We start from the raw sequence: 144,179 nt of genomic DNA, 5'->3' as shown, positions 1-144,179 counted from the left end.
GAGACTGCACAACCTGCCCGGGCAGGCTGCTCCACTGCCCGATTCTCCTCATGGTGAAAAGCTTTTCCTTACATCCAACAGGAACTTCCTTTTTTTTAGATTACAACCACTGTCTTGCATCCTCCCACCACATGCCACAAGGAAGAGCCTGGACCCATCTGCTTGATAGACTCCCATGGGGAGCTACTGTCAGGTTCCCCCACACACACCCAGCCATCCCTTTCCCAGGCTGAACAAGCTCCAGTCCCTCAGCCTGTCCTCACAGCACAAGTGCTCCAGCTCCAACCATCCTGGTGGCCCTCTGCTGCATTTGCTCCAGTTTATTGATGTTTTGCTTTTCCTGGAGGAGGCCAAAATGGATGCAGTGTTTAGTGCTGAGTAGAGGGGGTATAATCACTCCCCTCGATCTCTGGGTGATGTTCCTATTCACACAGCACAGGGTGATGCTGGCTTACATCCAGCTCACTGTCTCCAGGGTCCCAGCAGCAGAGCTGCTCCCCCACCAGTCCATCCCCAGGCTGCATCATTGCAAGATGTTAGCCCACCCCAGATGCAGGACTCTGCCTTTGTCCCTGCTGACTATTGTAAGGCTTTCTGTGAGAAGGACAGAGCTGTGCAGTCAACACATGTTCTGGCCCAGCGTATCTGACAGATCAAAGCAATACTGGGAACATTCAAAGCTTTATACAAATATTCAAGTCTTCAGCTAACTTGAAATGTTCACTTGGAGAAAACAGATGGAAAGTGAAATCAGCTTCCTGATCCCGATAAATTAGACAGAAAGAAAAAAGTCTGTACCTATTTTCTGACTGTGTATGCTAAAAGCCACTGGCAGGTCCTAGGGAGCTATTTTAGAAGAGAGGAGGGGTTCATCATTCATTCAGAGCCAGAACATGCATTGGCGCAGCTGTCCCAAATGCGCTTTTCCTACGTATGCAAAGCATTTCATTCCTTTCCAGATACAATAATGATTTGTTTGTACTTTATTTTGTAATCACAGATTTCCAAATACATACCATAAAGATGAGTAAGTCATGTAAACATCCCACTAGGCTCAAAATTGAAAACATGAAAATAAAACAAATATGGACGATGGGATATCATCCTTCATGTCCTCAATAACAATTTCAAGTACACTGTCTGCTGTTCGTGTCAAGATAAGGTTAATTTGATCTTCCAGCCAATTTGATCAAAGCTTTGTGTCCCAAACAGTTTATGGGCCTATTTATATTTATCAAACTTCTGTACTTTGTTCTTGGCATGGGAGCCAGATTTATTCAGTAATTCAGTCACTAGCTAGTCCCTTGTTAATTTAAAGAAGGAAGGACTTTTCAAAGAAAGTTGATGTGAAAGCTGTGATAACTTTATTATGTAGAATAACATAAAAATATAATAATATGTATATACATAATATTTTATAATGAATTTATAAAATAAATATAATGCCTAATGTATACATACAGCTTTTAAGTTGAATTTTTCTGTACAAATACTACATAAAATCACCTATTAAAAATTAAGACCTGGACAGTCATATGTATGAGAACATCTAGAGATACAGTAGCCTGGATTTTTTCAGAGTTTGGGGAACAAAGTAAAAAGCAACACGCAAGAGACAATGGTCCTGTTAGCATACATAATCAAACAATGTAGATTTACATTTTCAGGGCTATCTAGACATACACATGCTTTTGAAAGTCTGCTAAACGCCCAACTAAATTCCACCAAAAAGCTGGGCTGCTAGAAAAGTACTATTTTCAAAGCTCTTGCAAGCTTCTAAGTTTAGGGACAGGTTTTCTAAAGCAATTAAATGCCTAAGGATGCCCAGCAAGCATCTAATCAAATTTTCAGAAGCCTTTAAATGAATCAGGCACCTAAGAAAATACCTTTAAAGTCTGAGTTTTCAAAGGATGTTAGAAGATACAAGGAAACCTCTGATTAACAGAATCAGGCAGAAACTTAGCTGTGAGCAAGATGGCCTATTTCTGCCAACTGCTGAAGCAGACCATTCGGTTCCAGGCACAGCTTGATTTGAGGCTCTATGCTAAATAATTACTGGTCTGATCCAGTAGATCAATGGCTATATTTCAATGGGGTAGATAGAAAGAAGAGTCCACAAAAGATCTGCCTGGGATTTTCAAAAAAAGACCAGAGGGCCACACTGGTCAAGATGCTTTATCAGATGTGATAACCATGGTGAACACTATATTGTGCCATGCAGCGTCTACATTAATGAGATTTCCCCCACACACACACTGCTGGCCAAAAGTAAATAGAACTAAAAGAAAAGCCATGTCATGATCCAACCAGTTCTAACAAAAGCTGAAGGAGAAGTAGGAAATAGCTATGTTATGCCAACTAGTGAGTACCCAGAAGGTGAAACTGCTGAAGCTGCCACATGTGTTTAAGTAGAGTGTAAAATCCCCCCAAAGGCTGGAAGGAGCAGGAGGCCCTGCTTTTACTCCCCATCAATGTACCAAGATACAGCAATGACTGATCACATAAAAAAACACATTAGGAAACTCAGGCAGATGGAGCAGAATCCTCCATCCCAAACATAAGACAGAACTAAATTGCACCATCAAGCCCTTAAATGCTGACGCTATTATCCTGAGCTGCACTCCAAAGGCATTTGTCTTCCTGACTAATATGAAGCTCCCAGTGCACCTCTTGCTGTCACAGTATGAAGTTATCTGAGAGTCTATTCATTTATTTTCCCTTGTTTTCTATTAATTTAACAAATAACTAATAACTTCCAAAGGCTCCGATAAGAGTCAAAGCTCTTTCCTCTGAGGGGCAGAAAGGCCACATCACTGTTTTCTACATTATTTTGCAGTGAAAAGAATTCTTCTCTGAAGACTGAGGTATATAGGGCCAACAGCAGAAAACCCAAAGGCTTCCTAAAGGTTTTCCCACAAGGGCTTCCCCCTCTGGCCATGTATCACAACACATTTGTTTAGCAGTACACCTCACAGTACAGGGAGTTTTAGAATTAGCAAATCCTATCAATTAGGACAGGATGAACAGAGAAGTCTCTTGCTCTAAGAGTGCTGATGCTTCTAAGGGCAACCCTGTCCATCTGAGAAAAATCAAAGGTGGTCATCTGAAGAAAAATAAGTGCTTCCCTGCCTCATTTCCCAGTCATTTAGGAAGCAAAGGAAGCTTTTAGAAAGCTGCACTTTTTGCCTAACACTCTACAACACCTTTTCCATGTTTTTTATTATTATTATTTTTAAGAAGCCCAGGTCACTCAAGGTTGTGTGGGATGATATGAATAAATTAATTTAGAACATGTTTTCATCTTCCAGAAGAAAGAGTGAGCTAACCAAGTTCATGTGAGGCCTGAAAGTCTGTGGGTGAGCTTGAATGGGGCTCCTACGTCCATGGGCAGTGGATAAGGCTGGTCAGAGGCATTAGGACCTATTAGTGCCCTCAAGGCCCTGAAAATTTTCTTGTAACTTAAGATATTTCCAGTCTAAGGTAATAAGAACTTTTCAATCCAGTTTAAATATAATTATTCAGGCAATTTGGCATAATCAAGAAGTGATGCAGACTTTCAGTACTAGAAAAAGGATCATTAATTTAGACCTTAGTAAAGCAGAGAAACAAGAGAAGAATCTCCTTTATTTTCTCTGAGGAGAACAAAGGGGAACAAATGACAATCATAGTCACCTGTGGGTTAGACAATGCAAAAGACAGCACTAGAGGGAAGAAAGGTAGGACATTCCTGGGGAGTGGAGCTATTACATAAATTCTCTCCCATGTTTGATCTTGTGACATCTCCCCTTTGTGAAGTTTTCTGTAAATTCCTTTTTGTTGCTTTAGTACTGCCTGCATTGCTCTCCACTCCCATATTATTAGAGCAGCCCATGTTATTGCGCTTGATGGCATCAGCCTGGAATGGCTGCAAAAGAGAAGCAGCCCAACCTGCGCTTGAAGTAAAAGAATAGAGGCTCACTTCCACATAGTGTTGGGATCCCAAGAGGAACTTGAGTTGAAAAAGCTCTTTCATACAAGATTTTTTTTTTCCCAGGAAAGGGTGATATTCCTTCACCTTTACTCCCCACTGAAGTCAAAAAACAGGGCAAGTGCATTAGAAATCTCCTTCTGCCTATGAAAGCTCTTGAAGATGCATCTCTGTACTCAGAACTCCTAACTTCACTCATTAGCACAACAGTCTTCCATTCCACCCCCAAAGTTTCAGAAAAATCCAGTATTTTGTCCACAAGGCAAAGACTACTACTCTTAGTGGACCCTAACAAGGTATATTAAGCCATAACATGGCTTAAAGCATGGGCTTCAACAAAAGCTTTTTCTCTTGGGAAGGAACCAGCTTTGCTGCACCATCTAGCATGGTCCCACCACTACCACATTTACAGCTTGCACTGCTCTGAAGCCAGTCCCTTAACAGCCTAATCCCAGTTTCCAATATCCCTACCCTGAACACACACACTCTTATATTCTTCCGACTGAAGCATCTACCTACAGACAGCAAAGCGAGATGAGACCTATGTTGGAATCCAACCTAGAATGAAAAAACACCTAGGACCTAACACTGGAGTGTTTCAAGGACAAGCATTAGTCAGCCACAGCAGTCAAAGTGTCAGAGTGGAAGCAACCAAGGTCTGGAGGACACAGAGAAAAAAACAGGTTTGATATGATGTAAAGTTGTAGGCTTTTTTCATTAATCAGTTTTTCTACTGCTAATTTTCAGTCAGATGTCTGAAACTCTTACCATATCTGTGCTATGACTTCTGGTTTCTGATAAACAGCAGAAGAATAGTCTAAATACCACAGAAGTCAAGCAGACTGACTATGTCTTACTATAAGAGATCTTCCCATTCTATTTACTTTGGTAAACAAATACTCACAGGGCCAACCCATGTAACACTTGTTACAGTATCACCCTAGATCCTTTTTGGCCTACACTGAAAGTGCTAGCACTACAACTAAGAAAGGAGAAACCCCTAGGTTCTTTTATGAAAGATTTTTTTTTCCATAAAAGAAACATTGACCATTATAGGACTTTAAGAACAAACTCACCATTATAGGTTTTCTCTGGAAAGTTCACACAATTAAAATTCAAGATATAGTTCTCAAAATACCATCTTCTCTATTAGAAAAGCAAGAGAATCTATTATTCAGGCTCTACTGAGAGACAAATGAAGGGCTGTTCTTGAAAATAGAAAGGTCTGATCTATGATTACTGAACAGATTTTTGTGATTTCCTCAGACTGAGTTAGATACAGTGGGTTTTTAATTGACTTAATGACCTTGGGTATGTATCAAGCAGTATATATCTGCCTTTCAGCTCTCAACTGATAGCTTCCTTTCACACTAAAAATGCCTCACAGCTATACTTCAGTTCAAAATTTGGGGTAACATAATGAATATTTTACAAGAAACTATGAGACCATTTGCAGCAGTGGAAGAAAGTTTAGATTCAAGTTCAATTCTCTAAAGTTGTTAGATTGGGTTTGAGGCTATGGTATGCATAAATATAAGTACTGCTTGTGTCACTGGTATTACCCATAGCAGCATGTTAGTAAGTCAGAAGCTCTGTGTAGATCAGGGCATAGTATTCTACAAACCAAGAAAACAGGTGTAACAAGTATATTAGGTCTTCTCCTGAAGAGTTTACAAGCTGTATTGAGATACCATTTACTAGGAACTCACTAGCCTCCAATCAAGATAAGCCCATGTAATCTTCTTACAGAAAGATCTTCTGTGGATTTACTTGAGCAGCAGTCACCATCAAAAATAGTATTTTTTCCTTAGAAAAAATCATGACTGTCTCATCTGTTAGCTTTTAAGCACAGGATCACAGCTGCAATACACCTCATCTGTCATGCTATACACTCAGTGTCTGCTGGCAGTCTATGCAGGCCATATAGATAACATTAGGCCTGTGTTCATTAAAACTAGAAGAGGTTCATATGCTGCTTGATAAATATGCAGATTCTTCTACTGTCAATCTAGGCTGACCAATTCACTAAAGAGGAAAAAAAAAAAAAAAAAAAGATGGATTCACTGGTGTCTGAAGGCAGCTGGAGCTGACAGCAGCTGCACTTTGGCATTAATTCCACAGCAGAAAGCTGGTATCAGCACTTCATTGTTTCAGACATTTGGCCAGAAATAATAAAAGGAATAAACAAGGCCCTAGGGAAGGAAGGGTACTGAATAAGACACACTTAAGATTTCATATTGGCCTGGACCCACTTGCCTCACCCTTAGTGCTCCAACTTCTGTTTAAACTTCTGTGTATTGATACAGAGCCCTGACTTTTGTATAACCATTAGAGCCCCCCCAGCATCCTCCCCCAACATACTACAGCGCATAGCATGCTTCTGCAAACATTGTGGTGCTCCCCACAGTACTTAGCAGCCTGCTGGCAAACCACATGGTCCTCCAAGATGTCCCTCACATTTAAGTGCTCCATCAGTTTCCATAAACATCCATGTGCTCTGGACAACAGATAAATCACTTACTAGGGATGCCAGAGATGAAGGCTGCATAATGTCCTTTCACCTTTGCTTTACAATAAAAGAAGCTTTACTAAGAGACACACATTTCCCAACTCAGTCCAATTTAAATATGAAAAATCCAGCTAGTTTGCAACCAATGCATGTTTTCTTCCTGATCACAGGTGGAAGCCTTATGTTCCCTTGCAACTATTACTGCTCCCTTACCAGCAAAAATGATGCTTTTTTTTACCTGTTTCTCCTCTGTGCTACTCTAGCTTGCTCAGTCTAGTGAGCATAGTCTCTGCTCTGTGGCTATTTCCCAAGCTACCATCTTCACAAATCTTGTTCTTATAGTTTCTGGCTTTTTTTTCTTTGAACCTGTTCTCCAGTGTATTCAGTATAATGCTTTCAGTGCCTGCTGCAGAGGATATGACTCCTCCTTTTTGCTAGCTGCTGAATTGGCTGAAGCAAATGGTTACCATATCTTCCAGCAAATCATCAGTCCTACCAGGAAACCACACCAGAGTTTTCAAAATAGTATTTTCCAGATTTTGTTCAAGGCATCATTACTGATTCATGAAACAAAGTGATCCAACAGCTACAATAATTGTAACTTTTACTATTTTCACATATTACCCCACATTCAAGAGAACAGGTAAAGTGGATGGAATGAATAAAAGTACAAAACAAGCATACCCAATCTAGCCTCTTTTTCATCTGGTGCTAAGTGAAAGCCACTAGGGTATTGTCACACAAGGTGGACCTCAGTTTTGTGAAAGAGGTTTGGTGCTACTGTCATACAATACCTAAGAAGAAATTATGAGCTTCACAGAGAGCTTCTGAATAGAGAGATCGATATCCTACAAACTTGTATTGTATTCAGCATAGAGCCAAGTGCTACTCTGGCAGATAATAGGAACAAACTGTCACTTCTCATGATTTGTCTGATAGGAGAAACAATAGCAGCACTCTTTGTTTCTTCCTTTTGCTAATTGTTCAATAGCCAGAAATCGAAGGATGGTAACACCAGCCTTCAGATATCACATCAAATGTCAGTATGCCCTCAGCAGGGCTATAATTCTGCTCCCTCACTGAAATAGCATCTAAAATAGCAAGTCCTAACAAGATTAGGGCACCCAGTAGCCAGAAAAGGAATATATTCCCTGATCTGGCATTTAAGACCTGACCACACAAAAACCTCTACCTGATTCTTCTTTCCCTCATACAGGGCAGGTAAGGAGCAGCCTGAAAATCAGGGGCATTTCAGCAACAGAAGGGGGAGAAGTAAGTAAATATAGGAGCAAGGCTAACTTGAAAATGCCCAGCTGGGCCTAAGCAATAGCTAGCATGTTTAGTGACTTTTCTGGAGTTTACATAAACTTGTAAAAACATTGACTCCTGATGCCTCAATAAAAGGAACAAGAAATCAGCCATAAACCAAGAGCACAAGACAGCCACAAAAATACACTTGTTGGAAATTGTAATTTGTATAATTTCTCTGATGATCTAATGATTTCTAGTGACCAGAGACACTTCCAGCAAAACATCAGTTTCTGAGAACAAGCTTCCAGCAAGTATACCGTTTTTTTCCAGTATCCCAGCTGAGTAATCTATGAAGAGAAACTGTTTGTATCATTTGCCACTTCATTTTTCCCCTCAGATGATGACCTGGGTTGAAGCAGCTCCATGTGAAAAGCACTTTTTTTTGGACTTTTTTTTTTTTTTTTTTTTTTTTTTTTTTTTTAGGAGGAGCGATGGGGGCAAGGAGAAGAAGAGATAGCTCTTATGGACTCCTTCAAAATAATCGCCAGCATGAATACTGACAGAACTTTCTGATTGCCTGGTTCTACTAAGAATCTCAAATCTCTTTAATAAAGATTTTCATTTTAAAAGAATCATCCTTAGACAATGACAATAGATTTTCTAGAAATAGTTGTCACTTTAAGACATTGTTCTAGCTTTAGGCCTTTACCAGTACACCCTGAAGAAACAAACAGTTCCTTGGTGAAAGATGCATACTTTCAAGGTATTATAAAGTAGATGCTATTGAAAGTGTTATTTTTCTGTTACTTAGCAATCTAACAAACCTGACTGTTACCTAAAATCTGATTTCTGTGCTGAGTAACGTGCCTTCCAATTCACTTAAGATCATCATTAGTGGTATATTTTTTAAATAAGAAAAGAAATCCCACCTTTCCCAGAAGTCTGAGATGAACAAGTACCATTCAGGTGGCCAGGGCATTCTCCGGGAGTATGGAAGACTAGCTCAGTATCACTACCTGACTCAGAGCTGAGGACCCTCCATTTCCCACATCCTCACTTAGCGTTCTGACTACTCAGCCATTCCAGCTGGAGACATCTTTTCACATGAACTAGTCTGCACATTTCTGCCAATGTTTTAAGGTCAGTTAAGTGCATTTCCCAAGAGAAAGCAGTTTTAGTTTAAAGTGAAAACTATCGCTGTTTGTTTCATTGCTTGAGTCTTTAACCGTTCAAGAGATGCATCTAAATCAGCAGATTATGAAGTTTTTGGAAAGAGTTTTGAAGCACATTAAGCTACAGCAATGTCAGCAAGAACTGTGTACTATACCAATCCATAACTATAAAGTGAAACATGTTAAATTTGAACAGAAGAGCCTAGCAGCCATGAAGGGGAAGCTGCATTTCAAGTGTGCCCCAAAAGTTGCAAATGGGAGAGTGAGAGATGGGAGAACATAGTTAACAGATTCAGTAATGTGAAAGTCCTATGAGGTCATTCTGATTGAACAGCGGAAGCCTAATGAAGTCAGAGTCTATGGCAGGCAAGAGACATCATGTGAAGCTCTTAAAGTTAAGAAATCTCACCATAAGGAATGTTAGCTTGATGATCAATCGGATTGACATTAGTAATAGTGGGATGGCATTAGTAAGTTAATTTCCCCAAATATCTGAGTCATTTGTTTTATATCCTTAATCCAGACACTTTTTCATATTGCTGCTTAATGATTAACAGTCAATCAACTCCTTCCCTTTAATACTCTTCATCAGACAATCTCTCCAGTTTTCAGTTAATGCATGAGCCTATAATGGGGAGGGATAAACAGTTTTCCTGTCCTGTAAGAATGTGAAAGTGTTCCTGTCCTAATCTGGAACAGGAAACCAGAATCTCAGCAGAAATACTAATGGTGAAATGCATGGTCCAACAGACTTTGTTTTGAAGTGTTTTGATTTTACAAAAACAAACAGTAAAAATAAATTAGAATGGGTAAATTAAAACTTTGAGTTAAAGTTATCATCATGCACTTTTTCTGTATTTAATCATTTAATAACTAGCTGTTGAAATCAACCTATTCTTACAGGAAACTTTGGGTTCAACAAATTAGCATTTCCCAATGAACAAAGCTCAACCTAGTTTTAAGGTTAACAGTTACATTTCAAATGAAACATCCTCTCAAAATAACTTTGTATGATACACTGATCTAAAGGGACAAACACAGAAGCATCATGAAATAGTGGCAGTGTGACTTCTGCTAGTACCACATGGACTGAAAAGTCTCAGCTGATAACTTTGGCAGATAAATGAAATGCACTCAGGAATTAATTTATATAGGATTTGTCATGATATAAACAACGCAACTTTCATCAAAGACTTCCAGTAAACCCTGCAGTTACACAGCTAACGAATAAACCTCAGAATCCATCATCACTCTAAATATGAAGGCTGCAGAAAGTAGCACAAGTGTCAAAGAAAGCTGCTGAAAAGTGTTTGCAAGTCTGGAGGAAACTCTGCTTCCTTATTTCTAGAACTATAGCAAGAAATTCTGACACCCAAGACAAGATATCTGTTTGACATTTTCTCTCCTCTCCACCTTCCTCTCCAATTAGAGTGATCCCTTGTGGTGAAGGATATTAGAAGCAAAACCGTTGATAGGTCATCATACGCTCTCCATCCAATGATGATCTCTGTGTTACCAAGGAACTTGCTGTCTGTCATCATCCCTTCTTTTCATGCAAGAACAGCCCTGCTTATTCCTACCAGGCACATGTTCCTATCTTGCCTAAATTTTTTTCATTTTTGAAAAGCTGTTTCAGTGTTGGTCAAGGTGCTTACTTCTTGAATGCCACTACACAGCAGCCTGAGGCCTTACTCAGGAGAGGCTTAAAGTACCCATTAGCTGTCAATTGTCTCATTGGTTTTCACTTGCTTGAAATTTTAAAGCTCTATCAGTACCAGAGGAGTCCAAGCTTCAGTGACTCATGGAGGAGTTGGTTAGCTTTACTTTGAAATACTGCCAGATCCATGTGATTAGTTAGTGTGACATAATGGTTTAATCTGGCACCACTAACCATCCATTCCCAGATTTTAGCAACCTGTTCTGATTTATGGTTAGAAACAGAATAAAGTCCAAAGTGGTACATAAGAACTGTATATGTGAATATGTAAACATGCTTCAGGCTTTAAAAGGGCTAGCCGCACAAAGCAGGGAATAACTAGCAGCCTAAGCAATCAGGAGAAATAGTCCACACATGAAAGTGCAAATAAGAGACCTATTTAGAATCATTTCACTAGTTACACAAGCAGCCTGTAAATGGGAAGAAAGCAGACCATGTTAGTTAATAAACTCAGGAATATACAAGAAGTAAGCAGATTTAAGTATATTCAAAAAAGAGGGAGAAAGTTATTGGTCCATTGTTAGTTGGAAATGGCAGAATTATCAGTTATAATACAAAAAGGGCAGAGGACATGAAGTATGTCTTGTGTCATAGTTGTAACATACAATGACACTGAAATATTCTATTCCAGTAGAGCCTAATTTGACATGACTACTTAAAATAGACATTCTTCAATTAATAAGTCTAAACACCTTGCATCTAAGAGCTTAAGAATGTTGGCAAGTTCTTTGAACTTACTGTCATTATTTTCAATAAGTCATGATCACAGAGGAAGCTTAAGAGACCTGGAGGGATGTAATACACCAATAACTAAAGTAGGCAAGTAGGATACTCAAGCACAGCACTGACACTGAAACCAGAGTGATGAAATAGACTCAACAAATAAAGATGCAAGTTATGCAAGTCATTATAAAATTGATTCCATCAACATGTAGTTATAGAAAATATATCCTGTCAGTAGTACCAAGATTCATTTTTAGTGAAAGTTTGACACAGGTAATGGTTTTATTCTGATAGATTTTTTTCAGACATTTGATATGGTATTGACATTTTACAAAAGAAACTAGAAGAGCTGACAATCCAGTTAAGTGATATAATTCACAAGTGGCTGTTTCTAGGGGACTCTGTATTGTAAATATTGACCCTCTGCAATTTAACATTACTGTTACTGACTGAAAAGAACACACACAATCATTATTCCAGTCATTTGTTAATGGCTTACAAATTGTAGGAGACAAAAATTGAGAAGGATTGATTACATATACAGAGTGATCATAGTCCTTTGGGAAACTGGATGACAACAAGCAAGGTGTGTTTAAGATAGAAATAATAAAAGAAATTTGTTCCCTAAGGGAAGGATTCTATGTTAGGTAGCAATGAATCAGAAAAGATTTTGAGGCCTTGGCAATTGATTAGCTGAATATGAGTGTGATGTTGTGGCCAAAATGCAAAATGTGATATTTGCATGCATGGAAGGTAAATATTGAGTAGGGACAGAGAGCTTCTGACCTAACTCAAAAATTGATTGGTAATGGAAGAGTCTTGTTGATTAACTGGAGGAGGACTCTGAAGAGAGGCACAAGAATGCTTAAAGGTTAAGGAAACCTCCCTTGTAGTGAAAGACTCAAGAAATTTTAACATGCTCTGGTGATTCTGTTCAAGAACATTACAATCAGTCAAAATATCAGCAAAAGGAGTGCAAATTTGATAAGTAGGAAGCTCTGCAGCCTAGCACAAAAGCTCAAGTGGTTGGAAGTTGGACAAATTCAGATTTTTATTTTAGCCAAGAGCATAATTAACCACAAAAGCAATTTATTGTGGCCAGTTCTGTGTTGTTCTTTAAGGCTGGATATTTTAAAAAATAATAGCTGATACCATCAGTGTCACTACAGAAGGCTGAGGTTACTAGAAGCCACCTGTCAAAGCAAGTGAAACAGCAAAACATAATGAGGCAGCTGCTCACAGCAGGCTTAGAAGAGTAGCAAGACTGCAGCAAAAAGACAACTTTGTTGTTTTTCTTGACCTCAAGTAGGTGAAAAGGTAGAAGCCGAGGCTCAAGGTGGGAGGCTATGGCACTGCCAGTGCCTGCTTCATCCCCCTCCCTCCTGCTCCAGTCTGTTCTCTGCAATCTCTGAGGGGGTGACTCATCTCAGCAATCAGAGACAACTGCCACGCAGACACCAGCTCTCCAACATCAGGACCTCAACCCTCTCCACAGGGGCTGGGTGATTAGTTTCATTAGCCAGAGCTACTAAAGGGATGCTTGTGCCTGGTGAAGCAATCTGTTGCCATCATCACAAGACCTAATTTTGCTCCTTCAGTAAATTACTTCATCCTGATCTAGTTCATCCCGATATTTTATTGTTAGAAGCTTTGAGCCAAATCTACGGGTAATTAGGACTTCAGATCTCTGATTTTAAGCTTCACTGTGCCAATTGTTATGTTCTTTTCTCCATTCTGTGACACTGATGGCAAAATTTTGTTGCAAGCATAGTATAAAATAGCTAGTGAAGGTCTCTATAGCTAATACCATAAATGTTGTTACAGAAGGTAGAAAGCCACCTGTCAAAGCAAGTCAAACAGCAAAACGAAATGAGGCAATCAAGAAAAGTCTGCGTAGTTACACTTCATCAGAATATCAGGAGCATTTTCCTTGAGAGTGTTTCATGTATTACTTTGACTTAGTCCTGCAGGGACTTCTGTGGAAAACTGACCTCCCACAGACACAGCAGGAAAAGGAGACATGCAAAGTATATGATATTTGTTGTCACTGTGAAAGACAGCTAGCCAAACTACGGGGATATGGTCCATGTAGAGAAACCACCATTGTTTGCTGAACAATGGAATAATCTCTAAAATTAATGCAACTAATCAAAAAAATCTAATGTCACCTAAAAATAGTGTCCTGTATTTGCTAAAATAATTTAACAGATTTCTTCTGTTTCTGCACTAACTTGGTCAAAATAGAGCTCCATAAGTGCCATTGCAAAGAATACTTTTTTTTTTTTTTTTTTTTAAAAAACTACTTCTCCAAAATCAGTTATGGATAAGACTGGTGAGTGCTGGTAAGTATATTGTGTTATGAGTAGCATTGCTGCAGTTGTGCACGTTGCAAGGGCTTCCAGGTCTTGTGCTCCTGCATGGAGCTGAAGCCAGTTACTTTTGGAGGGCCAGGGAGGTGTATGGCCTCCAAGTATAATCAGTTATTCTTAGTTGGACAGCTGCACTAAGTTTTGCAGAGTATTAAGAGAAAATATATTACGACATGTATACTGACTGGCCCTCCCCAGGCAGAAATCTCTGGGACTTAAGTGTCTGTCTATAAGTTAACTCTGATAGCAGCAATAGAGTTCCTTATGGTCTGAATGCCTCAAATTAGATTACAATTTTGTGGAGTATGGAAGTACTGTTCCCTCACACTGTTCATAGGAACTGAAGTCTAAAGAATTTATTTGAAGTTGCAGTTATCTATGGTGCAGACACAACTAATATGCAAGGTTAGTATTGTAACTACATTCTCCTCCTGCTGTACAGTCACATATTCCATCACTCCTGCTCCAATAGTCAAGCTTTCCTTGTGTCTGTCTGCATGTATGTTATTCTAGAAAACATTTCACAGAATCCTAGTGGACATTTCCACATCAAGAAAGTAGCATCCTTACATACTTAGTAGCAGCTAAAATACTTCTCAGTGACAATACAAAGACCAGTTATCCATAACTGAAAACAATAGAAAATAGTAGTATTTATGCTCCACATAGGTTGTAGATAGCACTATTTTGTTTTTCCTTTCATACCCTCCTTGAATACTTTAATCAGTACTTAGAAAGGAAGTAGTTCTCAGATTAATTGCAGGCTCCTGCCCTTTCTCATATAGTCATATCTTATGATACCAACATGCTTCTCAGCTGGTCTTTCTACACACTAGGGAAGTGGCACATCAGGGGAATTTACAAGTGTGACTCAAAAGAAATAACTTAACCACAGATCCTATTTACACTTCTCAGTGCCTTTCCTTCATATACCTCGTTATTGCATTTTCCTGCTTTATGATTTATGACCAGGATATACTATACTATTCTGATGAAACCTGATCCAGTCTCAGGCCTGTAATTTTTAAATGAAGCAACTAGGTACTGCACAGCAGAGTAACACTTTTCAGATACATAAGAGGTCTGATATGCTTACTGGTCTGCAATGGAGCTGACATATAGACTTATTTCATTTCTAATCCACCTAATAAACCAGCCTTTGTGGAGAAATATGTCAATAGTAACAAAAATACACCACACCCTTTTTAAGGAACCATTCCGGGAAACAAATGCTTTCTCTGCTCAGGAAAACTCTTATAATATGACTAGGTTCACACAGTCCTTGTGGAAATGCACAACTAAGAACACAGGCTGTTCTGTACAGGAAATGTTATCGAATTGAAACCAGCAGAGTTTACCCTGTCTTAGGTCCTTCCTCATTTTGATTTAAAGGAGGGAACCACTAATGCAATGCTTTAATTCCCAGCAGCTTTGAGGGAGCCAGGCAAATGGAAAGGGAAGTGCACAATAGAGCCTTTTGTTCACTATTTAATATTCCCATTGTCAGTAACATCCCAAGAAGTCATAAGGAAAAGCAAAGAACTTTCCATTTCACTTTGTTTTGCCTATTGCTCTTTTACACACATGTATGACAAACACTTTCTAGATAGGATGAATAACAATTTTTACTCTACATTCTTATCAGAAGAAAACCAACGCTGTTCTATTCAGTTTCCTATAAAAGTAGTTTCCAGCATCCCTTTTAGAGAGATCATAGAAATAGTATCATACACTTATTTCAGGTGTACTACACTTTTTCCTAAGGTTCCTGGGATCAGATAGCATACTAAAAAGCACTCACAGAGCCATTCAAAGCAGGCAAACCATTTTACAAATATTAATTCAATCCCATGATCTGACCAGTTACAAACAGCATCTAGTTCAAATCCTTGGAGCTGGATACAGAACCACTTCCTCCCAAAGCCTGCTCATCCTCACTTCTCAAAGAAGGAAATAAAATCTTCCTTGACAATGCAACTTGAGTCAGGGATTTCACACTTTCCCATACAAAGAAAAATAAATAAATAAAAAGCGCCAGCTGCAACATCTTCAAACAAGCAATGTTATCCTTCCTCCTTTGCAGTGCAAGGACAAGTATTAGCCTGGGGACTCAGTCTTTTGCCATGTCCTGGACAGATATTGTGTCTTTCTACATTTAATTCTGCCATCTTTCTGCATGTGGGAAGAAAAGTCAGTTCTGACACACAGAAACATGTTTTGTAAAGGTGGTGACTGACATCACCAGAGCACAGAGGAAGCTGGCAGAGATGGCTGCTTCCAGCATGGGCTGGGAGGTAGGTCAGCCCATCAGCTGGGGGCAAAAGGAAGGACAATTTGGGGTGGGGGTGGGGAAAGAAAACAGGAGGGGAGGATGCCATATGGACCTCATAGGGGTTCAGTGGCCTCAGGATCCCAGGCGGCAATGGCCTGGCTTAAGGTCTTCATAACATGGACGTGAGACCAGGAGGACTTCACACAGTGTAACATACAGTGTTAACGTACCCTTAAATTCTTGCAATACATACTCCTCCTCTTTCACCGAGCTTTCTTCCACTTCAGGAAAATACTTGCAGTACATTCAAAGTGTGGCTGCCTGACTGCTCATCCAATCCAATAGTCAACCTTATTATTTCTCCATTTAAAAAGCTTTAATTATTTTCCCTTGAAAGTCTCTCTGCTAAAGGGATTTCACCAACTTGCTTTATTTTCCCCCTCCAAGCAGCAGTTTCCCTTGTGACAACAGTTGGTGTTTTATAAAAGCATTTTCAGTATTGCTAACCCCAACTTCTAAGCTATCGCATGCAAAGCCTTGGAAAGTACAACCTCAAAGTACAATTAATCTCTGGTTCTTTTGTCAGTCTCATTTGTCTGCTCCTGAGCTCATAAGCTATAGTAATATAACTTGCTTTATGAAAAATAACAGCTGGGAACTCTGCCCTTTCCTGTTACTACTACACATGCTTTTCCTCTCTTCTATTTGTATGTGAAGTACCCAATAAACCAACGGATGACTTTCATAATACTGGGGAAAGCATGGTCTTAGCTAGATACAGCCAGCTCAAAAGCACAAAAAAATCCCATCCCCCTCCTCAAAGGCTGAGGTGTTACAATGCTCCTTTTCCCTTTAGTTTTGCTCCCATTTAAATGTTTCTTTCCAAACTGATTCCCAATTCCTTTCCCCTTTTCATTCCTATGTCAGGGCTGCAAACAGGCTCTAGAGCTTTCCACCCACTGCTGACACTTCAGCAAGGCAATGAAGTTTTAGCAAAAACTCCTGTGTCCTTGATTAATCTCTGCATGCTAGTGAAGCTAGCCAGATACAAGATAAGACCCAAGAGGTCTTTTCAGTTGGGTCTGAGGAAAATATACATCTAAGGATGACTTAAGAAAAGCAATCCTTCAAAAAGATGTTCATGCGGTAAGACTCTGACCTCATCCCAAAGAAAGGGGAGGCAAGAAACAGGTGAGATTCAAGCTGTGGAGCAATGGAAAGAAATGGAAAGAACAAATGAAGAGATCTGAAACAATTGTTTTGCATGTGTATTGCTATGGTTAGTGAATAGCTCTGAAGAATAGTTATAAAGCAGAGGAAGTTTATAATTGTAATACTACACAAAAACCTAAGCCCATTAACTCTGCCTGGAATGAGTGGTTACACTTAGGTTTGGCAATAGCATTTGGGAATAAAGACTAAAATTTGCAGGGAGAGGGGGAACCAGTAGGAGAGTAAGAGATTTGCACCTTGCAGGAAAGGCAGGAGGAGCTAACTAAGATTGCCAAGTAAGCAAGATGACTGCCTTAAGTTCTCAGCATTACACTTGCAAGTTCAATAAAGCAAAAGAGCTGAGATAAGAGCTGTTGGCACAGCTGGTGCAGCTAGCAAAAGCAGCAAGGACAGAAGCAGTGAAGAGCAACCAGCAGAGAGCAGCCAATCCAGCAGTTAAGTGCAGCTTTCATCAGACCTTGCTAGACAGCAAGGCTGACAGTCTGAAACGACAACTGATCTGCAGCAAAGGGTAAGCAACGAGGTGACCTAACAGTGACCTTCCCAGAAGGGATAGAAATTGTTATTGGTACAGTTTAATTACTGCTATCTACCTTCGTTTTCTGTTCCTCCCTTTTGAAGGGAGAGGAGGAAAAAAAAACCACACAACCACACCCTGTTTGTTAGCCATTTGAGTCATACAGCATTGAAAATTAGCTTGTGGAGCACCAGAAAGATTTTTAATAGTTTCTCCAAGTTTCTAGATGCAACCCATTTTCTCTCATAACCCTTTTAGGTTTGAACCCAGTGCTTGTTGCTGCAAATAGCATCCTTACAAAAGGGTTACTCCTGATGACGACAGTCCCTTCTCTCCAAAACCACTGTCTCCTGCCCAGGGAGGAAAGTATCAAAAGTATCATTTTTGATTTGCTGCTGAGGCTCACACAGAGCATTTCATAGATCCTCAATGCTCACTAGAAAGTGCAATGTTTCCTAGCTATACTGGCAAAGTTAGGGTTACACTTGCATTTATTGATACTTAACTTATGCTAAAAGGACTTTCTAACAGCAAGGCCAGAGAGTTAAAACAGAAATGGTCTGCAAAACACTGGCTAAAGAGAAAACTGCTCAGAGAAAGTGGGATCCAGTTAGAAAGCCAAAGTTAATCCCCAGGGCTCTTCTGGCAATTTCTGGGGAATTCACAGCAAGTCAGTTAAGATGCATTTGTGTCATACACAAAGCAGATTTCCCCCAAGAGATCTCCAAGCAAGTTATTACCAGAACAAGAAATTCAATTGTTGTGTCTACAAAACACTGCAGCTGAGCTAAGGAGAGCTCAACACCATGTTATACAACAGCAATTTAATTTTTTAGGATCCAGGCTAGGATTTCTGCCTAGCATTGCATTATGTCATCTAGGATATGAGTTTACTTGGACAAGCAGATGCTTGTTGCACTGCATCAGGTTGTCCCACTATGTCTGCACTGCAATGAAAGGGCAGCTAGTATGGTTGGCTGCAAGACCTGATCACTTTCTATCCATTACTGCCTGAGACAAGCTGTGCACCTCAGCTTGGTGCCACATTGATTACCCAGGTCTCATGCTCCAGAGCACAGCTTTCAGCTGAGCCCGAGATTGCCTTTGCAGGCATGATACATGCGAGATGAGTATCTTCGTCTTAAGGACAGGCACAGGTCACACTTAACTGAATTGCCATAACCTTTGTGTTCCAGGTTAAGAGCACTTCCCTGCCTTATGAGCTAAATACATTTTTTTATATTCAATATTGCAATTTCAAGGCACCTAAACATCACGGTAGTGAGATTAGGGACAAACTAATATTTAGGAGTGTATGATATATGCTCAAGATGTTTTGAAAACCAGCATGGAAAAGGTACTTTCTCTAGTAGGATAGGAAAAGAAAACATTTACTACATCCAATACATGTATGAAGTATTTCTCTCCCATCTTAAACAGAACATTGAGAGACTAGTTTTCTAAATTAAAGCTTCTTGCAGGACAACTGAGATCCTCATATCCTCTTGGAATATATTCTGACTGCTCACTGCCACTGCAGAACAGGTGCTGCCACAGATACACAAAAGCAAGAAGCTCCAAATCTCATAAAAACAGGTTGGACTAAGGAAAAAAATGAAATATAAAACAAGCTCCTCAATTGCCTTCTGTGGCACCGAGAACCTGCACAGTTGACGACAAAACCTGTAGAGCTGAATATTTGACCCCAATACATCTTTCATTTAATCTAGTTAATGGAAGTATATCAGAAGTTTACTTAGCCTATTGAGAAAGCAGAACATCTAGGTTTTTTTTTTTAAAGCCTCCTTCATACTTAATCAAGATTGATATATTTTTCATGGCCTGACAAAAATGCATCTGTGTTTAAAAGGCTCCAGAAGTATAACTTACCACTTTTACATTGCCAAACTGAGTATAACCAAGTAGACAGGCAAAAGCAGCAAATTTGTAACTAAATCTATCTCACTGTAAGGAGATTAAGTTTGACTAAATACCCTGGGATTCAGGCCCTTGGAAGCCATCAGGACAGGGACATCTGGATACAAGTATCAGCTCCATGAGCGGGCAGAAAAAAAAATAAATAAGAAACAGAAATGAAGTAGAGGAGAGTGGGAAAGAGATACCTGGAGCACAGAGGGAGAAGGATGATTTACAGGAGAGACCTCAGGAACTAGGAATCATGAGGTCTGCATCTCCTCATACTTAAATTGACACAGGCCTGAAAAAAACACCATGAAGCTACGATCACAGCATGAATGTTGTCCACATAGGCCTATCCAGTCGTTTTTCTTTCAATAGCGTAGGTAACAACAGCAGTAAACGTAGGACTTGCAGCACTGACAAAAAAGTCAACCAGGAGCCAATAGTTTCTGCTGAATTGTATACTTTGATTGCTACACATGTGATCTTAATGTAGGAAGCTGCCTACTATACATATTTGACCTTAGCAGAGCATAACTACACACAGTGCAAGAAACCAAGTAACAGAGAACTGGGTTTGCTTACCTGGCACCACACCAGAGCACAGCCACCTTACCCAAATGCTCCTCTATTTATTTGCTTTTCTTGCGGCAAGGTAAGTATCTGCATGGATTCCTCTAACTATCCTCAGAGAAAGCAAACATGAAGAGAGCACTAGATACTTGGAAGTTAGGGCAGGACCAGCAAATCAAGGAAGTTCAGGGAAGCATGAAGGCCATGTGGTATGTACAGCAGGTACATAGGTGATCTGCAGAGATGTCACACAGAGCTAATAAGAGGGTCTGCAGTTCTACTTGATAGTGTAGATCAGCTCTGTTTTCTTCACTGGTTTTAGTAGTGAAAAAAGTATCTTTCGCAAAGGTTTTCTAAGAAGGATTAAAAATAAAACAGAGCATGAACAGTGTCAGAATAACCTTTTAGGGCACCCAATCCTTTAATAAACATTTTTCATGGTGGTCCAGCCAAAACAAACAAGCCAGAAAAAAGAAATCTGTAATATGGATAAGTTTCAGTTAAAAATTACAAGACAATATACATATCCACCCAGATATTGATTTATATGCTTGTAATTCTCAATTCCCAAATGTTCAGGCTACGAGGGAGAAGACGAAAAAAGCCAGCATGTTTTTTGCATATGGATTTCAGAACCGATTTCAGCCAGCTCTTGAGACGCCATTTTGATAGTTACATAAAAAAGTGCTAATATCAACTCCTAGAAAGCACCAAAAATGGAATTGTTGAACCAATGTCATATCCACCTGCATGCCATTAAGTATGGGTGTACCTTTTTGAAGTGATGGTATTTGTAGGTATAATTACCTCATCAGATATGTGCTAATTTCAAATAGAAAATTCTATTAAAAATTTTGTCCTCCTTCTCAACTAGAGCAAAATATGTGAAGAAAAATTAAGTCTTTCAGATTGACTGAAATATTTTTGTCCCATTTTCATTCTTCCTTATAGAATATTGTAGCATGCCATGGAAGTGCAAAGTGAAAGTTGCATGAAAATAATCCCTTTTGATAAGGTTGAAAGCTACTTTTTTCCCCCTAAATACAAGGTTGTCAATCATATTTAAATGGAAAACTTGCTTCAGGGAAAGAGCAGAATACTTCTGAGCAGAGGGAAGAGAGAAATGTTCATCAGAAATATTTTGTTCACCAAGTTTCAGCAAACCAGCTGGCCCCTTGCCAAGGTCAATGGGAACAGTTCATTTGTTACTGTATATTCTGACCCTTTTGGAGCACAGGATGGAGCCATCCATACTTTCCTGAGTCCTGATCTCACAGGAGTGTGCCACATGCTCTTAATTCTACATGAAGATGCACAGTTTTAAGGAAGTTATTGAAATACATGAAGTGAATTACTTATTTCGTTGCTAAAGAATCACAGCTTAAGTTTGGGATTTTTAGTGAATGTGAGACCATTGCTGGCTCAAATCCCAGTTATGACTTTGGGTTCCTTTGAAAACCCAGTCTAAATATATACTTCAATTAGAAATTAAGTGAATCTGAGAAATGAGAGAAGATCACACACTTTGTTGAGAGTCCAAAACCAGACAGCTAACTTTGGAGTCAAAGTTGGCTGGGTAATAGTGAGAGAACCCAAGTCTCCCTGTGAGAGTCTTCCATGTTTCTAGGTTTCATTCACAAGCACTATTGTCATGACATAAGAGCCTTACTATATGATTTTCTGGACATCCTTGAACTTCAAAATATCTGAGTCTTAGTTTTAGGTAGAGGTTTGGAATAATTCAGAAGTGATGACTTCTTCCCCTGCCCCACAAAAGCATCAAGTATCACTTTTACATCATATATATATATGATGTAAATATATTTTTATATATATATATAAATAAAAACTTTCACACCTACATAGATATAGGGAGAATAAAGTTGTTTTAAGCATTTTCTTGGTACAAGCCAATGTGAAATTTAGAGGACTTACCTGATCCAGTTTTCCAACCTGCTGAATGCCTAATATTCAGCTGCCTAGTGTGATTTTTCCTCCAAGATTTGTACTTAAAATAAATCAAGCAGCCCTTAGATGCTTTGGTTATTGCATCTTTCCTGGCCCCAAATTCTGGTGTCCAGCACTATTAGTCCTGCAATGGATTACTTTTCTACACCCAGAGGGAAGAGAAACTCTTACAACTGAACTCAAAGGGGCTCCCTTATGCCCAGCTATCCACAACTGCCTACATCTATTTGAACCAATGTGTAGTTTTAACAGAAAAGCAAAATCCAGCCCCAATTGGATTGCTCCCTCAGTACCTGAACTGCTGGGACAAGAATAGAATTACTTTTACAAGCTATATCATCTGGCAAGAACACCAAGCATTTTATTACCGAGACATTGAATATATGTAAATATGAATATATGAATATATATAAATACAGCTAGATTTTACTTATGAAAATATGAATGAAAGCCATTTTTAGTACCTAAAATGACTTGCAGCATCAGGAAGAGCTATGAAGATGTTAGCAGGAGGCAACAACTCTTCTTGTCCAGCCAGGTCTGCCAAGGTACCCTGCCAGCATTGCAGGGCACCAAGGAAACATATCTGAAACTTGATTAAGCATGAAGCAGGCTCACACCTGCCAGACACCCTTGCTCCACACCACTGAGCACCACCCTAGTGACCTGTTTCCCATATGGGTACTGTGGCATTACCTCTCTCTGGGGTCTTATGGGGCCTCCTGAAGAGCACCAGGAAGCAGCAGAGAGGCAACATTGGTCACAGGTCAGCCCTTAAAGAGAAGCAGGGAGCCTGAGAACAGACACACAAATCCTAATCCCCCTTTTTTTCGGTGTGTGTGTGTGTGTGGGGGGGGGGGGGGTTATGCATTTATGCAGTAGAGCAGCACAGTAAGGGCAGAGCAGCCAGCACAAAGGCATTGTTCAGAGCAATGTGCAGAAGGCACATCTAAAAGGCAGATTTTCAGCTGAACATGCCAGAGCTGAAGAGTGACAGTGAAATGTTTAATTTACTTCTGGCCTGGGATGAAGCTAACCAGGAAGTACCACTCAGATAAATGAGACCTTGACTACATCTGCCCAGCTCTGACTAGACTAATCCAGCAGCAGCTAGAGGACAAAGCAGCAAAAAATGAACTTGGCTGTGTAGCTGCCAGTAACTTCAGTTTCATGACACTTTTGGACTGGGAGATCAAAAAAGTGACAGAAAACCCCAGTGACAAATGCTAATTGGCCTTGGACACACAGAAAGTGAGAGACATTGACCTGGGACTAAATGATGAGCAAGACCATTAGTAGCTTGTGCTGACAGTCCAACACAGAAAATGATAAATAGTGAAGATAATGGGGGGGGGGGGGGGGGGGGAGGAGGTGGCGCAGAGCAGGGAGGAAGAAGAGGAAACACATACAGTGATGTCCAACACCACACAAAAGGCTGAGCCCAAGGTGGGACTGCTACATGCAGGGGCCAACCTGCCAGCCAGAACTTGGCCACATTGTATGCCAAGAGCAAGCCTCCTGTTTCCAGGTCCATGGTGCTCATCTGGACTAGGAGGGCCAAGGCCTTGATTTCCATGAGCAAGTGTCATATAACAGAAATCACTGTCTGTCTGCAATACCCATCCCACTTAACAAATGAACTTTGAATTATGCCTTACTCTGTATCGGTTCTGTTCTTGTCCCTACTTCAGCTGAGCTCTATGACAGCCTGTCTAGGAAGAGAAGTATCATTTTTCAAGTCCTGAGAAATGCAAGCTTAGTAGTTAGCTCCAAACTGCATTCATTGGCATCTCTTCACAAAGGAAAGATCTTAAATCTTAGCAAGTTTGTTAGGTGAAGCAGGATTTGATAACCCTGAAAGAGCTGGTGAAAGAGTCTTTTCCTAGGAGAAGTTTCAACAAGTCTTTTCATCAGCTTCTATTTTTCTTTCAAAATACCTCTAATAGAATGCACTGGAATCAAGGGGAAAGTACAATTACTCTTCTAGAGGGAAAAAAGCCAGAAGTTCTCATCTGCCCTGCCACCTAATGCTCCCCAACCATTGTCACCCAGGCATACACAGGTGGGCACACCTTATCTAGAAGGTCAAGGTCCATCCAATCCCACATGTGTTAGGACATCATGGCTTCCATTCAGACTCAACCAATAACTGGGCAGATTCTTGTCAATAAGCTGCAGATCTTTGTCAATAAGCTGCAGATCCTCAGTATTAGTCCCCAGTAGAAAAGCTGCAGTGAATTTGGGGACCAAAGATCAGTTAATAACAGCCTACTCGTTGCTTATACCAGTTTTAGATCTTTTTGTTCAGGTCAATGTGTTCCAGTTTTATTGTACAAAGATTGTAGCAACCCCCCACTCCATAAACAAAAGCTATTGGAGTAAAAAAAGGCCTTATTTCCTTAACTTCATGGGAACCCCCACAGCTTCCAGTTCCCAAAACACAATAAATGAGCCGCACTGCCATTGTTGCATGTTAGTATTCTTGCTGGAGTATAAAATCCCTAGGGGGGTGAATTCCCCTATTCACCTGGGGGAAGCTAGAATAGCAATGGAAATTACAGCATCTTTTTCTGACTTCTTTCAGAAGCCTGCCTGCACTTGAACCATTGAAAAGGATTTTTTCCTCCTCCCCTCCTTCAAGCATCTTTCCCTTTGGTATTGCAGTGAAGGTGAAGTCTTCCCCTCCCACCCTCAAGTGCTGGGTACCATTGCTTATGATAACAGCTGTAATATAACCAGCCACAGTCCTTCACCCACCTCAGAAGATATTTCAGTGTTTCCAGCCTTGCAGCTTTGGGCTTGCCACCTCTGTGTCCTGAGAAGCCAGAGGCAGACAGCTAGTCCACATGGCCAATATTGAAACAGCCACTACTGCAGTGGATTTGTTTACTGTAGCAACTGCTCCACACAGGATAGCACAGAAAATTTAATTGATTAGAGAGGCTTTTCTAGCTTCAAGTGTTTGCTCATCTGTTTGTAGTCTCTGCTTTAAGTTTCACTGAGAACCCAGATATCCCTTCAATTTGCAGGCAGATTTCACTGCTAAGGGAATGCTATGTGCAGCAATTTCTGTTAGAAATTAAATTGTGATTTGCTCAGTTGCAGATCATAAGAAGTTTAGAAATGACTTGACATTTAGATAAGACTGAGTTTCAAGATTAGAGTTTTATTAAAGTTGAACAGGTGATAACAATTCTAAGTCTCTGTAAGTAAGGATAAACAAACAGCAACCAAATAATTGCAATAATCCAAACACCAATCAACTAATTGCCTTGCCTGACAATAGCAATAGACTACCTAACATGGAAGACTTTTGGGAAGAAGAATCAAAGTTAAAAAAGTTAACTAGGCCATCCTTAGGGTTTATTGCTAAACACATCATTTTTGATTAACTGAAGTAGTAATTTATTGTTTTAGAAAACTATTGTTCAGCCTGGGAGCTGTTTTCCAGGCTGGATCACTGACATTATAGTTAGTCAGTTAACTTCTATATAGAACACAATAACTTCACTGTTTTCAATAAGCACATACACTAGGATGATTTTTATATGTGCCGAAATAGTTGCATTCAAGTCAGCAGAGCAGTAGCAACAGAATAAGTGTGAGGCAAAGCCCTTAGACATTAGCTACTTTATTGAAATGGATGGTGGGTTTCCTCCCCCCCCCCCCCCCACTTTATTCAGAACAGTTACAGTACTAACCCTATGTGAGGCCAGCAAATACCACAGACCTTCCCTCATCAGCTCCTGTTTCAACATATAAATAGGAAAAATCCAGCCCTTATTTTAAGGCTGAGTGACATCATACCAATTGTAACTAGTTTTAGTTCCTTCCCAAAAAGGCCTCCTGGCCCCAGATCAACTGCCTTTAAAGAATACTTTTTTTAAAACCAGCTTTATTACATCCAGTCAAACCCCTTGCTCTGCAAAATTTGCGAAAGCTGCGAAATTGACCCATTCCACATTGAAAAGAGTTAGGAGATGGACAACCAAAACCTGTACTGCACATTCCATCGTCTCATCTTGAAACCACAGAAGACTTACCCATCCGCAATTTCTGAGTTGTCCTTCTACCTAGGTACTGAGATAACAGTAGCTTTCTTGTAGCTATCTGGAAATCCCCAACACTTTGAGACTTCCGTGAATAAAGCACAGTTTAAGTGCTTTATTAGGTGCTTCCCTGATGCTTAGGCCATTCCATAAGCTTTATATACTCATGACATCCTTTGAGCACATATAGGAACCACACTTAGTTCACTCACCCAGGACAACAAGATGCTAACCTCCCAAAAGAAGGCTCTCACAGTTAGAGTCATACTTGTGATACAGATCTTCTGCTCAGAGGTAATTCTTCAGTTACACTAGTAAGAATAAAAGCTTATGACAGCTATTTTTTCCTGACACTATATTGGGATTTTCTCTATTAAAGGGAATGCCACATTAACTGCTCTTTACCCCCCCTCCCCCTGCAAAAAGGGGCCATTATTTGGCTGCAATGCAAAAGGCTAGATAGCACCTATCCAGTTTCAGCTCCAGAAAAAACAGAACTTTTTAATCTAATTTAATCATATCATATGCTGAAAATGCAAACTGTTTTGCAACAAGCCCCTAGGACATGGCAGGCTCTCCATCACACAAGCATTCAGAGTGCCTTCTACAAAGCATCCAATTGATGGTTTTGTTACTGGTTCTGGAAAAAGACAGATAGAAAGCAACTACTTTGCTATTTCACTTCAATGACAGGCTCAGAGCTCTGACACTCTCAGCATATCCTCACTGCAAGGTTAAGGGAAGTAACAACTCAGAGAGGTAGGGGTAGTTTCACTAACACCTGTATGCAGTGACACCAAAGTATCAGCTCTACCCCAGCAGCTCCAGTGTTATTTACCTATTTTCATTAAAACAATGCAAATTTCAAAAGACCAATTCAAAGTAGGTTACCTGATTTATCTCTTTAACATCTCCTGATGAGGAACAGCAGGAAAGTTTTCCCAATCTGCAAGAGTTTGAGTTTTTTCTTATCATTCATTTACAATTCTAACAAGGCTTAAAAAAAAAAAAAAAAAAAAAAAAAAAAAAAAAACTTTCAAAATCTTTAATAAGTGAACCCTGACAGAAGTTATAACTCCAACCTTTAGGATACAACCATGCCATGACAGTTTTTGTCTACTACAATAGACTATAACAAAACATTTCTTGTTTAAGACTGCCTATCCAGTTCTAAGTAAGGCAGGCACATTAGCACAGAACAAGAAAACAAAGGGAGAGAAAAAAAGAGCAGAGAAGAAGTTGAAAGACTGTAATACCATATATATCAAAATCAAAGAAAATGATCATGGCAGGAACAGCAAATTAATACAACTTACATGAGATTCCTTTAGCTTTAAGTCAAGCAGGAAGACAGGAAAAGCAAGACATCTGCTGATTACTAATCAAGTTAGAAATTTCTCTTTTATGTTAAACATAACTCCCTACAGGTGTGAAAGGGCTTGCCAGCTGATATCAGCTGGACCATAAATAATGACTCATCTGCAGTGTCTGACCTTTATAAGTTATTTCTCTGTTAATCAAATGAATTTGAGGGCTGATTTTGAATGATGAATGCCTAAACTTATAATTTAGCATTCTTACTCCCTATTCACTTATGAGATTCCCTTGTGCTAGAGCCAAAGTCACTTTCTGATCCCTAATTTATGATTTTTCCTAGATCAGAACAGCAAGAAAAATGTATGAGATGAGTCCCTTAATGTGAGAACTAATTTTCTCAACAACTACTACAGCTAGGCAGTAGCCCTTAACTTCAAAGATGCAGAGTAAGAAGCCTGACAAAACAGGGGTCAGGATAACACAGTTGAGGGCTGGCTACTGCAGCTATGAGGCAATAATGTTGGTACTGCCAATACACACTTACGGGAAGAGCTTCAATACATGTGTCAGTGCTGCTCCCCACTTTGGTCTTTCTGAGGGTTGTCATTAATATTGGTGTAGCCAGGACTTCACTCCTTAACCTTAAGGTGGCAACCTTAAGGAGTAGATGCTTTTCCAAGTAGAGACCTCCAAAAAAATGTTGAAAAGGAAAAAAGAGATTACAGCTAAGGCAGAGGTTTGGCACACTAAACTGGTATTTAGTTACTAAAAGCAAAGCTATGTCACTGTATATCAGCTGAGGCTATAGCACGTAAGTCTTAGTGCATCATTCTGACCCTGCAACCCATATTCATGCAGATAAGACTTCCTGAGGCAGACACTCCTACAGGGAGCGTTTCTGTGACTGTGGCTCACATGATCAGAGCCTACAAGGGCTCTCTGCTTACAGTGATTCTAACCTTAATTTACAGCCTATAGTTTATACTAATCTCAGGACAAAGTCCTCAGAAAGGTTGCCAGAGAGTTGCTAGATAGCTGATTTTCTGGCTTTTGAAGGAATCCATCTATAGAAACAGGGAAGGGCAAAAGACACACAAAACTCAGAACGGAAGAAAGAAGCTATCTGTGAAAATGCATGCTGTAACAGGGCTTCTATGTTTTAGCCATTAAACAAAAGAGGCCATTCATGTGCAATCACAGTCCCAGATTCCCACTGACTTCTAGCACTCTCTAGTTCTCATTAAACTATTAAACACAGAGTTTACATCCGGTACAGAATACCTGGTTAAAGAGAATGGCTAAGCTTATAAACATTGCCTAGGTTTGATGTACTGTGTGAATTGCACAAATCAGTGTCTGGTTGTAACCAGTTTGCAATGCTACATACACCATTTATTAGAGAAAGAGAGATACCAGAGATGGGTAAGGAAAATGGTTAGAGGACTAGAATATGAGGATATTCCTCCATATGAGGAAAGAGTAAAGGTATGGAGACTATGTAGTTTTAAGAGGAGATAAATAATACAGTAGAGGTAGGTAAAGTAAACTTTACTGGGGTGGTAAATTATTCACTGAGGCTGATTCTCACAGTGCAAAGCCAAAGACACATACAGTAGAAGTCAACATGTTAGAGAAATATCTATTGCACATCTTATGTTATCTATTTGGAATTGATTGCCTCAAGATATCACCAGGCTTAGAGTTCAGGAGGTCTATAAAAAGAGCTAAACATTCAGGTAGGTGTTATCCAGGTAGATAACGACAGCATTTATGGTTAGTTATATTAAAAAGATGATAAAACCTAATCCTTCAGGACATAAATTAAGCTAACTTGCTCCATGCTGGCTAGCACTGTACACCTCCCTCCCACTGATGTCCGTTGTGCTACTGTCACTTACTCCTGATCTCCACACACAGCAAAGCAGCTTCAGGTTCCTGAAATCCAAGTTGGTTAAGCTGTTCCAGAAATATATTTGCTTTAAACAGCATTCAGTACTCAGGCCCAACTCATTTTCAAGTGAAGTTCTTGGATAAACAAGACTAGTACCTGACTGTAAAATCACAAAGCTCAGTGATGTTCAGGAACTCTTGCTTCTCAGCCTAATTTCAGATGACTTTCTATAGTTATTTGGATATATACGCTAAGCTTTTGCTTACCTGAATGGAATTATCCACACGTGAAACTTATTCAGCATCACATTTGTGTTTGTTTTCTAGTTCTAAGTCTATGCCTCTGCTCATCCAGAAACAAATTCCATTATTTTTCTAACTGTTTTTGTATATAAATAGCTCCAAATAGTGGAAAGTAGGTTTCTGCCAGCTTTTAGAATAGTTTGTTCCAAGCTTCTCAGATAAGTTAATTACCAGTCTTTGATATTTTAAAAGATTTCCTCATACGGCATACGTTGTACCATGCAGCAGTGACTTGCTTTCATCCAGATGTGACCAATTTCAGAATGCCTGAATGTCTAAGACAGAGATTGGACCCATGGCCAATTTTTAACATCCTTTTCCTGGCATTTTAGATAGTTTTGTCTATCCTCTTACTAGAGGAGCAAGAGAGAAGTTTCACAGACACTTTTCTTTCTCTCGTTCTAAGAAATATCAATGTTATATATAAAGAATTTAGATACAAAAGAATAAGGAGACTGTAGGCAGCAAATGATATGAGCAGTGGTGCCACTTAGGTGACTTGCAGAGCTAGGTAGGAGCTAGGATTGACACCTGCAAGATTTTTATAAACTGCCTGGCACTGAGCCATAGAAAATGAAGTCTTTAAAAGTTGTCTTAAGCTGAATTGCCCAAACAACTGTTTAGATACTCAGAGATATCAGCTAGTTTTGAAAATCCCAGATTTTAACTGCTGCAATATATCAGTGAGGGTCTTGTGATTTCAATTTGTTCCAAAATCAACTTTGAGTATGTCTTTTCATAACAGAGTTTTATTTCTGAATTCCACATGTTTGTTTATTGTGTGCATGTAAGCGGGGGGAATTGCACAGTTCAAATTATTAAGGTTAGTGGATGAAACCTCAAGACTAATACAAACTGTGGTTATCACCAATGGATTTTCATTTCGGAATCTGGACTAAAATCAAAAGGTAATAAATACCTGCAAATAATCAATATTTATCATTTGACAGCAAGTGATGCAGTAGAACAAGTATCTCATACTCAAAATATAGATGTTCCAGAGAAAAAGATGAAGGAGAATGTTTAATGTTTTTAAAAGCTGCATGCTAAAATTTGTCTGGAGGGCCGCACAGGAACAGTTAGGTTTAAGTGTATTGGATGTAAACATAGGAGGGAAAGAAAATAATGGACTATACCATCTGCGAATCTGATCGAAGATCTTGTACCACAAAGAAATTATGGAGCACAGTAGCAGATAAAAACGTGCTCAGTTGTGGGGGGAAAAAAGTATCATTATTTCTTAGCATCAAGGGATACAGAGGCAGTAAGGTTACCATCTACTTTTAACACCTATTCCATTAAAACACACACAACTCTATTGAAATCTGCAGCTGTTTGTATATTTGGCACAACTTTAATTTTTTAGGAATTATGATGACTTAATTCAGTCATTAATTCTGTAATAATTTTAACATAGGTAGTTAATGTGGAAAGAGTAGCTACAAGATTTTATAGACCAGAAAATTTTAAAATAAACTAATCCCATATTCAACTTTATTGACAAATAATACTTAACCATGGTTACCAGCTAGCCCAAATTTCAGAAAAATTTGCCTATTTCAGTAGGAGAAACAAAGAACTGAAAATAAATAAAATACGAACGTGAGTTTATTCATTTCACAACTTGTTCTTGCCAAGTGCCAATTCTCCCCATCCACTAAAAAGATAGCACAAATGGAAAAAGTGCATAAGAGAGGGCAGTAAAGAGGCAAACAATGAGGAGAATTGTGTGGAATATTGATGTTATGAAACACAGACCGCCCAGAGCATTATATCACCAATGAACAGTTGTAAGAGTAAATAGATGGGAAAAGCTTGATTGCAGTAAAAAAAAGGTACAAGAACAGTTGTATTCAGTTGTTGCCAATTGCTATGTGTATTTAACTAAACTTTGGTGAGGAAGCAAAACAGCAAAAAGGTGCAAAAGGAAACAAGAGAAGTGCTTTAAGAGAAGTGTTACATAAGCTGTGCCATGAACAACTCATTTTGCTTATAGGAGTTTTGGCACACTTTCAAGGCTGACTTACATGAGTCTCACAGGAAACTCATTTCAGACCATAGGAGCAGGGCACATGCTCCCAGTCTGAAGATGGCATACAGTGTGTGTCCTGGAAAAAACTGCACGGAGAAGCCCATAGATTTATTCACATTTCTATCTTTTGTTTCTGCAATTACTAAATACCAGAGGTAATCTAGCAGCTCAGTGAATCAGACACCAGCACAGGGCACAGTCTATTCTGGTCTGAAGCGTTACACAAAGGTTGCAAAGGATAACAGAGGTTTGTCTCTATTCATCCACCTCATCAGTCCACTCCAGCAATTACAGCATTACCCACCACACACTGAAACAAGAAACCAGGAGAAATTATAACTCTCTGTGAGAGTCCTAATGAACTCTGAATGCGCAATGACCGGGCACACACAGCTACGCTAGTAGCAACAGTTTAATACCAGCTGCAAAGCTGGGCCCTTTCGGTAAGCCGCTCACAGCTTGATTTCATGGGATGTTGATGGTCTCATCACCTTGCAAGACTGAGCCACAAGATCCAGGTTTTCTCATTCTGCTTAGTCTATTAGTGGGAAAGGGATGGAGGCAGCTAATTTCCCTCTTTCTCCATTTTGAAGCCAGTTTTCTGTACATACAACTGTGATTCAATGCTATGATGTAAACACGGTCAGCTGAACAAACTGAATCCTTCATTTCCCAGACAGCCTACCAAATCAAAACAGATGAAAGGGGAGAGCTACATCTGCGTGGTCCTAGATGCTGGAGACCTGCTGAGACCCTTGACACCCAATCACTGGCAAATTATTGCTTGCAACAGCTCCTCATTGCATTTGTGAAAGAAAAAAGAAGCCCACTTGCTTCACATGTATGAAATCAATAGGCAGGTCACGCACCCCCGGTTATTCATTTGTTATAACACAACACTGATACAATAACATGACTTAATTCATTTGCTCAGTGCATTCACTCAGTATATTCACCTGCTTAGCACATGCAGCTCTATATCCACTGAGTAATCTGGCTGTGTAATCTGTACATCTGTAATCCAGATGTATTTGGATCAAAATATACCAACGTGGGTGGGAGCAGTTCCCTGAGATTTGCCCTTCTTGAAGAGCTGAGAGCACTGGGTAGACCTCCAGGAATCCCACCAAAAAGTCCAGGCAGGACATGCTTTAGGAGCAGAGTTACAACAAGTTTCTGTGCATGAGATAAGGTATAAAAATCCCACCAAGTGTCAAAGCTCATGGAAGTCCACAGGAGTAGTGAACTGGGCTCCAAGGGTGTTGGATCAAAAGGGCTACTCACACATGCAAGGTCTCGCTCTGTTGGTACAGCATCTGCATGAAATTTCATGTAAGACTCAGCTCAGGGCTTCTGTCTTTCAAAATAAGGCACTTATAAACACTTTGGGAAGGCTGGTATTCTTCCTGGATGTATCAGGAAGGTACTTATGGGGCATGTCACTTTTGCCTGTTTTAAGTCCGTGAGGTAAAACATTTACAAATCTGCTTGCAATAACGTTGCTGACTTGGCTTGCATTTTAAATTCGTTAGGCAGGTGACAATATTATTCACTTCATAAAGATATCAGGTCTAATGCCAAAGTGCTATTCTTATTCTTATTGTAGTAAGAATAATTAACATAACATTGATAACTTTTCCTGCAAAGGAACTCAGCCCTTGCTGAAGGAAACTCTGACTTCTTAACTGATACATCATTACACCCTCAATGTGCTTCCAAGCCTGGTTCTCAAAGTGAAATCTTTATAAAGTTCAATAGACATGAGGTAAAATGTCATGCTTTGCTTTGGGATTTGCTAGACTTCCTGTCTGTGAGTTTTCATTTTCATTACATTGTATGAATCACTGAAAGGTGTGTTTTTACAGGCAGAATTGCATGTATTTCAAATTACATAAAGCCAGAAATGTGAATACACAATTCCAGTTTAAACTGAAGATTCCAGTGCTGATCTCCAGTTTGGTCCATCTCATGTTAAGGCTGCAATTTCTCACAGCCCTACTTGATGAAAATATTTTTCAAAGTACTTTGTAGTTTTGTTTGCCATCAAGGTAAATAAATTTAAATAAGGCTGTAAGTTAACAACCAAATGCTTGCTAGCACGAGCACAGAAAGCTACCACCAGACCTAAAACCTGCTGTAGACAGCTGAGCACATGAGGACACAGCCCCAGTCTGGACAAGACCTGTTCAAAACTCAGCACTGTGAGCTGAGGCAGGTTTTCAGCTGCTGTAAATCATTGCATCACTGGGGGTAATGTACATCAGCTAACAGTCTAGTTGGAAGCATTGGCCAGTCTCGGTTTAAAACCCTTTCATCTGCCTTTGGGTTTTGACAAACTATTAGCAGCAAAGCACCTGTTCTTCACATTATAAGTACATAACATCAATAACTTCCACTGGTTTCCAGACAAAAATACCACTCAGAACGTGTTCAGGTAAAGCACAGCCCTCATTTGTCAACTGCAGCTTCAGTGCTCCAAACTAATCACAATAAACAAATACTCAGTTTATGGGCACAAAACTGAGAATTCGCAAACAAGATGCACGTTGTAGGTGTTATTGGCAGCTGGTTGAAGAGTTGGAAATAAGACCCAGATATTTCCTGAGACAAGATCGTCTTCATCCTGCTGTTAAGTTGCTTAATTGCTCATTTGGATTGTATTTCAAATTCTTTCATCAGGCAACAATATTATTCACTTCATAAATACATCAGGTCTGATGCCAAATCACTATTTTTATTGCAATAAGAATAACTAACATGATACTGATAACTTAAAAAAGCAATCTGAGATGCTAAGAGAAAGACTGAAATAAATTGCCAAAAAGAGTGTTACTGTTACACCATTACTATTAACTTGGAGCTTTTCTTTCATTTTCCTTCTCTGGCTCTTTGTCGTCTTTTATTGTTTTTAATTGTCTCTGTCTCCTTGGGACTGTAACATCTTCAAGACATGAGCCATTTCTTACACTTTGAAGGTTCATTGCTTAGCACATTGTGGCTCCAATCTGTACCTCTATATTACATATATTATACCTAATATATAATGCTAAGAGTAATACCTATTCTCCAGGCAGTTTCTGCTTAAAATGTATGTGTAGATTATTTTTCAGCTAATATAAAATACAGGATTGTTAAAGAAGTATAAGACTGTTACATGAATCTGTAATTCTAGAGCACGAGTTTCATCCATGATGCATTTACCTTAGGGTCCATCCTCAGCTGAGCTGCTCTTAAGCACAGCTGGACTGAGAGGTAACTTTGTAGGTGGCAAGGCAAGTCACGGCACAGCTCTTCTCCCAGTGTTGCCTATGCCAACACCTGGGACGGGTGCGGATGGGTACAATGAGATTTGAGCACTGGTTGCTCCAAGAGCTGTGGTTGCTACTTCCCCACCACCTTCTTCGCCCGTGGCAGTGGGATCCCCAAGTGCAGCTATCTAGGAGGCTTGTCCAGGTCTCCAATGTAGCTCGGCCCCTTCCTCTTCCTGCGGCAAGAGCTGCCAGGCCAGAGCCACACCGGAGTCCGACAGCCTCGAGTCAGAAAATTCTGGGTTTTTTGCACTGCCGGAAACTTTGAGCAGCCTTTGAACTCATTAGCTTCCCTCCACTCTTGCTGTTATATCCCAGCACCTTTTGGTGCAAGGACTTCTTACGCTGGCAGATGTGTGCTGTGACAAGCAGGTGTCACAGCCTTTGAAATAGGTCCCAGTGTCCCCCGAAGAGGACTCGCCCTCAATGAAGCTAGCACGATTACATAAGGAAGCTGACTGCAGCTTGTCACTGTGAATATCTCCCAAAAACACCAAAATGGAAACAGTGCTTCCCTTTTATGTTTTGATGAGTTTTAGCTTTGGGCGGTTTAAGCATTTGAACCAACCCAGATGTGAAATACTCTCAAGGGAAAATAGCCTCAAGGTTACCTTTGTATCCAAATTTTCTGAGTGGAAAACATTTTAGTGGACCAAGATCATAAAAAGGGAGTTATATTTGGACTGCAAATACAAAATATGCAGTACAGATGCAAACGTCGTTCTAATTCTCAGACATATTTTAAAAGCATATGTTCCCTGTTAATGATTTGACTGTGTTGTTCTAATAAGACCGATTTTGGTTTTATGTTCAATTGCAGAGCATGTTTCAGTCAGTTATAACACTTCCTAAATGAATCCAGTCATTTCTGCTTGTAGAAAATTATGGAAATTTTGAAATTTATTAAATTTTGCCTTGAGCAATGGACATAGATGTGACCCAGGAGGTATTAAGAGAGAAGTCCTCCTGTCAGAGCCAAGGAATTAATTTCTAGGAAAATAAAGGGAGAATAAAAGTAGTCAGGTTGGGATTAGAAATATTCTGAAGCACAGAAAAAAAATTATTTTAGAAGTATATTAAAGAATAATATGTCCACACAACATCAGTAATAGTTTCATTTGGTATAGCTAGAAAATCAATAACAATTTTTTAATGATATAATTTCCTTTCCTTTTCTAAATAACCCTTGCGTCCTATATAGTTAAAGACGTCTTTTTTCAGATCCGCAAAAACCAATTCCAAAAAAAACAGTAAATAAAATTACTGAACTAAATTTCAGCAAAAGTTTGCTTTAAATAAATCTAAATTCAGGCACCTAAACCCACCTATGATACCTAAAGTAAGGGAAAGGACTAATTTTTAGAAATTTACTTGTTAACCAAGGAGCAGAATCACAGAATTGCTGAGGCTGCCAGGGAGCCCTAAGACTGCCTTTTCCCACCCTCTGCTCGAAGCAGGCTCAGCAAGAGCAGGTTTCCCAGGACCGAGTCACATTACTAGATTACTTGACGGTTTAGATGTAGTTGTTTGAAAGTCTTAGATGGCAACACATTGGTATTTACAGCTAAAGATCAAGCACCTTTTCAATGAGTTAAATGGTGAACTTAAAACATGGATGCTGAAAATAGGGATTTGGTTTAGTTTTAATAGTTCACTACAATTCTTGAGCAAAATACATTTAATGAATGTTGAAGAACTACTAATTAGAAAGCACAAAGTAATTGGTCAAGATTCCTTCTATTTTAAAAATAGGTTACCATATTAAAATCATCTTCTAATATGGCTACACTTTTGTTTTGGCAGTCCCATGAGGCAAGTTGCAAGTTGCAAGCAGGGGAGAATTTGTACTTATTTTCACAGGCTCCTATACTAGCACACACAGATTTGCTGACAATTGAGCCATCAAGCAATTCTCACCACAGAACCCAGAGGCTAAATTAATCCATAAGGTATTCTTTTTCTTCAGTGGAATCACATGCATTTTCTTATTCTATGCCAAAAGATAGAAATTGTGTTGTATTCTCTACTACGTTTATCTGAACTATGGTAATAGCAGGAGAAAATCAATTCTCTACCTGTAAACAGAGCTGCTATGAGCACTCTCCATGCACTATTGAAAATGCAAGCATTAATTACAGGAGTTGTTCAGTACAGATGTGTGTTCTCCATGGAGGAGCAGGAAGACAAATTTTCCAATTTTGAAGACTGCAAATTTGGAACATTAAGCAACAAATGCAACATCTGGCTAAATCCTTGAATGGGAGAGGAAAGGTAATTTACACAGGAAATATATTTGGATTCAAATAAACAGTGTTACTTGGAAAAAAGAGGATTCCTGCCGTGCCAATTCCATTTCTGTACTAATCTGATGGATAATCTCCCATTCTCATCCACGAGTTATTTAGGTAGAGTCTAAAAAAGAAGGCCTCAACATAATCTTCTTCTGAACGTATCAGATGACATGATACAGGCAGCTGCCTTCATATGCTGCTAGGAGGAGGTTGATCAGACTCCCACCACAGCACAAAAGTCAAATCAGGTCGGAGTTACTAGCAACTCTGGCTACATCCTGAAACAGCCACATTCACCCTCAATTCAGTCCTCACCTACTGCAGTATAATCACTTTACGGTGTCATAGTTCAGCTTGAAAAAGGAAAAAGTGAAAAAGGACTGTAAGCACACATCAGCCATGCCAGATCGTGCTAGCCAAGAAGACATATTATCACAGAAACCTCTAGAGATGCACTGAAAGTATATGCTTTTTTAATGTAAGAAAGTGAATATACTGTCTTCTTATACAGTCCACTCCTCAGGACCAGAATAAGTCAGCTTGTTCTGAGGGTCTCAGCCAAATTATTAGAATGGAATTTAATCCTGTACGTAGTCATCTTTGCTGTTTATCTCCTATAAAATCAACTCAACACAAAGTGAAAGACCTCTTGCCTTCAGTTAGTATTTTCTTCCCTAGTTCCCCCAATACGATGTCACTTTCTGTTTTGCAGAGATCTTTGTTTTGCTTTTAAAGATGAAGAGATACCTGCAGAACAGTTATTTGAGTTGTATTGCCTTGCTTCCAGAAGTAAAAACAAGTTACAATTCACCAGCACACATTACAGTAGGAGCATACTCACTTCATTCTTCCACATCACATGACGCCTGAGTAAGAATGATTTGACTCAGTCTATGATTTGAACATGGTTTTAGTTCGGAAGACTTTGATCTCATTCATATGTTCATTTAAACCAAACAACAGCATGGCAAATGCTTATCTTTGTGGTATTTGTTCAATAGAACAATGGTCTCGGAGGTAATGCTTTATCTATCAGACTTGGTTATACTGTAGGGAGCAATAAAAAAGGAAAGTGGTTGTTTGAGTCTGATGAGGGAGATAATATATTGAAATAATGGTTCTTTGTTTCCTTGCTTCCCTGCTAACTGCATTAGCTTGTAAATTTCTCCCTTGTGGTAAGTGGAGCACAGGCAGCTGTGGATAGCCCAATGCCAGCTGCAAGTTTTGCCTGTCGAAGAGACCAAGAGTTATCAGATATCTAAGAACTAGATGTTTAAAATAGGGATTCTATCAAATGGGACATTGTTTTCTTTATCTAAAGGAGAACTGTGATTAAGATGCTGAAGAAAACAGAAATGATTCTGTTTTACAGGAGCTTTAATCCCTTTAGAAATAGTCTTCATACTGAGATAAGGGCATCATTACTTTTTTAATTTTGTGCTGAAAGAAAACAAGTGAGCTAGTTATTAGCCTCTGTACTTACTGATTCTCTTTTCCTTTTGACATGTTTCCTTGCCATCACAGAGGTACCCTTTCCATTTTGATGATATCAATTGGAAATTTTATTGTGGCAATGCCCTATTGCGCTGTTACACATGAATCTTTTGATGCTTTTGTTCTAAACCTCCTGAGGTTTACAGATCAGCTATAAATATTTGTTGTGCAGTTCTCACACTCTCTAAAGTGACTGAATAACTATGGGATACTGTCTGTGCATGTGCTGCAGTTAAGTGAATTCAGAAAGTCTGGAAGGTTCACAAACACCAAAAATATGAGCATGTTTAATTTTTGGAACAAAAATAAACAACCTCAGTAGATTCATGTTCAGATGAATCAGAGCTCCTCCCTTTCCTTCTACGTATCTATAACCATATATTAACCATGCCATAAAGACTGTATTTTGTAACAAGCAAGCTCGCCAGTCACTTAAGAACACATCAGTTAGGTTAGGGGAATCTAAAGCAATGACATGTTCAGGCTGGAGCCCAGACTCCTCAGTCAAGCTGTTGCTTCATTTGCACTGTAACATTCTAGAAATTGTAGGATTTTCCCTTTCTTCTTTAATACCTTTTTCTGCTGTGAGGAGGACATTGCTTTTATCTTGCCACATGGTTTCATATCCCATAATGAGATGGTATGTATCATGTTCTTTATTACCTCCGCAGTCTAATGGGTTTGATCTGTATTTCTCCTGATGTTCTTAATCAGGCTCTTTCCATTGCTCCTCTAATCTGATCATGTTCCTTGTATGTGTATTTACTATAATAATGTCACCTCTTATAACCATACACCTGCAATGCCACCAAACATTCTCCATTTCCTTATTGGCTGCAGAATCATTTCCTTAATAAACTTTATCCTAAAGCAGAGAGAGAGGAATTTATGATGAAGATGCATGGGTCTGTGGCCTTTTCATCTATTCTGACTTAATATCTATCCTTCTCCTATTCTCAAGGAACCACAGAGGTAGTCATTTCTGAAAACTGGCCAGTAGTGTAGGTACTACTATCGTAAAATAGTGAGACAGCTAGAGCAAAATGACATTATTCTGGAACATCTGAATACTACTCAACCAAAAAAGATACTATTTTTAATGACTGGTACAATTAGACAATTTCTGTTCCTTCAATGGCTTAGAGTTACGAATGCTCTGGACCTTTCTCCAAGCTTCACCCTGCAAAATGCTGAGGGTGTTTTAATAGACACTAAATGATAGAATGTTCTTCTAAAGTCAGATGAAAGTGAGATAACTCAGCACTTCACAGAACTGTTTCTTAAGAGGGATCCTATTCTAAACATGAGCCTGAAACTGATACTGTAATTTTTGTGTTTGGCTTTTGACAAGTAAATTGAAAAAATGAAATTAAGCTAGTGCATGAGTAAAGATTGTATTTTTTTTTTTTTTTAACCAGGAAACTCAGCATGAGATTTGTAAATAAAAATACCATGTTTCTTCTCCCCACATGGCTGCTAAGAACCATGAGTCTACTCAGGCTCTTCAGTTCTACCTAAAATGAGCAGAATGCAAAACCATACATCATGCTTAATTGTGTGTTGTATGTGTATCATGTACTCAGCAGCCACTGAAAAGCTTTCCAGAATGTAATACTTAAAAACATGGTTTGTTCTTTGCAAACACTATGACAGAATTACAGTTGGTCTATACTGCAGTTTTGCCATCCCCATGCAGCAATCCAAGCACAGGATTTAAAGCTTACTTTTAAAACTACTTCTGCTCAACTATGAATTGAAAAAGAAGACAGCTGCTTTGCAGCATTTTCCAAAAGAGAACAGGTTCCAAAGCAAAGATACTCTAACATCCCTGAGAACAGTGAAATATAGTCAAATTACATTTGGATCCAGTTTTTCCATTACAAATCCCATAGGAAATTATAGTTTGCAGATGGGAAGTAAATGTCTCAATGAGATGTGATCTAAGTGATACTGCTAGAGGTTTTTAAGAAAAGATCAACCAAAAAATAAAGATTTCATTGTTTTCCTCTTTATTCTTGTCTTTATCTCTCTCACAGATCCAGAATCTTACTCTAATTCTCCAATACAGACATTATTTTACAAGGTTTTCTAAATTGTTGTTTTTCAGAAGAAATAGGATATTTATTTATTTGCTGCATTCAAAGTGTTTTAAATGCTCTTCTTCATGAACACCCAACCTATTTCACTCTGGTATCACCACTAGTAAGAGTTACTGTTTCTCTGACTGTACTCTTGCACTTCCCAACTTCTCAAACCATAAGTTCAGCTTTACTACCCAACCCTTGTATTGCGTCTCCAAACTTCCCATACAAGGACTCCAGCCCCCTGCCCCTGTCTACCGCCTCCACTCTCCTAGTACATACAGCACTTCAAAAAGGATGAATATCAGTCCTGTATCTCCCCACATTTTATACCATATGCTTTCAAAGAGGGAACCTTACCTACATTCCCAAACACCTTCCTCATGCTCCCTCCCCACTCCTGCTTTCTTCACAAGCTAACACCACAACTCCCCATTCCCTGTCTTTTCATACCATTGTAATACCCTTCTGTAGCACCTTCATACCTTCTCACCTTCCCACACTGGGACACCTTGTCTTGCCTTGCACCATCCTCACTTTTCTATCAAATCCTTTCATTCTTTCTTTCCCAATACCGGGGACCGCCGCTCAATCTCTTCAGCTGTTTAAGGTTCCACCCCCTTCCCCACAAGCCCAGTTCCACTTGACCTGACCACATGCTTAAGTCCTACGGCAGACAAGCAGAAGCGTGCTCTGGCTTCTGAAAGGCACACCTAGGTCAGGCGGTGGTAGCAGAAGCTCCTGACTCCTCCTGGGAGCACGGAAGGTGCTTGCTTCGTGGCTCCCACCAGCGGCTGAGCACAGGACAAGTGAGGAGCAGCTCATCTAGCCAGGCATACTACCTGGATATGCTCCAAATAGCAGTTTGGGAACCCCTGCCGTGTAGAAGAGAAAACATCAGAATTATCACATTGAATCAAATGTACAATCTAATTACGTACCTTGTCTGCGAGAGTGGCCAGTATCTGCTGCTCTAGAAGAAAGTACAAGAAAATGTGCAGATGCTTTAGAGCACCAGTGCTTTCATTTAGAGACTGTGTAATGCCCTTGAACAGTGGGCATTTGAAAACAAGATGATAAAACAAAAGTATACACAGCAGGGAGAAACAAATTCAAAGCCTGTCAAATACTGCGCCCATTGCTAATACTAAAAGAAGGAGCAGAGAGACAAATGAAAAATTTATAACAGCAGTATCAGCTACAGCCAAATATCAAAGGCATCATAGGCTCCTAAAATTTGGTCTGCAAAAGTCATCATCCGATTTTATTGCAAGTGTAATATGTTTCTGCTTTGCCACTTCACCTTCAGGAGGACTAGAGATTATGAAGTTATTAAGATACCTTGAGGGCTGTGGGGATTTTCAGTAAAATACTTTTTAATACATTATATGCCTCAGTTACAAGAGTGTAGTTCTAAGAAAGGATGGAGCTTTCTAGAGTTTTGTATTTTATTGTTAAGCACAAGGTAGGGTCTGAGTTTCTTTAAAACTAAATCATCATGACATCAGGCTTTAAGAAACTCTCCTTATTAGCTATCTTTTATGCTTTGGTATCCATATACCTCAAACAAATGAAATTGTTGCTTTGTGAAATTCTTTTCCACGCTGAATTTCTTCCCATGTCATTTTGGGATGAATTTTTCCTTCATCCACCTGCATCATCAACTGCTTCCTCAGCTATCTTTGTACCACCACAGATCAGTCTCTAACTACATAGCTACATGTCTTCCTCAAAGAGTTTTTGCTGACTTTAGCAACAACAAAAGTTAGTCAGAGCAGAATCATCCACCAATGTAAGACAGCACTGTCATGGAGAAATGTGTCCACACAGCACAGTGCTATGCTAGAGATAGCTGAGCTAGCTTCTGTATCGGGAAGAGGATAATTCCTTAGGTATTACTGCAGTAAGCTCCTCTGTCTGGGTGAATTAGCTCAGCTTTAGTTCATGTTGACATGTTCTATGCGTGTTTCTGCTAGATGCACAGGCTTCTTCATTTGGGGGATGTTTGCAAAGTTCTTCACATCTACAGCAGGGAAAAGAAAGAGACGATCAAACTAGAAATCATTTCAGCTTATAAACCTGTGTATTTGCATATACCAGCCTGCTAGATGGAGATACGCATATAGTTTCAGTAGCTTCGCAGCCATTGCTAACTGTAGATGGAAGTAGAGGAAAACTCATTTTTAAAAAAGTATCACAGAATCACAGAACGGTTGAGGTTGGAAGGGACCTCTGGAGATCATCTAGTCCAACCTCCCTGTTCAAGCAGGGTCACCTACAGCATATTGCCAGGATTGTGTCCAGATGGCTTTTGAATATTTCCAAGGAAGGAGACCCTACAACCTCTCTGGGGAACCTGTTCCAATGCGCTGTCACTTTCACAGTAAAAAAGCTTTTCCTCATGTTCAGATGGACCTTCCTGTGCCCGTTGCCTCTTGTTCCATTGCTGGACACCACTGAAAAGAGTCCCCACCCTCTTTACATCCTCCCTTCAGATATTTATACACACTGATAAGATCCCCCCTCAGTCTTCTCTTCTCCAGGCTGAACAGGCCCAGCTCTCTCAGCCTTTCCTCATACGAGAGACGCTCCAGTCCCCTAATCATCTTCACAGCCCTCCATTGGACTCGCTCCAGTAGCTGCATGTCTCTCTTGCACTGGGGAGCCCAACACTGGACACAGCACTCCAGATGCAGCCTCACCAGGGCTGAGTAGAGGGGAAGGATCACCTCCCTCGACCTGCTGGCAACACTCCTCCTAATGCAACCCAGGATACCATTGGCATTCTTGGCTTTAGAAAAGGGAGTCAGGCACTTATTTTAAATTTAGAAGGCAAAAAAAAAAAAAAAAAAAAAAAAGTAACTTGTTCACAGCTTTCCAAGAAGTACAGAGGGGATATGATTGGCCTGTATAATATTCTGTATACACAAAGGAGAAGTAGTTTTGTTTGGGGATGGGATAGGACTCAGTTTCCCTTGAAGGGTCCTTGAAGTCCAGAGGAAAATAGAAGAAACAAATGTAGAATATACTTCTCCAATAAGCACCTCCCAAATTCCAGCAATCAGTGTCAGGCAATTGGAAGTTGCATCAGATTCTAGTATTTAATAGTCCTTGATGGACCCTCCTTCTGTGGATATGTCTATTTGCTTTTTTGATCTTTACTTTTTCTGAGTAAAGGTGACAGTCAAGCCATAAGGTTATTCCATGTATTAAGTTATGGTTAGAAAGTTTAAATGGCTAATTCAAGGTTGCACAAACTGTTTCATCAGGTGAGCTACTGTTTGTTCTTTTGGCATCTTTGCTTTCATGCACAAGCTGATAAACTATTAGCCCGCTTTTTTCATCACTCAGCTCCTCTTGACCATCACAGCAATTTCTTGCATACTAAAAATGTGCAGGAGAGTACTGGGTGCATACTCAGTTTGGGGGATGGAGCAAGTATAGTTTTTCCACTTTGTTACTCAAGGTTATCATTCTGGCATCACTGTAAGTATGAAACAAAGATGTGTTCAGGGCCTTTTCAAGAAAGCATGGGCAGACACAGAACACTTTCCAGCAGCAGTAGGTGACTGCAGGTCAGTGCCGGCTCCTGCTAATGCAGCTCAGAAGCTGCATGAGACCTGACATCTCCTTACTGCATGAAAAGCCTCATGTTGGTGCTAGAGGAAGAAAGCACATGGAAGACTATAGCATGGAGGAGCCCACCTGTAAATAACATACTACTCACCATCTCTTACACAAGATTTGCCTGTTGCAGGAATAAGTGGTAGTCTGTGTCAAAGAAAACAGATTTTTCTGCAGTCAGAATAACTTTTGGGTTGTATGTCTATCAGGATGTAGAAGCCAACAATTTCTTTGCTCTTGTCAGGATGGAGAAGAAAGCCTGCATCTGAAACTATTCCTCCCAGGGAAAAACACAATTAAGTTCTGTGGCAGAACTGTGAATAGTGGAATTCTGGACCACACACAGGTATAATAAGCTCAAGAGGGATTTCTCAACAGGCAACTAATATGCAGTAAAGAACTTGCACATGAACAAACCTACAAAAGTCTTCAACATACAGCAAAAGTTTGGGGCATATTTCAAACTAAAGCCTAATGGAAAAATAGGATGCAAGACTTCCATTTTAATTTTTGGCAGAAGTGACTAGTGTTTTTTCCCCTGTAACAGTTTACAGGGAAACTGTGGATATAACTAAATGTGGATCCTAGCAGTTCTACATATAGCAGTTAAAAAAATAAAACTATTAAGCTGCCCACCACAGTCATTGTAACTGTTTTCCATACATAACATTCATCATTAGTTACCTAGTACTATTAGTTTGAGATTAGTTCTCATACCTTTACTTATACCCAGACTACATCATAGAAGTAGTTTTATTAAAACTATTTATCTTTCACTCTCACTTAAATATTATATATATTTTTTATTATGCAGAAGCATGTAGCACTAATTGTAAATAGTCCTAGGGGAGTTTAATGTTACTGTCACAAGTGTCTGAATCCACACAGCCAACTAGTAAAATACAACTGTTCTTACTTGATGGACCACCTCAGTAGACAGGCCTACGAAATCACAGTGTGGTCTTTGGGTAAGCAGAGCAGAAGCCAAATGAGTACAGCAGTTATTAGAAACGTAAAGTGAGTAAGACTAAATAAGACTAGTAAGACTAAATGGTCTGAAGTTTGTTTGCAAAATTAAAAACCAATTCACAAGAGGAAGGTGAATTTGAACATAAAGAACGTGTCTGTATTCAAGATGGAATGAAAGGGCTGGAAGAAGTGGAACAGGGCAAAACCCGCAAAGTTAAAAGATTAGTTGCAATATGCATTGAATGCTCAAGGGAGCTTGGTTCAGGGAATAGGGAACCAGATTTAGGCTTAGGAGGCTTGACTCTACCATTAGCCTTAAAGGACCCTAGTTTTAGGAAGCACTGAGTATCCAAACCCTGAGATGCTGGCCAATTTAAGGTAACAGGAAATCACACACCACAGTGTTTGCTTCTGGAAGGTCCCTCTGCCTATGGGAACAAAATATACCCAAGTTCCAGTTCTGAATTCATTTAATTATAAATCACTTCCCTAGCTCTGCTTCATGTGCCTCTTTCCCATGAGGTATAGTCGTTTAATTTCCAAAGGGATCCTGAGAGAAGCAAGAATGTCAACAGCAAAACTGCAAAGCAAATAATTCACTGAGCTATCCAATCCAACCCTCTACAGTCTAATACTTTTCTTTTAATTGCTGCCAAGTTTGCATCTTTAATATTCAAGAGAAGTATGTTTCCCCTCATACGCCGTGAGGAGCAAACATTATTTACTTTATACCTTTTACATTCAGAAAGAAAAAAAAGGCATAATTCATCACTACTAAGCTTTACTTCAGGGTAACTCCATTAAATCAGTGGAATTACAGCAGTATAAATTTGAAGTAACGTGGTGATGAATCAAGCCCAGTTTCTAGATATTTCAAGCTACTTGTGTATTCTGAAATGGCAGTCACTCATAAAATTATGGTAGCAATCAATTCTTTGATCCTGATTTCCATATGATTTACACAGTGAATAGATTTATAGAAAAGATCACAAGTAAACTTTAAAAAGTATAAATTAATGGGAACTGAGGATCATGTAGATTAGGGTACATAGGTCCCTGATTGGGGAATGAAGAGATGATTCTCACAAACCATGATTTAAAAAATTTGGTGTTCTTACTGAGAGGTTTTGAAAGTGGTGATGAAAATGCTTAAAATAAAAGGCAATAACTGATCCAAAGTCGTGTACAGTTTGTTTGGTTTTTTTTAATCATGTTACCTTTCTAAACATTATTTCACACAAAAAATGTCAACATAAATCTCTTGGGGAATTTAGGGGTCTATTTTAGCCAACACAGTCCAGCAACATAAGACATTAATTCACTAAAACATTTGGTCAACCAGAATGTGTATTTTTTTAAACTGCAAAAAATGAAGCCAAAAAAATCATCTGTATCTATATAGTCCTCAGCACTGAGGCAACCAGTCCCTTCTGAGCACAACCAGCAAGCAAACATCGAATGGTTTTCCTTCAAAGTGGCACAATTATAGTGAGTCAGAGCCTGGGAAAGAGCAAGGCATACCGAGCAGCACTGCTTCATGTGGAAAATTCTTCTTGTCTGTAGGCAGGGCCTAATCTGGCTCACACTCCATTTGTAAAACTTCTGTCAGGGTCAAAGGCAATTCCTGTGCAAGCATTAAAGGTAAGGGAGAGAAAAATGGAGAGAGGTGACAATTAGAATAAACACTTTGAAAGGTTTTTAGCCCAAATTCAGGACTTGACCAGTTACATTACGATCACACATTAATAATTTCAAGCTGACTAAGAGTGGTCTTGGCAACTTGCTTATAAATGTTCTAGGTGCCAGATATCTAGTCACCTTACAACAAATGCTTGTTCTTTTTAATACTTTAATTGGTATTATAATTTGATTTACAAGTCCCACTGAAAGGAGTGATCTGAATAACAAAGAGATGCAATTTCCCTTCACAAATGTCCATGACAGATGAGAGGACAAAACACTGAGCTGCTCAGTAAATTGCCTGCAGCACAACAAGCAGTAATTCACCTACCCTCACATCTGTTTCTTCCTTTTTCACTAGGCAGGGCTCAGTCCCTTGCTGACATATTCAATATTGCTTATACTTTCACTAGTAAGTACATTATTTCCATTCATCTCAAATTTGCAAAGAAATCCTCCCAGCACACTGCTTAATGCAGAAGGGTGTAACTTAGTGGTAGTGAGAGATCATCAGCATCATCCCATCCCCATCCGGGAGTATGTCGGCATCTCAGTTACACTGCAAACATATCCAAGCCATTTGGAAACTGGCTGACTTGTAACCTGCTCGTCGTGTAGGAATAAACTCAGAACTGAGTGGGCAAAGTTGAGTGAAGACGTATGTTGCTAGGCTGATCACACCTTTGCTCTGGGAAGGCAGCTACACTCCCAAAACACCTCAGCCACCTACTCAGAGCTAGCTCCAATTCATACATGTGCCAGGAGACAGATCTTTTTGCTGCCAAGCAGTTGTGCCTTTGGAAGAGGAGGGACATGTTGGAGGATGCAGTTGCTGAGAACTTTTCCCTGCTTCTGCACACTTTTCTTCTTACCTTATAGAAATCACTTGGAGGCTCACCTGTGACCGGTGAGCCAAATCAGCTCCTGTGGGAAAATGTCACCACTTTGGTGCATGATCCTCTCTGGACTAAACAGCAACCTATTGTTTTCTACTTTGAGGTCATCCTCAGAAAAGCTGCTCCTTCTCGTGAAATGCCTTCTCAACTGCCAGTAGGCACTATGTGTCTTCAAGAAGTCAAATGAAACTTAAAAGCTATCTGTAAAGAATAAGAAGCACATACATAATTATCTGCTGCTCTCCCACAGCCCCCACAGCCTCTTTCTCCATTGTATTTCTGTGATTAAGATTTCAAAGGAAACATCTATATGGACTCCAAAACTAACAAGGACCCCTGCATGCTTTGGTAATATAAATATTTCTGATTTTAATACAGTAAGTCAATATATTTTTTCCTTTCACTAAAATTTTGATCTCAACAACTTTTGGGGACAAAGAGTTTCACAGTTTAATCACACTTCTTGTGAAGAAATAATTCATTAGATTAGAATTTCCCACCTATTAATTAATTTGTTAGATTAGAATTTCCCATCTATTTCCAGCTCGTGTTCTGAGTTCTCTATACAGTAGGGAAAATATGGTCAACAAAAAAATCTAATTGGAAAACCCAAGACTTTACCCAGCATCTACTGGATTTCACACAAAACCTGTGATGTATTCTTTGGCACAAGTCACTCTTCAGTGGTTTAAAACCCTTGGTCAGAAATATGAATGGAGAGTTTCCTACCTGCAGCATGAATGTACTTCCTTCTACCTGAAAGGAAGTATTCGTTGTTTGAACAAAATCAAGCAAATTAAGACTATTTTGATTACTGTTGTTTCCTCTCAGTGAAGATTACAGATCTGTGACATCCTCAGAACTCACCAAGTCAAACTCCCCAAAAGCAGTATCACTGAATAATTCTAACCTTTTAATGACTAATAAGCCTTCCACCAGTCAACTGAATTTACTTTTCAGTGTCATTGTTCTGTGCAGCTATCTGATTCTGTAGCTTACATATCTGGTAAAAGGCAAAAATCTTACCTGCCTTCCCCAGATTTTTATTTGCAAATAATAATAATAGGCACATACATAACTGCTTATTTTATATTTTTTTCCAAATTTCCCTCTCCTCACAGTTCTCCTTGACTAATGCATCACTTTGGTTCACACACTTCTCTAAATTCTCCAGTATTTTTAAATGTGACTTCATTGTACATAGAGAGCACACCAGGACTCTAATTTCTGACTGAGGTTTCTATGTAAATAGTAATAGATTGTTCCTCCGAGTAAGCATATTAGTTTACAGGACTGGTGTGCAAGCAGGTAGGAATGATAAATTTTCTATGGCCAGAATCTTTTTTCTTTATATAAGGAATAATTTTTGAAGGCAATCAGGGATATCAGACGACTTCCTAGGGCATCTGAGATGAATGTGTATGCTTCTAATGGCATCTGTATTGACGAGTGATTCAGGACTCCCACTGTCCAGACCTGTAAAGTCTATAGACAGTGGTAGGCTCAGATTACTTCCCATGGGTATATAACTTGGGTCTTGCCCTTAATGCTCTCCCTATTGACTGCAGAGGTCCAAAATCTAGCACCCTGTGGGGAGGGGAGCAGTGGGTCTCACTCACCTGAATACTGATCATATTAAAAACATTAAGGATAAGCGGTTTCCAGGCATCACAGTGATTAATGAGGCAAACATACCTACCCATCGAGGTAGATATGTTCAACCTGAAATCAACATGAAAAATAAATAAATAAATCAACCCCAAAAAGCCAAGCCTATGGTGTAGTCAGAGCAAAGTCTCCCGAGTGGGGTAGATTCTGCAGTTTTTATGCACCCACACAAAAGTGCAAGCCACTGGAAATAAAAATGACCCAGCTACCACCAAAGTAGGTTTCTTAAGAATTGCAGGGCCCTTGCCAACTGCTTAGATGACTCCTCTTCAGCCTAACGCCCGCCCTGAAAGAGAATAAATGGGGCAGGGTGGTCGCTGCAGGCAGCAGAATCACTGCTGCAGACAGAAACCCACTAACTACAGCTGACTTTGGAGAGAAGCATACAATGCCATGCTAAAAATATCCCCATTTTTCCCTTTTCTCAGGCACTTCTTTCACCCCAGAGAGTGGAAATACAACCAAGGAGGCTGATCATATGACCCTGAGAGTAACAGAAATGAGTGCTCTGGTTTAAACAGTGCCCGGTGGGATCCTAATGAACAATGTGCATTGGTAACATTAGCAGAGATCATTAGCTTTTGGCCTAGATCATCAGTCTCAGGGAATGTGTGGCTTGCAGCATGCTTCATAGTTACTGCTGTGATTCTCATATAGGGGTTACTGTTAAAAATGATCTTCCATTCTGAAAGACTTGTGCCCATCTCAGCTACACCATATTTAGTAAGGAAAATGTAACAGGAGCTCACAAGGCTTCTTAAAAAAGAACTGTTTTATATGGACCTCTGCATCTGTGATTTCAGGTGTTAATATCTGTGAAGGTATTAGATAAGAGGAATCTGCAAGGGAAAATATAATTATTTACTCCTCCCTTTTCTTTGACTTCTATATCCCATATATTTCCTTCTTCAAAAACAAAACTTCCCATGAGGCTGCTCCACGGCTGATGACAGCAAGAGCACACATTAATCATTTCCACAATGCCAAAGACTGGTGCAAGAAGCAACTATCTGGCTTTGAATGGTCTTCTGCAGCTAGCAATACCCAATTGCCTTTTAATGCCTTTCAGTCATCAAAAGAGCAAAATTTCCCCACATGGGTTTGTGGTGGTATTTAAAAGACAGATTTGGGGCTTTTAATGCTGAATGAAAAATGCCACATGACTCAAAGTCCTGATTCAATTTAATTTCAAGCCGCCTGTCAGATTTGTTCAAAAATTACCAGAAGGGTAGCTGGAAACCAGTCAGCTCACTGCCAGATCAGGTATCAAATGGATTCCTACAACCAGCATGGAGCCAGCATTAATTCTACATCACGTATCTTGGGCAATTTAGAAGAAATGCAAATTCTGGCAGAGGTGACAGCAGAGGTGAGCAGAATAGACAGGCGGTGCCCTTTTACTAGTTTTGGCCCCAGAGAAAAGACTTATGGAAATTCACCCTCAGTCCTTTAGGCTACCATCTCAAATCTGTACCTGTTCAGTATTGCCCAAAAATTGTCACTTTGATAACGTTCAGAACCTTATCTCAAAACTAAGTCACGATTCAAGATACATATAGGGACAGACATTCACCACAGCACAGCATGTTATTCCACATTCATCGACCCCTTCTTTGTCAGCCTCACAAGCGAATGAGGAAGCATTACTACTTCCTACAGAAAAATTGCAACTTCTAGGACAAAATTTATACAATATAAGTAAAGCAAAAAATAGGTGCATTTAGGGGCTCTGTCCAGCTACAGAAAATAATAAACAAACACTTCAGGTGAAAGAAATGAGTCTGTGAGCAGTATATCTTACTAATATTGAAAATTTTTCTTTGTTTGAATTTAACCCAGTTTTGAAAATTGAAATGTTATCTTCCTGTATTCTGTTATCTTCTTGTCCTAGCAGGTATGAATTATATTCTATGTTCACCTTCCTTTTTTTCCTTTACATCAGTCACAGTATGTTGCAATTTCAGGGAAATAAAAAACATTTTGAATCCACTTGCATCATCCAAGTAGCACCATGGTTTGATGTATCAAATAGTTTGCCATTATTTGTTATTGGCACAGTATTTTCATTTTCCCTTATAAAGAAGAGAAGGACTTCTTGTAAGTCCGCTTCCTTTCCTTTCCTCCAACTGCGGTACTGGTATGCAGTATACTGGCATTAGATCATGATGGTCAGCCAGAGGGGGCTTGATCAAAGCATAGTGACGAGTTTGGGCAGAAAATTTTATTATGAAACATTCTCAGTAAAATTTTCTCAGTCTTCAAAACTGTTCTCAACCATGGCTTACATAGTTTCTAAGATTGCAGATGGGCAGTAGGATCCAAGGATTTAGGATCCAGCTCTGCCACAGTAACCCAGGAAGCCCCAGCAGCCTCCAGATCAAACTGAGCTCAGCCTCCATGGCACCAAGCCTGGAAACCCTGGAGGACTTTGCTGAGTCTGAGATAATTCAAATACTGCACTTCCCGGAGCTGTGAAGTGCCTGACCCTGCTCAGTGGGTCACACTTTGGTCAGTTTTTTTGGGAAAACCCCTGCTATGCCTAATCCAATTTAAGAACCCTGAACTAGTTGAGACCATCTTTTAAAAGAGACCACTTCTTCCCCGATGAACTGTCACAGTCTAATCCTTAACGTTAAACGTATTCATATTTCAGACTGTAGATTTTATTCTCTTAGTATCATTATTTTTCCTGATATGTTTCAAGCTACTTGTTTTTTCTGTCTAAGGAAAGAAAATTTCTCCTGTGCTTTTCTACTACCATTTACAAACTTCACAGTTACCACTGTCAGGTGAGTTGCCTACCTTCTTTTATTCTGGCATTGCTCTTTCTCTTCCATTGGTTTCAGGGTTTCTGCTTCGTATAGGTGGTTCTGCTTTGTATCCAGTTTCTGCTTTGTATAAATCTAGTCTCTACTTTGTATAAATGGTTCTGGCAATATTTTGATCCAGTAAAAATAGATCAGTAGATCAAAACTTCCATTGGCTTCATTGGTGCATGAGCAGGTCCTTGATTCATTTAAAGGATCATAAAAACATGGTGCTTTCCAAAACATTTGAATTTAATTTTTTGAGGTATAATACTGGTAATGCTTTCCTATTTTTCTGGCTATGCATTACGAGCTAGCAGCAATTAAAGGAAACATTTCTAACAACAATTTCTTCTAAGAAATCACCCGTGACCCACATTTTGTTATCTGTGATTGCTAGTGTAACAGTCCTGTGTGCTGGGGGAATACATGGGGAAAGGGCCGTAAGAGTGGCCAGGCTCACCTGCTTTCCCTGAAATGTATCTCCTTTTGCAGAGTGCAGAGATGAGACTGCTGGACTACACGTGCCTCCGACCTGCTGGAGCTTTTCTTATGTTTTTATCTGTCCTGGGGCAGCAAGCTATCAGCTGAAGCTCTGCTGTACAAACCCGAAGGAAAAAGAGAGGTGCTGTGTTTACACGCAGACCAAAGTGCTGTACTGCACTGACTGCTTCAGGACCTGGAGTTGCTCACAACTTCTGCAGAATAAGGCCACCTAGGCTTAATTTCCTATGCATTTAAAAGCCTTGTCTTAGACACTTGAATTTTTAGCCCAGATAAACAAACGTCCGAGGTCAGGGGGTCCCTGCATGTGTACAGACTGGTACACTGCATCTTGACGGAAATGTGCACTTTCATTCAAATTGCTCTCTGGTTTCAATTCAATTAAAGAATTCCAGCATTAACCAGGTGATCTAGCTCTACCGCTCTCAGTGACATTAACTTATTAACATCAAGTGACATTGGCCCCAAAGTATGCTCTTAAGTTACACATTTGTAATCCAGTCTTTCATTCTGGTTTGCAGTGGTTTATTTAACATAATGGGGATGGGCCAGAAGTTTCTCACTGTTATCATTAATCACAGGGTTGTGAAAATAACGGCTTCATATGATGGTCTTTCGATGCACAAAAATGGGTATAATCAGTTAATGTTTTCCTAGTATTCAGGTGTCAGGGAGCAGAGAGAGTGGGGCTGTCTCCAGTCCGGGCAGCCGGGGCCTGGGCCAGGACCGAGGGCCTGAGCTTTGCGGGGCTGTGCCAGGGCCCCCCGGGTGTGGGGGAGGCCATGGAGCTATGGGGCATGCAGGGCTCAACTAGAGCAGCACTGGAAGAGGGTAAAGCTACTGAAAACTGCATACACTCTTGTAACAGTGAGCAGTGTCCTCCCATCTCATCTGCTGTGGTGGCCACCCTCAGGTGATGCTGCCGTGTCTCAGATCAGCACCATAGCCCTGTGGGAGTAAGGACCAGCACAGTTTGCTTCCTATAGTGGTTACATGGGCAATTTTGGAAGCTGTATACAGTTAGTAAGGTGGGGGCATTTTGGGGCCATGCTCAGCTCTACTATGAAAAAGAGGAAACCAGAAGAGATGTAATTTCCAGTTACTGAAGGGATACAGCACAGTTCACTGCCAGCTGTTCAGTTTAAATTATGTCAGTAGCAACAAATCCTCCTTAACTGATATTTTTTTCCATAATTTTTAATCTGACTTCATTAGCTTCCCTTCTTTAAAAGCCAAATTTTCCCTGAATCATAAATGCTTGCCTGAGTAAACAGTGAACAACCTCCTTCACTGAGAGCATGACTATGCAAAGGTGTTACCTCTGCTGAGGAACCGGCCGGGGTTTCCCTGCAGACTGTGTGGCTGCCCTCAGTACATGTGAAGCAGCTCACATCTGATGAGAGGAGTCTTCCTCCTGGCTGGACTGAAGAAATTCAGAATGACCTTGTAAAGAAGCTTTAACCGTTAATGTTCTCCTCAGCTTTGGTCAAGGATGTTTACTCTCTGGGCTGGCTAGTAGTGAAATACTACATTTCACAGAATTCATATGTAAGAAGATAAGTTGAAAGCCCTACTTCATGATTTAAAAGCAGTAATAATCTACCATATGTGACAGGTTTATTCTCCCTGTCAACAAAGTCTATTACATAAGGGAAAAATAGGGCCAGCTTTTAGTGGAAGCTCACCGTATTCTATGGTTGGCCATTTGTACACTCCATCAAACACAGACAGGCATCTATTCCTTTGGCAATATCCTTGAACACTGAAACAAATACTTCATAAGAGGCACTATGAACCTCTTTCTTTTCCCCAAGGCTTTTTTTATTTATTTATTTTTTTTTTTTTTTGAATAATGTATTATAGAAAGGGGGGAAAAAGTGAAACATTCCATTTATAAGAAATATTTTGAAGATCAACAACCACATTTTTCCTTCCAATTAAGTATCCCCATAAGCTACAATAGCACATATTCGACAAAAAGAATGCAGGTTCTATTTTTGCCTGTGAGCTGGGTGGTCCAGCTGGTTAGTGCATTGGCCTTTCTCCTCTGAATACTTTCATTTTAATAATAGCTTTGGGCACAACTGAATGAGAATGTGATGGGTTCATTCTACTTGTCCTGCCTGCGTTTCAAACCCTCTGTACAACATTTACTTTAATGCACTGGGGATATTTGGAAACCAAGAGAAAATATGAGGATATAAATATTTTTGCATAAATTAATTTTACCAAAATAATGAAAATTTCAATGACTGATCATAAAATTTATGGCATTTCTTGCTTGCTAGAGCTGCTATAAAATTTCCATTGTTTTACAAAAGTTAATGATTTTCTCATTATATTTTCTTTTCCTCAAGAAAACTTGTGACAGTTTCTTCTTATCTCTCCCTATACATAACTATGTACACATTTATAATGTATCTAGAGGTCAAGACGAAGGAGGGACAGATGCATTCTGTGTGAGGTAGAAATTGAACCTAACCATTTCCACCCTATCCTCAGATAAAATGTTTGCAAAAAGTCTAGCATTTAGGCAACATTCCCCCAGAATAGATTTATGACAAGGAAGGCTTTAGTACCCTCCAGTCTCCGCATTACCACCCCCTGCCAGATACTCTCAATCGCATGGTGTGATCATGACACCTCTGCTTGGATCAGGACTGCCTCTATCCCAGCTATCAGTAATGCCGACCAATTTTGTTGCAGATTTTAGACATGGACTTAGGGGTCCTTTAAGTCCTGTAAGAAAGAAAAAGCCACAAAGAAGGCAAGGAAAAGAACTGCCAACAAAAAAAGGGTGATTAATAAAAATTATAACCTTTTCCATCTGCTAATATGTTACTAAGACCAGTAGCATTTTAAAAGGACCTTAAATGCTGACTGGTATATCTTTGGAGGCCTGAAGTTTGTCAAACTGCAGTCTGCACTGAGAGTTGATAAAGAAAATTGTGGAGCAGATGTTTGGTAACGTTTGACTGCCATTCAATTAAAGCAGTTGAGCTAAAATGAAGGCTGACCTCTGTAAAGGAAGATATTAGTCATGTGCTGAGATCCAAAAGGAAAGTTCTTGTTCTTTGAATTCTCTACACTGGAGAGTATCTCCATCATTGGATTCAGAGGTATTTGAGTTGAATATTGGAAGGTATTGGAAGATTGGGAAGGATCAGATCCATTTCTTTGCTTCTTCATAAGAAGCGAACAGAAGAGGAATGCCAGAGGATACACTTCTCTATTTCTGATCATGCTTCTCCAAGAACCTTCTCCTCATGAACCTCAGGGGTGACATTAATGTGCACAGTTAACACCTGGTGGAGATGGAGACCTTCAGAAAGCACCTGATGTCATCAGACAGGGAGCTGGTCCTCCCTGCTGCTGCTCCGAGAGCAAACAAGTTGAATTCTCATCCTTTACCATGAAGTATATAAGGAGAATATCAGTATCTGTGTAACAGTATATAAATCCTATATATTTATCCTAAAGTAATGGAAAGTATAGTTTGAAACTGTAAAATTATCTTACCTGTAACCCAATGATATCAAAACTTCACCTGTGAGCTTAAAGTGATAGATCTAAGTTAAAAATAACTTGATTTTCAGAAGTATTGAGCATCTGTAATTCTTACTAACCTCTGTTTCAAGTGTCTGTTTTCAAAAAGTGAAGTAGTATGCAGATGATGTACTCTGGCCACAAAAAATGCATCATCTCTAAATCATACTATTCTAGCCTTTCAAACAAAGCAAAAACCCAGACTTGTTCAGTATGGGGGCATGGGACTCTGCCAAGTTAAGAGACTTAGCAGTAAAAAAAATAAAGAACTAGAATTCAGATAAACTGGTTTTACTATTGTGGGTTTTCTTAATAAGATAAAATAACCATAAAACAAAACAAAACAACCCACTGAGATAAAGATTACCGCAATGACTTACTGGAGAGAATTTTGGAGTGTTTTCAGAGCGACAGACCACAGCCAACTGCATGAAGATGCATGCAGGAAACACCTAAGGAAAGTCCGTGCGTTTCCATTATGTTTTATTGATTTTCTGTGTTAAACTTATGAAACCCCCAAAACCTTTCTTTTTTTATTATAGCCCCATATGGTAACATGTTTCCAATACTGTATATTGTTTTGCAACCATGTTTTTTGGTAATATGGAAGACCTAGATTTAGTGATAGAAATTCATGCATCAGCCATACAAAACACTACCTGAGAAGGGATTCATGGATAGATCTCAAGCTGCCTATGCTACATGATTAACTCACATGAGACATACTGTGAACATATTTATTGTCTTCTGCTTGCAATTTTTTTTAATGTATCAACCTGGGAGAAGGACATCTCAGTGTATTCTTTCTTATCATGACTTTGCAATTTATGTTACATATACATTGCAGTAGATTTTAAGTGCCCCATTCTACTCATGCGATGTTACACTGTACATTGTCCAAGTCAGACCCAAACCTTTATTTGCAAGTTTTTCATGTTTGTTAGAGAAATATCTTACAAAGATAGTTCTAATTAAATTGTTAAAAGATTATATTAATTCACTGGTATATGTTTACTAGGGTTCAAGTGTTTTCAGGGGGACAGAGATTATTTATAATTTCCATAATCATCTTTTCACACTGAGTAAACACAAATCAGACTTTTTATGAGAGTTCTTAGTGTCTAAAACTTTGGAATCAAATGGATACTTTTACCTGCTTCTTTTTTTTTTTTCTTTCAGCTAACAGATCATATAGATTCTTTTAAAAAAATAATTACTGTCATCAGAAAACCATAATGATCTGACTTATAAATTGGTCTTACTGCTTTCACAAGTGCATTACACTAAAAAAAGAATTATTATTATTAATTACTATTATTATTATAGATCACTGTTTTTAATATAGTGACACATAAGGGAAATACTGTAATTCCCCCATACACTTTCCACAGCTGCTGATATATTCAGATAATTTAATTTAAGCTAGATGAATTTAGATCTTTTTCAGTGTGTATGTAACCAACACTTTTACAGACTCAGTAGCGATATAGTTGAAGAATATTTTCACATTTGCATATGCAATCTTCCAAGTAAACAGCCACTGGATTTTGCTGTCATGTTGGTTACTGCCCTAACGACTCAGATCTCGAGCTGGCCTCAAATCCTTCAGTTTTCAGGTTTCACTTCCAAATCAACAGACATTTAGAGGCTAAAACTGTAACACAACAGACATCACTTGGGAAATGTGAGCAGGGATGTTTGAGAAAGAAGAAAGAAAAACACAATTTCAGCAATGTGCTTTTTTAATATAGAATTCATTGCATTATGGTCTCTGGAAGCTAAATTATTTAAGCTGCAACAGTTTTTCAAATTTTGCTTCATTATTGGTGTTTACTTTCATGAGTCTAATGCTCTAAAAGCTTCTTGAATCCAGGACTATCAATCGTAGTCATCCATAGCACGGCAAAAATATTTGACAGACTCAAATGTTTTGACTCTTTATACCTAAAAGCTGATGCAGGTCTAGACCTGTTCTCTTTCAAATACTCATTTAACTGTATTCTTGCTCTTTTCCATATGTTTTTTTGAAAAAAAGCCTCAGCTGGCATAATCTATCATACTGGATCCTTGACATATCTATGCAAAGCTTATAATATTGCTTTTTCCTCAGGAAAACTCTCCAGTTTAATTAGCATAGTTGACTAGCATCAGAAATCCTTGTAACCTATTACTAGCTATCATTTATTTCTATTTCTAAACTATTACCCTACAGCATAAACTGACAATACTGCATGTTACATAAGAGAGTCTATCTTTCAGTCTTATAATCTGCTGAATTCATGGTATTTAGCCAGAGCCATTTTCCTTGACCTTTTGCAATTAGATCAAAATTATTCAGACCTATTTCATAATTATTTCAAATTATATACTCCACACAGATGGAGAGGAGCCACTAATCAATCACAATAGAAGCACAAAAATTATGCTAACTGGTTTGACTTCCTCATGCTAGTGTAAGGAAAACAATTGTTTATATAGCAGATTTACCAGAGTATTTTGATTTAGGTATCATAGCTTTAGTTATCACCAAAGGTGTTTTTACATTTGGGCTGCCAGTTTTGCTACTCTGCCAAAGAAAGTACTCCTAAAATAAGTTACTTTTGCTAGCAAAACAAATTTTTTTGAAAGATGATAGAAAAAAATGGGAAGGGAGTCTGCAAATATACTGCCAGCATGATTGTCAAACAGTGGTATTTATCCAAAGGTTTCAAAAGGTAGTTTTAATGCCTAAATTAATTCCTAAAAAGGCCAAAAATTGCTGGCAAAGCTGTTGATTTTAAAATAATCTGGGATAAATTAGGCAGTCCAAAAAAAGCTGGAATACACTCTCTGCTGACAGAAAAATTCACTGCTACCACCTCATAAATATTATATGCTAAGCAAATCTCTCTTCTTAAGAGACTCAAACTCATGGAAATCCTCTTAGTCAAAAACCTAGGAAAGGCACATAGCTCTGTAAGATGTTGCTCCTATAAAATTCTTATAAAGCATGGTCTTTCTTATAAAATTTATCCTTAGAAATGACCCTTTCTGACAAAACCCAGTAAACTCAAACTTTCCCACGCGAGGCTTGTAAATCTGTAGACTGACTCCAGATAGCCCCAGGCTGAACTAAGCACCCCTTTCACAATACCCCATGAGGGAGAGGAAGATTCTCTCTAAAATCTGAGCCACCTGTTTCCTCAGTTCTGCTGGCTCAGAGACTGTGACCTACCACAATTGTCTCCACCAGCATCATCTAGAGATGTCCTAAGTGACTAACCAGCAAGCAACAGTGGCATCTCACCATTCACGAAACAGAGAGCAAGGCACCTACATTTCCAAAGGTGGCCGTGTTAAATACTTCATGCCTTTGAAAAAGTATATGTGCTTGACCTTACAGAAAGTAATGTACTTCATATAAAGTCTACACTGCAGAGTAAACCAAAGCATTAATAAATAAAATTATGAATTTGATAGTTCAAAGAATATTTTATGTTATTTCTTTCTTCTTCACCCTTCTCTCTTCTTTGAGGTTAAAATTCATGCCAGTGGAGATGACCCACTCAAAAATCAAAATATAAATTCATATGCATCTATTTTATTCAAAAGTGAATATTTAGTTGAATTCATGTGCTAGAGCTCACTCAAGTCTGAGCCTGTTTTCAGTCATTTACAATAGAAATGATTTAATGTGACATTTCCTATCTACTCCAAACTGGTTCCCACCCAAACAAAACCACTGGTTTGGTCAGTTCTGATAAATGAGATATCTTTGCTTTTAGAACAATTAACCAAACACAAAGTACCTAAAGCCTTCTCCAGACCTAGCTAGCAAGATATATACACTGTTATAAAAAAACAGATCGGACACAGAGGCGCTTCACGACCTGTACCAGTCCATCTCCCCGGAGGCTTTTGGTTCTAACGCTGCTTCTGGCTCTGCGCTCCTGCACACGGCTGAGCCGTGCTGAGACGGCATCTCTGCCACCACAGGTACCAGAAAGCATGGTTTTGTCATGCAGATAAACTACTGGGATTTCATCTTTGAAGTAACAAGCACCCACATAGCCCCAACCGTTGGTTTAGCATGAGTTTGTGCGTCAAATAGCGAGCAGATACCCCGTTCACGCACAGCTGTACTTGCTCCCCATAGGATATTGATAAACTATTAGTCCAGCTGGAAAATAGCAGCACATCCCCTTGCAGCTGTATTACAGCCCTATTAGACAGAAGGCAGAAATAAGTCAGTGTCTTATGTACATGACCGAGATACTGTTAAGCTATACTTTCTTTGCTTGTTCTTGAATGATTATTTAAACTGAGGTGATTGTATGAGGTGAGTCATTAAATGTATCATAACTTCCTAGGTTTTTAAGTGAAGCATTTAAAAGTTACACACTGGAATTATCTGTGTGTTGTATATTTATATACACAGTCCCTTGGTAAGCTCTCCAAGAAACAGTTCAACTAGTTTCCAAGCCAGGCAAGGTATTTCAGTTCTAAGGAGCCGTGTGCTAAAGAGCTTCCGCTCTGCTGTCATTCTGCAGCTTTAATGTTACTGAAACTGCCAGGCAAAAATTGCTTTTGAATCAGCTGGGAGCTGCAGGAGAATGAAGATGACAAAAGACCCATGCTAATGTCGACCATAGAGGGCAAATACAGTTGCATTTTTGCATATATGTAGGGCTATGCCTGAATGGATATGAGGATGTTTATCTCTCTCTTCTAGTCCATTTATTGTTTAAAAAGAATAACTGCAAGGCAAAGAAAAACAACAACAAAGCAAAACAATTAGCCAAATGGACTGAAACCTGAAAAGTCTCCCTGCGTCTATTTCCCATTTTTTTTAGTTATTTTGTATATTAATGGCTATTGTAAACACGATCTATATATTCACTATTATCTAAGTGCTTTGTAACCATTTATGTGTTTATCTTCATAACACCCTTCTGAGACTATTCCCTTTTCAGATAGGGCATCAAAGCACAGAGGACTAAGGTACTTGGGAGTATGATTAACCTCCTCTATAATTTAGGTATCTACTTTGTAGCCGAGACTACATGCAGTGAGACTGTCATAAGATCCAGTGGATGGATCCCAGGGAGCATTTCTGACCAAAACCAGGTGTCGTATTTAAACTGAGGTCATTGTGAGTTTAAAGAATTTGCTCACAAGTAGATACCTATCCTCCAGATACCTAAACCTAGAAAGAAGAAAAATAATCCCACCTTAAAGTGTTCAGTTAGAATTCAGATACCTCTGGAACAAATGAGAATGAATAACCAGCTACATTGCTGCCAGCCCTGCAGGTTCCCAAACACCACAAACACATCCCAATCACATGCATTATGCACTTGTTTGTATACATTTATTCTCAGGAAACTCTACAAAGACACATTTTCTTCAGCCCTGTTTCAAGTTTTCTCCAGCCCATTAGTCAGGTAATTAATTGCATTAGTAAGGCTCTGTGCACAAGGCAGTGGGACCTGCCTTGCAAAGCCAAGTCAAGCACAATATCACGTTAATGTAGCTCCATACATTTTAGAGCAGAGTTATCTTTTGTCCAGACACCTCTAAGCAGGTTGGTGCCCATTTGTTGCCTGTGCCCAACTGGAATCCAGAAACAAGTTTTCCCACCTCCATTCCCTGAGTGTCTTCATCCAGTTGGTGTGGACAGAGCATGCCCATTACACACCATTACCATATGTCTCCTTTACAAATGACTCACTGAGAGTTCAAGTAAAGACAAAGTAGTAGCCAATGTGCTCCAGAGCCACTGGTACCATCCAGCTCTCAATACCTCAGATTTCCTATCATGCAGAGGATCTGTTTTTCTTGTCAAATTCACAAAGTTATTTTAGGGTCTCAGCTCATTCTTGCAAAGTTCTTTGTGAAGGAAGTAGAAACACAGATTGGTTTAACTGAAATTAAATGGCTTGTGCCATGTCCTGAAGTTTTTCCTCAGCATTAAGGTAACACTGCACGTTCTTATGTGTTTCTGTCTAAGTATCGACAGAGCTTCCTCCTTCTTGTATCAGAAGCAAGGACAGTCACTAACTGCCCTTCTCCTTTCAAGACATGAGGTAAAAAAATGCAACCTTTGTTTTCCCCTTGAGAACAGAGGCACTGCAAATTCTGGCCAAGATATTTCATTCCAGGGGAATTTGGTACTTTCATATCTTTAAGGATTCAAGCAGAATTTATGGCTCACATCAGCTTCCAAAAGACCCGAATAACATACTGGGGCAGCTAAGCACCTCCTGGCAGGATCCACAGATGCCATTTAGATAGGCAGAGACACCACCATCTATAGCAGCCATGAGGAAATGCAGCCACAGAACGGGACAATCGCAAGTCTCATTCCCCAAGATAGCTAAGGACCTACCGTCAGGCAGAAGGGGTTCTCAACCACAACTAACCTACAGGAGTTACTACGTCAGGCCAGCCCAGGGCACAGGGCATCTCCCCAGTTCAGACAACTCTGTAAAGTTGAAAACAGGCTAAGGCCAGTTTTCAAATCCCTACTTAGCCTCAAAAGGATCAAGGATTTGGACCTAAGTCCTTCATCTCAAGCAAGGGAGCTCTCTAGTAGGGTCTGGTCAAGCTCCTTGCTGAAGCTGTTCTACCTCATGGGAAATACAGACATTCCCTGTTCTTCTGGCATGCAAAAAACTCCACAGCAGTGAAGCTGACTGTTTTTGCCAACTGCTCACCAAGGTTGCCATTTGTCTTCTGGTCCATGCACTGCTAGAGAACAACCACTATTTCGATTCTAAGGATTTTAGACCACTTATTTTCTTTCTATCTGAATCTCTTACTCTTTTTCCTCTGAGACGCTGCTGTAACAAAAAATTAATTTGCAATTACAAAATGAGCCAGATTCTTGGTCCCAGGTGTGATTTTCTTGGCAATGGACATAGGCTTTGGAGGAAAGGTAGCTCCAAATAGTAGGAAAAAAACACTAGATAGAATTATCTCTCACCAACACATAGTACACATTGTCAGAGGATTCAGTATTTACCACTGTGGTTCCCTATTAATGTACGCAGCTGCTAAGAACTGGACACTGTGGTTGCTTTTTTCCTTACAAATACTAGAAGTGTTTCTGCAGATTTAACCACTGAGTTTGCATTAAATTAGTGATGCCTTTTCCCACTTACTGTTTCAACTTCTCTGTCTTGCTATCGAACATGTCCAATAAATAGTGGAAGATCCTATGCTGAATGCAGGGGACAGAAAAACTGAATAAATTTTCACATCCAAAGCACACTGCAGCTACAGAATCTTCCCTCTCCTCAACAGTGTAAGCTTATTAAGGGAAATCTACTATATTTATTCTTTGAATCTCAGATTTCTTAGGCTGTTCTGAAAAGTTTACATTAGATTATTTTCAAATTAAACAGAATTCACTAAAATGTGACATTTGTTTAAAGACCATAATAAACACATGGCAGCATGATGTAATCAATGTGGCAGTTTCCTCTCTATATAGTTTCCAGACCAATCTGTGTTATAAGAAATTATGCTAGCTGGTATCACTCAGGTGACTTTTTGATCAGGTGAATGTAGTTTCAAATGAGCCAGAATTGGTCAGGAATTCGTAACAAATATGGCAATTAGATTGAAATGAATATGTTTTGGAAGAAGTCAAAATTTTTGCCACATCGTTTCCAAATAGAAGTTCTGTTTTGAAATGTGCTTAAATTTAAATTAAAATGAGGATTTAGAAAAAGATTACATGCAGAAAAGAGAATCATCTGGTTTTGGCCAAACAAAATGTTTGAATGAATATTCTTTTGGATCAAATGAATGAGTTTATTTTTTTAGTCCACTGATGGTTTTGGTGGACCAAAATATTTTGCTTCAGAAAATAATAGTTAAATAGAAAAACAGAACAGAATCCTTACCACATATTTCACTCTTCTACAAAGAGCAATCTTCTAATAGCTTCCAGAGAATTAAAGAGTATCTTTGGAAAAATACACAGGAAACACCTTACAAAATGAATCATACTACCACAAGGGTAATGAAAATAACAAGCAACTGTGTTCAACTCTTGGGACAGGATGTGAAAACAAAACAATACAGCTACAGGTGCTCTTTATCTAGCCACACATGAGCAATTTTAATAAAGAGGACAATTCTATTTTGATTCAGGCCTAGAAACACTCCTCATACACACAGATCTGAATCTCAAATATCAGGCCAGAATCTTAAAGGAGGAAAAATCAAGCTAGCATAGACAGAAAACACCATTACTTGGCCATTCTGGCTGCATTTTATGTGTGGGTATAATGTATGGAAAAAATGGAGACTCACTTGTAACAGAATTTGGTCACTCATAGTAAGGAAGCATTTGACTTGAAGGCATTTTGAGCAATGACAGACAGGAGCAGTTTACAACACAAACATAGAAGTTGTTTTATTTTAGGTATATGATATTTATTTAAATTGTTACATAGAAATAGTTTCATCGAATAAGACTTTTGATTAGATTTTTTATCTTTCCTCCTCTGTCTGTTCCAAACAACGTTCATACCTTTTTGATGTTCATACTTTAGTTCCCATGCTCTTCACATGATGAAAATTGATTTATGTACAAAATTATTCTCTGAAAGGCACCTCAATCAACATCACACCTTTTTGTTTATTTGTAGGGCATCACTTGCATAATTTGAAGCGAGAGTGAGGACTATACAACGAACACAAGTCGTCAAGAATAATAATTACAAGAGAGGAAAAATAAAGAGTTTGGCACATGAAAGTTTCTTCACCACTCCTTAGTGTATCATCCCCTTTCTGCTCGCATCTTCCAGCTTTGTGAAATAAGACCTGTATCCTTCCCAAAGTTTGTTTGTGAGCCATCCAACTCCAACTAGCCATGCTTAAAGGCATTTATAAACTATTCTATAACGTGGCATGATCTGTTCCCTGTAGGGGTAGTCACTGGCCATATAAATTGTTCTTTTTGCCAAGACAATATTTCCAGTTCTTGATAATGATGTTTGTAATTAGCTTCCAGGAAAAGTTGCCATTTGGTTACATCCACATTCATTTCCTTTGCTGATGATCTTCCATTCAAGTCACAGGATTCACAGATGAAAACCTCAACTGTCCTGCATGAAAACTCAAGACATATCACCTCCCCCAAAGTTGATGCTATACCATGCGTACACACACTTACATGCAGTTTTTGAGAACGTACTTTACTAACCAGTTTTAACTGTAGGAAAATAACTTTACCTCTCTTGTAGCTAACGGGTTCATTTTCCTGGGGACTCTCCTGCTTCTCAGAACTGCTTGTGAACTCCATGATGATGGGTCCTGATATTACTAGAAAGCTTTCTATTGGCAGCACTGATGGCTAGCTCAGAAGCAGTGACTTTTGGCAGCAGCAGCAGCAGCTGTCTGAACACAGGATGGTCCTCTCTCTCTTAGCATCTCACAGGTTCCATATCTGCAGATCTGAAATTTTTGTGTTTCCTCTTTTTTTCCTCCTTGTTAAGGTTTTTTAGAAGAAAGAAATGGGAAAAATAAAGCCGAGAGGAGCAACTTAAACCAGGATATCACTTCTTTTACTGCACCACACTACCAGCGTTATCATGGCACATGTCAGCATGACTGGGATCAAGATCAGAGTTATGAGAATTTCGTCTGGTGGGTCTTCCCAGTGAACCTTTTCTGAAGTACAGTTTGAAAAGAACTGTTTATGGATTCCAGTGATAAAGCCCTCTGCAAGGGGGTTTGGCCAAAAGCAACTTGCATTGTTGGCTTCATGTTCTGTGCACTGAGTAAAGTTGTCATAATACCTAGGAAAAGTAAAAAAATGAGAAGTTGAAACAGAACACATATGTATATAACTCAAAAAAAAGCTACAATGGCTGCCATAAAGAATCTGCAAGATTGGGTCTATCACATAGATACTCTGCTGATCACATAGATACTCTGCTGAAGGACCTTGAATGGAAGCTATGGGTATCAAACCCGACACATTGAGCCAGATGGAGAGCTGACTCATGTGTAATCATATGACCAAGAGATTCTAGATGAAATACAGGTATCCTGGAAGGCCAGGGGTCAAAACCTGTCTTTTGGTTGCTTATACTATGGCCAGGACTTCCTAATTCCATTTAAACACTGCAGAATTACAACCTCCTCAGTAGAGTCAGCTATAATATCATTAAAAAATATACACACAAATGTGCCAAGAACAGTACAGTTTAAGCAAAGTACAGATAACTCATGCCCCATCTGTCACTGGACAGGAGACTGTGGCCAAAATCACGATGTGATGTTGGAACTAAGCCACAGCACACATTACTGTGTAATAATTCCAGTTCTGGTATATCCTTTAGCAATAAGATGACGATGGGAAAATAAACACAGAAAAGTCAGCTTTTGATAACCTTTATCTTTTTCCCAGTTCCAGCAAGTGCCCAATAGGAAAACAAAGAAAACCATCCTACTTAAACCTGTTCTTAATACTCATAAGAGACTGGGAACTCCCTGAAATGTGTAACACTTGATTTCAACACAGCATGTGTTGGAACTTACCTGTCCAAGGACAACTTGTATTTATTTTACAAGAATTGGCTCTCCCTCAGAAAAAAAAGGAAACAATATGCCTAAATAAGTAATCAGATGGGTTTTGTAGTGTTATCATAAGCCAAGGAAATTCAGGAAGGGAATGGAGTATGAGACAGGAGATCGGAAATTAAGACGATGAAGACTGTCTGGTCAGTACACGAACAGGGGAAGAAATAAGGAAGCTGAATTATTGTCTGTTGCGTCCTTAAGCGTTTTGTTCAGTTCTGTGTGACTCAATAACCTCACTTCAAAGGGAAAGAAAAAATAGAAAGGAGAGAGAAAAAAACGAAACATGATGCCTCAAGGGATGGCATTCTGCATTATTATCCGAAGGCCCAACCTCCTTTTCAGTATGGATAAATACCCAAACGCCTGGTGAATGACTCATTCTTATGTGAAGTACCACAGGGGACTCATGTTGACTCAGTCCTTTGCTGCGAAGCAGTGAAGGAGAGACATTCTGTGTCTGGGTCAAGACTGAATTGATGTCTACTGTGTAAGGCCTGTCTCCAAGGAGCAATGGCTGCCTGCCCATGCTACCACCACCTAGGCTGGGAACACAGCCTACAGAGTAACCTCCTTAGGGTTGTGTTCACAAAAAGAGAATGAAGAAAAAGGTCTCACAAAAAGGTCCTTCTGCACTCTCTCACCTCATAGTTCTCATTCTCAGGGAGTTTGCATTGACATTGCTTTATTCATAGGCAAATACACCGGATGATCTGGCAAGACCACACCCAGATGCTCTGCCACACAGATGCATATATGCACAATATATGTATATTTTAAGAAAAGCAACTAGAAAGGAAGCTTTTGTTACAAGGTCAGCAGCCACAGGGAAACAACAGGAAATAAGCTAAAAATAAAATAAAAATATTATCGGTTTGTTATTTTAATAGTGTCATTCTTCCACGCAATCCCGTAGCATCCATCCTTTTTGTCCTTGGACTAAATTAGAATCCATAGATGTCTAGCTGAGTATGGGAGAGACAGTCCCAAAGGACCTGAAGAATAATACATCTAAAGGCATGCCTACAAGGTTCAACAGACTACAGTGCAGAGGCGGTGGAGCTAGCACTGGGTTGCCCAGACAGGTCAGTGCTCTATCTAGCACAGACACAGGGCAGGGCTCCAGGAAGGATTGGGCTCTGCTCCAACCCTGCTCTGTGCCATGCTCTGGTTAGTGATGCCTGCCACCAATGGGCACCTAGCGTCCCCACTGCCGCAGCCACGTCTGTCCACACTGCCTTCAGGTCCCATCTGTTCTGGCAGAATAACAGGCACAATAAAAAAAATCCTGGTGGTCTGTAGCAGCTTCATATAAATGGGCCCTAAAAGGAAAGACTTCATGATAGAATTTTTTTTTTTCCCTCTCCAGGGTGGTTAAAATATCCTGTAGCAAGTTTACTGTTTTTTCAAGATTTCTGCAGAATTTTGTCATAAAATGTTAGATGGTATGAACAACTAAAATTTCCCACTGATACTGAATTTCAAGTACAAGACAGCCAGAAAAACATGGTTAAATGCTTCCAAAATGCAAGATAAAAAATAATTAAGGAGTTATGTTGTATTTAAAAGATTGAATCCCTAGGAGCTGAGACAGAACATAAGTGTCATCCTAATAGTTTGAATTCCTCACAACACTCACTTAATACTCTTTCTCTAAAAACAAACAGAAAAAAACCTGGTACCTGCACTATAATTGTTTTTTTCAGGCAAATGTGAGAATGTAGATAAAAAATGAAAAATCCAAACTATTTGAGAACTATGCATCTGCGAGTAATAATCCATTCACTTAAATATTTATGTAATTTAGTAATTTAGAGCTTTTGCACTGCAACAGAACGCTCACTTTGAAAAAACAAAAATCCACTGCACGGTACTGGGTAACATCCACTTCAGAAGATATCAACCAAATTCTAATTACCACAGCATTGGCTTTTTATAGTTGATCAATTGGTTTGCAAGGTTTTTGTTTGTTTGTTTATTAAGAGGGAGGTAGGGTTTAATAAATATTTAATGCCAATTCAATTCTCCTGTGTTTAATTCTCTTATGCCTTATATAATTCTCTTAATTCACATTGTAAAGGTTAGGGAAGGAAGCCCTTTCATTCTGTGTAATACACTACCCCTTACAAAGAAGCCCTGGCCTTTGACTGGAGGTACTGCAACATAAATACATAAAAATAATACGTTTTGTGAAAGGAAAGACCTAGAAATTACATTGTATACTTATTCCCAGAACAAGTAATTGGAGAGCAGGAGTATAAGCTCCAGTACTTCAGCCTCGGGGATTAGGAGGAGGTGTGGGAAGGTTATTATTCTCCGCGCTGAGTCACATTTTCAGCCCTCTTTCAGGCTAGCTACAAGGGCCCTCCTTAGTCAATAAGGATATTTACTAGCCAGGTTCTCCAAGCCTCACACAAGCTCTGTGATCAATGGGTTGAAAAATTAATGTAGTCAGGAGTTTCAACTCAATTTAGGAGGCCAGTAGTGAAGGGCGAAAACTAAGCATAACATAGTCTGAGCACTGAAATTTGCATAAAAATATCTTCTCCACTGGTATGCTCAGCAGAATCATTGTAAGTTTTATTGAGGAACCAACAATTGGGTCATACTGCATATTATTGATAATATTCACTGTCAAAAGAACATTAAAAATAGCTAATCCCTCTTTGGAGCAATCTCTGGGCTGTAACACATTTGTCTTAAACAGCTATTTGCAATATTTTAGAACAATACTCTTTATTTTCAGAGCACACTATCTCCTGTACTTTATGATTCCAGTAAACCAGATAATAACAGCCATGTGGTTCATTTTTGTAAAAATTGTGGAAATTTTGAGAGTTATTTTACCTGTGGGAAAATGTATTTATACATGTATACATAACCAAGAACATGGACAGTAGGTAGGTGTCGTTGGAGGTGCTAGCATACACAGGTGCCCTGATGGGACAGTGTTTCACAGAGCCCCCACTTGGAGAAACAAGACAGCTAGATGTATTTCATCTCACCCTTCTCAGAATACTCAGTCGCCTACCTCTTAGGGCACAGGTCAGTCTAAGCGGGGATCTGAACCCCATCCCTAGTTTCCCACAACCCAGAGAAGTAATGTGGCAAATTCTTGGTCTCCCTTAACCCTCCTGCATCAAAAAACTGCAGAGATGGCTGGTTAGTAAAAAAGAATAAATACAGTTCCCTCCTCCAAATTTTCATTAACGAAAGGACCAAGACACCAAATAGATGGTTTCATTAGCAGTTTCAACAAATGAGCACTTTCTGAAAGAAAACTTTTGTTTCAAAAGCTCTCAAACAGTTCTCAAAATGCAGGGTGCCATATATTACATTATACGAGAAAAACTCGTGAAGTCATTTGCTAGATGTGTTCAGTGTATCAACCAGCAGTTCCAGTAAGGGAATTGTGCCGTCTATCCAGCACTCATGTAGACAGGCCACCCCAGAGACTCTCTGGTCACATACAACCGGTTGTGTACTAGGAGGCATGAAGGTTTTAACATGGCTGAATGAGAGAGGTCGGAAATTAAAAAAATAAAGGCCTCCACAATTTCACAACCTCCCTTTACATCTATCAGCTTCCTGATTAGTAATACAATATAATTAAAGAAAGGTATTGCTATCAAACAGCAAGATATATAATCAGTTAATGTATGCTATTTTCAGTCCATTGAGTATTCAAAAATATGGGGAAAAACTCTCCCTAGCAGAAATGGAGTTTGATGCAACTCTGGCAATATACTCCAGGGACACTCACTTCTGCTACCCCACAATCCTGGTCAGAAATCTAGAGGTACTGTTCCAGGATACTACAAGATGTGTGGCATATTTAAATAAATAAACACATTTTGAACCTCTCTGTATTTCTCAGAAGGGACAAGATTCCTCTTTTGCTAGGCCTGACTTGTTATATGATATCAGTCCTCACTCTTGACTTGTTCTGCTGCCTGTTGGCAACTCTAAAAATGTCTTCAAACTGCTAGTTCAATTGCTGGTTACTGGAGAGAAACCTTCTTAATCAATTCCAAAACTGCAAGCCCTGTAGATAAACAGCAGCCCTCATGCATCAGAAATATGTATCCTTAAAACACAGGTTCAACAAAGAAGTTCCTTTATAGGCAGTCATATATTAAATTACATTTCAAAATGAATGATCAGCCCTGTTATAACCCTATTTGTTTCCCTGGAATTATACCTGATATGAATCTAGCCAGTAAGGTACTCTTCACTGAATAGCATAGAGAAACTAAGTAACTAGACTCCCAAAGATGGAAAATTAATTCTATCTCACTTGCTTTCAAGAAAAATGCTGAAGTTCTCAGAAGAAGAAAGCTTATACATCTTGAGTCAAATACCATTAGTAGACATGTCTAAATGAATTTATATATATATATAAATATATATATATATAAAAAAGCAATCAGCCTCTTCTCAAAACAATATTCAGATAAAGGCCCTTTAATGATACTTTTTCATTCTAGCATGTTTTTTGGTACTTGGAGTCTCCACCAGGTCTGGAATGAGAAATATTGATAATAATAAATACCATACCATGAGAAAGGCTCTTCTTACAGCATTTCCAGCTGTAGTGGAAGCAGGAAGTACCAAATAACCTCACAAAACAGCCTACTCTTGTGTGACATCCAGCCAAATTTTCTAGAATTTAAGGGTGTACCAGCCTAGATGAACTTCAAATAGCAATCCAAACCTTAAGATGATTCTCTCTTGAGGCTTCACCATCACTTTAACAGTGAAGCTTTAGTTTTATGATCAGCTATGAGCCTACAAATATGATAGAACGCTTCCATGCCTTTTTCATTCAACGTCTCTCCAAACAGATTTGCAGCTACATCTCACCATTCCTGTAATCCCACATCATCTTCTGCCAAGGGGAGTGTTCTCACAGACACACTTGTACCTCCCTAGTCAGACCCGATTTGCTGTTCTGCAACATAGGATTAAGCCAAAAGAAAATAATACGCTACGAAAGGTAAGGAAGGAAATGCATGCAGAAAAAAAATGGCAAAAATCCCTTACTGGGTTAATGACAATATTATAAAGTAAAGTTTACTCTCACACCACTGAATAATGGGCATTGTGACAGATTTACTCATTGGAGTTGAAAATAATAAATACATTCTGGTGTTCTTTGAAATAAATACAGAACTCCACCCTTGGCTTCACATCAACAGCTTTCTGGAAAATGAGAAATGGCTGAATAAACCTAACTGAAAACCCCAAAATGCACAATTATTAGTAAACTCTTGTTAACTTCTTAAAGATATAGCAAGGAAATAAAAAGAGCAACTCTAGATTTAAGCAACAGTTTAGATATCCATCTCCCATGAGCAATAGAAGCTACCATATTAAGCAAATGCAGAATAAGGAAGGAAATGTAGCCTGACATCAGGTTCTATGCTATAAAAATAAAAAATTTAGTATCACAGGAATTTTACCAAGCTTTTACTAGTAGTCCTGAGCTATATTTTAATCACTACTTAGTAGTAAACTCAACCCATTCCTTAGGGAACACTAGTTCAGAGGAAAAGCAGCCAATACTATGCCATGGCTATAGGATCCAACCCCATAAGCCTCTTGTATTAGACAAAAAAATCAAAACAGCAGGAGGAGGCAAATCCTAATTCTGCAAAAAGTTAAGTATATGTAACCAGCTTCTTATGTGTACCACATCAGCTAAGTGGCCATCACCATCAGTAATGAGGTGTGGGAAAAGATGTACTTAACATACTGAAGAAGCTGCACTAGGTCTCAGATGCTGCCAGCCACCTCGTGAGTTCCCATTTCAGTGGCAGAGAGAGAAATTGAGACATAGGGAACGCACTAGGGAGGACAAAAGAGAATGCAGGAATGCCAAGGCAGCGCATGGAACTGGCCATCGGGGAATTTCTGGTAAGCGCCTGGCTTGCAAAGGTTCATCCACGTACTGCATCCTCCAAATATGAGTTTGTTTTGTTCCTTAGAGATGATTACACAGTTACAACATTACAGTGTCACCCTCTTCACCGTGATCTGGCTCAAGAGCTATGGCTTTAAATTAGTTTGACTAAAGCACTATTTACTATGCTATTGTATAAACAATGAATTATGCCAGAATATATTACTTAATCATGAACTCTTCAGGGACAAAGGCAATCTAGAAGGAAGAAGGCTGAACTACTCCACAGAAATCCTTCTAGAATAGCTTCCAGAGGAAAAATACATGCGGCAACAAATGTGCTATGTGCACGTGCTATTTTAGTGTGCTCAATATTTAGAGGAGAAACATAGAAAAAATTATATCTTTCACCTTCATTATGACGAAATGCTGTTGTCAAGGAGTTTTTGTGTATGTACATATATTTGTATACATATAATTGAGCTTCAGTGGCCATGGAAAGCTAAACCTTTTGCCACAAGATTTTGTTGGAAAATGCTTCTTAATTATTGAAAATATTCATGGGAGGGATCACTGAGGTGAACAACAACTCTGCTGGAAATTTTCAAGTTGAGGCAAATCCCTTCAACAGTTTGATGCAACAGATATTAAGCTGCTATGTTAACTTTCAAATACATATACATTGGCCACTTGGTATTTCTGGGTTACAATAGCACATTTCTTATTGTAACAATAGGGTCACCTGTGATGCATCAATTTTAAATCATCACTGGTCACTTTCTAAAGTTTACTTGAATTACAATTTTGATGATAGAGCAGCTGACAGAGACCACAGTTACAGCTGCAGCTAATTTCTGCATAAGCCCCTAAGACATAGCAGAGTTGTTTGTTAACAAGTGCTGCTGTAACCAGATATCCTCAGGTTTGCAGCAGCAAACCTGCTATCTCAATTTAGAATGAGCTTAACATATAACACTGCCAACAGGACTGAGGCCTGGATTTGGTACTATTTTAGGAAGTTTGATGCCTGCTCTCTGTCCTGGTCCTACACCAGCAAACGTTGTAGTAACACTTGCATTTGATAGAAAACAGAGAGAACGGCAAGAGGGAAAAGAGGAGCCATTTATTATTCATGGAAAGTTGAAAGAAAGCAGAATAGTTTTAAAAACAAACTTCAGTGTTGTAAGCAAAAAAATACATAAATAAACAAAAGCATCTCAATTCCCAAACCTTGAAGAAACATTAACCATAAAATGATATTTGAGAACAGTGAGACTGGACAGTAGGTGGAGGAGAAACAGGATTCATTAAAAATATAAGTTTTTACTATACTGTACCTTTCATTTTAGAAAGCTATGATATTACAGCTAATGAAGATAGAGTGATAAAAGGTAGTAGAATTACTGCTTTCTTCTTCTTGGTCTCCTGTTGATGGGTTGTTTGAGATTTGTTTGTTTAAAATTTTGTGCTTCAAATTATTTTAGAAGCAGAGTTTAAGAGAATAATCTGGGTCTGGAGGGACACAAGCCATTATGGAATCTACCACAAATTCTTTAGAGTCAGATTTTTAGAACTACTGAAATCCCAAAAGACAGTCTCTAAAAGCCCCTGAAGCCTGTTATTTTGAAATCAGTATAACATAGATACCCCGGCACATACAAATTCCCTATGAAGTATTTCCAAGCCTCTTTTTCTTCCTCTTCCTTTGGTGACTACTAACGTCTCTGTAGCAAATTTCAGGTACAATCATTCAAAACTATTTGGGAATTCAGGTCATATAATTGAAAAATAGTGGCAGTTTAACTTGGCAGATGCAAGGTTTCTGCTCTCTGTTGTATTCCTCCCCGCCCAGCACCAACGTACGCACTCTTCGCAAATCAGTTGCTGAATCATCACGATGCGCAGAACAACGTGGAGCAGTCAATCTTACAGCACCACGAGGAGCTGTGCTGGTTTGTCCTGCAGATGTTCATGAAGGAGAGGCGTTGCCAAGAGAATCTGCGTGTGCTCATCAGTCAGACATCCCTGTTTCTTATTTGTCCCTCTAAATAAAGCTTAAGTAGCATTGTCCAACCTCACAAAAATATTGTGTAATAGAAGACAATGTGGTCTCTAATGACTACCTTAATAGGGGCCATATGTGCCATATATAAATAGTTGCATCCATTTCAGAAGCCTTAAAACTTCTCAAGCATAAAACAAAAATCCCTGTATTATTTGATTGCCTTGTAAGTGTTAAAATGAAGCATACAGTAGCTATATCTGTTTCTCATTCTCAACCCTGCTATAAAGTACAAGTTAAGCAAAGCAAAGAAAACCTGCCCTCACAATTTTCACTGTGAAAGAACCAGACAAATGCAGCGTTATTTCAGTATCACTTCACAACATCTGTACTCAAAAACTTACACAAGTGAGTATCCCTGCAGTGACAGTGAGAGACCAGATACCACTGAAAGAAGAAGATACAAATAAAACCAGTCTGGATGACTGTAGAGTTTTGATTTCAATGTCAGACAGCAGTTATGAAACGCTATCTAAAATAAAACAACTGATTCTAAATAGAGATAATAAAACAAAAAAAAGCATGCAAGCTTGCTATTTCAAACACTGACTTCTCCACACAAACTTTTAGTAGCTAATGTATTTTACTGATAGTTATAGGCAAATAAAATATTGTTAATAATGTCTATGTATCATCTAATAACTTTCATACGTTAATTTACAAAGGAAGTAAATGTCCTCATTATTTTACAGGTGGGGAAAACTCAATCATAATAAGGAATCATGACTTGCTCCCAGCAGAGCTGGGATTAAAACATGGGTCTCCTGGATTCTGGACCAAGGCTCCAGATTACAGTCCTAAAAAGGAGTGTGGATTGTAAAAACCTGGAGAGCCTGAAGTGCCCAAACCCGATGCAAAAATGAAGGGAAGATCAGAGACCACACCTACATAAATCAGCGCAGCTGCTTCTTCTTGTGGCATCACGCCCTGACATGCGTAGGAGTGAGGCAGGGACATCCCACATGGCACAAGAAGGCATACGATGCCAAACAGCACAAATTTCAGGGCTGAAGACCCTGTCCTCCTCAGTAAATCTGTGTCTGCCCCCCATAAGAAAAAACAAAAAAAATAAGGAGGAATATTTATCCCCCACTCAATTTTAAGATCCATTTTAAGCTGATAATATGATAGGACAGGTTTTCTATACGCATGATGTACGTGGAAGCAGTTAAGACCACACAGGAGCAAACGCTGCTATAAAGGCTTCAAAGCTACAGTAAAGCAGAGACATCACTGAAGAGCACTTTCACAAGTACCCCTAGCTACCATGACGTTCAGCCTACCTCAAGCTGTTTGGCGATATTAATTTGGGAGGGTTGCCACAGCAGTCAGGTTGCATGAAAACAGTACTTTTTATTACCACTTCTAAATGGTAAGCAGCAAAACTATGAAGGCCAGGCCCCCTTAACTAGGGATTAAGGTTTCTCATGTCTATCTAATAAAATGCAAACTTTGATTCTTTTCCTGCAATTGCAACTAGGATATTGAAAACAACTTTTTCCTTTGTGAAATCTCCACTGTTTGACCGTATACTACAACCTTTCCTCCAATGTGAGTAATCTCTTTTACACAGTTGCCTATTTTCATGAAACTTGTAGGAACTTAATGTGTTATGATTATCTCTTCTCTTTTAAATGTGGTTGAAGTCACCCACAGGGTCAGTACCTATTGAGAGCGAGCTTAATTATTTAGGTAACCAGGGGGTTGCCAGAAAGTAGCTTTTTATTGAGAGAAGGTAGAGTTCCAGAAAAGCTCAGTTTTCAGTCTTTGAGGATTATTTAGGCAAAGAAGCTGCATAGCATTTGCCAGAGGGGAAGGGAAAGATTCCCTGAGCTTCTTTCTGCTATTTCCTCTACGCCTCACTGACATACATAAGAAAGGAAAATGCTCTCCATGGCGAACACAAAGTTACACCTGAGCTCTCTCAGGCGACAAAAAAAATTGCAACAAACTGAAAGAGATCCACTGGTAAGGGAGACCTGAAGCTGCTCATTTGCAAACTAAAAAAATATGAACTACTGCCTTTAACTCACCTAATTTCCCTGGTATTCCACGTACCCTGTAACTCTGTCCTGAGTATATGCAAGAAACTTGGTTTCCTGAATGTTCGTTCAGACTTCGATATAAATTCAAATTACATTCACATCACTGGAGATTGCATTCCAGTTTCTAGGTTAAGGGGAATTCAGTGACAAACTAATTCCACAGAGGAACGTACCTCCTCTCCCACTTTGTTTTCCCACAAAGCAAACCTCAGCATGCAGGCTGGATCAGACCTCTGACACGCTTTAACAGTGACCTGATTTGGGTTACTAGCAGAGAAAGCTCCTGGAGCAAGGCACAGCAAGTAAACCACACCACCATACCAGAAATTTGACACAAAATAGAGGTGGGACTCATTACATTTTGCTTTGATCTCACTAATTCCCCTGCAAAAACATGAAGTTTGTATTCTTCACTCATAGATCAAAACCCTATCTACATTCAACAAATCGCTTACCAATTTTAAGTTTTTTACAGTTCTGGGAAAGCTATAGAAAAGAATTTATGTTACACAGAGCTTGCATATTTCAACAGCTTGAAACCATACTTTTGGGATATGCTACAAATAAGTTCATAAAGGTAAAGAGGTAAAACAGATTGAAGAATTCACAATACTTTTGCAGCTACTTTAAACTTAATTTTCACACCTACTGTTTCTCCCTTTCACAATTTACCATTAAAATGATTACCTCAAAGAGAAGAAAATAATGAGTCAGGAAATAAATAACTACATTTAACAGTAGACAGGTGTTTGAGTTCTGCCCCACAAAAGGAAATCTCTTCTTCATATACGTGGAATTGGAAATATTCCTATTTGAATACAGGCCAGAGGTCAATAGCATTTATTTGCTCTAAATAAGTTGATCATTCAGAAGAAGTTCAAAACACCTAAGGTTATATGAGGTACTGCTGTTGCAGGTGTTACCAATTGATGCCGTTTTCTACTCTCTCCAAGGGCTATCAGCTTTTTTTTCCCATAATGCAGAAGCAAACTCTGCTTTTGGAAAGACATACTGTGCTGCTAGCTTTGGAGTAGGCAAAATGATGCAGAGGTGCAGCTTAAAAGACAGAAATCTGCATAAGCAGCAGCAGAGTTTGTGGTGTGCCTGGGTCAATTCTTTAGAATGACCAAGCCTCAGTAACGAAACAAATGCATACTAAAACACAGAGATGCCTTCTCTAATACTGTGACCCCTGGCAAAACACCCACAGATGTGCAAGAGAGATGGCCTCTGTCAAACAATTACAGACTCTGCAGCAATTAATTAGCAACTATTCCTTCAGGAATTAATCCTACTCCAGTTATTTCAAATGTAGATGAAAAGGACATTACCTGTTTTACTGGCAAAATAACATGGGAGCGGTCAGTGCTAAATTGCAGCAACGATCTGCTAAACTTAGGTCTAATGAAATAAAGTGTTCCCATAGGAAGAGAGTTCCTCCTACAGCCAAATCACTCAAAAATCACAATCTTCAGATTCAACCAGAGGAAAAATCACATTACAGTTAAGCCACACACCTTAAATGTAATTCCTCAGCAATAATATTTTATTGCTATTTAGATAAGCACTTCCAGACCTAGATAAAGGAGGTGGTGTTCTAGTGAGAAGGGTAGTAAAAAGCTTCATTGTAAACAGCCTACATAATGTTGTCAAATAACTCCTACCTTCGGTATCATGAAGTGGCATGGGAACAAACTGTACTAATCTGGCCAAGCAGCGAGACATCGTTTCTCAGGAACTATTCTCTGAAAAGAACTTCAGTAATTCTAACACAGCAATTTTACAAGTAATTCGAGCTATACAACATGGGTCCCTACCCATTATTCCTATAGCAAATGAATTATAAAGATCCTTTTTCAATCTGTAGATCAGTTTATATTTAAGTCACTAAACCAATGCAATGCAATACAGTTATACCAAAGTAACTTTCAACTAGACAACCTGAATATTAGAAACAGCTCAGCCTTACCTACATGCACCTCAGAACAAGCTAATCTATCCCAGTTCTGCAGACAACTTTGCTCAGCTCTGTTCTCCTGTGAGTGGACTGGTGTCATCCCCAGCCTATCTGGTTTAAAGGAGGGCAGCTGAGCTGACATTACACTGCAGCTGATGCTAAGCTTTTAGGTGGACCTGTCCACTGTGAGAGGCCTGTTCTTCGGAAACCCAGAGCAGCGGCCCTTTTCCGACTTCCAAAGCAGTAACTCACATGAACAAGACAACAAACCTGCTTGCAGTCATTTGACTAATTCAGATCTTATTTGCAGAACTGCAGCCAATGGGGTGCATCCCATCTTAGTAGTAAATGCATGTTTTTCATGCTTCTGCGAAGAGTCATGTGTTTTCAGCCCTTCTTGGAAACAAGAATAGCAAGACTCACATCATCTAGACAGGTGATAAGTTTCCTTATCAATCAAGTCCTATCCCATTTGTATTCAAAGCAATACCACGGAAAGTCTAAGGAATGCCATAGCAACGTTTGTACAAGATTACCAAGAATCTTTTGTTTCAGGGACTGTTATTGTTCCCCCATCTTCTTTAGAAAAAAAGAAAAGTGAAAATAAATGAAAAAACAGAGGGATGAGGGACTTGACATACTTCTTGATATCTTCAGGTAAGCAGGGTCAGAGACAACAAAACTAAAGGATCCCAAACAATGTCCCTGAAGGCTAATTGTTGAATTCATACTGTTCTAAAATATATGCTTTCTTTCCTTACACTTGTCACTTACTTCTTGCTCAGCATTGTTCTTTACCTCCCGGGTAGCTGGCTATGTATGCATGAATTTTCCATGCACGAATAGGTATTTGCTTGCTAACAGTCTGCAGAGAACAAAAATACAGCTTACGAGGGTGGTGAAAGGAGAAAATGTACAAAAGCACAAGAGAGCTCAATGGCTCAGAACATTTAATTGTTTGTATTAAATATCCTAAGTATGAGAACACACTTTTCTTGATCCAAGGACATTATCCTAAACAATTAAAATTCAATACTGTTCAGCATTTATTCTTCTTTGAGAAAAGGAAACAACCCTCCCTTCCAAAATCAACCTAATTAATTCATACTGGAGTGTTACTTTGAAACTTCATCTGTCTGACTCCAATAACACGGGTCTGAGTGCTAAAGAAATTTTATAAAAAACACTGAGTACTTCCAAGCCTGCGTGATATAACACAGGTTTGTGAGGAAAAGAAAGATTTCTTAAGAACATTAAAAAATAATGTTCTAATAGTTTTTTGCTTTCTCTGGAATGGGAGAATTTTATCAGTAGCAAATATCTTCAATGCATAGCAAACAGAATAAATTTTCAGTTTGGCAGCAAGGATGGTATACAGAATTGTTATTTTATTCAGGCTATCATATGCTATAATTTCATTAGGCATATCTTTAATGAACAGGAATTAGAACAGCCAATAAGGAGAACAGGTTACAGCGAACAGAATTTCTGCATAAGCCTGTTCTTTCTCTTAACATTTAATAGTCTCCAATCACTGAATACTTTTCATGGAGAGCAGGTAATACATTACTGCCTGGCAGGACCTACTAACAATAACCAAAAAGCCTCTGGTCAGAAAAGCTAATCTGCCAAGGAACAGTATCTCCTTCAAAGAACTGAGGCACTGCTGCCAGAAAAAAGCTTTATGATCTACATGATCTACTTGTTCATGGCCTCCTTTCACTGTGTATGGGGATAAAAGACTTCTTCAACTGATGATTAATATCTCCATAAAAATAAATAGGTCCACTGAAAACAGAAGAGGTTCTGATGCACGTGTGAACACTGCTCAGTGCTTCCAAATGCACTGTGGGCAGTGCTGCAATCAGAGCAGCTACGGAGATGGCAGCAGCAGCCACATTCCTTGTTAAACAAAAATTGAGATGCAGTTCTCTCTTCAGAGAGCACTGAGTAAATCAAAAGAGCTGTTGGAGGAAGGCTCTCAAGCTTCTGCATACTTCAGGAACCTCCTAAGTAGTCACATCCTCGCAAAGGCTGAGGAGTTGCATCCACTTTAAGTTCTTTTGCTTCTAAAGCTGAAGAGATCCTCAAGGTAACACTGTGTTTCAGACCATCACATGTACACCTGTAAGGCTGACATCCAACTACTGTAAAAATAAATTACGGAATTTTCACAGATTCACATAGGTTTTGCTCCAAAAGAGTTGTTTTTATAGGGAGACTTATTTTCTCCTCTGCAGTTTGCTTTCCAAAGACTTGACATGTGGAGTGGCTACATCAGTGTGACTAGTCCTTAATACAGAGCTCTAAAAACGGTACTTTGGCTAGAATTATCAAACAGCTCTGTCAAGACTTGTGTCCTGTGTTTCCAGCTGTCATCAGACATCTTTCCTGTTTCCACTAATCCACTAATTAGTGTCTCAATTTCCTGTTGTCTGGTGTAAGCTTACCAACATTTTCTATGTGAACCTATGGTATCTTTAACACAAACTTTCCCCTCTGCTTTAAAGTAATATCTGAATCTAGAACATTTTCATTAGAAAATGTTTTTTTTTAACTTTTCCAGTAACACATAACCATGAGGCACCTAATATTTAAAGCACCAGTACACAAAATGGAGAAAAGGCAAGGAGAAAAGAAGAGATATGGTTCAGAATTTAACAGGGTTAAGCTGTGAAATTCCTGGCAATTCCTGTCAACTATACAACTAAAATATACCCTATGGAAAAATATAATTGGTCAGACAACATGGCAGGGCACACCCTGATCTTAAAGATGTGTGCTTTCTCCTCGACCACACATACATATATCAAGCAAGATGAGTTGACCACAACTGCATCATTACATACCTACCCCTTAGAATCAAAGTCATCAAGCTCGTGTTTCTGTAAATGAAATGGAAACTTTAACATTTCTTACTCGTTGATCCAGTTTCAAAACTTCTGTCGTCACCATGGGCAATTAATGGAGAGGTTTGGAATCCCTTCATCTTCATGGGCTTCTCGTGAAAGGAGATGACATATTTCTGGGGCAGACATGCAAACACATCACATGCTTTTGTGTCATTACACCCATCAGTATTTGAAATTTTACATCTAAAATTTTATTCCTTTTACTAGAACTTGTGAAGGAAAGCAGAAAGTACTTCAAAATACAAATCCAAATGACTAGACTATGTTTTTATTTCTAATAAATACTTCTCAGTGCCAAAAAACATAAACACACTATCTCTGAATTACTGCTGCCTCATCTGCTTTTTTTCTATTACAATCAGCTATTTCTCTATTCAACTCAGTTTATTTCAAAATATGTCAAGCCAAAGGCAAAATCAGGCTAAGATTTGGAAATTTTTCTCTGCTATCAGCTTTGCCTCTCCCTTCAGTCTCATTAAGAAAACCATTAGCATTTTCCAGTGTGTATCCTCCTTCAAAAACCCAAGCATGAAGGAGATGAGAACCCTGGGAAGCAGTGGGCTCATCTTCTCTGCTGGTCCTGCACTGAAACTTGCTTAAAGCCAAAAAGTATATGACTTGCTCCAGGGGAAAGAAAGAAGGAAAAAACAAAACACAGAAAAAAGCAGCAGATGCTGTGAATGTGACAATGCTGACAATCCAAGCTACTAACACCATCTGAAGATGCATTTCCACTATTTTTTGCCAATTTAGATTCAAAGCAAACTTCTCCATGCTCAAAAAGTTTATAGTCAGTGGAGACAGAAGAGTAATTTTAGGGCATGATGTGTATGACCTCTTTCAGCCAATCTTCTTTAGGTTTCTATTGACTAGGAAGGGAGTACAGGACAACTAGCACCTGGGATAGATGAATCCTACACCTTGTCTGTATAGCCAAGAGCATCACATCAAAAGTAAATTAGTTGAGAATTACACTCAGATACGCCACCTTCAGTGATGGAGAAATATTCAACCAACGTGCTTCTATCTACCTAAACTCACTTCCTACCCCTAGTACAACCATTACAGTCACCACTTGTTTGCACAGTCCTTGCTCCAGTCAGCTCAAGTGCAAATGCACTAGTTACATGCTGGTATTCAGGTCGGTCATCAACATCAGCCATTTCATGAGACAAGTCAGCTCTCTCCCAGAGGCATCAGACACTTTGTTCATTCACCTCCTAAAGTCTGCTAAGAATAATGGCTTATTGCCTCCAAAACATAACACTTAACCTGCTTCAATCCAGTCCTACAACATCTAGGAAGGAGCCAGAGTTAGGAGGGAAGAGTGGTCCCCAGCCCAGCACTGCTCTAAACTAGCCATTTCCAATTTTCTTTCCACCTAGCTGAGCCAAGCGGACACGCAAGCAAAAAAAATAAGATCAGTACTACACAGTACTACTCCCGACAGCAATTCCGAAAAGGCACCTGTGAACTTAGTCATGTTTCTGACCAGGAGTCAAAAATTCAGAGGAAAGAAATAATAAAATAAGTGGGAGCCCTTCTCATTCATTTCAGCTTTCATCTAAAAACAACTGCTTCAGATCCTATTTTTGAAAGGATATTAAAGACTCATCTGCTGGAATGGAAGTTTTAATAGACTCCACTTAGTCCAAAGTAGCACAAGCCCTTTAAAACTCCACAGCATCATTTCTTAAGGTGGAAACAAGGGAGAGAAATATATGATGATATCCAGCTGTGAAGTATAAATCAGAGGTCAACTAGGTTTATACTTTGAGAAATATCCACTGGTGCATATGCACAGAGTGATAAATAACTAAAATATGAAAATAATTCATCTGCTTCTAAGTAGAATTTTCCACCATAATTTTCACATCCTACTTAATTTTTGTGAGCATTCCAAAAAACTGAGATTTTGTCTGATTATTCATGGAAAAATGGGTTTTACATACACAGATAAAATTCCTATAATTACAAAATCCATTTGTTTTGGGAGCAGAGCAGTAGTTGTTTTCTGATCCAGTCAGAAATGAAATAATGAGAGTAAGGAATCAGGTGACTAATTATAGATCTTAAACTTCAAATCATATAATCTACTAGACTAGTTAATAAGCAGATGATTTCTGCAGTTCTAAGTAACAAACACATTCTTAAAAATTCCAATCTGTCCCTGGACAATTCATAAATAAGACCAAATTCCATGAAAAATTATCCATAGAACAAGAGGAACAGTAATAACATTAAAAGAATTTAACAAACAGCATCAAAATCTGATGGGGAAGAGTTGTGTATAGAAAAGCACCGCTTAACTATTATTTAAGTACAATATTATATTTGAACATGAGTTTTGAAGGTAAAGGCTGTACACCTTGCACATCAGAGGTGGATTTTTTTTGCTGTTGTTTCAAGGGTACTGTACACATTCTAGTAAATACTTAATAAACACTAATATCCCTTTGATATTATCCATATTTCTCCTCCAGTCATCATAATCTCTCCCCACTCCAATTTATTCCATATGCAAGAAAAACAGTTACTCATGGTAGTAAAGACACATGCCCTCTTCTTAAGTAACTTCTTGTCACACTGAGTGGCTTCTCTAACCTGTGCTGACATCTCACACAGACAAACTGAAGCAGATGGTGGGCCCAGAAGTCCCTATCCCTTCTCCACATTCGTTTATGGAAGACATGAATGTGCAGCACTCCCTGGAATTCCTTAAAGGCAGGTCAGCAACCTCGTAAGTAGGTGCAAAAATTACTATGCCAGGAGATGTTGAATGACAGTCAAAAAGATTGGCTCTGGGTCAGGAACAGGAAGACATGGCATCTTGAGAGATTCATCTGTGAGAGGAAGCTGGTTTTCAGCTCCTGACACTGCTGTGTTTACAGCAACATCTTCCTGGCTCCTGCTCTACCTTAATTTGAGAAAGAGCAGTGTAATATAGCCCATCACCTATGAAAGAGTACTAGCCCCTGCCATAAGAAAGCTATTATGGACTTCTGTTAATTTTTAAGTGCTGTGACTGGCGAAGTAGTATATTTACTTTTTGAGCCTTATCTAACTCCTCTTCGCATGATGAAAAGAAATCATTGTCTTATTTTCATTTTGAATGTAAAAAGAAAAATCTGTTCCTTACATATTAACAGTCAAAGGCAGAAAAAATCTTACTTGTAAGTGAAAATAGATACAATGATTTTTGTACCTATTTTTTAGGTAAATAAGTAACATTAATACCTAACACCTGTACACTACATGTCACTATAGATATGTATTAGGCATATGTACTCCCCAAGAATATGATGCAAATATTCACATGATAAATTACAGTGCAACGTGATAAATTCCACATAACATAGACCACTTTAAGATTATTCTGCACCTTAATCTATTTTCCTGGAGAATAAACTCAGACTCAGGGGCTCAATGATTAACTCACAATCCCACAATTTGTGTACCCAAGAGAAATACAAAATATCAGTTCCTTGGAAGCTGAAAAGAAAGGTGTTCTTAATTGTTCACTTATGCACTCTGTCTTTGAGAACTTTGTTTTTTCTACCCTTAATACTTTCTTTGTTCTTTCTACTCTTCCTTATACATTCATCTCTCATCATAGAAAAAAAATGCTTAATTTTATGAACCTGCTCTATCCTCAGGTTTCATTTTTCTTAAGTATTTCGGCCATTTCATACATTGTCATTAAGTTCATCAATGAATCCAGCAACATATCTTCCTTTTGCAAATGTTACAATAGCCTGAAAAAGGTGACTAATCTCTTTAAGAATGCAGAATGCTGCATTTCTTGTCTGAGAACTGCTTTCCAACACTGAATTATAGATTTTTTGCAGGGGTAAATAGAAATGCCAAAGCCTTGTCAGTTAGCAATGTAAAATACTTCTTTAAAGTATGATTATATAATAAACTTCTATAACTGAAACAAGGCCCTGAATACAGAACGAATGGGTAGCATTAATTCGTACTTCGTTGTGCTGTCAACAGTTAACCACATGACTAATACCACATGTAGCTTGAAGCAAGAAAATTCATTTTTTTGCCTCTGCTGAGTTAATCTGCATTATTATATATTCGTGGTTGATTCATTTAGAAAACAAGAATGTAGAAACTGTCTTGCAAAACAAAACAGAAGAACCACAAAAGTTTGTATCAAGTATTCATTTTCATAACACGGATTTATTTTCTTTTTCATTTTCACTGCCTCTAAAAATATACTGTGCTTGATAGTTGCATTGCCAAATTGATACCAGTCTATCAGTTATGCTGTATTATTTTACCACCAAAAAAAAATTAAACAAACAACTTACGTATTGCTTATACTTAAATATGATCTTTCATAATAAGCTCCACAAAGACAGTTTTCTGTTACTGATCTTGCTATAATAAAATTCAAATAAGCCATGCAAGCTGTTGAAAGAGCATACCAGCTGACAGACAGGAGATTTCATTGGGAAGTGCTTTCCAACATCAGTTCTAAATGTTTTACATTCTCTTTGTGAGCAGCTTTATTCATTAGGTTTACTATATTGTTCCATCCTGAACTATTTGTTAATTGATTTGGTAAAGAAAGCACCGACATACTGATCCAACCTTGCAGGTGCAAGCTACCAGCCATTTGTCAGATGCATCTACTGTGGCACATATCAGCTTGTCTTACAGCAGCCTTGCTAATATAGCAATATAACTGGTGACTTCTGCTCACCTTAACTTCACCAGTGTTGAAAACTCTCTCAGAGCCTTAAGAAGGAATTATCAATATTTACATGGGTGACCTTTTGGTAAACAGCAAATATCAGATTTCATTTTCTTTTTTTTTTTTTTAACAATGATCAAATAAATGTGACAAATGTCAAAAATTGCTGGAAAAAAAAACTTGAAAAACTGGCATCTGATATTAAGAATCAATGAGCTTTCCTCTATTAATGATGGAGAGGTCATTTTTTTTCCCTACTCAGTAGCAGGCTCAGAAAATACCTCGCTTTTCTCATATAAGTTAAACTTTTTACAAAAATTTGCAAAAGTGGAATGGAGTGAAATGGAAGAACAGGAAGGTCTGATGCTTCACTAACCTTGGAGAGACTGAGAACAGGCAGCAAGAGAATGCTATTTTGACATGATACAGCCATCATTATCACAATGCCAGTCCCAGAGTCTCCATAGGTTTAACGAGAAAGAAACAGTTATCTTTGAAGAAGAACAAACTGAAATCATTTTCTCTCCTCCCCATTCCTCAGGAACAGTTTCCCTGAGGTAAGGCTTCTGTAGACTGAAATTACAACATGTGTTATGGTATAAATAATTAATAACATTGTTTTAGTTCACCAAATCTGAGCTTTTGGAAGTTTGTGTTAAATTCAGCAGACTCCCAAAAGATTAGCCAATTTCCCTTTATCCTATTCATTCAACTCATTTAATGGTCTCAAAGAAGCTCTTCAGAGCAATCTTTTTTTTTTTGCAAAGCAAGATTTCTCAGTGTCTGAACCTGCAAAACCCCCAAATTAGCATTAGATGAAAAACTAATAAGGCTTAGTTAGTTTGTAGTATAGCTATTTCTACAACATGCTGCAGAACAAAGTGATAATTTTGCATTTATAAGCAAAATGGTCTGCAGGTTTTCAGAGGTTCATAAATGGCAGTGTTCTTAATATAGCATTAAAATTATTTATATAATATAATAATATAGTCATAATATAGTCATATTTAGAATAGACCATTAAAAAATTGATGTTCGCAAATGTTTTTGCTACCTTTCTGCATCTTGTAAGGTGGCCACAACAACTAATTTAGGTATGCAGTGCCGTAACTTTGCACTAAAGATGAAAAGAATTAGAAATGAGTTTCCAAAGCCATATGCTTATTCAGTCTCTTACTTGGAATTCTCAAACATGGATTTCATTTTCACAGCAATGACTTCTATACAAAGACTTTTAACTGAATCCCATGTAAACTAGGAATGATGAGGGTGAGAGATAATGACCAAGGAAGGAAGCGGTGGAGGGGGTTGGCAATCAAAGGGTCTGCGTTGACATAAGCAGAAGAGACCTCTTCATCAACAAAACGGGGCTGAAGTGGAATCACCCCAAGCGTAGCCCTGATGGGATGTACCCGCAAGTGCTGAGGGACCTGGCCAGTGTCATTGAGAAGCCACTGTCAATTATCTTTGAAAGGTCATGGCAATCAGGGAAGGTTCCTGAGGACGGGAAAAAAACAAATGTCACATCTATCTTCAAGCAGGGCAAAAAGGAGGATCCAGGGAACTGCAAGCAGGTCAGCCTCATTTCAATCCCTGGGAAGGTGACGGGGAGAAACAAATCGTGGGTATGATTTCCTGACACATGAGGGACAGGGAGGTGATTGCAAGTAGTCAGCATGGATTTACAAAAAGGAAATCATGCTCAACCAACCTAATAGCCTTCCATGATGAGATGACTGGCTTGGTAGATAAGGAAGAGCAGTGGATGCTGTTTACCTTGACTTCAGCAAAGCTTTAGACGCTGTCTGCTATAACATCCTCATAGACAAACTGTCAAACTGTGGGCTAGGTAAGTGGTCAGTGAGGTGGATTGAAAACTGGCTGAACTGCCAGGCTCAGAGTTGTGGTCAGCAGCACAAAGTCCAGCTGGAGACCAGGGACTTGTGGTGTGCCCCAGAGATCAATACTGGCACCAATACTGTTTAATATCTTTATTAATGACATGGATGACAGGAGCTAGTGGACCCTCAGCAAGTTTGCAGATGGCACAAAACTGGGAGGCACAGCTGATACAGCACATGGTTGCACTGCTATTCAGAGGGACCTTGACAGGCTAGAGAAATGGGCAGAGAGGAGCCCATAAAGTTCAACAAAGGGATGTGCAAAGTGCTGCACTGAGGGAGGAATAACCCCTTGCACCAGTACAGGCTGGGGTACAACCAGCTCAAGAGCAGCTTTGCAGAGAAGGACGTGGGGGTCCTAGCGGACGACAAGTTGAACATAAGCCAGCAATGTGCCCTTGTGGCAAAAAAGGCAGACAGCATCCTGGGCTGTATTAGGAAAAGTGTGACCAGCAGGTCAACAAAGGGGACCCTTCCCCTCTACTCAGCTTTGGTGAGACACATCTGGAGTGCTGGGTCCAATTCTGGGCTCCCCAGTATTAGAAAGACATGGAGTTACTAAAGCCCTTTGCTGGCCACAAAGACAAATAAGGGACTGGAGAAGCTCTTATATGAGAAGGCTGGGACTGTGAGAGCTGGGACTGTATAGCCTGGAGAAGAGAAGGCTCGGGGGGGATCTTATCAATGTATATAAATATCTGATGGGAGGATGTCAAGAGGATAGGGCCAGACTCTTCTCCGTGGTCCCCAGTGGTAGGACAAGAGGAAATGGGCACAAACTGCCCAGGAAATTCTGCTTGAACACAAGAAAACACTTCTTCACTGTCAGGGTGGTTGAACATTGAAAAAGGTTGTCTAGAGAGCTTGTGGAGTCTCCATCCTTGGAGATATTCAAAACCCAACTGGACATGGTGCTATGCAACCTGCTCTATCTGACCTTGCTTGAGCAGGGGGGTTGGACAGGATGATCTCTAGAGGTCCCTGCCAACTCCAACTATTCTGTGATTCAGTAAACCACTTATTTAAGTCCTAGCCATCCAAAACTAGAACAAAGCTAAGGAGACACCTATAGAATTTAATAAACAATTGTGGAGAATAACCAAAAAATATGATGACTCAGTGCTGCATTTTCACCGTGTGACACTGCCTTATAATTTGAAAACATATGGCTTATGTTTATAAGTATGTCTCGGAGGTGCTTGGGTCTCCAGTTCCTGCACAGCTGTGGGAGTGAAACAGTCAATATTCCAAAGAAATCATCTATTTATGAAAAAAAAAAAAAGGATGCCTATTAATGTTCCTGTAGACATTTTGATGGTTGAAACAATTTGTCCAATAGTCAGAGTCTACTGTATTATAAAATATCTTCCCCCCACCTGTGTAGTAAGGAGAAAAATTATAATTGTAAATAACCATATTTCAGCCTCTGCATCTATTAGGAGGAAAGCAATTATGTAGTAATAAACAGACTATTCTTGCTATTAGCCTGATACACAATCCTGGTCTCTGAATTCAAAGTGACCACTTTATTCACATTCATCAGGACATACTCTCACCTCTACAATATAAAACAAAGCAAGTATATTTGATCTGAAAATAATGGAGATTCATCTGAAATGCAGTTCCTCTTAAAGACATTCTAATACAGCCTCATTCAGGGAAAAGCTATGTCTTAACATGAATTTCACATTTACTCCATAGCTAGAATGGCTAATTCCAAACAGCAGGTGAAGGTACATAATTTCAACATGGCCCAACATCTGGCAAACTAGCAAGATTTCACAAGCAGTAGGGTACTTTTATTTTCAGTTTTTAAAATAATATGTGGCAAACATTATTCTTCTTGCAATAAAAAAATGGTATTGTCAGTCACCAGCATGATGGCAACACAATTGTTCAAATATGACATTCTTTTCCATTGTTTTACTTGCCAGCACCTTAACTGATTTATAAGCTGCTTTTCTTTGCTTTTCAAAAGAAAGGCATGAATCACAGAGGGAAAATAATAGGTTCTTGGGGGTAATTAGTACCAGCCTGTGTTTGCCACTGTTACCAAGCCCTCTAGGGGTTTTTAGAAGGATTTTTTAATACAAAATTACTGTAAGTTTTGATATTTGAGGAGGCGAACAAGAAGGAGCAAAGAGAAAGGATAAAAGATCAGAATTTAAACTTCATTGAGAGTTGCAAAAATGCAGCAACTAGAACTGTATGGGAAGCTCAGAGGAAGACAGATGTCAGGTAGGCTCACAATGCCAAGAGTTCTTGGAAGATTCAAAGGGTGAAGGCTGTCTTTCTCCAACTCAGCACTGCTCCTGACACATGCAAGATTAATGCTCTAGGTTTCACCACACCCAGGAATAGTTCTGGCTAGCTGTGTCCGACTTAGCATGTTGCTAAAAAGAGCATTTGCTTTTGCTGCTAAGGTTTGTGTTCCCGTGCTACTTGCTTCTATCTGTATCCATCATAACATAAAACAACTGGGCAGGACCAGCTTACTAAAGAAAAAGAAAATGAGAGCTAGCATCCTAGCACAACAGTCCCTGTTTTGTGTTTGATACCTGAGCATCAAACACTTAACTGTAAATAAATCATATAGATATGGGGCCACCTAAAGTGCAGGTTTCTAAAACCTTCCTTCACAGAGACACTAAGCTAATGAATAACATGTTCTTCTACAAAGTCTGGGCTGACAAAACTGGGAGGGGCTATAGCAAGCTAAATAAGGAATTCTGGTTCACTTCCCCAGTAAATCTCCAGGAGAATAAAAAAGAATTACTCTTCACACACATACAGAATCTGGAGACCAGGTGACAACACAGCTAGCTTTTGTTGTACAAGCACGTTCCTCATTTGCAGTGTTTGATCACAACTTTGTCTAAGGTGAGACACAACCAATGTGCTAGCCTGTCTACCTGAATCCTAATGCAAATACACATACATAGCCCCACACACCACAACTGGGGAAGAGTGGGACTCCTTTTAATCAATACTGCTCTGGATCTGATACCATAGTGTGCCAGCTACTTAAAGGTCCAGCTCCAGGCAGCCCCAGTTCTACTTCAGGATGCAGTAGCTAGTGCTGCCTATTAACTGGATCTGCATGTTCAGAGGGGCCTCGCTAACATTAGTTGCAGGCATGTAGGTGCCAGCTCTATGCCAGACCACCACCAACACTCCACACTCAAATAAGAGCACAGAGCGTTTCAAAAGCTCATCTTTATTAATACCATGCTCCTGTTAACTGAACTTTTTTGTTTCCTTCTGTCTTTCATGCCAGAAAATCACATGCCAAAAAACAGAATTTAGGCTTCACTGCTAATGTTGAAAAGAATAAGCCAAAGCTATCCATTTTCAAACTGTGAGATATGTATGTCATTACAGGAAAGAATTATCTATCAATCATTGCCTCACCTTAGCTGCAAAACAAACCCAGTGGTTTCTCTGAGATTTTCATGGTACATTTCTCTTCTACAGATGTTCTGATATTAGCAGCTGGATGCAATCACTAATCAGGATCTAGATCAGACTTCCTGCAGCAGTCAATGGTGAAGATGAAAAAAACCTGTACAACTGACCAAGAAAATGAGTCAGTTTGGAAGGCTCTTATAACACAATCAGCCATCAGAGGTTATTAGTTCAAAGCTTTAAGAACTGGAGACATATCATTTCATCTGGGTTTGCACTGTGTTTCTTTTACAGTTTGTTTTCCAGCTAATCTTAATGTCATCTGGCTTTCTTTTCTTTAATATTTGACCATGTTCCTCTGCAAACTAGTTACTTTTATAATTAGTTTAGTTTATTTAGGTGAAATTGTAACACAGGAAAAACTCCCATTGACTTTAAAATTGAGCAAGAATTTTAGGATATTTTTCCAGAAGATTAGATCAAATTTGGCTCTAGTCATACATATCTTTTTTGTTAATTTCTTTTTCAAATCTTCAACATCTGTACAGAACATGGGTGGATCTCCTTCATCGCTTTCAGTATGACTGAAGCTTCTGTTTATATAATCCATTTTGATGTAAAGGGTTCTGGGAAAGCTACGCTGAGGCAGTACAGAAAATAAAATGATTGATCAGTGTGGAAACAAGACCTCGCATCATGCTCATAACAAAACAGAATTCCATCAGATACACAAACGCTTACAATGACATGAATCAGCTTCGGACGTATAACTAAAGACAGACCTTGCCCTCTTCCTCTTCTGGTAAGGACCCAAACTTAAACGTGTAGAAAAATAAGAATTCTAACATCTTCCAGGAATTAGGGAGCAGTGCCACACTGCCATTCTCCCACAGCAACGTGAGGGGGTCTCTGAGCCACAAATACAGGTTTGATGAGATAGAAGGAAATGCAGGGACCACAGCAAAAACCATTACAATTAATTCTTTCACCAAAACAGAGAAACCAGTCCTTATTACATGCATTACTCTGCCAGAACTCTCTTCCAAAACATAAATTGTCATTTCACTCTCAGCCTTTCAATTCACAGTTATTGCTTGGCTGGCAAATGCAGAAAGATTGGCTGGAAGTTCCCCTGAGTAACAGGTATGTGACTTTATACACTTGCAAGACGACTGTTGCACTAGCAACATAGCCTGGAAATACCAGAATACCTTACATTGAAACAGATGACACATGACTCACTCAGAGGACAACGATAACAATCAAACCCTACATTTCTCAATTTCAGTCCAATAGCAATTAAATTTTCCTGGGGCTGGTTTCTCTCTTCAGGAACTGGTTATTGGACTCAAACACTGGAAATTGCAACTCAGCGCTATTTTTTGTATCTTGAATTATTAGCAGTTATTGCATTTATTGAATTAGCTGCAGAAAAGCATGACATAGTTTGCTTCGTTCCCATGAGAAACTGGTTTGGGGATGAACTCCTTAGACAATGAACTCCAAGCTGGCATGCTTAGGTGGGAACTCAGATTAAGAGAGGACTGTTGGCATGACCAGACGTGTGAGGATACAACTGAATAAATGTGCAGCAGGAGAATATGAGATGTACAAAACATGTAGGTATCCATTTCCCTTCATTGAAAGGAATGTCTGTGAAGAAAATTACTTTCTGGGCTCATTTCTCCTGAACTGCATCAGAGGGACATTGGTCAGCTCTGCTCATAGGTAGAACAACGCTCCCTTCACTGTATCGGTCACTGTCCAGAGTCAAGCAGCATTATGCCCTCTTTTTTGATTTCCTGATTTATTTGCTTAAGCAATGGTGGCAGGGTCACATTCTTTAGTGGCATTTGGTGTCCAGTGCCCCAGGCACACAATGTCCATCTTTTCCCTAATCAGGATCCTAAATCAAGGTCCTTCTGGCAGTTCAGTAAAATAAGCATCAGCTCTAAGAGCCAAATCAAAGAAGGGAAACATCCTATGGCTAAATATGCTATGGTCATTTTCACTTTTTCAAAAGTTACCCCTTCATTATTTTTCTGTATTCTTAGAGTCTAAGAATTTTAATACGGAAAAATTTAAATAAGTCCAAATTGGTGATGAAGAAGTCCCCATATTTCTGTACAAAGGTGTTTGGTTGTCTGTCAGCAAAAAGAGTAGGCCTCCTCCATAGCTGTAAATGTCAGACAGCATCATTATTAGCCCTATTGCTAATATACACTTTATTGTTTATATATAACGATGTGATAAAGTCAGGGTAGTTGACTGGGTTGTACTATAATGTAGGCTAATTCGCACAGTTTTTCTGTATAGGTGTTGTCTTTGAATGCAGTTACTGGATGCCCTTGTGAAATAAAGGTAGTATAACTCTTTGCCTTTAAGAAATGCAATGGAGGATTGACCAATAGTTAAGATTAAAGTTAATGTAGCAAGACTTGATATCACTTTCTAAGTAAAGGTTTCAAATTAGTCATAGCTCTTTATATATGTATCCTTTTTAGTAATAAATTTTATTAAAACTTTTTGCATGGACATGCTATGTAGATCTATATTTCTTATGTATATAGTGTTTGTTATCACAGCAGCTAATCAACCAGAAATGCATACATGGAGTCTGTAATAATTTCTTCCGGATTTTTCAAATTAATCCTTTGGGAATTTTGTCTGAGCAGATACTGTCTACTTCCTTATAATCACTGTATTTCATTCATTGATGTTTAAGGACTGAATGGTTTATTGAATACTATCTTAAAACATTCTGTTAAAAATATTATGAAAAATCATGGTAGCCCATGAATTAAAAATAAATGGAACTTCAAAACTAATGATAAACAAGGAATCACCATTCAAGGAGGGCCCAATATCTTAATCAATCATGTGAAGAAAACAAAATAGTTTTTGCTAAAAATGTAGATAGTATATAAATGCCTCAGGAAGAAAAGAAGATGTAGCTACACAGATCAAATCAGTACACAGACTGATTTGGATCACTTAGGAATGTGGACTCATCTAAATGGAACACTGGAAAAAGCAAGATGATAGATCTAGAAACACATAATGTACATCATACCAGTCACTGAGAAGGATATAACATCATGTATAGTTTGTAGAATATATGCTCCTGGTATTATTGGTATTATTATGCAGCTAAGAGAGTTAATGCAGTACACATTTTGGCAGAAGAAAAAACCTGAATACCCAGTAGGATTAGAGAAAAAAAGTTTGCATATAATATTATGAAAACTACTGCTGGATGAAACATTCAATTCTACAGTGGAATCCATTCTTCAAAAGAAAAGCTGCTGAAACTTGCAAAGGGCACAAGAAGTCTGGAATACATACATTCTCATGATAGACTTTGAAAGATTGATCTTAATTTATCCAAAAAGAGACACTGAAAAGTTGTTAAAAGTGACTTGCACATATTTATATGGGAATAAAGGATTTCTGGTAACAATGAATTTTACTACATCAGGGAAAGGCATAAGAAGGTATAATCACCAGGAACTGAAGTTAGGCAAACACTGATTAGAAATGTGGCACACATTTTCCTCTAACACTGAAAGCAGTTTCCGTTTGGAACAATGTACCTACATATGTAATGGATTAGTATTCATTTGATAGATATAAATTAACAATGTCTTCCCATAACATATTCAGTCACTCTTAGGGTTTTAAAATAGTAATTACTAGGTGGATTCTGTGGCCTATATTATTCAGCAGTGCAGACTGGATGACCACACCATCTCTCTGACCTCAAAATTACTGAAATGCTAATCAAAACGCTCAGAAGTGTTTGGAAAATGGTAACACAGAATACAGAGGAGATACTGTTGTCTGGGAGCAGGTCAAAAGCTTAACAAGCAACCGAGAACAAAAATTAGCACATCGCAGTTCTGTACTTCCATAAAGGTTAGGGCTGGGAGAGACTGACAGATTTGTATGGGGACTGTTTGTTCTAGCAAAATTGTTTCCAGGATCTAGTTAGAATTCCTTAGAAAATCCTTTGATTAGTTAATGATAGAAAATAATCTATGCAACTACAATACGCAAAAATTTTTCAGGTACATGCAAAACTGCTCTGGGTACCCTCATCTTCATCTGGTCACTTCCTTAAGGAATTAATAGCTGGCCCCTTGACTATAGTCCCATTATAACCAGACCAGGTTTTATCAAATACAGCGTAATGAAAAAAAATCCTGATGGCTAATAATGGTCTTGGGTAAGTGGACAGTAGTAAAAATACAGATTTTACCTATTTAGCAGTTGTTGATAAGTATTAAGAATACAATACATTAATAATAAAAATATAACACATTAAGAATAAAAAGCTTTCTGAAATTTTCAGTCTTCTAGTGAACAAAAAGGCTATCTGCCTTCGTTAACTCCCTGCATAGCCTTCACTCACACTTCAGTCTCTGCTTGTTTAGCTGCTGCATACTGTGATAGTTTCCTGCCATTTAAAATACACAACCACATTTTAGCCTTGAGGACTAAAGCAAAACTATGAACAATTGATCCCCTCCTCTTTTATCAATGAGTATCTCCAGCTGTATTTTGAAGGTTTTACATGTCTGTCTCATTTAGGTATTTCTGGTTGTCTTTCATATTCTGGTGTCCAAGCATGAAACACTGAACCTCATGATGTCTAAATGACTTAACATATTTGAAAATCTCACTCGGACCCCAACATATTTAAGCCTTCAAGTACTTTCTGACAACCTAACCCAGAGGCTTTGTGTCCTAATTTCCTCACAGAAAAATGAGAATATTATGTATATACTAATAAGGAAATATTTTCCAGACAGTGCTTCTGTAAAACTTTACATGAAATTTAAAACATTTATATTTGATTGTTATACATTTCTAGCAAAGTCAAGATCAGTTGTGGAGGCTAAAAATCTTACACTGGTTTCCAGTACTAGTTGCTATACATGACAGCATCATCTGTTTAAAATCAGTCAAAAGGATGCTTTTTTAAAGAATAAAAATCAACCCTTAAAGTTTGTTAAGAATAAAGTTAAGAAACAAGTAACAGAGCTGTCAGAAAATCTTACAGTATAATTAAGTTACTGCAAACTGAAATCACCCAAAGCTGTCTAATGACAGTTTGGCCACACAGTGAAAGAAAACAGGTAATTGCTATTTACGATTCCATAAATCAAGGACAGCTATTTACCAGGAAGAGCTAAAACTCCTCCATAAACAAATAGTTTTACAAAAAGCAGAGCTCCATGAACAATTATATTATGATATAAGATACAGGGCCTAATTTTGCAAGATCTTTGTAAGCGAAGAGTGCCATGCAGAAATTACTATATGAAGAAGTTTCCTTCACACAAAATTAAATTAGTTTTAACCCCCTATCTGTTCCAAGCTGACAAATTTTACTGCTGGAGGCCAGACTTAAAATCACGGTAGACTACATACTACTAAGTTTAAATATTTGAATTTTAAGTAACCATTGCTAGAAATGCCATATCTTCATTAATTTGTCACAGTACTCCAAATAAAAAAGCAGTCTCATCACTCAGGGTTCCTCCAGTGAGCTGGAAGATATTAGCCTATATGCTTGTCATATAAGGCATGATGTCAAATCATAATGTCTGTTCTCAACACAGTTAAATTCCCAAAGGAATTTAATTTTTCCAAAAAGGAAAGGTAGAACTAAATATGCTGTTCTTACAGTGCCATGAAACTTCATGATGAGTTTGTAGTCTGGGCAAGGAATGCCTTATCAATACTTAATTCAGCAAATGAACTCCCAAACAAATTTCTCTCTCTCCTCTCCCTCTTCTAAAACAGAATTTCAAATACAAGTGACAGAAAGAAGTTTAAAAAAAACTGTATATGATGTAAAAATGTAAACTATTTTTCTTGTTGCATTTGGAAAAGCCTGGCATTTTTTTATGGTGCTGCACATGGGGAAAATGAACATAATTTTCCCAGAAATATTTCATTTTCATTTCATATTTCTATAAACAGAAAAAAGCATCACACTGGCAGATTTCTTCAGACAAAATAATATCTACAGATAGGCAGGAATTTTCTGATACAGGGAATGAAAACAACACAAAAGGGGAAGAGCAATCAGAAAGAACAAAGGCAAGGTGAATTGTTAACAATAATTGAAAGTCAAGAGAACTCAAAGAGACTTCAGTCACCTTTAAACACTGGAAGAATCTTCCAATAGAGTATTTTAACTCTTGAAGCAATTTTAGCATGAGGCTTGCAAAATGCTGCCCCTTCGCCTGCATTAAACAAAGGCAGAATCTAATACTTTGACTCCTGAAAGTATCCTTGACTGTACTGCAAGTAATCCCATTAGTTGAGGATGCTTATCAATATGAACAAGATATCAGCAATGAATTCAAATTTATGATTAAAATACAATTATGATGGAGATCAGACTGGGGAAAATTGCAGTCCTTCCTTCAAAAATGAGGAAAATAACTTGTAACTAGATGTGCTACAGTAATAAAATTATTGCTCCTAGTATAATCTAGTATTTAAATTATTTATTAAATAAATTTAGTAGCACTTGCATTCTAAGACTTTTCTTCTTATGGTTGCACACACATCTCTCTGTTAGATTTCAGTACAATTTCTGGCTACATAAAAGGGGGGAAATATTGGAAAATAGAATAAACACAGCTTATGCATGCAAAATGAGAATTCTGCAATTCATTTTTTGCTTTCTAGAACATTAATACATCCCCAACACTGTAAAGTAATAAATACTTCTACGTTTTTTAAGTTCTGAAGGACCACATTTCTATTAGCTTTACTGAAACAGCTATTTTTTGATCAAGAAATTGTGTAAGTAAAATAAAAATCAAAACATGTCTTGATTTTCCCATAACATGCATAATTAGTTTTAATAGTATGTCTTTAGCTCTAAAAAGTAATCATTTGAGCTCAGTAATATCCAAAGGCTTAATGTCAATGCTGTGACATACACTGCTCACTTCTCTCACTGGGAAGTTACAACGCAATTCGTCAACGTGCTAACCATCAGCTCTCCATTTCAAGGACCTTATTCTCCACTGCTTGTGTGAAAGGTCACTTACTCCATTTTGAAAGAGTTAACCTGGATTACCTCTTTTGCTCTTGATTTATTGTCAGTTCACTGCAAAACAATTTCTCCCGTGCTGACTTCCGATTGCAATGAACATCACAGAAAAGTTAGGCTCCAGCACATCTGACTCTGCTATCCTATCGTTTAAATATTTCTGTATAGCACAAAATCTGAAGTCAGTAATACCCCAAAGGCTGTAATACAACTCTACACACACCCTGAAATCTGTATCCTCTTTTTTCTCGGATGTCTACTTTCCCATCTATTTACAAACACTGTTTTTTCTCTTTGCTCTAAGATTTGCACTCTTACATAAACAAGTTTGCTTTCTATATGGTAAGAGAATTTCAACAGCTCTGTTACTAACAACATTTCCAAGAAGATGACATACTCATTTCTTTTCTCCCCCGCCTTGGTGTTAAGTCTCTTCTCAGATGAGGTAAAAAATGCATCATCAAACGTTCAGTTCCACCATTTTCTATTATGGCCTAAGAGTATAGTAGACAGCTTCAGATTTATAGTAAGAAGAAGTTTGGGCAAGGTGGAAGAAATATCTCAAAATATTCACAGAGTACTGGAAAACTGGAATAACACCCCTTGAGACTCGCAGGTCCTTTGGGCCATTCTGCTACCTAACCAAAGAGAAGAAAGCAGTAACTAGGGTTTTGCTCTGTTCATAAATTATTTTGAGTACAATAGGCAGAAATGCCAGTTATATTGCTCAGATGCTTTATAAAACACACCCCACCCAGTACTGATGTCTGAGCCATCAGGGCAGGATTGGCAAGTTTCTTCAATGAGAGGTAGCCAAAGAGCCCATTTTCAGCCATTCCACAACTTGCAGAAAGAGGATTTCAGTGCACTGTACATGTCCCAAAGCTCACTCTAACTAGATCTGGCTTTAGGATAGAGACAGGAGCTAGAAAGTACTGTCATCCTTAGGGCACAAAAGGGACCAAGCTGGATAACAAGGACTTATCTCCTCTTGCTTTTCTCCACAATTGGAGAAGAGATGCATGTATGCATCTTTCACACTAGTGCTGTGTGTTTTAAAACTCTACCTTTTAAAAGGTGAGCTGCAGTGTCTTCCAGCATATGCAAATAAAAGTGCTAAAAGGGAATAGCATCTAAGTAGTTAGTATGCTGTCAGATTAGGAAACATTATCAACAGGCAGGACATTTGAATACAGGTGTCAATAGCAGAGAAGCACAGGGAACTGCTGCAACATAGCACAGAGGTCCAATGCTTCATTATCTGTTTTGTCTATTGATGGTAAACATGAAGTGATAATCAACAGGGGACACGATCAGAGTTCATATAAGACAAGAACATATCTGGGGCTAAAGGAAATTATAACAGATGTGGTAATGGCTAACTTGTGGCTACCGTGCCTCAGGAGCAGCCCCAAAACCAGAGTACTGCATTGGTGCAGTTTCAAATCCAGGAAGATGTTATCTTTCAGATTGGCTTGTATTTCACCAGAGCTAATTCACTTGAGCCTAATTTTCTGAAGTGCTGAACACCTGCAGTTTCCTCTGATTTCAGTTGGTGTAGAGGGTACTCGGCACTTCCGAAAACCAAGCATTATGCGTGAGCAGACATGCTCTGAAGAAGCAGATGCTCCATGAAGCCAAAAAAGCCACAAATTACATGAGCTCACATTACTGTGAGTTTCCTCCAGACCAGAGTTTGAAGTGTGCAGCTTTAGAAAAAGATGTTTAAACATCTCCAGCAACTACAAAACAAGAACAGAGATAAGAAAATAATAATGCTTCCCTCACTACTATCAGGCTAGAAGTTTTTTAGTCATTCAAACAGAACAGGTGGTGCTTACTCCCCCCCCTCCCTGCTATCTGGCAGGCATAGACACAAACTGCAACAGTATCAATACACAGATCATTTTACATTTGGACAGGATAATTTCACACAAGAGGTAGATTTCTGAAGCTATGCCTCAGGAAGTATTATTGTCATCTTACTGAAAGAGAAATCAGAGAAGGAGCTACATTGCTACCAACAAAGAAAACAAAATAGTGTGATTCTAGAATCACATTACCTTAGTGCTGTCACAGAAAAAAATGGATTTAAGTAACATTTGCATAAAATATACTGAAATACAAATGAAATATAAACACAACCGAGGTAAAAGCAATACCAAATAGTATTCATTAGCCTACTGGTTAATCTCCGCTAAAATGATTTATTTTGTGTACTCAGAGTCAAGAACTGGGTCTCTCTCTGTGAGCCATATTGCATAGTGTGAGGTCATATTGCAGGGACTTAAGAGCTACAGTTTAGCTCTCTGCAATGGGAACCAAATACAGGAGGTTTTCAATTTATCTGGAACACAAACATTTTACATGCTTTAGGGATAGTGGTAAACCATGCTTTAGGGATAGTGGTAAACCATGACTTTCATTAGGTACTGATAAAATAGCCATCATAAAATAGCCATAAATTGTTGTGAAAGGCGCTCTGAGAGAAAACGCAAAAGAAAGGATTATTAATGGAATTATTTATTTATGAAGCATTACCCTGACTTTCACTCCTGTAGTAAGTGAAAGGAGAAGCAAAGGCAAGTGAAAGACTAAGGCAAAAACTCCCTTCACTGACTTCAAAATATGGCGAACATTTTACATTTAGTGGGGAAAAGCTTTTTCCTCAACAGAATTGCTAAAATTTATCAGACTTTGCCTGTGAGGATAAAATAAAGACAGGTCTAAACTATTCTGCTTTAGAGAACTTGCACATCCCTCCTAGGTGTCAAGGTGTCCTTGACATTTGAGGGGATCAATTTTATTAAAGGACAGTCACTATAAGAAGATGAGAATGTATCAAAATCAAAACTAACTCTTACATGATAAATTCTGTCAGGTTGCACCATTTTTTAGAGTCTACTTTCTTCATCATCTCTTCAAAGGATTTTCCACAGGCAGGCAACTTTTCTAACATGAGGGATTCATTGCAGAGATTAGTCTGTTGACGTGCACCTAGGTAAAGTCAGAAAGCACCTTAAATCCCAAACATTGAAATAGAAGAAGCATGAATGCATCTTTCACAAACTCATTCATGTAAGCCTGCCACTTAAATTGCTGTAAAACTAACATTCAACTTTCTACACAACTTGATATGTAAAATGTATGTTTATTAAAAAAAACCTCAGTATAAAATACTGTACCTCACCATATCACCTTTTAGATCTTGCACAGAGAAACCTACCTAGTCACTTTTCTAATCTTACTGAATTTCTAATCTTACTAACTTCTGACTGAACACCTGCACCATTAATTAAAAGCTAACTGGAATTAGCAGGTCATACACTTCCCAGGCCCTCACTGTAGAAAGTACTGCTCAAGCTTATACAGACGTGTCCCATGGAACTAACTGTATGACTATAAATATACCTCTATGTCAGAAAGATTTTTACACCTTATTAACTTAAGGCTTGAAAACCCATGGTCACAATTAAGATTTTTGCCTAGCATATCCATTAATGTAATTATTTGCCATTATCTGATGTTAACGTTACAAATATCCAGCTACTGGGAAAAAAGGAATTAACCTTGTCCTGAGCAAGCCTGTACCTTTTGAAATATGTAATGGCAACTCCACAACAATATTTAGAGTCAAAGTCAAAAGTACTTATCCAGTTCACACCTGAATTGGAATACAAAGCCAATATTTTGACATTTCTTATAAAATTAAAATTCTGAAAAAAATTTATTCAGAGTAGCGGAAGTATTTGATTTTGCCAAGGCTGAAACATTCTGTTTTGATTATGTAATCTGATTTTGGAATACGTCTTCCTTTACCTTTACCTTTATCATTTCAATTATTTTGATTCCACTTTTACATACAAAATGCATACATTTTTGGGAATACTAAAAATTATTTGTGGACGTATTTTTCAACATACTTAATATAATGCCTAAATTAAATTAGTAAACTAGTTAGAATAAAACACTGGCATTTCTTCTCTTTTAACCAAAGGAATCTGAGAAAAAAATCCATCCCGACAAAACTGCAGTCCTAACAAATCTGTGTGCCAGACAGCTCCCTTTGAGAATTCTGGAGGAATAGTTAGTTTTAAGAGAAAAGCCAGGAAGAACAGACCATTTTGTCCATTTTTTAATCACTGAGAAAAAAAGTCTATGCAGAACTAAGTCTTCCACCAATTTTTGAATCATCATTTTTATCTATCTACATTGCAGAGAGGAGATATTTCTTTTCCTTATATCAGCTACATTTTGAAAGTAGGATTCTATCATTGCTGGTGGCCTTGTTCCTACCTCAGCTTCTTTGTCTACTGCTCCAGAGAACCTGAAATCCTGCCTTCCTCCCAGGCAGGGAGGAGCTGCTTTATGGTTGCCCTTTTCAAAACTCTTCCTCCAGCATCTAAAAGTTACTTTATTCACAGCTGCTATATAAACAACAAATGGTAATAATCTACAGCCGTCACTCAGGAAATTTTATTGCAAAATCGAGGTTCCTCCCAACTTTTCTCCTCTTCCTATGTTCTAATTTTATGTTGTGTTAGCAAAAAATATTGTTAAGTGAAGTAAGGTCAAAAGCATGCAAGTCTTCATTTGATGAGAATCCAGTTAGAGTCCTTGCTGGCAACAGGGTAGAGATCCTTACTATTTAGTCCAATAAAACAGAGGCAGGATGATTGGTTTCAGACTTCTTAACATGATTCAGTTGTTGATTACAAACTGGAATATCTTCATTCAAAATGAGATGTGTGATTGTAAAACAGCACCAGGTACACATTACAGTGCTTAATCCATGAAGGAGACTCATCAGAGCTCTCCTTTCAGAGCCCAAGCAGGATTGCCTTGCCGACTTAATTCAAACTATAGCAGCTGATTCTTTTAGCTGGAGAAGTCACCGATTCAGTAATGCCGTGTGCCAACTAAGAGGCAGCCACCACATCTGATCAACAAAATACTTTGCTTTTGTATACTTTCAAACAATAGTCGGACTATAACTAGGCAGTTATTTTACATCTAAGTCCCTAAGTCTACTACTTCATACCAGCTACAAACCTCTTCAGGCCTACGGCTAACTGATTGGGACCATCTGAATAAACTCATTGCTTCTGACCCTACCTACTTCATCACTTCTCATTGTCAGAGCTCTTATGGCTGACGCTAAGACTTCATCAACATTATAAAAATTCAGAACTACAATTTATCACCAGTAATAGGAATGGTAAAAGTTACAAAACAGGGAAGTTAACATGATAGTTAAGAACACTGTCTATTCGAGTGTTCCCACCAATTCATCTAGCAGTTATAATTTATACCTTTCAGTGGTAGATGTGCAGGTGAACATTAAAACTGGGCAGAATTCACAACCAGATATGACAGATGTATGCCTCGCAACTTGAATTCTGCAGGGATGCTTTTACAAAATTTAGGCAACACTGGCCGCCCTGGCTGAGTATTCTAAATAGCAAGCTATCACTTGATTTATAACCCTATAAATTCAACAGAATACAAGCTTGTTCTCATTACGTAATGTGCACCAACTATTGACTCCAGCTCCTTCTCAGTGGGGTGTTTAAATGGATTTTCCATGGCCTTGTTAATTTTGCTTGCATTTCTTCAGAACTTTAAAGTTTTGAAAGGTTTTAAGAAAGTTCTGAAAGAGTCATAGTATGAATAGTACGAAAAAGATCTGCCTCCTGGAACAATGTGGCAACGTAAGAGTTTCTGTCTAAAACCCTGGCCAAAGAGTTTCAAATTTATGAATAATTCTGCAGCTTTACCATCACTATTGAGACTGATCTTTACAAACACGGAGCCACTGTCTGTTCATATAACCAATGGACAAGACCAATTGTAAAAAATGCATGAAGGCTGACTAATTGAAATGAGATAGAATGGAAGTGCTTTTTAAACAGCTATCATGAACAAAACAGAAATGTATGTTTGAATTTTAGAAGTAAAGCTTACCTGTTAATCCAAGCGTCATTAGACCATTAACTGGGGGGGGGGAAAAGATAGAGATTGGTTAGATATCTTCACTTTATTCTGTAATGGTTAGAATTAGTGCAGATACAAGCAAACCTGAACATACTTCATGTTGCAATAAAACACCTCATTTGAACATTAGTTTCATTTTTATCAGAATGTGTTTGAATGGAAAAATGAACATTTAGACAACATGATTTCTTTTAAATTGCTTTTTATCTATCTCTTAAACAGCTGAGTCATGTAGACTTTTATGGGTCTGTCAACGCCAATTTTTTCTGTAGTTTCCAAAGTTAAGGGTTAGGCAGAAGGGAATTTTTATTTTAGTTTCTTGAGGGGGCTGCCATTAAAAAGTTGGAGAAGCAAACACATCCACATGAAATGTAGGTCAATTACACATCCTGAAGTGCAAAACAAATCCTTCTGTTATTGAAATTAAGCAAGCACAAAATCAAAAATAGGTAACATGTCCTCTATTCATTTGGAAATATAATGCTGTGTTTTATGGTCTCCATCTTTTCCACAGTGAATTTATATATTTTGAAAAACATAAGCTCAAAACCTATAAGCATCTGACGTGGAAGTTACGTTAACACACGTATGTCAGATGAGTCTCCTAATGGAAATACGGAATATGCCAAAAGAAGGAGTCTTCTGACCAGCAATTTGCAGTACCTGCAGATAGATGAAATTAGCAACAGCCCACTGCGTGAGCGTAGCTGCAGCTACACTTAGCATTTTGCAAATATAGCTAGGAAGGATGTGACTTCAATTATTTTTGACCTCCTATGGAAAAAAAAATTGCTGGCAAATCTTTGCAGTGCTAGCCTTGTATCAGAAATGAAATGAGTAATTTAACACAGATGAGTACCTCCTGCTCCTTGTTTATACTCTGTGTGTCACTCCAATAAAATGAGCCAAGATATATGGAACAAAATATCAGCCCCAATTACACTGAAATTCTGCCTTTACTGAAATATCCCAAGCTCCTGATTGAGTTAAATGCAAACTGTTGTACACATATATCTGAGAAGAATTTAGATCCCTCTAAGAATATATTTTTCTTCCAGTCAAGCACTAATCTCTGTGTTAATTGCTAATGAGACAGAATGTACTGAAATTATGAAGAGTAGGAATCTGTGTATCAGAATACTTTATTGCATCCAAACATAAAGAGCTGAAATTCCATTATACACTCTGATGGTTGCATCTCTTTTGTAAATAAAACACCTTTTTTACAAAGCTATTAACTAGTAAATACACTTGAGTCCATGGATAGGTTTTTCTTTAATCTGCACTTGAAAATGTGCTTCATCAATTCCATAAAACTAAAGATGGGATTAAAAGTACACATTCTATAAAGAAACTAAAACCACTTTTTCTGAGGAAAGTTTAGATGCGCAACCATAGATGCTCCCTTGATGAGTGCAGATTGCACCTGGAATTCTTTTTCTATGAATTGTCACTGATCTCTAAATACTTTGTAGATATTTCTGTGTTAATCCTCACAAGACCACTGTGACATAAATAAAAACATGAGTTACAACGAGAGAGAACCAATAAGAGAAAACAACGTACCCATATTTTACAAATAGAGAGATTAAGTGACTTCTCCAGTGTCACATAAGAAAGCTATGATCAGCCAAGTACAGAATAAATGGCTCTTGGTTCTCAGATTTGTGTTCTTCTCACAAATCCCTCTGGTTATAGGAAAACCTGTTTTTAGAATTTTCTGATCTGATCAAAACAGAGTAACACGGGATGTTTCATACCTACCCCCAACCAAAAGAGTCCAGATATATTCAGATGAGGGTAAAATAACAATACAGACCACCACAGGCTATCATACTCATCCTTCGCTATTTTCAGTGGTCTCAGGTATTCAACTCATAACAAAGATTTAACAAAGCTTTTTGGTCATGACAGTTTACACAGAAAGTAGGACCTTTCAATCAGCCCTTTTAAGAAGGGGCAAGTCCAACATATTTGCAGTGTACTGAAATGTTTATGCCATCACATCTCATTAGAAGAAACATATCAATGGGAAGCAAAGAGCAGTCGCAGTCGTTGGAAGATGTTGCCGCAGCCCCATAATAAGCAATTTCCTAGCTACATTTCCATGCATTCTTACCTGAAACAACATTTGAGGGGAAAAGAGGAGGTTGCTTAACCCTACCAGTTGCCTGTAGGCTTAGTTATATTGATACCAGATGACAGCAACTGCCTTCAACTTTTATTTATTCCATATACTGTAGGTGGCAGGAATGATTGCCCCTAGCATTAGTGGAATCGGCAGTAAAGGACCAACCAATTTAAAATTGGAGCGACTGGTACAATGACAATGAAGGCAAGATAGGGAAAAATAGGTTTGGAAACGTGTTGTAAAGAAAAAAAAAAGATAAGCAAGTAAGGAAAATAACAACAGAAAATAAGAAAATGAAGAAACAAAGTAAGCTTTTATTACCAACCTACTCCAAAATCTTGTTCATTAAAAAGCGAAAATCAGATCCTACATATTCACTGAAGCCTTTTATTGCCTAGTCTATATTCTCCTTTGGCAATCAGAAATCCTCTTGACATTAAAAAGGAAATTCAGAATGGACTCACAGCAATATGTAAATTTACCATTGAGATGCATGAGAATGAAACTTTTGTCCTATAGTTACTCAAGTATAGAAGCTTCTGCTTTTTGTGAGATGGATAAATATTTCTCAATGTTTATTTTTACGATATACTGTTATTAGGTACTGTTGTTTCTTTTCCACCAGAGGCTTAAGAGTAGTACTGAAAGTTTTTGTATCTCAACTACTTAATAAATCTAAACAATATTTGATTGATGTGTTATTTTCACTACATGTTCCTCAAAACACTTTGTAACACCAATTTTGAAACCTTGTATAAGTACATAGGAGGGAAGTGTCAGAATATTATTTTTGCTTATCTGACCATTTCTTCAGTATGCTGAAATTAATAACAAGATTGTAAGATTTCTGCAAGGCTGCAATACTTCCTCAGAATGCAGATAGAAAAGTACTTCCTGTTTTACCTAACCTGTATGTGTAGTTTTTCATCAGCAATTACAGCAGCGTAATCTCCCCCTTTTTTTTTTTTTTGCTTTGTATACACTCAGTTTTGAAATTTGTGTTGTCTGATCCAAAAACATGCTTCTTCTCAACCATATTTCTCACAGCAAGCAAAAACATCTAATGATCTCAAGTTAAACCTCAAGTCCACACTGTTACACCTCCTTTTAAAAAGGGTCCTGCCAATCACCATCATCTAATATTTAACAATATGTCTGGACATCAGATCAGTACTGACAGTTATGCAAACTAAACCAACATCTGCCTCTTTCTGCAGAATCCTAAGTCTGTACAAAAAATGACTGACACAGTTCATAAAGGCAATTAAGATCACAGTCTGAAATGCAGCTGTTGCTCTGCAGTCTTACTACAATTTGTTAGAAATGCAGTAGAGAGATTAAAATTCTATTAATATCATTTGGTTGTATCGATCAAATGTCACTACCCACATTTCTTTTTTAAGTCTTAAATACTGAACAAATTGATCTTATAGGACAGTACCTGTATTTCTCCAGGTATTTAAATGCTGTTCAGATAAATCTACCAGTTGCATAGATGGTATTAAAGATAGTGTTAAATTCACCAATTTTTCATTTAAATCTAGTTTTATTATTACACAGCACCCGCACTCCAGAGCTCTGCGAAGTGTTTTCTGGCAGAAATCGATAGACACTTCAGGATATCTGATGCATAAGAAACTGGTATGGAAAGACAGACTTTCACCCATGTTCTGACACACAGGATTTCTTTATGTTTATTATCTGTGTTACTGTTGCGTCTCTGAGCTCAAGAGCCTCACTGCACTAGGCCTGTACAAACACAGCAAGAAAAGATGAGCTTACACCAGCATCCCATGTGTGCCTTCCAAGAATTTCTTTAAAAGCCATGTAAAGGGGCCATGTCAAATGTGTGTGGCCAAGACACTTCAGGCTCCAAAGTGGCTGAGCAGTCCTGAAGCACGACAGGAAAGCCCAAGCAGCTCTCCCACCTGAGCCCCCACAGCACTGCCTGAGCAACAGGAGAAGCCAGCTCACACCTGAAGTAACCTCAGATTCACTTTGAAATTACCTACCCCCTCATGTCAGCACAACTTTTCACTGTGGCTCACTAGGGATCTCGGGGGAAAAAGAAAGGAATTTCCCATGACAGCCTTTAAATACGAGGAGTACAAGGCAAACAGTTTCTTCAGACGTATTTCATCAAATACACTTTTTTACTCTGCATAACCCCTATACCTACCCCCAGCCAAATACTGAAAGTAAGCCTTTCTTTAAAGACAGATGCAAGTATATCTCCCTATTCCAACTTTGCATCATTTTAGTGCACAAAGCTTTGTATCATCAACTCAAGCACAGAGCTGGCAGGAGGGGAAGGAGGATACTAAGTTAGTATGTGGCTATGGAGCTCAGAGGGCAGAAACTGTTCCGGACAGCAAAAGAAACATCTGGCAGAATATATCATTTCTGTAACTTCAGCTACAAGCCAAGGTTTGCTCTGTCAGCTGCTGGGAAAAACAGCACTGATCCTCGGTTAGTGTAGAATAGCATTCATTCAGTTTTGACCATTTCAACCAGATGAAGACCTAACCCTAACATAAGTCAACTTATCAACCCACTGAAAGTGAGAGAAGATACAATTACAAAGTTATTGAGACAGATTTGACCTAACGCTCTCAGTGCCACTGCCTACAACTGACAGAGGAGAGTCTAATGCTGCTGGCTTCATACAGGGATGTGGAAGCTTGAAGTTATCTATTTCCCAACAACCTTACAATACACCTTGCTCAAGTACCTTAGGAAGCTGGCTGGTCCTCCCCCTGCTGCACACTGTGTTTGAGGATCTATGTTTTTACCCTTACCATCGTTTCAGGCTTACTTCATACCACTGACAACTGTAGCTCTGCGTTATTTTTTAAATTGCTTCTCTGAACCCAATTCTTATTTCAACTAATCACACCAGGATGCTAAACCCTCAACAGAGATAACAAAGGATAATTGAGCATAAAATTGCTAAGTAGACAGGCAAAGCATCAATTTCTGGCAAGGAAGAAAACTGTAACACACTCAGGAAAGCAAAATTGATGATGATTGTCCATTCTGATGTGAGCTCTCATGGACAAAGCACAGAGGGAGCTCACTGAACTGGGAGGCTTACGGGGCTGCTCACAAACAGCACAACATTCATGGAGCATTTGTCAGGGAGCAGCACAAGCGGGGCTGCTCTGCGATGGGGGCTGAGCCAAGGAGCCGCAGTGACCCCAGCACAGGCTCTGCCCTTGCCAACGGGGTGAGAACCACCAGGGTCTGAGCCAGCTGGGCAGAGCCTGGAGGCAAGGCTGCCCAACACATAGGTCCAGAGTCAATCCATGAACAAGCCAGGACCGCAGGAGGCAGGGTCAGACCCAGGCCTATGTACAGGGTGCCCCGACCTGAGCTGAAATGGAGTCTCTGGGCGCATGGGGATCCTAGGTGAGGCTGCTCAGGGCCCGTGCATGCTGTTAGTGCACTCGGTGCTGGCCCTGCTCCAGGCTAGCTCTAGCCCCAGTCCCCATTGCTGGCCCTGGGGCACCTGACTCCTGTGCATGGGTGCCCTGCTCTGCTCTCCCTGCTCCCTGACGTACACACAGTGGATGTTTCTCTCCTTGTGAGACAATTGCAAGTAGATATGTACAGCTGTTTCACCATTACCTTTGACCAGTCCAGCTGGATACTTCTACCTGCTACACAGTGAGATAAAGGTGTCTATCTTTAGGGAAAATAAAATACAGCTTCTCAAGCGTCCCATCCTCAAAGAGAAACTGATATGGCTGTCCTAATTCTTTTGCATCTAGAGGCTGTTGTAAAAGTACAGAATGGAAAAATAATGTTATTGGTACAAAAACTGAACTCCCGCCTGCCGATCTTTAAATAACCCTCATCACAATATACATGGCTCAGGAGGTCATCTTTTTTTCTGTTGCCAATTGTCCTTTCTACACTTGCCTTTACAGTAGGAGCAGACTGGTTGTGGAGAAAGGCAGTAACAACCATGGTGTGGTGTGAAAGCAGCACAGGAAATGAGGCAACCAAAGTTCACAGAGCCAGGCCACGAGAGGCACCTGGCTCAAAGGAAGGATGCAGGGAATAAACAGAAGCTTGCAATAAATACTGTGCTTGGAAGAAATGTTACATCTGCATTCAAAACTGGCCCAGAAAAAATATGCCTACACCAGAATGTCAACAGGCAGAAGCAAGGTGAACTTGGTGGGGGATGGACTGATTTCTTAATGCATCAGTGAAGTATAATATCGGCCCAGTCCTGCGGGACTCCTGCTCCACATCAGTACTACACTACAGGGCAATCTGGGTTTGGGAAAGACCAATGGGCTAGTCAGGGGGACATCAGCATGCAATGCGGCACATGTGAAATGATTTTTACTGGGGTGAACTCTAAGGGAAAGTTCAGGAGTTTTCTCAGTGATAACAATGAGTCAGAGGTCTGGTAAGGGAGTTTTTTTATTTTTTTAATTAATCAGAGTTAACAGTTATAGAGTCTCTGTAACAAATGTAGTCAGAAGGGATATAGATAACAGATACAGCTGGTTTGGGCTAGGGTACAACCTGGAAATTGAAAAAAGGATTCCCTATGTCCAAGAAGATTTCTAGAGGTTTAGAGCAACATGGGAGGCCACTTTGCATTATCCTTTGCTTTCATGCTGAATCCTTTTTAATACTTTCTCATTTTTTTCCTGTATCCAATATATGGAAGACAGATATATTAGCCAAGGAAATTTAATACTTAAAACTAAAACTGGAGTTCAGTGCTGTACTGTAGCATTGTTTTAAGTATTATGCTATTGCTTCTGAACTGGTAAGGTAATTTAAGACAGTTAACAACTCTGGATATTAGAGTCCTCTTCCTGCAGAGCAAGAAAAGCATGAAAAGGAAGCAATTTAAGCTTTTTTTATTATTATTTCATCAGTGCAAATCAGCAGGGAACATTACTGAGGGCATCAACTGTTCACTCTCATGTTGGTTCAGAATTCCTCGACTTTCCAGAGACTGCAAAGAAGTTGTCAATTATTCTGAAGTCATACTTCCACTGCAAATTTTTCAGAGCAGGAATACAAATGATTGTCCTTCACATTCATTTGTAAAGTACTCAAATCACTGTTGGCAGCATATAAATAGTATTTGATAATTTCTGAACACCCTATGTCTACTTCCAGAATTGCTGGATGAGTTGTCTACTACTTTGCTTGAAACCAGTATGTTTTATTTTATCACACTGATTCGATCACAGACTTAGGCAGTTATTCAGCAACTGACTGAACCTTTAGATCAGTATTATAATTGAAGTCATGTGGCTCAACCTGAAATATCAAACAGTATTTTCTTCACATCTTCTCTGTCCTGTTACATTTTTGATGAAACAATGAACAACTGAAATATAAAATAACATTTCTTATAATCACTGATTTTCAGACAGTGGATAAGCTTAACGCTCTAACAACAAGATCTATTGCTTGAAATAAACTTTCTTCATGCTGTTGAAGAGTGGCATAGATAAATGTGTTCCTTGCTGGCAAAGCCAACTCAGGATCCTTCCAGAGAGAAAAACTGAAGAAAAATAGGAATACATTTGTTTCAAGAGTAGGAAGAAAGTCACAGCATTAGAAACTCTAAAGATGACTCTCAAGAACAATACAGGAACCATGATCTGACTTAAGGTGGCCAGAAGAGAGTTCCAGAGAATTAAGCTACTCAGGAGGTGCTGCAGCATACAGCTAGAGATGAGCAGGGCAGCTACCCAGACAAACCCCAAAAACCTCTGGCTGAATTCAATTATGTGCACGTTCCCCAAAACGTGAGAAAAGATCCTTATTCAGGACATAAGTAGCATGCGCATGCCTTGTGCAAGCCCTCATGGTCCTGGTTTTCATCTAACCTCCACCTGTGTAACCTGGTCTTCTGGGTCATGGTTATGCAGTGGTTGTCACAGACGTATATGTCTTCACTATCCAGATCATAGCTCTTAATAATTTATGATTACAGATAAATGTTTCTAATAAGAGGAGGTAAAAATCTTATTTCCCACCCTAAACATCTACACTTCTTCGGGTTCATTATAGCCTTGTGAGGTACTGTTACAGCAGTCTTCATTTTACATCAGCTATGGAAATAATGACAGAAGTGACAAGAGATTTGTCTAAGACCATAGGCAGGAATCGGCATCATGCTAAGTACAGTGTGACCCAAACAGCAGTCCTGTGCCAGGAGCTCTGCCTAACAATTACCTCCTTCTCTCAGAAACAGCTGCCAGAGCAGTTGAAGTGCTTGATAATCTTTCTCTGCCTAAAAGATCATTGTGAAATGCGTCTGCTGTGTAACAATATGTGAAAGGTGCATCAACAAATAAGGCAACATCATAGTTTAGACTTACTCCCCACAAAATGCCAGCAAGCTCACAATTACTGTGGAAAGCTCTCTCCCCTGCCCTAGTCCACCTGCAAACTCATGACTCAAGCAATGGGAGTTGTTCAAGGGAATCCCGGACAGCAGAGCACCCTCAGTCTAACACTCTACCGCGTACCACTTGATCACCTAAAAGCACATATTTGATCTAATGAGTGCTCATTATTGCAACCCAGCTGTCTGTCATTGGCCAAAGCAGCAGGAAAAGACACAAGAAAATGAAATACTGCATTTGGTTTACCTATAATAAGGGAAAAAAAAGGTCAGCACAATATTGGCTCTACTCAACACCTATCCACCTGTGAATGAGATGTAAAACACCAGCCCCTTGAGACAAATAAGGACTTTAATTTGCTCCTCTGGATAAGCCTTGGAGAGGTCAAATGACCTTTTTTTTTTTTTTTTTTTTTTTTTAATAACCTTGGGAAGGGGAAATGACCCATGAAGGTTTCACAGACAAAGGTCACAGCACACTCCCTCCTGAGGAAGTGTTTAAAACCATGTGATACTTGAAGACATTAAAAGTTTCTTCTTCCCTTGACCGGCAGAAACTTTAAATCAAGATAATGCCATCACACAAGGCCTGTGAAAATGTTTTTCCCTTTTCTGCCTAGACAACAAAAATCCCCACCCTGAACATCCACTCTCTCTTGATGCTACATGCACCTCTCTCTCAGGCTCCTACTGCTGTGACTAACCATCATCAAATCATTACATCAACATGATTTTAATGGAGTCATGTTTTCAATGAATGTAGTCTGTGCCTACTATGAAAGAGTAAGTTGGCCTGAGTGTTTGAAGGTAGGGTTGTTTGTTTCTTAAGTGGCCCAAGCCTTCTATCAGTGATTCAAAAATTCTGGATACTCAACAACTCTATCATCACAAAACATTTTAAATGATACACTGGTACAAAGAACTCACAAGAGCAATAAAACAGTGACAAAATCTCAGAGCCTCGTTTGTCTGCTTATACTGCTATATATTACTGTTATATATATATATATATATATGCTCACAGAAGGTGTGCATGGCACTTCACAATGGCATCCTTGCTCCAAGGAATATAAATTGAAAATAAATCCTTGTCCAGCAAGAATGGCAGTATGATTCCTGCATACTGTAATTTCCCCTTGAGGGAAATCCACATAGGAAACTTTGCACAGGTGCAACCCTGGTATAGGAAATACTCTAGGACTGAGCCCAAGTTAAGTCATTAATTTCAGTGGATCTGAGGAGCAGAACTGAGCCCCAAAGGAGCACAAAATCCCAGGTGTCACCTCTCAAGATATATTGCCCAAAGCTAGGTAGGATTTCTAATAGTCTTCGAAGGAACCACAGCTTCTTTCCACCAAGGAAGGGTAAGTGTAGCTGATCATGTAGAAACAAAGTTCTTCTAGGTTTGCACATGCTGTATTTTCTTTGATTTCACATTTCTTAAAACAACACAGTTCTTTTGCTTAGTTTTTCAAATAGCATATGCCACTAAAGGAATAAAAGAAAATGACAATGAAAGGTTTAATTTTCAATTTCTTCTCTTCACCATCTATTATCTTCATAAATTAACTCCATTCTAAAGGTTTATTATAATTATGCCTAAGTAATAAAAACAAAGCATTTACTAATGTGTTCTACAAAAAAGTCTAATAACAAACATATAAAGCAACAAGACAATGAAGTGCTTGAACTTTAGATTAAAGCTTTCTTTACAACTGTCAATAATCTATAAGCTGTTTTTTCTCTCCTATCAATATTTTTTTAAAAGAAAATTAATAAAAAAGGTAGTATGTCTGACCTTATTTTCTCTATATGACTGGGCCAAGATCAAAAGATGTTATAACAATACCAGATCAGCAGCACTTACATTTACATATGTAGGAAAACAAGAACTGTGCTAGGAATATGTCAACAAGTATGGAAAAATCAAAAAAAGTAAACATTGTACGGGAAAATGATAAACTCTATCTTCCACTTTGTCCCTTGAGATAATAGAATTGCTCAGGAGTGCACAAGAAATCACATATCGCTATTTGTGGAATCACATTAAAACAGTGAACATGCTAAGCCCGGAACAGCAGGTCTCTAGGATCTTGAAATCTACACATTTTTGTGCTCCATGATGATTGATACTTAGTCCAAAGTTCTCTGCTGCACAACAACCTTATTGTATTCACTATCCAGACCATCTTAACACATGCTTTTTCTCAAACTTTCACCCTATAAAAACTTCTTCAATAATTTGAAAATAAAGCAAAAACTCCTTTCAGGGGTTATGCAAATAAACATCTGCATAAAGCCAGCTACAAAAAAGTTATGTCTTGTTATTCAAAAAAAGCACCAGAGCTAACTGTATTATTGTGTGACTGTCTCCTCAGCTAGGACTTCTGTTTTGTAACTGGGATACAAATTAGCGACATCGGAGCTGACTGCTTAGTTTCACACAAAACCAACCTCCTCACATTGTTATAGCCTTTCCATAACTGTTTACTGATGTCCCAAGGCATAGGTGATGTGCTTTAACTCCCTGTTGCTTAAAGAAAAGAGCATTCCATATACCGTCCAGTAACTTACTTGTGTATTTAGATCTTTCAGCCCAGAAAACAATTAAAATGGAATTGGAAACATAATCTGACACATATTAGTTATTCTCTATTGATCTATAAAACATAAGGGTTTGTTTAGCACAAACACAATCACTGACATTGCAAAACAGTTTATCTAAATCTGCCTGCTTTAACTGTCTCAAAAACATTCTTCTTCAGCTGAAATTCTCCACAGCTGGTTCTCATATTGGACTGAACTTTGTTTTCCTGAAGTTCAAGGAAAATCTTCTTCAGGATTTTTGCGTCATGTAAGAAAGCTGTAGAAAGGGGAGTAGGGAAGAATGAGGATTTCTGTCATTGTGGAGAAGTTGTGTCAATCATTCTTTTCCTCACAAAATTAAAACTAGCTTTATTTTAAAATCCTATGGAAAGATATTTTCCAAGGTCAGAAGGAATCCTTAGGATCATCTAGATTGACCTCTTCAGTAGCACAAGGTAAAGAATGTCTACTAATAATTTCTGTACCAAGCCAATAACTTCCACTCATATGACAGCATATTATCTGTAAGTATTTCCAGTATAGATTTCAGGACTGCAAGCGATGAAGAATCCCCCACTTCCCTCAGCAGGTGTTTATTTTGGATTGTTTCTGCCAACATCTTTCATTTCTTTGGTAAGGTCTTTGTAATTGCTACATGATAAAATATGATAAAGTATGAAGTAGCTGGGTAGGAAAGAAAACCCAAATATATCTAAGCATACTCAGCTTACAACAGCCAAAATCTTCAGCAGACCTCTAAAGGATCAGACATTCTTATGGTGTTACAATACATATTCTCCCTGTTCCACTCTGCCTCACAAGAAAGGCAAGACAAAGATAGAGTTGGAACCTACTTTAATTAAATCCTGCTGAAAATCCCAGGCTTGAAAATGTAACATTACTACATATGGGGACTTTTTTTTTTTTTTTTTTTTTTGCTGTTCTTAAAAAAATTAATTAAATGCAAGAAAAAAACATTAATATTAATATTTCTTTCCAAAATCTTAAAATGCAGAAAGACATACAAATACAAATATTTTGAGGAGTTTCATTCTCCTTTGACCTTTCCTTCACATTTGCTCTGACTCTCTTGGTGGTTCTGGTTTGCACTAGAGCTAGTTGAAGAAAAATTGGGTCCATGGTTATTCCAGCAATACTAGCCCTACTTCATTGTGTATAGCTATGTATTTTACGGCAGAACACTTTCCACACTGTACAAAACACACCCCTGGAAATGTGTCCAGCAGCAAAATTAATAATGAAGGCTGGCTTTTCTGAACACTAATCTAGTCTAAATCTACTGACCAAGAGTAAGGAAGGAGATTTCAAAGTTTTCAATATGACACAGTAAGTCCTAAATCTGAGCTATTATTGCAAGGCATGTATTTATCATATAGTATAAGCATATATCGATTTGCCTTTCTAAAAATAAAATAGTAATAGGGGAGATTCCATACATATTGTATGACAGTCAATGACACTGTGCAAACCTCAGCTTTCAGTCTCCCCCAACTGAAAGCCAAAACAAATTACTCATTCATGTTTCACTTGAGCTTGTAGAGATCTATTAGGAGTAAAATTGCAATAGCTGACACACTCTAGCAGTGGGAAAGGACCGTGTAAAACCTCCACTGACTCACCAAAAACAAAAGTGAAGAGAAAATTTATTCCACAGGTCTATGTGACTAATGGGCAGCAGCAACCTGATACCAAGGTTGAGATACCCCTTGAGCAAATGGCCCCGTTCTCTCCAAAATTGCAGAACATGTCCTGGTACTCCAGAGACAGCTGAATCGCTTCAGATAATCAGACTGACCACAAGCATCTGTGTGGCCTCCTTCTGCCAGATCAGGAGGATGTCTTCCTCACAACCTTTAAGATACTCTCTAGCACACAGATGCAGAGATACAGAGGGTGAGCAAAAGAGAGGATTACAGCCGAAAGCCAATGTTTCAACTTTTTTAGGTCTCTTCTGTCCCAGTACTCTAAAGCTCAAGTCCAAGAGCTTAAGTCTTGAAAGAAACTTGGACTTTGTGTCCTCCTAATGAACACTTAAATGACTTCTGTTAGATCATATTTCTGTCAAAGTATCTCCCAGCCTGTTCAGAATATCCTATGGTTGTGAACTCACTTTTCCTTCATACTGAAGGCACAAAGGCAATACAGACCGAGAACAGCACATCCTGTACCTCCCAAATCTAGAGTATATATCTGAAACAACAAAAATGCAAGAATATTTTCTAAAGATTAGAATCTTTAACATCAATCCATCTGCACACAAAAGAATGCAAAAGAAATTGGTCACTTTCAACATTTGGAAAAAAAACTCTGAATTCCCAAGAGAAGTGACAGTCATTACTGGCCAATGTCAATTACACTATTTCCTCTCACACTGCCTGAAGAATTTTTCTCCAGATGATGCTCTCCAAAATAAGGGCAAATTAGTCACATTTATTAGGGTGTGAAAGTAATAAGACATGCTTTATTGTAGGGTGCGGTGTTTCTGCATAGCCTTTTGCTTACTCAGCTTCATCTGGTTAGATGCGAACAAGATGTGCTTTTGTCAGTACAGTGCTGTGCTACAGCCTCAGCAGGGCCTATCATATTATCTTCAGATCAGAGTCTTGCTGGCTTGGAGCATAGGTGGAGCAAGTGAAATTCTGTCTGTAAAAGGCCATAAATCTGGCTGTTGGCTTCCCGCAGATAAAATTCAATATTCCAGGGCTAAATTTAGCTGTTATTCAGACATGCCCCTTGTTGAAGCAAATACGGTTGGTCATGTCAAGCTGTTCTCAAGAGGAAGGCTGGGACCCTCTCTAGCCTTCAGACCATTTCTAACAGCACCATCACCCTTTCTTTTAATGCCTTTAAAGAGGAATAAAGCAGTCTCCTCTCTTCAGGATTGTTTCAAGGAAGTCAATATATTAGTGGAGATCAAGCCCAAAAAGTTCTGAGGAAGAAAGTTTTGTCTGACTCCGCTTTTCTACTCAATTCTTTCCTCATATCCACACATCCTTACTTGCTCTGGCCCTTCCTCCCAAATGAATCAAAAATTATTCATGCAGCCTTTTATGTTGCTCTACATATACAGTCACATTAAAATAATGTCAATTTTTCATTTGTGTTTTCCGGTTTATCACAATGCAAGCCTGTTTGTGAAGAGACTCTTATTCTGGAAAAACATGCAGGTTGTTTTTATAAACTGTAAAGACAGATACTTCTATTCTGAAGTAAGATGGTTCATGCAACAGCTTTTGCTAAAATAAAAAGGTGCAAATTAAAACAGACTTCATTATTTTGGTGAAAATTAATCTGTTTACAAGCCTAACCGGGAACACAATTTACTTGCTTCATACTTCTCTCTCAAGAACTAATTTCAATAGCAAAGACACAGATGCTAGCAAATGGTGTTTGGTAAATGACCCCCTCACTGCATTTCTTTCCTTGGTAGAAGACACAGAAATTTGATTTGTTTGCCTCTAATCCAAGCCATGAATCATCTCTGTTATCAGTAGAGGTGGGGGAAACTGAAATAACTAATCATACAAAAACCTCTGGTGCTGCAATGTTTAAATACAGCTTAATCGGCAAAACCTCCCACAGTTCCCTTGAGCTAAGCCAGTCATACTCAAGAGCTGCTTCTTAAAATGCTGTGGTTTGTGTACATCTGTACCTACAGCACTACCTGTCTTATCGACATGTATCTTCAATTCACAGCCTCTGATGGTTTGTCTTCCACATTTAGCTAAAACAAACCTAGAAGCTTAAACCTAAGACCTCGAAGGGTTTAGAATCCTAACTACTATTTAGGCAAGGAAATCTCACTGATTTAATAGCAAGCATTTACTGCCTAAATGTTTGCAGGATTGGATCTCACTTACATTGGTGTAAATCAGGAGTGACTCCACTGAATTTAATGAAGTTGCACCAGTATAGTCAAATCAGGATCGGAAAGCTCACTTTTGTCCTATCTTCAATCTGGAGTTAACTTCAAAAGCTGTGAATGTCATCCTTCCTGACTTCTGGGCCATGCTAGCTTGAGATGGGCATTTGATACTCTGTGCTACCACCTACTGTCTATTTGTGGTCATTTCAGATAATTAGCTTGAACAGAAAATACTGCTGCTTATCCTGTCAAGTGCACATAGCATGAATCTGTCGCCTGCTGTCTGTGCAGACTTCAACGAAAGGTTGACAAAAAAAGGAATCAAGAGAAACAGAAAAGGTGAACGATGGTGGGAAGCTTGTCTGGATCCAACAACGAGTTGGAAGTAGAGGTTGCATTTACACTTGTTGCTTTGCTTCAGAAATCATGATGTTGATGGGGTCTGCTGAATATCTTCCCATTCATCTGGCATCTAAAATCATGTGTGTCTTTAGAAAATAAAGCATTGCTTTGGTAGAGTAGTGTTTTCTCTAAGACTGTCTGGTCTGTTTCAAAATCAGATGTTCTGCCTTGCAAAGGTTTATTTGTTTTACATGCACACACGCCCAGGTCTATTACATTCAGCACTCCCACACTGGTTTTCCTTTTCTTCTTTCCACCCTTTGCAGCTGCAGAACGGCGTGGTAGATTCAATAACAAAATAATAGAAAAATCCTTGATTTGGTTTTCAAACTTTAACCTAATAAAATTGTTTGCTCATTTGTTTTTTCTCCTTAGAGTCCAAATGTCCCCGGAGTTATGGACACTCTGCTCCACACAAGGGTAACTCGAGATCTTGCAGATTTCAGATATTAGTATGCATTTTTTTCATGATGGTTTGCAGGATGAGATAGGCTCATTAAAAAGGAGCTAAGAATGGAACCTGGAGCCAGGTTCTATTCCCAGTTTTGCAACTGCTTGGTTTTTAAACTCTGGCCAAGATGCTAAGCTTCATGTCCTCTGTAAAACAGGATTATGAAATGTGAACAACCATATAAAATTTATCAAATCTATATGGGAAAACTGTTCAAGATGGTAAGTATCATGCAATCTCTGTCTCTTTCTATAGTGCAGTGTGTGTGTGTGTGCGTGTGTGTACAGATATAGATATGGACAAAGACTCCTCCAGAATTTAAAAAAAAAAAAGGATGCAGCTTTAATCTGATGGCATCTTTCAGTTTACGTACAAATAGTACCATTGAAATGCAGACATTATCTAAAGGATGATGGAGCAAATGTTTGGACAAGGATGTCATAACAGCAACCACTTGTGTAGAAAAACTACTTGACTACTTGTTCTGTTAAATGTCATGGTCAAGCCCTGAAGCTTCTCCATGCCTCCGTTTCCATACATAAAAAGAGAATAGCCAAATCTCAAAGTATTATGATGTATATATCATTGTTTCTGAGGTGATTAAATCCTATAGTAAGTAGATACCTTCTAAGCACCTAAGACTCTGCTAAACAAAGTATGATGATTTCACCTGAGAGCTCAAGTTTCCAGCTCTGCATCTCACTCCATTTGGGATGCTATCAGCACTTCATAGGGGAATCAGTATAGATTATCTCTCTATGTACCAGCTGCCTCAGTTCATAGCTTCCCCACACACACACATCACAGCAAATCCAACTTCTTCTGTAATTACTGAGCTTCCAGGGAGCAAACACACTGCCTGCTTTGCCATCTTGGCTAAAGAGTGATAACAGTCAGCAGATGGTTCTGCATAGTGATAATGTTTTAAGAGCTTTACACAGAAAGATATGCAGAAAGCAGTAGTTTTGAGTTTAGAGAAATAAGGCCTCAGTCCCTACACAGACAGAACTCCTACCAAAATCAATAAGAGCTAACACTGAGGAATCATGGCAAGATTTTTACCTTAATGACAGCATTCATGGGTCTCTGGTTAATCAACAGAAGCCATTAGGAAATGTGGAGGAAAACATGATCAATTCAGGTGAAAATCCTTCAGGAATAACTGACATAAAAGCACGTTTATATTACTTGAGAAAGAACAATTTTAGTTTTCTGGCACTTAAAGCATTCCTTATTATAAACCTCAGTTTCACATCATAAAACTTTCACAACTCTTAAATGGCTTTTCTACCAGGAAATTAGTCTAACTTCATTTTGTTCTTGAGTGCATCTACCCTTTCAAACTTAGATCAAGCTTAATGTATTATCAGTTAACAGATACCCTCAAAACCAGTTCTTCTACAACATTATGACAGGAAAGCAACTAACACAGGCAGAAATGTCTAACACAATTGATTTATTGGTTAGTGTCTCTCTGGTGAAAAATGTTTCCTAGCTTTCTGAGCTACAACAGACATTACTCCTCACTTCACTCATTCTCTGAAGAAAAATCTTCAGTAATCATCAGGTTTGTACTGTAAAAGTCACAGTAACGTCTTAATCCACAGTCAAAAAAATGACTGCTTGTTTCCCTAAATTCAACGCTAAAGAAATAAATCCTCAAGTATCGAGACAGGTGTTGGCCACTTTTTACTCCTTTTCGGATAGAAAGTAACAGAAAACTTGAGTGATCAAAGTAAGATTTTAGCAATCCTTGAGCCGCCGAGAATCAGAAAATTTAAGCATTTGATGTCATTCTTTTTACAGATCAAATCAAGGCAATGCTACTGCACCCTGTCAAAAACAACTATCCATTTATTTCTAGGTCTTTTCGTACAAAGATGTCCAGTGTTTGCCAACTTTGTACTTTGGAAGGGGTACAAAGTTAGCAAACAAAGTTATAGAGTCCTCAGATAACCCTTCTAAAGGTGCGAGGCCTGATCTTCTCCCTTATCTGTGAGTCACAGGGAATTAACACACATCTTTGGGGTTAACGCAGAGTGAAGAAGATCGTAACAGACTTCTCCCAGCAACTTTAAACCTGACTACAACATATTAAATCTGGGAATCCTAAAGCAGCTACCTAACAAGAGAAAAATGAAGTATTTCTAACAGCAGAGCTAATCCTAAATTAAATGAGTGAAAGCTCTGAATGATATTTGCACTTTTACAACTGGCTGTTTCTAACAGAACACATCCTAACTGGAGTCAGTCCTTCATTTGCAGCAGAAAACCATCCTCCTTCTGAAAGATCAAACCTGCCTTCCCAGAATCAGATTGGGGATCTAACAGCTAAATAACATTAAAAATTTGTCAGATCGTTTATCTTTGGGGGGCGGGGGTAGGGTGTCAAAGCACTGCACAGCATTTCTGGACTCATCTCCTGGGAGTATCTGCCTGTGGGATGCGGGACCAGCGATCAAGCAGCCGCTCGCGCCGCTGATGCTGCGCCTTGCCCGGCTGCCGGCCCCAGTCGCCGTTCGCGGTGCGCAGCGCGATGTGTCGCTCCCCACGCGGCTCCTCGGGACCATCTCCACGGCACAGCGCCGCGGCAGAGCCCGGGGCGGCCAGCGCCCTGCACCGCAGCCGCCTCCCGGCGGCGCCCGGCCCCAGCGCGGCGCGGCCGGAGCGCGGCTCGGGCGGGCTCCGCCGCGGGGCAGCCGCCCGCCTCCCTCCCTCCCTCCCTCCCTCCCTCCCTCCCTCCCTCGCCGCGCTGCCGCCGACTGCCCGCGATGGCTACCGCAAGGGACCCCCGGAAAAAATCCTCCCCACCCCCCAAACAGACGATCCGCGCAGGGGAGCGCACGCCTTCGCCCCACCTCATCCCCGCGCGCCCCGGCAGAAAGCCCTCGCCGTCCCGGGGACGCGCTCGCTCCGCCGAGGATGCCCCGCGGCTCCCCGCTGTCCCCCGGCAAGGCAGGCGCAGGCGGGGGCGCCTCGGCGGCCGCCGCCACTGTCCCGGAGCACCTCGCCGCGCTGGCCGGGACCCCCCGGCAGGCGCCCCCCGACTTACCCCACAGCAGCAGGACGGGGAGCTGCCGCCGGCGGCAGCAGGGCGCCTCCATCCCGGCGCGGGCGGCGGAGAGGGGCCGCAGGGGACGGAGCCGGCATGGGGCGGCCGGTCCGCAGCCGCGCAGGGCCCGGGCCCGCCTCAGCCCCCCCGCCGGGGAGGCTCCTCTTCATGCCTGGCGTCCAGCCCCGGCGGCGGCGGCGGCAGGGGCGGCGCGGAGGGGCGCAGCTCCCCCGCCCGCGGGTGCTCTCAGCGCCGGGGGGGCCGGGGACGGCCCCGCGGCCGGGCGGGGCGCACAGGGGCGGGCTGCGGCAGCGCTGCTTGCGGGAGAGTAACGGCCTGGGAGGGAGCTCTGTGTGTGTGAGTGTGTGTGTGAGTGTGTGTGTGTGTGGCTGTGAGCATCTGTGCATGCATGGTGCGTGTGAATGCGCCTGCCAGCGCGGGCATTTGCGTGCCGGTGTCCGTGCATGGGTGCACATGTATGCATGCCAGTGCCTGCACGTGTGCATGCTTGTCGAGAGTGCATGTGTGTACTTGTGTGTGCACATGTGTGCATGCATGCAAGTGTATATATAAGTGTGTGTGTGATCGTGCACACATGGGAGTATGCATGAGAGTGTGCACATGAGTGCACGTGCCTGCATGCAAGCGCTTCCGTGCCTCCGGGCCCTCCAAGAGCCACAGCAAGCAGCAGGAAGCCCTGTGGGGACCACTCGCCCCCCACCCCGGGAGCCGGAGCAGCCTCCCCTCCCCTGCTGCAACATCCTGGCAGTGGGGGCGGAGGCATGAGGGGCTGGAGGCCACTGAGGTGGTCCCGTCTGCAGCCCCTTTGGGCTACATGGCACCAACATGTTAGCCTCCTTAGTATTTACAGCTGAACGTGTGCAAGAGAGCCAACCTAAGCCTGCACCGATGCCAGCACAGAGGAGCCAGGAGCTTGAAGAAAATGCTTAATGTATTTTCCTGTTGCCATTTCATCTCTGTATGGCTCTGTCCAGAGGGAGAGTGGTACAGCGCCTCATTTTCATCAATATTTAAAGGCCGTGTTCCTGGAGCACTCTCTCTAGGAAATTAGCATCCCCAGCAAGAACCACTAGACTGAGAAGCTGCTAACGAAGCCTTTTCTTGGCTAAGAATATTTGCACTGTTCAGCTTTAATAAGGAGCCACAGTGTGTTTCTAGGTACATTCAATCTCAAGAGCTGTGTTTCAGCAGAACATGAAGTTACTGCCATTGTTAAAGGTCAGATATACCACCAAACTTTAAACTTAAAAAAAATGCTAGTGTCCTACACAAGCACATATGTACATTTCTACATCCATTGGGTTGCTCGCACTGACTTTAAACACTGCCATGAAAGAGTAACTTTCAAACTCTTTGGAGGGTTCCAGGTTGTATCCTCAACACCCTGCAGGATTATGCTTTGTACATGTATCTGAAAGCAAAGTACTCAGTACATAGACTAAAAGCAGCCATCTAATTTATGCTGTTATCTAGGCTGAAATAAATGGAAAAACCTGAGAAACCACAGAGAAGGTTGTGAATCCAATGTGTTGAAATGGCTCTGCAGACATTTAAGTGTGTAAGTTATAACGAACCTTCTTTATTTGTGTGCCACTTCTTCCTCTTAGCTGCAAACAAATCTGGAAAAATACCGTGGGTCATAAATAACCAGTAAGTCAGGGAGATCATCCTCCAACTGAGGGGCTGGCACGTCTGCTTTGCAAGGAGTCTCTGCAAGCTGCTGCTATCCAAAGGACTACAGAATGCAGAACAGTGACAGGCGTGAAGCTCCAGACCCTGCAGACTCACTATAGCATCCTTCCTAGCAGTAACATTTCAATTTTCCTTTTAAAATCTGTTACAGGCAATATCTGATGTTATGATGAGTATTTCCAAGAACTTGGATCAATCTTCAGGAGTGTTAAGACATTGCTTCATATACTGCTAATTATACAGTATATTATACAATATACACTATGCAGGTATTGGTCACATAGGATATGGAGATAATGCAGACATTTTTTCTTTTAATCTATTTTCATTATCTTCACCTGTTTCAGATTAGAAAAAAATTCCATACAAAATTGGCAGATTTTTAGATTCACAAGTTACTGCTTTCAACTAGCAAGACTCAGCCAGCACTTCCCATTTTATATCTGTGGCAGATGCAAATAAAGATGCAAATAAAACCTTCGAGGTAGAACAACAACTAAAATTTATAGGCAAATGCACTAATTTAGAAATGGTCAAGTTATAATAAATCACAAGCAAACTATGATAGCCTATATTTTCAGCAACATGTACTAAAATGAGTAATTCTGATATGCAGGTATATGAACGAAATTGTCATAGGATTAGAACTATCAATAAAAGGCAACTTGAGCGGTGTAAAGGCTTTCACTAACACTGTTTCTATCAGTTGCAGTAATGCTAAGAAATTTACTTCAGAAAGGCTGTGAACCTTTTTATTTTGCAAATCTGCCTCAGCAACTTCATGTGTCTATACCAATAGCAGAAATCCATTTCACCTTCAAATTAGAAATCCTGTAAATTTTAATTACTATGTATAACTCTAAATCTCTTCCCTGACAAGAAGCAGTAATAATATTCTCAAAAACATAGTTTGTTGTAATTCCCCAAAATACAACCTCCAGAGAACACAACAACCCATTTTCAGGTACCCTGCAGATAGTGCCGCAATCACATCACTTGGGGCATTGTTTCACAATATTTAAATCTGCTAAAAAGCCACTGACTAGAAAAATGGCAGCAACAGGCAGGTAAGTGGCTGCTTCAGTGTTCAAGTTCTCAGGGAGTTTGAAACAAGAAAAGGTAGATGGAGTGAAGCCAGACAGGACAGGTATTATCATAAGCACCAGATCATTCATAGTTGTGTGAGATAATGTAATGAAATCTCATGCTCCAGAGGTTAAACTGATCCAACAGAAACAGCTGTTCAGAAGAAAAATAGCTAAAGACACTACAGTATGCAAAGCAACCTTGCACTTCCTTGCAGCATGAAGCACTGGCCTGACAGAATACCCGCTTGCCTGTGCGGATCGATACCTCAATCCACTACGGGCCAGGGAGTTTTCTTCTGCAGTTCCTAGCACAATAAATAGTCTTGCATAAAAGTTACATTAAGATTTTAAAGCCACATTTTAATGGAATTTCTTACTGAAATGAGGTCTGGAAGAGCAGGTGGAGGTTCAGCTCATCTGCCTTTTTTTATTTTTAAACTAAAAATAGGTCATCTTGCTTCCAACTAGTTAGTTAATCTTTATTCTCCCACTCAGTGGTCCTAGGAGCATGTCTTTCCTATTCCAGAAAATGAAAAAACTAAAAGGGACTTGCATGTCATTAAAACCATTTCCTGCTCTGTGTTCTGCTTGCATAATTTCACACAAATGTTTTCTCCTGTATTTTTACCCCAGTGTAGAAAACGTACAAATATGCTAAAAGTATGATCATTATTAGTAAATGGCTTCTTGCTATGACTGAAAAGACATTTTTCAAAGACCAGGCTGTGGTATTGAGTGCAGATAGAGCTAAAATGATGTTAAGCTTGGCAAATTTCACAAGCCAAAACTCTTTATGCCTACGTGACCTGAACCAAAGAGGGAAAAAAGCATTTTTCATGTACATATCTTGATTTTCACATAAGAACAGACACGATTAGGGGAGTACACACATATTCATGCCACTATTCCAAAACTTTAAGTTAGACTCACGTGAATTTGCTCCATGATTTCAGAGGGGTTCTTGATGCTGACAGTTAAGCATCTAACCAATATGTAGATATTTCAAAATGCACTCATTTTCTAAGATGCTGAGCTATCTAACTATTACCTGGCAGCCTTTCCATTGGCAGAAAATGTGTACTTTGTTTAAAGGAATTGGAACATTCAGATATTTTGTTAGTTTTCTGGTATTTTAAAAGTGCATTCATGAAAAAAATAAAAAGAAGAAAGAAAAATCAAGCTACTATCATGCACCATAAAGGCTAATACCTACGACTAATAAAAATGGCTTCAGAAATGCCATGATGGACATCAAGAGAAAGTAGAATAGATATTACATGGAAATGAATTTACTTCCAGGATGAAATAAAGAACTAAAGTAGTTCATGTGGATTTTATTTGCTGTGAAAGATGATGCCCTCTATTTATTTTCCCCCTATGCCTATATATATTCTATTCTGTCCCCTAGACACAAGAAAGATTCTTTTAAAGTAGTGTTGTTAATCAAATTACACAAATAGCTACTGACAGTGATAGTAAGGACTCCCAATAGAGGCCTTCCATGCAAGATACATAATGAAGGTAGGAAGCATTCCTTGAAAGTCAACAAACACAATCTCTGCTTTTCTAACAGAAGAATGGAAGGGGGAAATTCCAGAATCAAGGGCCCTCCACCAAAGTGCCTGCCCTTTATGCATGCTGATACATGGGGGCTTGAGCATGGCAGGATAGCTTAAAATACATGACTGGAAGCTTGGAAATAGGGTTCTTACCCTGGTCTGCAACTGAGCTATTGAAGGATTTATCTTTTTCCTGCTTTGGTTTCCTTAGCAGCAGTAATATGCGAATGCAACTCACGGCACAAAGTTTTCACAGGTATAGATGGCTAACATGCTATTCATTCCAACTTTTATCCTATCTGATCTGGCTTGTTTTATGGTCTATGTTATAAAAGGATCTCTTCAAGGGACCGCAGAGCTAAACTGTAGGAGCCACTATGTGTAGCTAGTTTCCAACTGGTTTTCTCTTACCATAAGAAACATCTTAAGATTATTCTTGAGTCCTGTCATACACATTGTGATCTTTTCTTCCTGTTCCACACTGCTATTTATCTTTTTGTACATCAGGCAGAAGCGTTAGTGTAAAAGAAAGTCTTTGTAATTTGGCTCAGGCATAGGAAACAAATCATGCCTTCATTTTTAATGTAAACATTAATAAATTATGCACAATGCTCTATTCCTTCCAGACCAAATAAAGCTAATATTAATTTATGGTCTTTTAAACACTTCACTGTAAGGTATGTTTTAAAGACTGTGAATTTTTACACAGAAAATGCATTATGTTCTCTCATGACAGGCTGTCTGAGAAGCTTGGGAAATGCCAACGGGGACTATGTAGATTGTCTCCATACATGGTTGTGTCTCTGAGAATAAGAGAAATAACTCAGCTTGGAAAATAAAAGGAAAGGTAAAAGAAGACAGATGGAAACACACACAGGCACACACAGAGATATACATATTACAAATAATAATGCTGCTATAATTTATACAAAATCTCATAGGAATCGAGTCATCCATACTTTTGTGGCAATCTAAATGAATATTCAAGGATCTTCTTATAACCCTTGAAATTCAGCTGACTCTGCACAGACTGGTGAAACAGCACACAGTAACAACAAACTTACCTGTGACAGAAAGCAGTAACGGTTATTCTAATCCAGTTTAAGGATTTCTGACTCCACACATGTACTCCCTTCCATGAGACTATGACTCAGCCAATACCATATTTGCATGAAAAGGGACTGATTATCCCTTTTAGCTGCATGAAAGACTGGCTTTAGGACTAAGCAAGATGAGACCCTAGAACACTACCTAAATGGGAGACTTCCATAAACAAGTATGGTTAAAAGTGTGGCACTACATAAAATGTAAAATATTGCTATAGCAACTGAAAGGTTATTTGGAGAAACAAAATGAGTGCAAGACACAACATTTAAAAATTTTTCCAATTCTAATTCCTACAGGACTATTGTAGTTCTCCTTATAAAATAAAATGGAAAAAACACATGAGTTCATCAAGGCTGACTTCAACTAGTTATTACATTCACATAATTATATTTATATTGTAATAAATCATCCTCTTTTAATCCTTTAATCTTTAGAGCCCCAAGGCAACAACAGTTTGTGCACAGACAACTCGCACCTCTTTCCACAAACACATCTCACAGTAGTTGCTGCAAATGGCATAAAACTTGAGCCCAGGGACAAAGATTGCCTTGCCGTATTTTACTAGACCAACACAGACCTTCGCAGTGCAGCTGTGCAAAGTTCCAGTCTCCATCACTTGAGCACAAGATAAGATCCAAGAAGATCCACCAATGCCATGAATCCAGTTATACATAAGTATTATATATAACATTCCTGTCCCCTGATTGAGAAATGATGCATAGGACATCTTTTGCTTCTTAATGGGAAATTCAGAAAAAATAAGTTGGCAGCGTGCCTAAAATCACATCACTGATTGTCAGTACCATTGAGAAAGGGGAAGGGAGAAAAGCAAGGGTCACAGAGACATTTCGTTGCTCCTGTTTTCTATCAATGTCATAGAACTTTCCACAGATCTAGAACATATCCATTTACAAAGGGTTTTCTCATCCTTTAGAAACATACTTTCCAATTGACAAGACTTGGGATTCTTTCTGAACGCCTTAAATAGAGGAGGAGAACAATTATTTTCCCCACACAGCAGTGAAACTGCTGTTTGCATTTACTAGTGCATCAGTTAAAGAGTTACGCTTCTGAGTTTACTGCACATAAAGAGAATTTAGCATCTGCTCAGGTCCTTCTGACCACAAGCAATTACGAGCAGGTAAGTGTGCTGAATTATCATACCTCACAAGCTGGCATAAGCTGGCAAAAGCAGCTACTCTACTCTCCCGTAGTGCCGTGCTACTTGTTCCTATCCTTTTGCTGCCTCTCCAGAGTGCTGGCACAAGTGTTGATGCTATTGTGCAGTAAAATAGATCAAGGTTACAATTAATCTAGCAAAAGAAAATGATGCATTTCAAACACTTCAGGCAGCACAGAAAGGGAAGAGGAAATGGGCAGAAACAATGAATTGAGGATTTATTTTAGTAGCACTTGCTACCTTCACTACATCAAACAGCAGCATATGCTGCTGAAACTGCTGTGTTTAATCTCTGCTTCACTGAGACTCAGTCCTTATTTTAAGGAAATCGGAATTATTATTTAGGAAACTAAAGTATGTATTTATGCATTAGTTAACATTAAAAAATACCTATCCTTAAATAAAAGTATTGCTTTAAAATACAGTAGACAGGAAAGAAGATTCTCTTTTTAAATATTCACTGCCTATGAAAGGTTTTATTCTTCATAAAGTTACTTTTAAAAGGAAATCCAACCCTTCATATTTGTTAACTGATTCGCTGTAAAAATCTCCCATAGTTTTTAACTCTAGTAGCTCAACATTGTTGCATATTATAGAAACATTAGTGAAGTCTTGAAAAGGATCTCTTCTTATCATCACTGCTTTTTCCAACTTAGGCAAGATTCGAAACAACAAAAAGGAGATAGCAATAGTCACCATAACAATTTTACTACACATTAAATCTCTGCACAGAAAGGAAGTAAAAAGCTAATATAGATGAGCATGAATACTTTAAATAACTTAGATTAATTGCGATAGGCAGCTCTTTTGCTGGTAGATGTAGATGCAAAATATTCCAAAGGTGAGCTATCTTTGCCGTTGTCTCCTGAGATTTCTAAATCAGAGGAAGGATATGAGCAAGCAGATGACAGGCACAGCAGATATTATACCAAGAGCACACATGTACACACACAGTTTCCTTCTAGTATATCAGCTGGTTGATTAATTAGTTGCAGCTCAATGATTTCAGGTGGAATTTACTGCTTTATGTTAGCTTGAATAATACGAATATTTGAAGTAAAGCCCAGCGTAAAAGAGCCACAAGGGGAAAGTACCTTACGGTACTAGGGGAAGCAAGATTTCTCAGAAAACTTCACTGCCTCCCAGACATGGAAGTGCACCATGAAATCTCCCTAGGCCAAAAGCTAACTAAGATTTAAAGTCTGCAGTAAAATCAAGCAATGGCAAACACATGCAAGAGGTTTTTTTGCACTGCTGTCAGAAGTGTATCATCTGTCTCAGTCACCCATCAGAGCTTCAAATATGATTATAAATGGGAGTTTCAAACACAATGTGAATACCCCAAAAGAGAAATATAATTGTACTTTCCTAAAAAAACTGCTTAAAGTGTATGTGGAAAAAAATCATAAATATTTAACCGAAAACATATACCTGTGCACACCATACAGGCAAGTGCTTTTAAAAGGCACTCTTGCCCCAAAATATTTTTAAATTGCTCTGTCTTCTACACATTTGTCCCAACTATTCCTCTACTGGAAGAATCTCTTTTTACTGTTTACTCTTACAGTTAGTCTTCAGTTGATAAACTATTTTTCAATAAAATAAGTGTTTACAATTGATCTTGTTGTGAGGAAAGGTGTTTCTGTGATTTGAGACGGTAATCCCATCTGCTAAAGGAACAGATTGATGGTTGGAAGAAGTGAATAATAAGATCAAAAAGATCAAAAAGATCAAAATCTCCTGAACAACATTTTTTTTAACCTGTCTAATTTACCAAGTATGAAATCAGCATTATAGGTACAGTTGTCATAGTTTGTAAGATGGGCTTGGAAAGCCCATCTGTGAAATGTTCCTCAGGTGAGTCGTTCCATGGATTCAAGTTAAATCATTTTGTGTAAGAGATGGGCACAGATGTTTCCAGGAATAATAACATACAGATTTACTTTTTAAAACCAGTTCATTCTGAAACCTAGCAAATATTAATTAATTGATAGAAGGGCTTGCATTCAAATTAAACTTCAAAAGAGCTGATCTTCCTTAACGGACTGTAGAAGGATATGCTATCCAAACAGTAACTGAGAAGATTTACACAAAGCAAAAAATTTCCTTTCTTAGTCTAGAGATAATATTAATGGATTTTCTTAATAAAAAAACCCTTTGAAGTGAATTTGTCTTTACCAAATGAGAGAAAATAATTAGCAGACCAAAGATGATATGGGTCTTAAAAAAATATAGGGCATCAAATTCTACCAGTGAGAGACATCTTGTGGTAATAGAGTAAACTGTCCCTCTTGCAGTTACCTTCAAAGAAACAACAGAATGAATGATTTATGATGGCTAAATAATAGTTTATAAAACAATCAGTTTTAGTAATACTGGTGACATCAACAAAAACAAATGGAATGCGATCTAAAAGCAACTTCTGTTTCCAAAGTGTTGCTCATACTATTTTTTCTAAGTCATTTTTCACCCATTACCTCTCTGCTCCTGATGCACTCCCTTGTCCCCAAGCTCTAGCATGTATCGCTCTCCCACCCCACAAGCTGGCCTGCTCTCCTCAAACCTTGCTGCACGTGAGCCGGGGCAGAGCAGGAGCTGGCAACAGTCTCCATCCACAGCCCCACGCACAGCGAGGGGATAAACCAGGTCCAGCATCAGGCCAGGGGTCCAGCCAGGAGCAAAAAAGAGACAGAACTGGGCCCAAGCACAGAGCAGGATGAGGTGCCCCAGCCTGAACTGAGGTGGGCCCGGAAGGGTTGTGGTTGGGGGTACCCCATAAGGCTCATCAGGGCCGTTAAGGCCTATTAGTGCACCCAGGAGCCTGACAGCTTGCACTGTTCATGACTGTTGTCTAGTTTTCCTTCCATGTCTCAAAATGTCACACTGTCATCTTCCAGCAAGCCTTTTTTCTCATCTCATTTTCCTTGGCTTCCTTCATTTCCCACAGTCTCCGGATATTTTCTCTCTGTTCCAATCTACTTCTTCATTCCTGACCTCTGTTTCTCTGAGTCCATCCTCTTGATGTCTCCTTTGAGACATCCCACTGCTAACTACAAACTAACTTGGTCCAAAGGCAGCTCTTCAGTGCTTCTGCAGCACATCATTCACCCCCTATTTTCTGTCAATTTTGGCAGCACTGCTATCCTCCCTCCCTCTCACATCCTCCAACTATTCATGTATTTGTCCTCATGCTTCTGTTTGTATTCATATATCAAAGTTTTGATCTTTTCATGCCTTTCTCACTGTATGACTAGGATCTTACTCTCCATGCAGTTAGAGCTCTTATCATGTCTCTTATATTCGCTATTATTTCAGTTCAAAGTGACTACTTTAGCCAGCAGTTCATTAGCTTCCAAATCACATGCTCACTAGCCCATCACAATGATTAAAAAAATCCTACTGATTAAATTCCGCAGCACCCTCTTCAAACTTGTCTTCATTTACAAGTTCCTTCAAGATGCTCCTCTTCTCTGCCCTTTACTCACACTTTTATCTTCTTTACATTATCTCTAGACATCTCTAATCCTCAAACAAATAGACGATGTAAAAGAAGATGAGGTTCCTTCCACTATAAGTGCTGCGAACACTCATGCCCACTGGGGCTGTGAGCAGATGTCGTGTTATGATATAGCTAAGCCGTGTTATGAGTTCACTGTGCCTCTACTGCTCTGCCCTCCAACTCAAGGGAGGTGTGGTGTCATATCTGCCCTGAAAAGCAGGCAGATTAGCTGGCCCTTATCTGCAATAAAAGAAAAGCATAGATCCCAGTTGAATGACTTAAAAAAAAAGTTTGGTCCCGAGCAGAGAAGAGAATCCTTAATGTGCTCCTCTTCACATGTCCAGAGACACCTCAAAAATGGGGTAGTGCTGCTGGCAGTTAGGTCATTTTTCTAATACAGCTGATGGACAGTGCTGCCCAGTATGAAGGAAACAGGGGGCTTTTTGCTGTTTGTACAGTTTTCTGATCATTTCCATGTGTTTTGAAAACAAATGCTGTTCAAGAGATTTTCATTGGAGCATGTGTCATGCCTGTAGTTCTGGGAAGGCAAGAGATAAGCCTGGTTTATACTTTCTTCCAGATCTCCCAGACCAACTAAACATACAGTCTCTCCCTTGCTCAGTTTTATCATAACAGACTTAGAATATATAGTTTAATACTATGAAGGTGGGAGAAGGAGAGGTTAGCCTGGATCATTTTCACAGAAACAGGGTTGAGACCAAGTACATGTGCAGTTATACTGGCAGCTTTAATGGACTGACAATCTCACACCAAAGCTGTCCTGAAATCAGTCTGACAGAAACTAATATATCAAGGTAAGAAAAAAAAACAAAACATAAAGAATCTGAAAGATTATTTAATTCTCAAACCATTGAAGAAGTAACTGAAAAAATTTCTCATATCTATACCAGTCTCATTGAAATTGTTCCATTAAGTGGATATTTGTGAACATAAACAGCATCCAGGTAAGCTGTAGTTTAATAAAATCAGCTGCAATTCATACAGATGAGCAGCACATTGCTTCTACTCTGTTGTATTACATTCTGCCTGCTAACACTCCCAGGTAAGACCGTTGGTACCACTGACTTAACATCCTTTGACTCACTTCACTTAATAGCTTGGAATAAATGTCCATCATCTTTCTGAGCTGGAATGTTAAAGCCTCATGCATTATTCCACTCACGTTTCTAATTTTTTCAGGCAACAACACACTGAATATATTTTTAACTTCCAGCTCCCTCTACTGTGCAAACATTTAAAAAACCAGAAGCTCAATGTTTCATTATTTAAAACAATGTGAGAGTGAATTTAAAGCTAGAGTTGTCACAGATTTACAGCAAAACGTAATATAAGAAAAAAAAACAAGTTATTTTCTTGTTTTCTATTGCATTCAGCAGCTGAATTTTGAGCTTGTTTTGTGCTTATATCCAGGAACCAGGGGTTACACACCTAACCATCAATTACTCCAGAGTAGGCCATCCCATCACAGGAGCCGGCCAAGACTTGCTAGAGCCTGTGAATACGACTTTAAAACCACAGTCACATAAAGCAGACATCAGTACATAGAGAAATTGCATGCAGGAATCATGCTGTGATCGGGCCGCCTCTGAGAACAAGAAGGTCAGCAAGCCAGTAAAAACAAAGACACACAGTTTCTTACCATGGTAGGTGATGGATCCTGGGTAAGAAGAGTTCTCCAAATAACCGCAAAGAAAAAATACAAGATTTCACACACTGAGTCTCAAATATTGTGCTTTGTACAACAACCATAACTGACACCATTATGGCATTTATACCTTATTAACAGAAAATTATTTGGAAGCCAGCAAGCACATCATGATATATTCTTGTATAGTGTACTGCATTTCAACAGCAAGATATCAGCCATTTTCTAAAAAGTTTGTTTCCCTAAAAAATTTAAGGGCAAAGTGAGCCAGATTGCATATTTGTGCAAATACGTTTTTAGAACAATCATCTCTGCTTCTACAAGACTCAGCACAGTGCAAGGCACCCAATGCCAAGAAGAATGAGCAAATAGTACCTTGAAGACACAATGGGCCCACAGATATCTTTTAGCTATCAGCATAGCAGAATGAGCAAGTGCTACTTAGCCACCTTTCTCAATTAAATTTTGTTTCCCCAAAAGTGGGGCATCAATTTTGGTCAAAACTGAAAAAAACCCAAAACCCTAGAGCCAAAAAGCCCACAAAATCCTTCATGTCTTCTTTGGGCTTGAAGAAGTACAAAAGGAATCTAAAGCTCATTTTTCCTTCCAAATTATCTGCAAGATACCCAGTGTAGGGGTGCTCGCAAGGCCGGCTCTTGGCAAATGGCCTAGATAACACCTGTTAAGACAGGGTGTGAGGGTATATAGCGCAGCCAGATTGAACATGCAAAACTGTCTGAGTGAGCATTTGCTGAAAACTGACCATGTTAAAGAAGACGATGACCACCAGCTGGATTAAATGTTAAAGAAGACAATGACCACCAGCTGGATTAAACAGTAACTGAGGAATTACAGAGACTTTTGAAACAAAGCAGAAGTCAACTTTAAAAGAGGTACAAAACAAAGCATGAAAATTTGTAACGAGAGACCTTGGAGTAGAAACAGAGACAGCCAAGACCTGGTTGGATGCTGCCAGATGTTGCCCACAACTCCGTGGGGGCCAGATGGCGGAACGTCCCTGTGCCCACCCATGGGCTGATTGTGAAGGGGCAGCATGGGTGATTCGTGGACCTCAGGGCTATCTTGCTAGCACATATGTTAGCAGGTTGTGGGGATCGGCATAGGCACACACAGGACTGAGAGCCCACATCTCCTGGGGGATAAATGGGCAACCACACTCCCCAAAGTGCGGCGGGGGGTTTTTGACTGCCACAGCCTGCATGTGCATGTGTGGCAGGGGTGCGCACATAATTCCATTGGTGCAGATCACAACTTCTGGGGTTAGTTATAGAAGGTGTTTCGAAGTTTGTGGATGTTTACCAACACTACGTAAGTGCCTAGAGTTGTAGTTTACCCGTTGTACTACTGATACTGATTCTGAATGCAATGGTTCACTAATTCCTGCATAATTACTTGTCATTAATAAATCAGTAAACCTCTTTGATACTCATTTGGTTTAAACGACGTGAACTGAGCAGATTTTCCCTGCAACAGCCAGAAAAGCCAAGGAACCAGCTCAGTTGTGCAGAATACTTAATTAAATCTGAAGGGTTTGTCCCGATCCAATATCGGGAGGGTTTCGTTACGATCCGAAGGACGAGATTAAGATGCTAAAACCGGCCAAATATCGTACAACCTTTTAACTTTATTTTCCACGAAGTGGGGAGAAAAGGTGTGTGGGGGGGGGGAAGGCGAAGGGGAGGCAAAGGGAAAAAGGGAACAAGGGTAAGGGGAAAAGATAGAGAAAAGTTGGAAAAGGAGAGAGGAAGCTAGCTACCACCACTCCGAGGCCGATGATGTTCCGCTGTCTCCGCTCGAATCACAGCTCAAGCTGGGTGCCTCCAACGAGGGACGAGGAGCAAGAGAGGGAGCGAGAGAGGAGGGGTCAAACAAAGAAATCCCTCGGCAATTATAGCTTTTTCAAATTAAGTTTTCCCACCCCTCACGTGGTAGTTCAGACCAATAGTAATATTTGGGTCTGGGGTCTCCTGCTCCTTATTGGGTCTCATCACTGTCCCTAGGTAGGCCGTTTACTGTTGCCGTTTCTGCTGACAGGTGTGTCTCCATTCTTGGGTCCAGCCATTAGCTCTCAAGGTCCTGACAAAGAAGGTGATAACTCCAGCAATTAGCACTGTTTCAGCAGTGCACAGGAATGCAAATTGCTGGTAACGCCCTTATCATTCCCGCCTGCACCAGCTCTGGGCCCTTTCTCACTGTACTAGGGAGTGCGGCCCAAGGCTTCAGCAAATTTAGCCACTCATGCCAAGCAGGTTTTATAGAAGTTGTGCTAAAAACGGACAATAATTTACAGTCCAGATCCCAGAGTCTCTGCCCGATTGTGGTCTCATTCAGTGCAGGCTCGGTGTGTCCCAAGTGGTCGCAGGGAGACTGTCTCGGGGGTCGCAGCAGCCCAGTCCTGTTTCCGCCAGGGACAGATGGCTTGTTCGGGGTTGTGGCCTGCCTGCACCCCATGCACCAAGAAATGTTTAAGGCAAAAAAAATTCATTCATCTGTCCGCCACAGGGTTATATGGAGTTACCTGTGCCCTCCCTTTATGTGATATTTAGCTGAGATTTTTTAACTGCCAGCAGCAGAATATATGTGTGACAACAAATCACCCCAACAATTTGGTTCACATCCTTGAAATACTGAATGATCCTTGGTTTTTCTACCATAAGGCTCATTTCTTGGGTGGTGTATAACAGGAAAAGGGAAATTTATTGAGTTTGTTATTGTAGATGTTATTGTAGGCTGTAGAAGACAGCCCCAGCTGTGTTCCTATCTGAAATGAGAATTTCTTAGCGTTTGTCTGAACAAACTGTTCTTTTAGGAGAAACATCATTGTGCACGTTAAAAACAACAACAGTAGAAAATGCTGCTATTTCTACCCACTCCTAGTACAAAACAAGCCTAATCACCTCTCAGAGAAGACCAGGCAGGGGGGAATGTATATTATTTATTTATATATATATATGTTTTTTATTTATATATATATATATGTGTGTGTATAAATATATTATATCCTGGGTTAGCATAAATAAATACATCCTGTACAGCATGTGACTGAGACACCAGCTAGAAACAGCATACCTGCAGTCAGAGCAGAGGGAATGACAGGCTAGAGGAAATGGCAGAAGGAATATTGTTGTAAAAGATGTTAATAAGCAGAGAAGACAGGAAGCAGCTGGGGGAAGCAGTGAAGGAACAGCTTGTAGCTGATTAATGCAATGTCCTGAGCTGGTAACAAAAGGGAAGGGTGGACTCTAGAAGTAAAGGATCCAGAAATAGTGAGCTCCCTGGCTGGGAGAAGAGACAGACTGGGGGGAAAGGAGGGGATGGGCTGAACTTTGTTTTCTGTGTTTGAGAAATACAGAGTATGCAAAGAAAAGGCCAGCACTGATAAGTTTTCCTCTGCCAGGCTAAGGACTGGGATCCTTTGATATGGGCTAGAATAACCAATAACGGACGCTAATGTCAACACTATATCAACAATCTCAACAACAATGCCCCTTATTATGCTATGAATTCCTAAAGCACCTGTCCCGGCAGCATTTACACACCAATTCAGACCCTGAATTTTATCAGAAGTAGGGACTCTGATGTTTCTGCAGCATAGGCTATATTTTAGAGAGTTTATCAGGTATCATCTGTTTTCTTGATCACAAACCACCTCTCCTATTTCCATTCCTGCCAACATCTCTGTTATACCGATACGAAATTTTAAGAAGATAGCAATGCATTAAATTACTAAAAATAGTCACATTTATGATTTTTATACTTCATTGGTTTTACTTATCAATCTGGGGAGCAGTTGGAATAAAAACATTTCCTTTGCATATTTTTTTCTGCCAAAAACTATACAGCAGAAACAGAAACAGAAGCTTTAAGAATATACATTTTGAAGTATTATGGCATTGAAGGAAAATCCTAACTTTTCAACACTTAAATATATTATCAGCAATCTCTTATGATGTTCTTTATTATACCTTCCTGCTTGGGGGATTTTTTTGTGCAGTATCTGAAATTGATATTGAGCAGAGAAGAACTAATTCCCCTAAAAGAGAAAGTATCCTGGGAAGCATCAAAAATGGATCAAATCAAAGAAAAGTTACAGTTCTAGGTAAGTGATCCTTGAAATGTTTATGGTTTCAGCTTGAGTAGGCATGCAGAAAGTATGGACTCTTATTTTAAAACTACTGAGTGTGAAAAGCTGAGTTTTGGCCTGTCCAAAAACGGTGCAGCTGTGAGACTTCTGTTCCTTGTTCTGTTCCACTTCAGGTAGAAATACTGTGAGAAACATAATTTCAGAATTTAAGCCTGAAAAGCAGTATTAAAGTATGTTCATGCAAAACATTAAGATATACACTGTGTCTGTGATCAGCTATGTCTACCTATATTAGCACAACATATCAAAGCAGTTAGGAAAAGAAAACTGAATATACTTTTTACTAAGCATCAATGAAACTTATGGTTCTGCTTCATTCAGAGCGCGTTAGTTAATACTAAAAAAATAACAACAATAATTAGAAGCACAGCCAGTATGTAGAAGCTCCTACAAAAAAAGATCGCTGGAAAGTTAAAACAATTCTGAATCTCAGATCTCAGGCCCCAAAAGAATTTTCAGCCCAATGATAAAGAAAATAAGAGAGGAGGGTCTGGCTCTGTGAGTGATTTGTGCAATCCACAGCAGAGGCATTAGGAGAAAGAATATTTCAGATTGAACACACTTATTCTAGAAATGATTGAGCCAAAAAAAGCCCTAAAACCTGCCACCATCTTCTTTTCATTAACATTTTGGGAAGAAAATAGAGATTGGCTTATCTTTCATGCAAAGCAACAAAACTAGTCTTTGTTCTGGATGAACAATGGTGTTTACATTCTTGCGATACTACTGCATAAAGTCTCAACATCTTATTTCTAGACTGGAATTATCTTTAGGTTTTTTTCTGAAAAAAATCTTGGGTATCTGTGCAGCAGTATCTCAGACAAACTAGCTTTAACATACTTTTTTTTAAATTTGTTCTTGCTGAACAAATAAATAAGGTGGAAGAGTAGGGGAGCACAATTAACTTCCTGCTGCATCAAATAACATTTCCAAATGGAGACAGTCCCACAGAGAAATAAACATTTCAGAGTCTGTTTGCTACTGAACATTAATTACATCATTGCTTCAGAAGTGAAAAGCCAAAACATATGCGTTCAAGTGGTTGATTCATAAAAATGCAAGGACCATGCAGAGAATATTTAAAAGCAGGATAAATGAATCATTTACCTAGTAAAGAAATCAAGAATTTGCTGAAAAGCCATCTCTTCAGTCATCTAAAGGTGAAGGTGTTCATGCCTATGATGAAATGAGAGTGAGAAATAAGGCAAGAAAGAGACATCAGGAAGATATTACTTGAAAATTATCATCTGTAAATAGCATGAAACAGGAAAAAACAGGCAGGCTCATACTTTTTAAGCACATAGTAAGCCATGTAAGTGACAGGGACAATATTAAAGATGAAAGAGCTTTTGATGAATACCCAAATGCTTTCCTAAAGCCTCTGAGGTCTCTTAGCTCAGGTAGGGCCCATCACTACTGCTTTCAAATTGAGCTAAGTACAGAGGGTGCGTGAGGAAAAATCAAGAACTGTACGTTGACCTAACTTACACTTACTCCGTATCCCAACATGTTTACCAAGCCAGTGCCCTTGAACTCTCACATGTCCCAGTGGATAACTTCCTCTCCTCCTGCTCTGTGCATGATTTCCACATTTAGTATTTTCCCTCGAACTCCAAAAAGGCTCACCAGACTCTCCAGTGCTATCAAATTCATCTATCTAGGGATTTTTATTACACTCAGCTCTCTCCCTTCAAGAGCCCCACTAACACTTTCTCAACTTCTACCTTACTAATGTGCCTCTGGGAGAGGGGGTGAGTATTCCCAGAGTTTGCAGTAATGTCGAAGTGCTCTTGGGCTGTCCAATTTAAGCCTTGTTTTCTCTCGTGCTCTATTGAAAGACACACAGACCTGTTTTCGTGTCCTTTGAGGCAACAGTTAGCACAAAATTCAGTGCCTTTAACCATTGCAGCAGAACTTGACAATGGAAGAGGGCCCATGGTTTATGGGCCCACCTGTTCTGAAGTGGTTAGGTTAATCTGTCTCTTCCTCTAAGAGCCCTCCAACTAAGTAGCTGATGAATCAGTAATTTCAAATCTTTTTAAGTTTATAAAAGCAAAGTCATGAAAGTTCTCTCTTTTTTTCAGCTGTTTTAATCTCCAAAGTAGTTACAGATATCGCCATTTCTACCAGCGGATTCTTTTGGGGACTTCACACAATAAATGGGTTTACAAATTCCCAGAGGCAATCACCTTTCATACTGTGAAATACCGCTCTGTAGGCAAGTTGCAAGACAACTATGGGCAAGGTGTCTTTCAAGACAGAGACAAGTCCTGCCGCTTTCAAAAATTCTGGGGACTAAACACCAGGCCTTAGAGCAAAGAATACGGAGGAAATTGCACATGGAGTGGGGACATACTGGAGTTTCTTTTCCCTCGTGGGGTTTTGTGCCCACACAGAAATTAACAATTTTATTACTCTAGACTCTCACATCCTCTTTCAGAATGTCAAGAAACTCAAAACACAGCTTATATACTAATTTTTCTTCCCATTAAGTCAACTTAATTTGATGATCACTTACTGTGACCTGAAATCCAGTCTCCTCTATAGTGGAATAGAGGAGAATTTAACTACATCAAACGACACAATTAGTTTAAGCCAAGAAACTAAAGAATACTAAACACGGGTGAATCTGCAAGAATATAATTTGTTGTATGTCCTACGATGAAATCTTACTAAGGCTTAAAGTAATCACAAGGTGTGCAACTTTAAAAACAGAAGTCTTCAATAATATATCTCAATGTATACATATTCCATCACAGTTGAGTTCCTACCACTTCAGTCCAGTGACTGGCTTTACTACAGAGAAGAAACAGTGCCAACTCTTTGCGGATCTTCCCTGTCCTGGACTACCTTGTCCACTCCTGTCTAGCCTAACTTGTGAGAGACAGAGAAGAGATCCTAAGGACTACTGAACAAAGATCCTGGAAAAGAATTATGTTTTCTTAGCTAACAGGCAGGGAATAGATAACAGGCTCCAGTCAAAACGAAAAAGAGCTTCTAATAAGTATAAGAGACTGGCAGGGTTGCTAACTAAAAAGTGTTCATCTTCAGTACCATACAGATAAAGGTATTAGAGACAACAATTAAGTTTGCAGAGGAAGAGAGTTGTTCAAATCAATCACAATTAACAAAGCCTTAAACAGAGACCAAGAAAAAAGTTAATAGTGGTTGAAAAAACAAAACCACTAAACATTTAAAACAAATGAGTAGTAAGAGACATACATGACATCATGACTATAGGGAAAGGTCAAGAAAAAGTATTTTTAAGCTCACTGAAAAAAAATTTTGCAGTTCTTACAAATTGAAAAGTACAGTATACAAATGGCATTAGTGAGACAAAAGGTGGTTGAGTATGAAGACTATAAGATGGAGAAGTATAAAGTTACTGTGTAAGTCGCTACTAAAAAGAGTTAACATCTTTTTATCTTTTGATATTTAAAAATAGACTGAAAGTATTGAAAAATATTGAGTAGGAAATGAGTCCACAATAGTTTGAGGGAATTGGGCTAGGTCACTTCCATTTTTCTTTTATGATACACACACTAACAAAAGCCAAGGTAACTCTCTGAACAAAGAGTCTGACAGGAAGAATATGAAAGATACTGAAGATAAAAGCCAAGAGGGTCAGAGCTAGAAAAAAGGCTCTACTCAGATCTTAAAAAAATCATGCAAACTGTTGAAGAGAGAAAAGGTATTATAAGGAGAAGGTGGGGGAAGCTATTACCTGTGGCTTATAAATCAATATAACAGAGACAAAAGAGTTGATGTAAAATTGATCAGTTTTCAAAACTGACTAAACCAAGGTTAGTCTAATGGTTTTATAAACAAAATAACAGAAGATGAAAAACAAAGAAATGAATAAAAACAGAATGAATTTTGAATAAATGTCTCTAGAAGCTTGGGGTTTTTACTCACTGTCTCAGACTGAATTGAGACGCAGACTGAACTGATAACTTACGTTAAGCACGAGTTAAGTTTTAGCATTTCAATAGCAGCAAAAAGAGAAGAAAACAAATTAGGCACATTTTTCTTTCATTTTTAAACCATTATTAGCGAATGTGCACATTTGGAAAAATATACCTCTTAAGACTTAGTTTTAAATTGGAGTTTTGATTTCCAT

The 144,179-nt window shown here is 39.1% G+C and overlaps 1 protein-coding gene across 4 annotated transcripts; it reads right to left on the bottom strand.

Annotated features, from left to right (window-relative positions):
* Window positions 1-65,049: 65,049 nt before the first annotated feature.
* On the bottom strand, window positions 65,050-124,423 carry RAMP3 (receptor activity modifying protein 3). 4 transcript variants are annotated; one of them, XM_064506649.1, is made up of 5 exons: window positions 124,083-124,421; window positions 105,157-105,186; window positions 102,057-102,189; window positions 100,860-100,934; window positions 66,308-66,441 (listed from the first exon to the last, which is right to left on the bottom strand). In XM_064506649.1, the coding sequence occupies exons 1-4, from the start codon at window positions 124,132-124,134 to the stop codon at window positions 100,904-100,906; spliced, it is 246 nt and encodes an 81-aa protein (XP_064362719.1). In that variant the 5' UTR covers window positions 124,135-124,421; the 3' UTR covers window positions 66,308-66,441; window positions 100,860-100,903. The 4 variants fall into 4 exon arrangements, 3 of the variants coding, with proteins under 3 accessions (XP_025979381.1, XP_025979382.1, XP_064362719.1); XR_010387700.1 differs by lacking the exon at window positions 100,860-100,934 and adding an exon at window positions 82,111-82,216 and having other exon boundaries at window positions 66,334-66,441; window positions 124,083-124,423; XM_026123596.2 differs by lacking the exon at window positions 100,860-100,934 and having other exon boundaries at window positions 65,050-66,441; window positions 124,083-124,378.
* Between the last annotated feature and the right edge of the window lie 19,756 nt (window positions 124,424-144,179).

Source organism: Dromaius novaehollandiae, chromosome 2 (genome assembly GCF_036370855.1).
Source record: "Dromaius novaehollandiae isolate bDroNov1 chromosome 2, bDroNov1.hap1, whole genome shotgun sequence".
Taxonomy (NCBI): Eukaryota; Metazoa; Chordata; class Aves; order Casuariiformes; family Dromaiidae; genus Dromaius; species Dromaius novaehollandiae.
The sequence above is the reverse complement of the archived record's forward strand: the minus strand, read 5'-3'. Positions and strand labels throughout refer to the sequence as shown.

Excerpts from the sequence above, each read along its gene's own strand:
- RAMP3 (XM_026123596.2), bottom strand. The coding sequence starts at position 124,134 with ATGGAGGCGCCCTGCTGCCGCCGGCGGCAGCTCCCCGTCCTGCTGCTG. Across the intron at positions 105,187-124,082 it reads CCCCGTCCTGCTGCTGTGGG|TTAATGGTCTAATGACGCTT; the intron begins GTAAGTCGGGGG and ends CCCCCCCCCCAG. Across the intron at positions 102,190-105,156 it reads AATGACGCTTGGATTAACAG|GTGCACGTCAACAGACTAAT; the intron begins GTAAGCTTTACT and ends GACTTTACCTAG.